Source organism: Anabrus simplex, chromosome X (assembly GCF_040414725.1).
Source record: "Anabrus simplex isolate iqAnaSimp1 chromosome X, ASM4041472v1, whole genome shotgun sequence".
In the NCBI taxonomy this organism is placed as follows: domain Eukaryota; kingdom Metazoa; phylum Arthropoda; class Insecta; order Orthoptera; family Tettigoniidae; genus Anabrus; species Anabrus simplex.
Window position 1 is genome coordinate 51,546,578 of NC_090279.1, and position 144,179 is coordinate 51,690,756.

Sequence of the window (144,179 nt, forward strand, 5' to 3'; positions counted from 1 at the left end):
GCCTATCACAAACGCTATCTCTTATTAAGTATGAAACAGGAAAGCAAAATAACTCTTGAATGGCTTATTTATTCCATTGTATGTTTAAGTAAAATTATCAGTCACAATGGACAAGTAACACCACAGACCACATTAGGTCATTAGGTCAATTGCCACGAGATGGCTACAATGTGTGTAGTATATTAAGCGAACGCTCATAGTAAACAAGCATATCACCAGCAACTTGTATCAACAAATTACTGTATTATCTAGAAATCAATAATTAATATAATCAATAAGATAACAAAGAAGTTTCATTTGGAAACAACTAGTAAAATATCCTGCAACAGTAACAAAACAATGTACCTTATACATACATTGTGTTCAAAACTATTTACGAATTCAAAAATATTAGTAGGATTGATACCAGCTCTCAAATGATAGAAAGTAGAGGTCTTTGGAAGAATCCTAACTGCTGTATAATTCATAATGCAAGATCATGGAACAACTCAAAGGAAAAGTGAAAATAGGTAAGTAAAACATCAATCTCATAAAAAAGTATATTTTCTCTAGGACTATCAATCATGTGCACTGAAATGAAGGGCCAAACACTGATATCTGTTGAGCTATTTTCTAACCATTTCATTTACCTGATGATGGTTTATCAAATTATGTACATTACCTCAAGAGAGTTTTCCTGGATCGAACCTGGCTCGGTTAACTCTGATTTAACTTCTTCTTTCAGAGCTATCACTTCTGATACATGTTCAAAATTTTCCTGTGAAAAATAAGATATATTAAGTATGCTCATAACACACATCTACAAATACAGTCACTAACAAATAAGCATGTTATTTCATTAATTTCCAGTATTACAGTTACTTTACAGCGATAATGGCACAAACTTCCTCGGAGTAGCTAAAGAAATCAAGGCCTTTCTCTAAAACAACCCTCAGAAAACCAACTCTTCACACAACCGCAGGCATGGGACTGACACGGCATTTCACCCCTCCTGAGAGCACCACACTTTGGTGGAATCTGGGAAGCAGCTGTCACGAGTCTGATATATCACCTCAGAAGAGTGATGGATACTTATCACTACACCAACAAAGAATGGACCACTCTTATAACACATACTCACATCCTCTCATCAATGATTTTTTAGATGTGTCTTTATTGTGTAAATTGTCGTTTGTGAACTTACAAGTTTACTCCTTTTTATAACACACGGTCCTCTATGTAACATTTTGACTAGAGTAATCAGGATAATGATTTTAATCCCTTAGGCATGAGTTCACGGCTGACGATGCCCAAACAATGGGCGAAACATGTCCACTTAAATTAGTATTACAATATATAAATCTTAATTTTAAGACCCCACTGCATATTGAATACGTGGATTTCAATAAACTTTTGTAACATTGTTGAATTAATGTACATTTCAATATGGACCAGTCATGAGATTTGTAACTTATAATTATCTGAGATTGTTGTAAACAACCCACGGAGTGAAATTAAAGTCCACTCTTTGTATCGGAACTGAACCCTGTACACAAATATTATATTAATATTGTGCAGGAAACTAACAACTCGTATAAAGACTATTAATCCAATCATAGATCAAGAAGGCAGTCTACTTGTCAGTGGATGATTGCACAATACTCCAATACTAGAGCACTGGAAAGTATATTATCAGTAGGACTGTCAATCATATGCACCACAAAGATGGATCAAACCCCGGTATCTGTTGAGCCACTTTCTTACCTATTCCATTATCTGATGATGGCTTATCAAATTATGTACATTACCTCAAGAGAGTTTTCCTGCAATGACTCTGGCTCGGTTAACTCTGATTTAACTTCTTCTTTCAGAGGTATCACTTCTGATACATATTCAAAATTTTCCTGTGGAAAATAAGTTATATATTAGGTGTGCTCATAACACATGTCTACAAATACAATCACTAAAAAATGAGCATGTTAATTCATTAATTTCCAGTATTACAGTTACTTTCATAGTTTCACTAATGTTTAAGGAAGATTTCTTCAAGCAGAGGATTGTTAAAACCAAAGGCTGCACTGAGAAAGGTGTTACTATTCTTGCTCACTGCTTATGCAGAGAAAGGATGAGACTGAGAACAAAATATAAAATGCGTAACGTTTTCTAGCCATATCACAAGATATAATACCAGGGATGGAATTGGGGCTATCTCACACGGAATTTGGAAGAATGCAGCCATAGGCATAAACACTAAACTGTATGAACTGTTTTCATATTGAAACGGTAACGCCCTACGAGCATTCACGTTTCATTCTTTTATTAAGTGGAGCTCGCTAATACCCGGCCGTAAGCTTGCGCCGAGCGCACTGGCATAGTGGGAACTGCGAGCAAGTTCGCGACGTTCTAGAACACCGGCCAAGGACAAGCGACGTCACGCAGAAGGTTCCTTCGTGTTCCATAGTATTGCTGCATGAACGAAATATAATATCAATATTTCAATAGCGTCACCTTGCAGGCAGGAATAATGAACGCTGCTAGCCGAAATTTCGTGTCAATCGGTGTGAAGATGGCCAAGATAAAAAAATTCTTGGGGCCCACATGTGTAGCCACGCCCACCGGCCTTCGGCAATATAAGCAAGTCGCCAGCCTGGGGTAAAGAGAGAGAGTGTGCGGTATGCAGCGGCAGTGTGCTGAAGGCAGAGAGTGGAGTGAGTCGGCAGTAAGCCGTAAGTTCAGTGAGTGTGTGCAAATAAGCACGTCACGACATAATTCGTCTCTCGGTCCGGCTGTATATTTGAGTTCATTTAAAGACTGTGTGAAAACAGCGATAGTGTTTCTAGCTAGCCTTGATTTCATTTAAAAACTGTGTTCTCGCATAAACTGTGCCAGCTTTGAGTTCATTTAAAGACTGTGTGAAAACAGCGGTAGTGTTTCTAGCTAGCCTTGATTTCATTTAAAGACTGTGTGAAAACAGCAGTAGTGTTTCTAGCTAGCCTTGATTTCATTTAAAGACTGTGTTCTCGCATAAACTGTGCTAGCCTTGATTTCATTTAAAGACTGTGTGAAAACAGCAGTAGTGTTTCTAGCCAGCCTTGATTTCATTCAAAGACTGTGTTCTCGCATAAACTGTGCCAGCTTTGAGTTCATTTAAAGACTGTGTGAAAACAGCAGTAGTGTTTCTAGCCAGCCTTGATTTCATTTAAAGACTGTGTTCTCGCATAAACTATGCCAGCCTTGATCTCATTTAAAGACTGTGTGAAAACAGCGACATTGTTCCTAGCATAGACTGTGTCGACCTTCATTTCATTTAAAGACTGTGTCTATCCGTTGAACTGTGTTACGACATAATGGAACTTGGACTGTCATTTATTTCAACAAGTGTATTGTGCTGATGGAGTACAGTGCAGAGACTGTACCCGGTAAATTTAATTTTCTTTATAAAGTGCTTAATCACTGCACCTCGGAAGGTCCTAGATTAGGCATAGATATCAAGGATAATTAAATTAAATTAAATTAAATTAAATTATTTAATTATCCTTGATATCTATGCCTAACGTCATCTTCAATACGGAACAATAATGAGAGTTGTTACTTGTAATAAGGTCCTAGATTGTTTTCGTTTATTATTCCAAATACGATAATTCCTTCCATCTTATCCTCGTGGAACTGTGACTCTAACTTTATCCATGCTGCTAAAGTGCGTTCAACATCATTGACTGTGGGAACTATTTCGGCGTGCTTCGCCTTAGAGAAGTGTCACACCAGTGCCCCATGACGTCCAATGTGGAAGCTCCACATTTCCCCGTTCCTGCCTCAGGTTCGAGTCTTCAACACTAATACAGAGAAAACACCAACGACGGAAGACAACGCCGACGCCGACCGCAAGACGACGCAGCCGCCGCAGGACGACGTCCTCTCCACGCCGTCAGGAACAACCCCACGATTCAGCTGTAAAAGGTGACATAATTCTTTGCATATCTATTGAATAAACTGAAGGATCCACTTAATCATGAAAATTTTTTTTCACTACCCTTCTCTCTCACTCTCTTAGCATGGGCCGTACACGCCTTGTCGTTCCTCATGCTCTCCGATAAACTGAAGTACGGGCTTTCCTGTTACAGAGAGAAGGTAGTGAATAGTGGCTCCCAGCGTGGGGCCCGATTAAAGAGAGTGAATAGTGGCACCCGTGATGTTGGGGCCAGTTTAAAGAGAGTAAAGTGATAAAAATTAACTTTGAAATCAGCGATATCTTAACTTACCAATTCAAATAAAAGTGCATAGTACGTACGTTAATTCCAGTTCAGTGAATGTGTTAAAATTTTACGAAGTTCAATTCAATGACTTTGACGAAATTTTAAACTTTTGGCACAGAACTCTGACCAAGTTTATGGCACAAGTGATTATTTTTCTCTTTCTCTTGCTATGTAAAACATTTCAGGCATAATATTCACGCACAGTCCTATATAAATTTTGATATTTATGTCAGTGAAACATTGAACTTTACCATTGGACAATAATGGTGATATTTAATTTTATGCACAAGTGTTTGATATTTTGTGTTGGTGAAATTTTGAACTTTACCATTGGACAATAATGGTGATTTTACGTATGAGGTGAATGATTGTATTTTCTGCATTTTGTGAAAATAACGACATTAATATGGAAAATATACTAGCTGCCATTGAGGCTTTAAAAATCAGTCTAAATGACAGGATTACGGAAAGTAACACTAATCTCGGGCGTAGGATTGCTGAATCTAATAATACTTTAGGAGCTCAACTTAAAGAATCTAACGCGGCCCTGGAAGCCACTAAGGCTAGTATAGGTCAACTTAGGGAGGCTAATGAAGTAACTAATCGTAATATCACTCAACTTAGGGAGGCTAATGAAGTAACTAATCGTAATATCACTCAACTAAGGGAGGCTAATGATGCCAACATTGTAAAATTGACAGAATCTGTTGATCAAAAATTTGCAGAAGTTAATAATAATTTGGAACGTAGGCTCAATAGTGCAGGTGCCGAAATTGAAAAAAGATTTAAAGAATCTAACAAAAGGATGGATTCTAAGTTTACGGAAATAAATGAAAGATTAACACGTGACTTAGAAACCATTAAGCAAGATATAAAATCACAAGTGGCGGAGGACTTAAAACTTGCTTTCCCGTCTTCTTCTCAGGAAGTCCTTAAAGAAGTAGAAAGCTTAAAGGAAGAATTTCAAGAGTCCCATGCTCAATTATCTCTTGCGCAAACTAAAATCGCGTTTATTCAAGACAAACTTCATGAATCTGTTAAAAATATTTTCATGAAGTTGGGAAACGAAATTACTCTTCTGAAAAGTCAGCAAGAGGAGGCCGATAAACGTGTCAAGACTCAGTTAGATAATGCTCACACGCAGATTACTCGTATCTGTCGCGACGTAGCAGAAGTCAAGACCGACATAGAAAAGGAGGTCAAGGAAATTGAGAGTTCTGTACAGGGGAAAATTAAAACCCTAAAACTTGAACTCCAAGGAGGTATAGAAGCTCTCAACAGCAAAGTATCGCAAATCGAACAGGATGTTTCATCATCTAGCCTTCACAACACTAGTGGAGAATCCATGAATGTTTCCACAGTTTTTAAAATAACTGAGGAAAAACCAGCCAAATTTTCGGGGAAGGAGGAGTATACTGCTAAGGAGTTTCTCCTCAACCTCGAAGAATTCTTTCAAGAAAATCACGTTAAGACCGACCGTCGTTTACGAATAGCATCTCGATTGTTAGAAGGCAAGGCGTTAATGTGGTTTACCGCTTTTAAATTCAGTATTAACACTTACGAAGAGTTTAAGGAAGCCTTACTTAGACGATTTTGGAGTGCTGAGGCTCAGCACCTGATAAAACTTCAATTATACTCTAGAAAGTATAACACGTCTGTCAATTCCTCGCGATATTCAGATTATCTCATATCTCAGCTTAAAAAGATGCAGTTTTTCGACCCTCCTTTACCGGAGCAAGAACTTATTCAGGTCATAACGCTGCAATTTCCACCAAATGTTCAGGAAATATTGGTGGCGGCAAACGTCCAGGACTTGGAGCAGCTCGATGATGTCCTGAGGAGACTCGATACTGCGCACACTCAGACCGCAGCAAAAGCAGGTCGAACCAAAGAAACTACAACCAACTTTATGGAAATGAAGACTCCGGTTCAAGTAAATCCAGAACCGCGAGAAGAAAGAGAAACTCGCCGAGATATTCCGTTTCGGTACAGAAGATCTAGGAATCGTCCCTACGAAGGGAGGGCTAAGTTTCAACCTGGACCTTCATGGAGGCAGGCAGCTAACCAACCCAATGATAATAGGAACTCCCAGCGGGAAGAATTAGAGAAACGTTGGAGAGAGACTACGGAATATGTAAGGAATAAGAACAGGGAAGAGGGCTTACCTGGAGCAGCTTCTTTGGAATACCAGGCAGAGATGCAGAGAAGAAATGAGAGAACGGAAATGGATCCAAGAGCTACGGGTACCAAAAAAAAAACTTTGTCGAAGCAATAAAGAGATTGCCTGAAAACCCGGAGGGAGGAGAGGTAGTATGTAGTGCACTCATTAACCATTGGTATTTAGAGGATGCAGATTTACTATATGAGGATTCAACACCACGACAGCCTCAGATACAACGCGGCTTACCGATCATTATCATTAAGTTAGGCAATATGATTGTCCACTCTTTAGTAGACTCAGGATCGCAAGCCTCACTAATTTCGCAGAAATTAATAGATGTGGCGCAGGAGGCGACCTACATCTCCATCTTGCCGGTTGCTCAAGTTAAGGTTAAAGGCATAGTTCCTGACAAAGCTATTAAATGCAAATTCCAAGCGTTTCTTGAGTTAGAAATTGGTGGTGTTAAGTTCCAACATCTGTTTTTGATTTTGACGCAAATGAAATTTGACTTAATTCTTGGATCAGACTTTCTCATTCAACATGGGGGAATCATTGATTATCCCGCTAATGTAATTAAATTTTTTCACGTCGAATCTGTAGGGCTACAGTTGGTTACTTATAATGACGTGAAGAATCCGGAATGTGAGACCCCGGTGGACATAGTAGAAGGCAAGATGAGCGAGGCTCCGCCTGTCGAAGAAAGCGTCCACGAAGAGGGGCGACCCGAGGAAGTGGGACCCGTAGAGGACCAGATGGCGTCCATTATCGATGATGAGTTTAACGAGGACCACTACAACTTCACGCTTTACGCCAATGTAGCTGAAAGCCCAGGTTACGATGATGATGAAGTAATAAAGGCAATCCAAGAGCTTTTCAAGAAGTTTCCAGATGTATTTTCCGAGAAACCTGGAGTCATTAAGGGTTTCAAGCACCACTTAGATGTTACTGACACATCACCTTATAAGAAACGGCCTTATCCGATACCCATGAAGTACTTGGAAGAAGCACGGGTCATCATTAAACAGATGGAGAATGATGGAATCATATCAAAATGCGTCACACTTTACATTAATCCTCTGGCTATAGTGAGAAGACTGTTCAAGTTTTTGAAATACTTTACTAGGAGATGAGCGAAAAGAAAATCGCCCAGCAATTTTCTTTTTCCCGAGCAGGGGGGGAGATGAAACGGTAACGCCCTACGAGCATTCACGTTTCATTCTTTTATTAAGTGGAGCTCGCTAATACCCGGCCGTAAGCTTGCGCCGAGCGCACTGGCATAGTGGGAACTGCGAGCAAGTTCGCGACGTTCTAGAACACCGGCCAAGGACAAGCGACGTCACGCAGAAGGTTCCTTCGTGTTCCATAGTATTGCTGCATGAACGAAATATAATATCAATATTTCAATAGCGTCACCTTGCAGGCAGGAATAATGAACGCTGCTAGCCGAAATTTCGTGTCAATCGGTGTGAAGATGGCCAAGATAAAAAAATTCTTGGGGCCCACATGTGTAGCCACGCCCACCGGCCTTCGGCAATATAAGCAAGTCGCTAGCCTGGGGTAAAGAGAGAGAGTGTGCGGTATGCAGCGGCAGTGTGCTGAAGGCAGAGAGTGGAGTGAGTCGGCAGTAAGCCGTAAGTTCAGTGAGTGTGTGCAAATAAGCACGTCACGACATAATTCGTCTCTCGGTCCGGCTGTATATTTGAGTTCATTTAAAGACTGTGTGAAAACAGCGATAGTGTTTCTAGCTAGCCTTGATTTCATTTAAAAACTGTGTTCTCGCATAAACTGTGCCAGCTTTGAGTTCATTTAAAGACTGTGTGAAAACAGCGGTAGTGTTTCTAGCTAGCCTTGATTTCATTTAAAGACTGTGTGAAAACAGCAGTAGTGTTTCTAGCTAGCCTTGATTTCATTTAAAGACTGTGTTCTCGCATAAACTGTGCTAGCCTTGATTTCATTTAAAGACTGTGTGAAAACAGCAGTAGTGTTTCTAGCCAGCCTTGATTTCATTTAAAGACTGTGTTCTCGCATAAACTATGCCAGCCTTGATCTCATTTAAAGACTGTGTGAAAACAGCGACATTGTTCCTAGCATAGACTGTGTCGACCTTCATTTCATTTAAAGACTGTGTCTATCCGTTGAACTGTGTTACGACATAATGGAACTTGGACTGTCATTTATTTCAACAAGTGTATTGTGCTGATGGAGTACAGTGCAGAGACTGTACCCGGTAAATTTAATTTTCTTTATAAAGTGCTTAATCACTGCACCTCGGAAGGTCCTAGATTGTTTTCGTTTATTATTCCAAATACGATAATTCCTTCCATCTTATCCTCGTGGAACTGTGACTCTAACTTTATCCATGCTGCTAAAGTGCGTTCAACATCATTGACTGTGGGAACTATTTCGGCATGCTTCGCCTTAGAGAAGTGTCACACCAGTGCCCCATGACGTCCAATGTGGAAGCTCCACATTTCCCCGTTCCTGCCTCAGGTTCGAGTCTTCAACACTAATACAGAGAAAACACCAACGACGGAAGACAACGCCGACGCCGACCGCAAGACGACGCAGCCGCCGCAGGACGACGTCCTCTCCACGCCGTCAGGAACAACCCCACGATTCAGCTGTAAAAGGTGACATAATTCTTTGCATATCTATTGAATAAACTGAAGGATCCACTTAATCATGAAAATTTTTTTTCACTACCCTTCTCTCTCACTCTCTTAGCATGGGCCGTACACGCCTTGTCGTTCCTCATGCTCTCCGATAAACTGAAGTACGGGCGTTCCTGTTACAATATGTTTAATCATATCAATGAAATCATAAAAGTTGTCTGAACCAATTAGAAGCATTACAACATTTCTAAATGATTTTTTGTTCTCAGCATAGAGTTTGTTTATAGATAGATTAAAGTTACTTGAAATAATGGAATCACATTCTCTACTATGGTTTTGCTGAGATCACAGGGGCTACATAAAACATTAATACAGTTCTGTTTCAAACAGCATATTTCAATGCTTCCAAGTGTAAAATAAAAAACATAAACGTGAAAGAAGCTGACTTATCACAGTCATATAACAGTGAAAGATGTGATGTAGCAAAGCAGCTAGAAATGAAATATTTTACTACTATAAGCATGTAGTGTTCTGTGAAGAACTGAGGGGATGAGGACACCGTCAGTGGAGAATCAGCAGTGTTGGAGTGCATATCTGCAGTTTCAGAAGATCTTTTATGATCTACAGTACAACGAGACATTTAAATTTCACTCTTGGATTCATAAACCTTGTCAGCATTAAAGGGGGGAGGGACTGTGATTAAAAGCTTATATTCTAATGTAAGTTAAGTAACTAATAAAAGCGAATTAAAGTATCAAGTTCTAGAATATACCAACTTAACAAATTCAATACAGAAGAGAACAGTAGCTGAACAAAGGAATGGCTGAAAAGGATGCAAAAAAGGACAAGGAAATAATGACAAAGAGGAAAGAAAAGTTCTGTTTAATGTGCCTTAAGTCCTTAAAGTGTCAGAGCCCACTAAGAAGGGGTATATAAAAGAAATTATTCTCAGAAATCATATATTCTAGAGCCCTTAGACATGGTTCTCTATTGTATATATCATAGAATCTGACCTGTATTTGAGGAATAAAATGAGCCAATCACTATTCTGTCTTTGTAGAAGAATTCAACATCTGAGCAAAATACTTATTTTGAGAGAACGTACATTCAGATTTTGAGCTATTTCATACCTCGTATGTCATAGGCAAATCTGCTCGTTCCTTAAAACACATAATATCTTCCAGCACATTGTGGATGTGAGGGTAACCCAGAATAATCACACATGTTGACATTTTGTTTAGCAGACTGGTGTATCCAGGCTCAAAAACACTAATGAAAGATTTGTGATTAAACTTCTTCTACACTAATTATGGTAGGAGTAATAAATTTTAATATGCGGTGCTAATGATGGTGCAGTAGTGTAGGAGGATATTAGTTTTTTTTTTAAAGTAAGATCGGCCAGCAATCATCTATTATAATCAAAGCGGAAAAATAAAAAAGTTGCAACCCCTAAACCAAAGTAATTTTAATACTGACAGTAAAAAGTACAGACTAATCCAAGCCTAACCTTAAGTTCCTAAGAGTTGGCAGGTTTGTGTAGCGCATTGTGGTGTATTCCCAGACAAATAAACAAAACAGAGTTGTACTACGCATAGCTGCTCATTCAGCAATTGGTGAGTGCTGGTGTTAATACTGAGGAAGCACATAGAAAATTATGCCCCTGCCAAACTTATTCAGCAATTAAGGGTTAATTTCTGACCCCTATAAAGTTATCTGCAATGAGACTTACAAGTGATGCAGGTGTTTTTCCTTCAATCCAGCCTGGTTCCTCTTTGATCTTTGCTTCCAGGTCCATTTTGCACTGCAAACTGAAGTAGTAAGAAGGTACTAGGGTCGTTGATCACTTCCAGTGAACTTACACTAAAACATAAGCCAGAAAAATATATTACCTTATTAATGTCATCGATACTTATGATGTTTGTTAACAGACTAAGCAACAACATTTTCATTTTAAATGACCATCAATATTATGATCATACCAAAAAACCCTACATTTTACATGACTGTTGATATTGTGATCATACATATAGGACCTCAAGTTTTCTATGACTAATACTTCGATCAAAGCTAAGGACCTGCAGTTTTGCATGATTTCTAAAACAGTGATCACTTTCATAATATAATTTAACTTATCTGTCAATATCAAGATCACAGTCATAGGACCCCTAGTATTACATGACACCTTATAGCTATCTAACATACAGTTTTATATGGAACTGAAACCACAACAAGATGACCTTTCTTGAAAATTCAGTGACTGTACGGTTTGCATATCAGTCTGATCACCCGGGTCCATATACTGGAATCTTCCTACCACTTATATCCTTTGCATTCAGCTTCAAAACTAACTGAACAAGTTTACAGTTCTTTGAGATATGTTCTATCAAAATTTTCCTTCCCAGGATCAAATTCTCTCAAACCATTCTCCTCCCATTAAGCTTATTCACTATCCCTTTATTTGAGACATGTTCTATCAATCTGATCTTCAAGAACTTCTAATAACACGGCATTTAAAAGGCTTCAACTCTGTTTTTCTTGGCACCAGTTATTATCTGTGTTTCACTTCCATACAGTGTCATACTCCTTACACAGTGTAAACATAATTTTAAAAGTTTTCAATCTGTTGAACCTAAAGAATGTGATGGAGAACAGATGGGAATTTAAGCTGGATTCAGTGATGATATTTATCGATATTGAGAAGGCATATGTCAGTGTACCATGGCAAGTGGTCTCAGATGCAGGGAGAGGTGAAGAACCAATTATAAAAGCCATAAACAAAAAGTGAGTAAGTAGTATGAATACTATGAAAGGACAAACAAACTGGTTCAAAGTAGAAACAGGACTTCAAAAAGGATGTGTTTTATCCCCTCCAATCTTCATTATAATCATGGATGAAATCCATAAGAGTACCGTTATACTACAAAAATAGGAACCAAGGAAGCAAAGGCCTCACTCTTTGCAGATGAGACAATAATATGTGGAGAAGATGACATGGAAGCACAAGAACAAGATAATGTAAGGAATCAGGAGATGGAGGAATATGGAATGAAAATAAGCGTGGAAAAGGGTACGATAATAGTGGTGACAAGATGTAATAGAGAAGGAAGTGGAAATATTGAAGTAATTGGAAGACAATTAGAAGTTGTGGAAAGCTTCAAGTATTCAGGGAGAATAATTGAAGAAGATGGGTAAATAAAATAAGAAATTGGAAAGAGACTTGAATAAGCCAATGAGTTTAACCAATGTGTGAGATGTATAGTCTGTAACTGGGTCATCTAACGGAATGCAGGAAAATTTTGCACCCAATGTATTACACACCAATTTTGACATATGTACCAGGCACATGGACAACAAAAAACATGATGAACGCAGAATGCAAGAGGCCAAGATGAAATTCCTTAGAGAAATAATAGGGAGGGCATAAAGGAATAAAGTCAGAAACATAGAAATGAGGGAGTGAATTGGATTCCCTGAACTGAAAGGCAAGATAGAGACATGTAAGCTGAAATGGTATGGACAAATGATGAGAATGGAAGAGGATAGAGTTCCACAGTAAGTATTTACAGAGAAAGTCATAGGAGAAAGACACTGGGGAATGCCCAGAAAGGGGTGAATAGCTACGGTAAGGAGAGTACAGAGAAGAGTGGAGTAAAAGTAGAAAAAAAAATTCGAGGAAGGAATGAAGTGGTGAAGAGAGAAAAACTGAGGAGGTTCTTGATTCACATTTCTACTCAGAAGACTGGAAATGGAAAATGAAGAAAATTCTATTGAAATAAAAACAAAAATTTATACAATACTGCTATCAGCTCATTTCATTGAACAATGCCACCAACCTTTACTTAAGTGCCTTTTCTTTATTTTTCTATGCGTGTCTTGTCTAATGACACAACTGAGTGGTGTTTACCAGAGTGCCCCTTGTAGGGAGTTCCATGTCAAACGAGTGGTTTTAATGTTTAGCAGTTTTTATTGTTCCCCAGGTGGCACAAAATTTGTCCATGTTCAATACCTCGAGTAGTGCCTCAGAGAATTCATTTCACCCAACAGCAGTGTTCACTAGTCACTTTGTTATATTTTACTGTAAATGTAAACATACTGCACTAACAATGAATACTAAAATTTCTCCTACAGGTAATACAAGCTTCATTCCTGTGGCTAATTGAGTTGATTCTTATGCATTGCCAGGGAACAGATTTCTAAGTAAACACATATCTATTCAGGTAACTACGATCAATTGTATTTTGTATATTTCACCGGAGGAGACAATAATGAAGAGTGCCGTGTTTACGTGTTCTGGCCATCACAGGTTATTCTAATAATATGTTATTGGCTTTACTTTCCAGCAACTACCTTTTACAGTTTCCACAGCCAGAATTTATTCCTGAAGATTGTTCTTCCATTCCAGCTAGCAGTTTAATTTTGCACCAACAACTCCAAGGGAAAGGGATAAGATTACATATGCAGCAGCATTAATTAAGGTTAATTAATGATAAAATGGGGATACCACGGTAAAGCTTTTCAGGACTGCAGATCCTAGGATTCGACCCCATGCAAACTCACAGTCACTCACCCCTGAAAATCTTTTACACACCAATAAATCGAAGAGGAAGCCAACTGTTACCTAAATCGTCATGAATAAATACCGGATATAGCTGCTGTGGGGTAATGATGTGATATAGAAAAATCTCCATAACAACACTGATATAACAAGATATAGATATCCTAAATGGGAACCTCTCAAGATTTTTAACCCTACTACCATATGTCGCAGCATACAGTGTAAGGAACAACTCAACATTCACAGCGTCACTAGAAAATTGCACACAAAGGTAAATAACACAGCAAAATAATAATTAACATTACACACTACATATCGCAATTTCTTTCTGAAACTACCATCCGCATTTCTTCACCTGCGTTGCTCTTCAGAAAAAGAAATCATCATTCCACTAAATTTAGATATACGATATATTGCCACTAACAGGGTGTGAAATCAGAAGGAAGTGGTGGTGGGGGACAGAAGGAACATAGGTCTTAACTACTTTTTTTTTTCAGGCAGTACCTGGTGGGGGGGGGGGTATAAAATCCCCCTATATTTAAATTACCCTCTCACCCAGAAAAATGTAAATTTGAGATCTTTTGTTCGAATTTTGCTGTTATAATGGGAATGATAAACATTAGAACGCTATTCCAATCAGCTGAGAAGTTTATGAGAGACTAGCTATCTTAAGAAAGGCCAGACAAGGTGGAGTTTCCATGGTTTATTGCTTTTTAATGGAACTTTCCTCTACCAGGGCTATGTGTTGACTGAACAAATTTGTCAGTTTGTACCCTGCTCAAGTAAATATTGTCCTATTGATACCTATAGGAAACACACCCTCTCCGAGAAGTACAGGAGTGGTGTAAACTCGAGCTACTTATAGCAATGACAAAGGAGGATAGACTTGCCAGGGTGAAACATCAACAATAGGCTGCAGGTGCGGAGTTGCCACTGCTGCGTTGTTTCATTGCCCAAGGTCTGGCAGTCATTTGAATTATTTCTGATGTTTTTATGAATAGGCTATATGCCCAGTAAAAATCATTAATTTCAGTAATAAATTATGGGTTCTACATTTTCCTATTTATTTTATAATGAAAGGAACCCCCTGGGCAATTTTAGTGGGGGAGCCTCTGAGATAAAGTCATCGGTGGGGGAGACGTCCTTCCCTTTCCCCCCACCCGCGCGATTACGCACCCTGGCTAGTACACACAACTTGCAGGCACTTGCAACACAAAGGCTGGGAGTTTTCTAAAAAGCAAGCTAGTTATATGCGTATTCATTTTTCATGCTTAATTAAAAATAAAATTTAAGAAAATTACTAACATTAAATATTATAAATATGTAGAATGCTGAAACTGAGAAAGATTAGTATTAACTTCTAATCTTCTCAATTGAGATCTATACATTTAGCAGAATTGAATTATTGAATTTGAACATTACCGACAGTATGTTAGAGGTTGTGGACACAGTGTAAAAAGATAGAAATCACAATTCCTCAATGAAGAAAATCCGTAACTCACTTAAGGGAATTAGCTGTAGAATAGGCTAATACGCGCCTTGTATAACAACGTACCAGGCACTTCGAAACAAAACCAGGTATTTGAATGTTGTTTAATCACTTAAAACAAACTCTTGAAGAACAAATTTGATTTGTAACAGTCAGTAAAACAGGCTGAATTTAGGAAAGGATGTATTACTAGCGACAAATGCAGAGTATGCGACACTTCTTCTTCTCTTGAAATGTGAATGGGCCTGTTATATAACCCAGTTCCAATAATTGTAATAAATCACACTGTAACACTATTAACTATCAATACAGACCTTTCCCTGGTGCTCTTTACACGGGGTAGTGGTGGGGGTAAGGTTCGGCAGTGTTCGGTTATTGGTGGTGGGGAGGAAGGGGCGTTGGCGTTGAAGGAAGGATTGGATGTAGTGGGGTATAGTAGCCATTACTGATTGAAAACAGCTGATTTCCGAGCTTTAATCTGAAAATGCAACAACCCGATCAAAAAAGTCAAGTTGTGAGTTTCACAAATAGGGAAAGTCCTCTCAGTTTTAATTACTGCGTTTATGTGGTGATGCCAATATGCAAAATGTCACGTCTTCTAACTCATAACAACGAATAAACAATACAATTTAGGTTAATTTGAATTGTCACGAATGGGCAAAGTCTTTTACTCATAACAACGGATAAACATATTACTTAGTACTATTTAGGTTAAGTTTTAATCCTAATTATTGCTTTAGGATGCATGTGCAAAATGCTATGTATTAAATCAAATTATAAGTTGGGGTAGCCTAGGCTATATGAACTTGTTAAAATCCACAGTTTCTCTTTATATATGCCTACATTGGTGGAGATTCCTTTTTGTAGGTTAATATTCGGTTTCCTTAAATTGTTATTTAAAGAAAAAACTCGCCGTGTTGAGTACCTCCGTGCTCAAATACGTCAGCCTCGTGTCAGTATATTTACTGGCACGTAAAATAACATTTGCGGGACAAAATTCGTGCACCTTGCCGTCTCCGAAAACCGTGCAAGTAGTTGGTGGGACGTAAAACCAACAGCATCCTCACTTTATTATTACTAGCACGTACCCGAGGTTTCGCCTGCGTTTATTAATTTACCCGTTAGATGTTTTTGAAACATGTACTTATTTTTTAAATTTAGTAATACACATCGTTTTTAAATAAATTGTATGAAGTACATAATTTTATTTTTAATTTTACCCCTTCTCACTCCATAACTATAGGGACCGAACTTGGACTAAAGTGATACCGGTATCCGAAGTTTCCTATTCATCTAAGCGACCCCGATAACCATGGATTCTACATTAATATTGGTCGTTTTCTATTATTTGTATATCAGTCTTACCTAAGCAGCGGACGGAAGCAGACGTTCGGAGCTGACAGTGCCGGTAGAGCGGGAGCGCAGTGTGTGCGGCGAATGGGAAGAAAGACGGGAGGGAAGAGGAAGATGATTGGTGTGGATCAATATCGAGTGGTTATTGGAAGATGGAAACAGCCTGGAGTGAAGGTGGTAAAGTAGAAACGAGAAGGATGGGTGAGATAATACAGGTGGCAGCGGTGATTATGGTACTGTTAATTATAGGGGGTGTGGAAACAAATCCCGGTCCGACTCACAGTGGCAACATGAACTGGGAAGACGTGAAGGTTATAAGAAAAGTGGTCAAAGAAGTTGTAGAAGAAGTTTGCCCGTTTGAACGGATTAAAAATGTGATGAAGGAACAAGTGAAAGAACTTGGAAATATAAGGTGATGGATACAGGGAAAAACGGAGGAAACAATGACCAAAGTGGAAACTAACGAGAGAGAAATTACATCACTCAAGACGAAAATAAGGAAGATGGAGGAAGAGATGGTAAAGTTGAAGTCAGCAGTAGAAGATGGTAACCAAGAACGCAGGAATAAATGCTTATTCATATATGGGGTGCCGGAAGAAAAAGGTGAGGAAAAAGTGCTGACTATATACAAAGTGGTGGAAGTCATCCAAAAAATTGATGAAAATCAATTTTAGTGAAGCTGATATTAACGATGTGGGAAGGGTAGGTAAAGCACGGGTTAGCAGACCGATAAAAATTAAGTTGTTTTCCACCCTGATGGCGGAAATAGTGATAAGAGGAGCGGGTAATATACAGGGAGCAAAAATTTGGATTAAAAGAGATATGGGAAGAGATGGGATCAAGAATATAAACACCCTGAAAATACATTTGGTCCGGGCTCGATTGCAAGGGTTAAGAGCCTACATCAACGTTCAATTATCAGTGGTAACCAATGGTCAATGGACCAAATATTGGACAGTAACGAAATTACGTGAAATGGAGCAGAATGAGAAGGAAGTGGTAATGGGGAAGAGGGTGGAAGAAATGCGAACTACAGATAGTATAGTTGGTGAAAACGGGCATGGAAACAAAGGAAAAACCAAGGAAAATAGGGCATTAGAAAAGAGCTCGCAACGAGAAGGAGACATCACGGTAGAGATCATACAGGTTATCGGTGAAGAGATGAGGAGGGAGTCCAAGACGATGATTGAGGAGATGAGGTCGGAGTTCGGTGCCAGAGACGAAAGGAAGAAACACGGAGTGAATGGGGGGAGGAACCACAAGACGTGACGAGTGCACATAAACGGAGTGAAAGGGAGAAGACAGAAGCACGAGGTGGCTTGGTAAAAGGGAGGAGCTTCAGCCTGAAAGAAATGTGGGAGAAGACAAGTAACCTGGACGTAGGTGTAATGACAAGAAGTAAAAAAAACAAGCAGTAGCAGCAAGTAAATTGTTTAAGCTAAAGGGAATAGTGGAGGATGTGTGTTATTTGCAGTTAAAATAAGAGTGATCAAGTATTAAATTAGCAGGAGGTGAACTGTGTGTGGATAAAAGTAAATAAGTGTAGCGAGGCAGTGGAATTCAAGAACGGACAATAGCAATGAAACGTAAGGAGAAAAAGTGCACAGCGACACGGCAGTGGAGGTAACAATGAAACGAGAGGAGAAAGAGTGCTCAAGGACACGGCAATGGAGGTAACAAGATAGCTGGGTTTGCAATGTAAGTAGAAATACAGGAAGGTCAGTGTTTAGAAAAGATTGTGCTGAGTAACGTACCAGGCCGGAAGAGACATGCCGCGTGTTTAAAGAACAGACACCGTCTGCTTACACTATTGCATCCTACATAGCAATATGTTATTGTGTAGACACTCTACTACCATACTACCATAAATGCTTCAGATCAATATGGTAATCCATAATCCAAGTCTCTCCTGCATTTCACTGAATAACAGTCTTCTTAACAAGATTATGCCTTTCTTGTTTTGTTACACCTTTCATTTTGATAATGTATTTTATTAATTCAAAAGGGGAATAATACAGGGTCTATTTTATGGCTTGTTCCGTGTGTCAGAGGAACACGCACGGATACCGATAGCGCGATCGGGTGACTCATTTGCCGAGAGATATACTATTCGTGACCGGCTAAGATGATCTAATGCAGTACGTTAGCGATAACCGTTGCTTCACAGCAATAGTTCAGTTTAACATCTGCGGTATTGGTAGCGTGTTCAATGTGTTCGCTTTAAAATAGCGCAGTTTCTGTAGGAACACTAATCGTGTGTTTAACGAGTGATGCACGGTATACAGTAGAACGGCGTGTGTTGTGCTATGCGAAACATTCATATACAGAATGCCGCTTTCGATTCATTCATCTTCTGCCCACAAAGCAACAAAACCGTACAGACCCACCCCTGCCCAATATTTAAGAGGACCAGAGAGTTTCGCTAGGGTTCGGTATTGTAACTGGTTGCTTCAGTCAGTTCACGATGGGCACGTTGACCCAGAACTTTTATTTTATAGTGATGAATCATGGCTACATTTAAGTGGCAATGTAAATAATCATAACAATCGCTACTGGTGTGCAGAAAATCCCCACCAGCTGCATGTCCGTCCTCTTCATGATGTAAAAATAGGAGTTTGGTGCGCAGTAAGTCCTCGCAGAATTATATGGCTTTTTTTTCCGCGAAACAATAAATGCTGATCAATATAATATAGACCTCATTCTCAGACCACTCTTTCAAGAACTGACGGAAGATGAAAGGAGTAATGGTTACTTTATGCAAGATAATGCGACGGCACACGCTGCTAATCTGTCTATGGAGGTAATGCGGGAAGTGTTCGAACATCGTGTGGTTAATTATCCCCCTAGATCTCATGGTCTAATCCCTATGATTCTTACCTGTGGGGGATGCTGAAGGGAAAAGTGTATGTGAACAACTCTCACACACCGGGAAAGTTGGTCGTGCGGTTAGGGGCGCGCAGCTGTGAGCTTGCATCCAGGAGATAGTGGTTCGAACCCCACTGTCGGCAGCCCTGAAGATGGCTTCCGTGGTTTCCCATTTTCACACCAGGCAAATGCTGGGGCTTACCTTATTCAAGGCCACGGCCGCTTCCTTCCCATTCCTAGGCCTTTCCTATCCCATCGTCGCCATAAGACCTATCTGTGTCGGTGCGACGTAAAACAAGTAGAAAAAACTCTCAAACAAGAGAAGAACTACAAGAGAACATTACACAAGTTATTTCTAACATCACACTGGCTGAGATCCGCCGAGTGTCAGCAAACCTATTTACGAGGTGTCAGGCGTGTTTGACAGCTGAGGGGCAACATGTTGAACATCCAATGTAATGCCAGGTAGGTTTTAGACTAATAGTTTCACTAGAAATGGATTTACATAAGTGTGAATTGCCGTGAGTTGTGAGGAGGTAAAGCGACGGAGTGTCATTGCGCCAGCCGTGCTCTGAGTGGTGCTGCGGAACCAGCTAAAAGGAAAGACCCTGTATTTCGATCTTATCAGCTGCTCTGTTTGATTGAATTCATTTTCCATTTTATTCAATAATGGTATGAGGTCTGACATGATATGTTGTGTGACCTCAGGAGGGGCCTAGTGAAGGTCTTTTGATTTCACGCCCGTAGGTGATCTGCGCTTCGTGATGAGGATGGAATGATGATGAAGATGGCCCCGTGCCTGGGGAATGGTTAAAATTCCCGACTCTGTCGATAATCGAACCCGGGACTCCTGTGACCAAAGGCCAGTACGGTAACCATTTAGCCATGGAGTCGGTCAGGTCTGAAATAAGATGTACTTAGTCCTGTAAAACAAAGAATGTGTTTGAATATCAGGATGGTTCCCTATACCGTACGTATACCAAGACTGCTTCCTACCCAAAACTAGCTAGCTCTCGGTGAAAATGAAATGGCGTATGGCTTGTAGTGCCGGGAGTGTCCGAGGACATGTTCGGCTCGCCAGGTGCAGGCCTTTCGATTTGACACCCGTAGGTGACCTGCGTGTCGTGATGAGGATGAAACGATGATGAAGACGACACATACACCCAGCCCCAGTGCCAGTGAAATTAACCAATGATGGTTAAAATTCCCGACCCTGCCGGGAATCGAACCCGAGACCCCTGTGACCAAAGGCCAGCACGCTAACCATTTAACTATGGAGCCGGACAGCTCTCGGTATTTGCAAAGAATAAAACAGTTCATCCATCAAATTATCTTATTTGGCTTCACAGATACTAAGGGTAATTTTAAATAAGCAAATAGTGTCCAACTCGTTGGCTGAATGGTCGGCGTACTGACCTTCGGTTCAGAGGGTCCCGGGTTCGATTCCCGGCCGGGTCGGAGATTTTAACCTTTGGTTAATTCCAATGGCTCGGGGGCTGGGTGTTTGTGCTGTCCCCAGCATCCCTGCAACTCACACACAACACTATAACACGCAGTTACCTACAAATGGCAAATGGCAGAAGCCGCCCACCCTCATCGGAGGGTCTGCCTTAGAGGGCCACACGAAATTATTATTTGAGAACTTTTTAAAAGTAATTTTGATTGTTACCAGTAATTTTCTGCTGATATATGGGATTGTTTTCAAGCCAGATTTGATTCAAATTAGCCCATTTTATGCCTCACTTGTTTATTCTTCAATTTACTGTTGCTATATTCGGTTGTCCGACTCGTTGGCTGGATGGTCAGCGTACTGGCCTTAGGTTCAGAGGGTCCCGGGTTCGATTCCCGGCCGGGTCGGGGATTTTAACCTTCCTTGTTAATTCCAAAGGCCCGGGGGCTGGGTGTTTGTGCTGTCCCCAACATCCCTGCAACTCACACACCACACATTACACTATCCTCCACCACAATTACACGCAGTTACCTACACGTGGCAGATGCCGCCCACCCTCGTCGGAGAGTCTGCCTTACAAGGGCTGCTCTCGGCTAGAAATAGCCATACGAAATTATGATAGTTATTATTATTATTATTATTATTATTATTATTATTATTATTATTATTATTATTATTATTATATTCGGTTTAAACACTTACACTTGTAAATCCTGGCGAAGGGTATCTTGTGTAATCTTCAGTGGCACCGACTTTGGTAGGGGCAAGGTGTTTTCTGCCCCCTCCCCCACCAAGAATGATCTCAGAGGGCAGAGTGTCATTTTTAACCCCCAAAAGAATTATCCTTCTAGATGGTAAGTCCTCTTACACTACCACCCTTGAAATGTTGGTTGAGCGATGATTGACGGGTGACCCGAGTCGACTGCTCCAGGACTTCTTGAGTTTCCGTAGAAGTTATCAGTGCAGTTAACATGTAGCGTCAAGAGAGGTAAAGACTAGAGAGTTATAGGAAAATATACATTTCGTAAGTGTGAGTTAATGCAGCATGGCCAGAAATGGAGATATTCGAGCAAAGGTAAGTTCAACCATGTTGTAAGATCAATCCAGAAATTATTTCAAACAGTGTAATAAGAAAGGTGCGTGACGAGATATGCGAACGGCCATCGAAGTTGGTAAGAAAGGACAGACCGGTACTTGGTGACGCTAAGCACTTGTTTGATTGTGTATTATAAAATGATATTGGGGGAATAGAAAGAAACATTGCAGCCAAGTGAAGAAACTTGCCACCTCTGCCTAAAAATATGCAAGAAGTTCACGGTGCTCTAGCCTTTATGGACGTAAGATCCAGCTTTGAAGATAATATGTTCCTTGCAATGACAGAGAGAATGACATTATTGTGTTTTCTACTGCGTTAAATTTGAAGTACCGGTACCTGTGTAAAAGAGAAAGGATTCACATCCAAGCCGCTCGCAGAAAAGTTAATGTTACGGTACTCTCCCTTAGCTCAATGACAGTATGAAATTGAATTCCACCAACATACCAAGGATTAGTACCTATTGATGCTTGTAAAAAATAAATGAGGTGGCAAATACAATACGTCTGATAGGTCTTACCCATAGTTGAGCATCAAGTCCTAGAATAGTTCTTGGCATGTAATGGTGTATAAATATCAGACACCCGTATGTGGGGTGGGTAGATTCACTGGCACAGTATGGTGCGTAAAATTCAGGCACCCAGCATCTCTAAAAATACACCCGATGAAAAGGTTGCTATTAGTAATGTAAGCCTTGTGGTGTACTGGTTAACATTGTTGGCTACCATCCCTGTGGTCCGGGTTCGATTCCCGGCTCTGCCAAGAAATGTAATTCTGGCTAGAGGTATTGGTGATTTGATGCCACACGCCCAAATATGAATATTTCCATTCAAAGTTTGGGAGAGATTTGAAAAAGTACGTTAGGTTTTATGTCGGCTATCAAAAAGACAGAAATAGATGAGTATATCGGTCTTAAAAATAAGCATGAAGAAAATAATTGAACTTAAGATTTCTTTAAGTGCAAAGCTGAGGAATTCTTGGAAACTGTCAAAACTTGCTGATGAGTAAGATGAGTGAGATAACCCTTTCAGACCTGAAAGAAAACTGGAGGTGTGAATTTTTGTTTGTACGTCAAGAACTGACTAAAATGCTGCTCAATACACATATTAATAGTTTATTTTACAAAATAAAAACTAACATCCTAAAAACAGGACCCACACAATTGTGCGTATCAAAATTCAAAACCTCGTTGTATCACGTACGATGGTGTAGCTTCAAAATTTACGTTCACTAACCAATGTACACACTTCATTGAATATATTCCGGTATTCAATGAAGCTTCTAGATTAATATAAACGCAGTAAATAAATACTTACTTTCGGCACTACTGCTTCCTGCCATCTCGCCGATCAACTGTGCTTTTTAAACTCTTCTTCCTTCGCCCTGGCGGTCAAGCGCATACTAAAATCAATTGAAATACATGCCACGTGTCCTGCACGATCACTGCAGTCCGGTGTAGCGCCGAAAAAACATCAAATACGGTCAGGGATAACTAAAATACGAACCCGCACAATTGTGCGTACTCGGTCTGAAAGGGATAACAAGAGTAGATAATGAAGAACAACTTCCAATTTTTATTAATCATCGACACTATTTACCTGCACGGCCAGTAGAGAGTGCAGTATGATGAAGTAAGCCTGAGGCGGTTTTCCCTGTCGTTCCACTTGAGTCAGGCTATTGTTGGGTACGGGATGGAGTAATATTTGTGTATACTTCTGTGGAATGAGAACTGTTGTAGAGTCAGTGGCACTGAGTAACAGGGGCAGTGTATTGTCCTGCTGTTTAATTAACACTGTTAAATAGTTGCTGTGTAGTTGTTCATTGTATGCGATTGTGGAATTTCTCTGAAGATGAACCGAGAACAGATCATCATGTGTTGTGTGGCCCGTAGCCCTGCGTTGAAACCTAGCCCTCAGCATGCAACTGCTGTGTGACATGACCGACTTGCGAGCGCAAGTGAAAAGCCTGTCAATAAGGAGTAGAGAGCCTTCAGGTACGTAAAGACTGTCCAGCCGGAATCCCACTGAGAGATACTTGTAAATAGACGGCAATTAGTGAGTGTGGCCATTCTTGGTTGAATAGAACTATATGTGTGTGCGTTTATTGGGTTATCCTGAAATAAATTAGAGTAATGAAACAGACGGGGTTTTATTTGTAACACTATTAAGCAGGTGAGCGATTTGTGAAACTAACAACAATGTTATCTCAGGTGAAATGAACCTAATGTGTGTCTTACTCAGTAATCTCAATATATAAACAGGATACACAACAGGTATGCTTTGGAGTGGCAAAAATCGTGACGTTCGGTTTTTGTTACGTTGGCAACTATGTACGTACTGAATGTGAATTTGTCATTCGTGATTCTTATTGGCAAATATATTTCTAGATGAGTTTTCATCATTTTTGAATGATAGAATGGTGAAGTATTGCGTGGCGTATGGCTGTAAAGAGCTCCAGAGAAAAGGATGTGGAGTTTAGTTTCACAGGTAAGTTATTTTAGTACGTAACAAAGGAGGAAACTGGTTGATGTCGGACATAACCTCAAGCGGTACATGGCATTTATTTTTATGATTTGCTTGTTTATACAGGTTTCCATTTTCTTGGCCTGATATTCTGAAGAAGTAGGTTCAAGCAATACGCGGAGAATAGTGGTTACCCATAGCATACAGTATTTTAAAAAAATACATTATGCAGCAAACATTTTACACCTAATAGTTATCAGTCAAGAACTGCGCACCTGTAAAATTACAGAAAGAAGATGTTGTGCCATCAATCTTCAATTTTTCAGGCCATCTTCAAAGAAAGATTGTTACAAGACGACAGCTGGTTCTCAAAGGACCAGTCCTTAATCTGATTAGTATGAGACCTATACATTTTCTTACACAAAAATACATTTAACAAAGGTATTATTCTTATGCATGTAAATGTTTGATGTTTTTCTTTGCAAAATAAGAGGAAGTGGCAGGTGTTTCTGTACAAGATCAAGAGTTTCCTGATAATATGAAAATAGACAATCAGACTCAAACAGATAGTCTCCCACAATCTCCTGTGAAAACAGAATTGATAAAGAAAATCAAAAGGCTTCAGATGATTGTTTATAGCAGGAATAAGAAGATAAGTAACGTGGCGGAATTAATTTCAGTTATGAAAAAGAAGGGGCATCTAAGTACTGACTTAGAAAGCATTTTGAAATTTCATTTCAGTGGCTTTCCGTTGCACTTCATAATGAACCAGTTTCAGAATTCTGAAGTCGGTAAACCAGCAAGAATGTACAGTGATATCATGAAACAATTTGATTTAACATTGCACATTCATTCCCCAAGAGCATACAAATATGTGAGAACACTGTTTCCATTGCTACACCCTAACCGCACTAGGTCATGGATTTCTTCAGTGAACTGTGAACCAGGATTTGTTTCTGATGTGTTTGAATTTTTGAAAGAAAACTGTGATAAGTTATTACACTTAAAAGAATGTGCTTCAGTGTTTTACAGTATACTGATTAGAAAGCAGTTACTATGTGATGATAGTAATAAAGTTAAAAGAGCTTATGTTAATGTTGGTCAGATCGTTTCAACAGAGGTAGATGATTTGGCTAGGGAAGCTCTAGTTTTTCAAATTATGACTCTGGAAAAAGTTTAAGTGACCAGTGGCCTATCTTTTTGTAAATAAGTTTCCTGCTGATCTACTGACACAGTTAATAAAAACTTGTCATATTAAATTGTATGAAGTTGGTGTTGTGATACGTATTGTTACGTGTGATAGTCCTTTTGTTAATGTTCAAGCTCTGAGAAACTTGGGATGCTGTTATGAAGGTGAGTGTGTTGTATATCTCATTTTAAACACCCATGAAATGATTGTAATGTTTATGCAATACAGTGCTGGATCCATGTCATATGCTGAAATTAGCAAGAAATACTCTAGCAGATAAGAAAATAATTAAAACTGTGGATGGAGATATGAAATGGGACTATATTGTCAAACGTCATTCATTACAGGAGAACGACTGCTTAAAGTTTGACAATTCATTATCATTCAGCATTTTCAATCTTATAACAAAAAATGAATGTGTCCTTTGCTGCTAAGACCTTGAGTTCAAGCGTTCCAGATGCACTTGAATTCCTTGAGGCGCATAAGCGTCCTGATTTTCAAGGTTCAGCTGCAACAGTTTCTTTCATAAAAAAATAGATAGGTTGTTTGACATCCTTAATTCTCGAAATGCCTTCAGTCGAGGATTCAAACAACGTAGGATGGTTAGAAAATGTGAACTTCTATCAAAATTATTTTGATGAAATGGAAAGTTTCTTGAAGTCAGTGACTATTGAGGATGTTCCTATTTTGTTACACCCCCGTAAAACATTCGCATTGGGTTTCCTGTTCTGTATGAAAAGTATAGGCATGTTGGTACCAGAATTTCTTTTCAGAGAGAGTGACCCATTCAAATATTTTTTGACATACAAGGTATTACAAGATCATACTGAATTGGTTTTGTTGCTGTATTCGAGCTAGAGGTAGTTGGAATAATAATCCAGACACACTATAGTTTCAGCAGTAGCATATGCTGAGTCTAAGACATGGGCTACCACTCCCTACTTACGTTACCCCTTTTCGATGGTTGATTTAGTAAATTTCATGCCTTTTAAGAGTTTTGAGCTGTAGCCTACTGTGTTGTCTAGGCTCCTTCACAAGCTACTGTCCTGGCCTCTGCTACTGTCAATACTCAACGCCTGATCAGTGGAGATGGTAGCCTAATGTTTAGCAAATGAAAGTCCGGCTTTGTGGCTAAATGGATACAATGCTTGCCTTTGGTCCAATGGCCCCAGATCAGTTCTCAGATTCAAACCCCTTGTACCGTTAATTCCCCTGGCTTGGGGACTGGGTGTTTATAACGTCTTCGCCATTCATTTCATCTTCATTAGGTTACCTCCAATCCTATACAGATGCGATGGACCATTATTATTAATATTATTATTATTAAATACAAATGTTGAATCTTACAGCATTACCAGAGATCGTACACATCACTCACTTGTTTATTAGCTTCCTCGGGAGATCAGTAGTGGTGTCCAACCCATGATCACGGGTTCGATTCCAACCAACAAAAGAGAACATTAAACCTGAAAGATTGCATTTCTTTTTAGGAAAGCATGGCTGTTAGTAAGCAGTGACGATCTGATGGACCGAAGCCTAGCACAGCTATTCCCCCCCACCGGTCCCTGCACCTATCGGGCAAACATCAGCAAGCCGCCCAAGGTGGGTCGAGGGGAAAGGGACGCAAAGCCTGGGCTGCAATATCTGCCTCCGATTCCTTGCTCTCAGAAATACATGCGACTTTTTTTTTTTTCCAGTTGCTTTGATATTTTGTCAATGGAACAATATGTCAGATGCTTACATTATAATGTGCTTTAGATTTCCATCGTTCTCATTTGAGGTGTGGGCTTCACCGATAGCCTTGGTAACCCTCAGTATACACAACTGAGTTTCAGTCAGCTCTCAAATCACTGTTGAGCTAGTTCAACTGCCAATGTGATTAATTTAGAATCAAACTGCAGCTCATGCCTCGTAAGGTGCAATCAGAATCAAATAATGATGACTATTTGAATTCAGAATGTTTAGTTTATTGTAATGCACTGGATGCAGCAGAACTGTGTGATTATGTAAACAACATTGTTTATTATATATTATTTGTAAGAAATTGTTGAAGACCATACAGTACCGGGCAAGTTGGCCGTGCAGTTAGGGGCGCGCAGCTGTGAGCTTGCATCCGGGTGATAGTGGGTTCGAACCCCATTGTCGTCAGCCCTGAAGATGGTTTTCCATGGTTTCCCATTTTCACACCAGGCAAATGCTGGAACTGTACCTTAATTAAGGCCACAGCTGCTTCCTTCCCCCTCCTAAGCCTTTCCTATCCCATCGTCGCCATAGGACCTATCTGTGTCGGTGCGACGTAAAGCCAGTTGCAAAAAAAATAGACCATACAAAGCTGTGAATGTGCTGCAATGCTGACAGTGTCTATTAACCAGGCCATAGATCATACTCATTTTAAAACTCCTACATCAGATCCAACTGCTTTTACACAGCAAGTTTCCAGAGGTGGTCTTAAATTTGCTTCAGAAGCAATGTTTAAAATAGTACAGTAGTCAGAGAGGTGGTTCCGCTCTCTCATGAGGTTTCAGATTGGAGCAAGCCATATATGCATACTCACTTTGTTTATTCTGTGTCTCACTATTTTAATCTTCATTGCCCAAATATTGTTCAAATTAACCACACAATTAATTCTGCTATTGATGTTGAAGATTTACATGAGACCAAGGTATTGAAAGACATTGTCTCTACATACAGTATATTTCAGTTAGATTAAGAGCACATTCAAGAGCAGTAACAAACAGTGCTACAAATGCTACTGTACGACGAAAGCTGACAAAGCTCATCTTATTTTCCAATGTGTAGTTTACAGCTGAATACCGGTACGTAATTTTTATTTCTGAAATTCTAAATATTTGTCAACTTTTTCAGTTTTGCTATAGTAATGTACAAAAGGTATGGTATAAAATGTGAACTTGTATTCATCATTTTCATTTTCCCTTGTCCAGCTCCTGCCAGGTCGGGATGTTGATGGTACTTCTCCACCGTTGCTTGTCCTTCCACAACTTCTCTTCAGTAATTGTATTACATTCCAGTCTACTTTTTGATATATTGTTCTTGACAGAGTATATCCATCTTTCTATGGGCCTCCCTCTTGCCCTCTATCTTAGCCACCAACGCTTGTTTTGGTATCCTTCCCTCCTCCTCCAGCCGGGCTGAGTGGCCCAGACGGTTGAGGCGCAGCCTTCTGGCCCCAACTTGGCAGGTTCGATCTTGGCTCAGTTCGGTGGTATTTGAATAAGTCAGCCTCATGTCGGTAGATTTACTGGCACATAAAAGAACTCCTGCGGGATGAAATTCCAGCATCTTGGCATCTCTGAAAACCATAAAATTAGTTACTGGGACGTAAAGCCAATAACATTATTATTATTATTATTATTATTTCTTCCTTCCTCCATCCTCATAACATGTCTCAATTTATTCTTCTCCATTCTCTGTTTTTCTACGTATTTCTTTTCTGACCTCAACATTTCTTACTCTGGCTCTCCTTGTCTTCCCTAGCATACTCCTCAGGAACTTCATCTCACCGGCCTGAATTTTACGCTCATCTCTTGCTGCCAGTGGCCAAGTCTCTGATGTATACATTAATATAGATGTTTAATACATCTTGTACATTATCTCTTTACATTTCATAGGAATGTTCCATACCAAGTTCCTTACATTCTGGTAGAACATATTTCCCACTTGTACCCTTCTGCTGTATCCAACCTTGCATCTTGCATTCTTTCACCTCCCAAATATTTGAAGCTTCAACAAACTCAAGATTTTGTCCTCTGATACGAACGATACCTTTCTTTCTCTTTCTCCTCTTGTCATCACCACTGTTTTGCTCTTATATTATGTAGTTTTCATTTTTATTTAACTTCTCCTGTGCTTTCAATATAAGTGGTCCATTATTGGAAATTATAAATTCTGCAGCTAACTCATTCTTGGTTGCCAATGTTTGTGTCCAGCGTGCCAGTTTGGGCTTATTAGTCGGTAACTAGCACACCTACCAAGACGCATGGCTAGTGCAATTAGTGGAGGCCACTATGTAATCTTTTTTGAGACACTGGCAGTGCCAATGGATTATGAGAGAATTTACCTCTTACAAAAATTGATGCCTGGTAGGCCATCAGATGATGTCAACCAAGAATGAATTAGCTCTAAAATTTATATTTTGCTATAATGGACCATTGATATTTGAATTATGAATTTACTCATTCAGTACAATTCTTTCAGGTTCCCAATGGGAACTGCTGTTCTTGCTGGTGAGACCTAGTGTTTACAGTGCACTATGTCATCTGGTATGGGCTAGAACAAATTTTACTTTCATTGATCTGTCCCAATCTCATCCTTGGCTTTGGCAATATGAAAGTGACTGAGGTATTAGCGAAGCTAGTAATGCCATTCCTTATGCAGCCAGTCCCTGCTATGAATGGTGTGAAAATGTTACTCATATAGTCGGTTGGTTCATGCATTTCAGTTGTCTTGGCAGGCTAATATGTAATAGCAACTTTTGGCCCGGTGAGGAAAAGAACGTGAAATGACCTCACTCCTCATTTCCGTAGAATACCTCTTCAGTGATTCCTACATCATCTACGACAGCTGATGGCGGAGCTATTCGGGATCGGACCAGCCTTTGGGCTGAATACTCAATATACTTACATGGTAATCAAAATCTGTATCATATGATGGCCTAGCAGGCATCAGTTTTTGTAAGTGAGATCAAGACTCTCATAGTGCATTGGCACTTCCTGTAGCTCCAGGTAACCTACGCAATGGCCTTCATTACATGTACTAGCCATGCGTCTTCGTAGGTGTACTAGTTACCAACAGATGAGCCCAAATTAACACACTGGGGCGAAACACTGGTAACCAAGAATGAGTTAACTGGGAAATTCCTTATTTCCAATAACGGACCATTTATAGAGAAATTGTGAATTTAGACTACTCACCTGGGACAAATATTTCAAGTTCCCTATGAGAAACAAAGTTTGTATCATATAATGGCCACCGGGCGAGTTGGCCGTGCGGTTAGGGTCGCGTGGCTCTGTGCTTGCATCTGGGAGATAGTGGGTTCGAATCCCACTGTCAGCAGCCCTGAAGATGGTTTTCCATGGTTTCCCATTTTCACACCAGGCAAATGCTTCCTTCCAACTCCTAGGCCTTTCCTATCCCATCATCGCCATAAGACCTACCTGTATCGGTGCGACGTAAAGCCACTAGCAAGATAATCATTTAATGGCCTAGCAGGCATCAATTTTCATAAAAGAGACCAAGTCTCCAAGTAGCTTACGCAGTGGCCTCCACTACCCATCCCACCCTCTACCAGCCTCTTCCATCCATGGAACGTCGCCTGGTTTACATTGTTCTGCGTCTCCCACCTCTCTATCGCACCAAAGAGCACTATATCATATTCCCAAACTGAACACCCACGTCCCCCTCCTGTTCCAAAGATTCCTCGATAAAGCCCTGATCCCCAACAAACCTGTCACATCCCCACTCTGGTCACTACCCTTTAAGGCCCCTCGACATAACTTATCCCCGCTCCACTTTTACCACATCCTCATCCAACCCACAGACCGGCCACCCCTGTAGAGACGACTGTGTACCCCACACATTCTCTCCACACATCATTAGCTGCCTAGTCCATCTCATAGGTCACTATTACTTTTCGATATTCCAGTTCCTAAGACACTACATTGACCACCTCACCATTGACCATGAAATAGCACTCCCCTTTAGTTACACTTAGCAAGCATTTGAACCTACAATATGTTCCCGCCATAGAGACAAATCCAGCTTCTTGCTACAACGTGACATTCTGTATGGATGTATATATTCCTAAAATTGTGTTATATTTTGTTAATATAGATCAATGTTTTCTCACCAATTTATTTACTCAGACATTACGTTCATAGCATATAGTTGATTTAATTTCAGTTATTATACGTTTCAACAATCTTTACATATATTGAACATTACATATCAGAACGCTGGCTAAGTCTATTCATTTAGTCGGCGAAAATAGCTAAGCTGCTATTGGTTATGTTGTCAAGAACTCAAAATCAGAATGCACAATGTGTTCCAGGTATAGAACTGATGTAGCCTATTGCTAAAATGTGGCAAGCTGTACATGTTCCAAATTGTATTGTATATAGTTGGTATAGATCAATGTTATGTTTAAGTACTTTGTAACATTCAATATTTTCTTAGCAGGTTGCAGAATTTATTCATTCGTTTCATAACTAATAACACTAATTTTGTATTTGTTTATAATTATGTGGCAGAAAGCTTACTAGGCCTATTTATTTAAATACTATCATTAATAATACTGCAGGAAGTTCCTATGGTACTGCTGTTAAAGTAATAAGCCTGTATTATCGTATTATTGTTTCTTGATATGTGTAATCAAGCAAAATCTTCTGTTCACATGTAGATGGTAGAAGACCACAAAACTAATTCAGTAAAAATAAAAATTAAGAAACCAGAAGAGAGAGAGAGAGAGAAAAATATAAAGACTATCGTACAGAACAATGTGTATACCACAAGACTCCCTAGCTAAGACGCAAACAATCCATTCTCCCACTCCTATCATCTCTATTTACCCTCCCCCACATCTAACACATCACCTTAACCCCCTCCCCCCGTACTAGGTGGCCTGTCTCACCCTGTAGGGGAGGAATTAAAGCTTGAATAGATAGCCTCCACTACGTGCATTAGCCATGCATCTTGGTAGGTGTGCTAGTTACCAACTGATGAGCCCAAATTGGCACACTGGGGTGAAATGCTGGCAATCAAGAATGACTTTGCTAGAAAACTTATCATATCCATTCATATTGGAATTATGAATTAACTCATTTCGGACATATATTTCAGGGAATCAGAATCTGTACCTTCTCCTCTGCTGTCATAGCCAGATCCTACATATGCACAACTATGTAGGTACGTCTATCTATGTTTTTTTAATCCCTGACCCATACTGTATAGAAAATACTTTTCTCATATATTTCTTTCAGATACGACATGCTTATATTGGACAAGGGCATTTAACCGTAGGGAGGTAGGGTTTGTGAAATATCAAGGGCCACGAACATTGGGAGTGTAATGTAATGTGAAGCAACATTATATATTAAGATGCCGGACTGAGTGACTCACGCGGTTAAAGCGCTGGCCTTCTGACCCCTCCTTGGCAGGTTCAATCCTTGCTCAGTATGGTGGTATTTGAAGGTGCACAAATAAATCAGCCTCGTGTCGATAGATTTATTGACATGTAAAAGAACTTCTGCGGGACTAAATTCCGGCACCTCGACGTCTCCGAAAACCGTAAAAGTAATTAGTGGGACGTAAAACCAATAAATTTATTATTATTATTATTATTAAAACATATGAAGATTAAAATATTCCCTTTTTTACTGGAAGATTTAAATTTAAATAATAATAGAACAAACAACCAAATTTTATAGTCATTACCAAAAGTGTGCTGATCACATAAGGTTATTTATTTTATATCCCCCTAACTACTTTTACGGTTTTCGGAGACGTCGAGGTGTCGGAATTAAGTCCCGCAGGAGTTCCTTAACGTGCCAGTAAATCTGCTGACACTAGGCTGACGTATTTCGACACCTTCAAATGTCACCGGACAGCCAGGATCGAACCTGCCTAGTTGGGCGATCACATAAGGTTGGTTGCAAGTAGTTAACACAGGTACAGGCCTAAAGAATCTTAAGACAGCCTAAAGATAATTCAATTATTAGTACCCAAGAAAAGTGTAATATCACAAAGTTTGTAATGAAAAGCTATTTTCCGCTTTTTTAAATGCGACTATTTACTACCGTTTACCTTCAAGGTACATTCACACCAGATTCAGATTAAACGAATAATTTTAACAAACCGCTTCGGTATTAATTTTTTTTCGTCACAACTTATAAAAACATCAAGTCGTTTAAATTTGAAAATATTCGTTCATAATAGTGGTTTAAAAAGGCCAATATTTTTCTGATTCCAGTAATGTTTGCATGACTATATACAGGACACGAGTAAGAGAGAGACAGACATACGTTCACTGTCATGGCGGACCGCTAACTCTGTCGTAACGGTTTTCCATCATGCAGTGCTACCTCCAGTATATATTAGAGCTCAGTGGTCTTACTGCTACACCCTTTCTGATAGTACACGTGCCTTAAGCATTGCAGGCAATACCCCCACTTAGGCCAGAGGCATTCTGAGTTGGAGTTTACTTGCGGCGGGGTCGCCAGTTGCTTTCTGCTCCTTATCTAGCCAACAGCTCATAGGCCACACATCCAGTACTGACCAGATTCCGATTGTTTTCCATACAGACCGCACTGTACCACATATATATTAATATATATATATATATATATATATATCACTATATTAATCTTCTTATAAGCTATAAATTTCATATATATATATATTGTGTACTGAAGTGCAATCACAAGGAATAAATTGACAAGAGGGTTCACCTTTTCCATACAAGTAAATAATATTACATCAGACTTGGACTAGTTTCAGCTACTTAGTGGCCATATTCTTCTTCTTTATCTGTTTACCCTCCAGGGTCGGTTTTTCCCTCGGACTCGGCGAGGGATCCCACCTCTACCGTCTTAAGGGCAGTGTCCTGGAGCTTCAGACTCTGGGTCTGGGATACAACTGGGGAGGATGACCAATACCTCGCCCAGGCGGCCTCACCTGCTATGATGGAAAGGACCCTGCGGGAGGAAGCGAAGATTGGAAGGGATAGACAAGGAAGAGGGAAGGAAGCGGCCGTGGCCTTAAGTTAGGTACCATCCCGGCATTTGCCTGGAGGAGAAGTGGGAAGTGGGAAACCACAGAAAACCACTTCCAGGATGGCTGAGGTGGGAATCGAACGCACCTGTACTCAGTTGGCCTCCAGAGGCTGAGTGGACCCCGTTCCACTTTTCAAATTCAGTGACAGAGCCTGGAATCGAACCCGGGCCTCCGGGGGTGGCGGCTAATCACACTAACCCCTACACCACAGAGTCGGACGGCCATATTCAGCCAAATAAAATTAAACAGATTATGTGAAAACCACCTTAAAAGGACTCCTTTGTTTACTTGCTTGCCTGCTTCCTTCAAGCGAGTGCTTGTTCTACATTAGATATTTACCGTACTTCTTTACCTGAGGTCCTAAGTCCACTTACAGACATCATATTATGTGCTAGTGGCTCTTTTCGCACCGACACAGATAGGTCTTATGGCGACGATGGGATAGGAAAGGCCTAGGAGTTGGAAGGAAGCGGCCGTAGCCCCAGCATTTGCCTGGTGTGAAAATGGAAAACCACGGAAAACCATTTTCAGGGCTGCCGACAGTGGGATTTCAACACACTATCTCCCGGATGCAAGCTCACAGAACGCGCACCCCTAACCGCACGGTGAACTCGCCCCGTCATCACATTATGACAAGAAGATTGTAACCGTAATTTTGTTATTGTAGGTCTGTGTATTTTAATGCTATAATTATTCCTGCAACATTGTCTTTGTCTGGTATACATATAAAATTTAGTTATCAGTCTATTTCTTATAATATTACTCTTCTTTTGAGGCCTAATCATATATTTAATTCATTTTCATATCATAATATTTAAAATTTCTAAGTCCGACTCCTTGGCTGAATGGTCAGCGTTAAGGCCTTCGGTGCAGACGGTCCCAGGTTCGGTTCCCGGCCGGGGATTTTAATAGCGTCTGATTAATTCTTCTGGCCGGCAGAGTGGGCGTGTGTCCCAACACTTTCATCTTCATATAACATACTATACTACCAAGCATCACAGAAAACACGCAATAGTGATTACATCCCTTCATATAGGGTTGGCGTCAGGAAGGGCATCCGGTCGAAAGACAGGGCCAGGTTCACATGTGCGACATCGTTCGCACCCGCGACACCACAGGTGTGGGAAAAAGCGATAGAAGAATATTTAAAATTTCTTAACCATTTCATACGCACAGGATGAGATCTCCCTATGGTAATGGAATAGACCATACTGCCAGCAACCCTACTCCGAGTGTCGGGTAGTTGAAGGAATATCCTTAAAGCCAAGAGATCAATGTAAGTGCCAGTTCCATCAGCTGGTGTGGCAGCAGGGCGAGTATAAGAGGGGATGCCGTTACCGATATAGTGAAGAGCAACAGCCAAAGCCGGCTGTTAACACGAGGACAATTTACTGTACAAATACACTTAAAGGAGATTCTATCTTACCATATGAAGTAATGACTATCCTGTTCAGATGTGATCTCAATGTAGTATAGTAGTACTCTATAACTGTCACTACCATCAGGTATGAGGAGTTCTTCAAGCTATCCATTCCTCACTTGTAACGCGGTGATGCGCTCTTTATCCTTGAGTAACGGGTAGATATTAGGTGCTCCACAGTGCTCCAATCTGCCATTAGCCAGTTCTTTTAATTTGTATTTCCTGCCAGATGTTGAAGGTACTTCATTAATCTGATGGGTGTAGTACAACACTATGACACATCTGACATGTGATGAAGTTATAGACCTTCATTTAGTTTTTTATTTCAACATGCATAGTCCAGACCTTTTCTCACTACCTGCATATGATCTCTCTCTGACCTCCGCTGTCCAAAGACAGAAAACCTAGTGCATCGTCCTCCCGAAACATGATTACATTATATGATGGACGGATACAAGGTTCATAAAAAAATAGGACAGATCTATTCATTCTCTGCTCTCAGGTACACCAGCCTCTTAAACACAATATAGTTTCTTTCATCTTCTTAAATTTAAAGCCTATTGAATTCAATACTTACCTCAGATGGATGTGACTCGTCTTGTAATACAGCAACCTTGAAAGGAAATGATTCTGGATCCACCTTATTCAATACCAATACAGAACAGCCTGCATAGTTCACCTCTTCTCGTCAACATTTTGAGGCACACTGCCGGACATTGCGTGTGTTGTGCTACTCTTCAAGGGTTTGCGCCGAGCTTCATACAAGTGACTGATCTTCAACTTCTTCTGGATTTTGTGATTTAAAATCGCACAGTGCTAATCCTTATTGTCTTATAATGCCTCTTCAACTGCTTTTGAAAGGCTTATCCTTTAATGTCTTGTTTTCCTATGCATTGTTTTTGTATTTTTAATCGGCTGATGATGACCCAGATTGGTGGTCGAAACCGGTACCGCTTTTAATCAAATAAGAATGTAACACTACACTTCTTACTTAATTGTATTGAATAGGTTAAACCATTTTATTTCTTATTTCAATTTAATTTAGAATACAATATATTCAATCAACGGCATCAGCAAAAATCTTGCACAAGACAGTTCAACACTCGGCGTACAAAAGCCGACAGCACAGCTAATTAGGCACCATTCCTGCTAGCACATACCTCAGTATTGCCAAGCTGTGCACAGTAGGGATGGGAATTTCTTTTACTCGAGAGAAATGGCCAAAATCTGAAGAATCTCAAAGCATCTCGAGAGCTAGTGAACAGCGCCGCATTCTCTTGAGCTCCTTTGCGAATTACAACAAAATGCTGGCGTTAGAATTTCTTGTTCAAAGTGCAGTATTTGGATTATTTTAAATGACTGAATTTTTAGTTGATCTGCCTTGGAACACTTCAAATATTTCTTTTGACCTTTTATTTAGGTTTATATGAACACAACTGCTTATTTACAGAAAGGAATGATATAGAAAAGAACTAAGTTTAGATGGTCTTAAAGAATGAACACAAAAATCAAACAGTTCATTCCTAACCCTCCTAATGGGTTCTTGGGCTGTGAAATAGTGGAACACTATTTTACATTATGTTATGCACTCTGAGTACTGTATCGCATTCACGCCAGTCCAATGATTAGGCTTAAATGAAGCGACTGATTTTTGCTCGTGGGTTGAGTGTGATGTCGCAAACTTACCTATAGCTTGTTTGTGTATCATTTCTTGTGAACAGAAGGCCAAACTTCTGTTCAAGATACAACCTATTGTCCTTTTGGGCAGGATGTCAAAGCCTGTTGTTCTCAGTGTGCCCACGTAACTGATGTAAGAAGCGTGCTTATGTTCGAGAGTCTAATGAGGCATGCTTTTGTGAGAAAAGCATTGAGAAGTTCTTGCGATTCTTGAGAGATGCCCTCTTGTTTCCCGTTCCGTAGTGCGCAGTGACAAAGCATGGAACTAGAGCTATTCAATACTGGCTTAACGGAAACATCTTCCACAAGAGCTGGGTGAGCACTGGCCTGCGTTCACCGTTTGACAATCTTCACTTTCATTGGCTTGTGACGGTGCATTCCCCTGTAGAGATTAGGAAGCTATTGTCCTTGGATGAATAGGGCCAGAAGGGCAGGTGAGTTATCGAAAGTTTGCATTTCATAAAGGTTTCACTTGGAGTTTGACATTGGTGACTGGTTTCAGCATTTGGAATATTAAGAGTTTTAGTTCATGCTGGAGAGTAACAGCTGTTTCATGAGAAGGCAGACATTTGTGGCATCCCCAGAACATATTAGCAATATTAAGACCATTTCAACACAACACACCGCAAGGGACACATTCCTCTGAAGGAACATGATCGTGTTGATCACCAACGATATAAGTGCAGAAGTATGGAAAATCACAGATGTTGATCTGAAAAGCAAGGAGGGTTTGGCTAGAACTGAGAAAGGAGAATGCCTCATACAGTTTGTCTTTTAGACAATAACACTCCTTCAGTTCATCTTTATTACCATTAATTTGAGATATATAAAAGAAACGGAAGAAAAATTCTACTGATGACATATCACTAAAATATAAAATTAACTAAGATTAGCACAAACTTGTATAATCTTATGTCACAGAACAACCAAGACTTTACAAGTTAATTACAGAAAGCATAACACATCTTGTTCCATAAGCTGTGAAAATTCTTCTTTCTTGAGAAAACCAGTTTTCAGTACAAAAATTAACATGTATTGCTTGGAATTTAAATCATGACGTCCTTGGTGACCAACCGACGGTAATGTTATCCAGATACCACGCATGCCCCACTCAAAAAGCAATTGTAAATGTTAATTAAACACCACTACTAAAATAAGTACTTTTCTAGATTCACACAAAATATTATTCCTCATTCAATTCTGAAGAGTTTGAAAGAAAAACCCTATATAATCCAGGTTTTAACCCGTTGGCTTGGTGGGATGTATAGGTCCCTCTAAATTTAAATGCTTAGAAATGCATTGGGATTTATCTGACCCACCTAAGGATAGTGCTGCACTCTGGCGGAATTATTAAGAACTGCACGAAGAATGATCAGTCTAACACTGTACACATCTATGGACCTGTGACAACAGTTGAAGTGTAGTCTGCACGGTAATGGCAGACAGCTTGATGTGTTTTGGTCCAATGTCTGAATTTACTCATATGGTGCGGCAAGATGCCGAAGGTAGGCCTATTGTGTATATTATGAAGGTGTGATTAATTCTGGATATTGTGGTGTGTAATTTATGGATTTTACCACGAAATGTAAACTGTAATATGCATTTCACTTAGTGGGATGTATTTTATCCAATGAACTGTAGGTGTCATGAGGTCGGTGTTTACCAGACCACATCGTGCACATGTCTTGGGTGTTTTTTATTACTATAGTGTCTTATTTCTGAATGAATATTTATGTTGGAAAATGTCTAAATGTACTTATATAAAATACAGTACCCTCATAACCTGTTACTTTGTCGTACTTATTAACAGATTTTGTGAAGCTAATACTATTTCAGTATTGTTCACGTGTGAGAATCATTCATAATATTTATAACAGATATTTACAAATTCATTAATCTGCATTTTCACATATAACACATAAATACACAGCATTACGACTGTTTGTGGAAAACAACGTAGGTGAACTGTGCTCCCTAAAATATTGTAACCGAGCTCGATAGCTGCAGTCCCTTAAGTGCGGCCAGTATCCAGTATTCGGGAGATAGTAGGTTCGAATCCCACTGCCGGCAGCCCTGAAAATGGTTTTCCGTGGTTTCCCGTTTTCACACCAGGCAAATGCTCGGGCTGTACCTTAATTAAGGCCACGGCCGCTTCCTTCCCACTCCTAGCCCTTTCCTGTCCCATCGTCGTCATAGGTGCGACGTAAAGCAACTAGCAAATAAAAATATATTGTAATCGTATGTGTAATGTTATATGCACCCGCAATTTTTTCATACCTCTAATACATACCTTTTATTCTATAGTTCTTGATTGAGAATGACATACATGAAATATTACATGGACTGTCTGAGGATGAAGGGGATTCGAAAGCCGAGGCTAATGAGGGTGCAGCAGAAGAGCTAGAAGTGCCTGATATATCTGCTACGTCCAGTGCCACAACACCTGCCCCTTCCTTTGAACTTTCAGATGAAGAGAGAAATTTTGATTCCGCAAATCTCGAGCAACTAAATCTTCCTATGGAAGATGCCGTTTCTGTGGGTGAATCAGTGGCCGGGAATCTAGCATTCTGATGATGATGCTTGTTGTTTAAAGGGGCCTAATGCCTGGGTCATCGGCCCCCAAAGGTGAGAAAAGAGACGAAATGATATGACAAATTAAAAGCCCAAAAACATCTACTGATCACAATTCAAAACGTGAGGACGATGAATGAATGGACGGATATTAATTTCGGTGACCGATTCGATCAACCGAATGAAAGTTATCAAGTCGGAAGGCGAGGCACAGGTTGTTTTACTTCCTATTTGATTTAGCCAACACTCCGGAAACTAAATCATGAGCAAGCTGATCAATTTGGTTTTCGCATTCGCATAGCTTGACAGTTGATTGATGGGGACTCATCCCGTAAACGTAGAGGGCCTCAGCAGATCCAAAGAAGTAAATGTGGAATAGTGGGAGTTCCAGATGAAGTTCGATTGCAGTATGTAGGGAAACCTATGCCACAGGAAATCAGCTCAAAACGACGATGCCGACACTACAGCACAAGTTGCTTGAAAAGCGCAAGAAGGTCATCTGCTCTTCTTGTCAAGTTCCATTGTATGGTACCCCATGTTTCGGACAGTGAGTATATTTTATTTATGCACCTACATTATTGCTTTCCCATACTATGCAAATATGTTTGTTGAATGGCAAGTAAGCATTATATGTCTCATTTTCATGCTTTTATTTTGCAAGTCAGGCGAAAGATGCCATACGAGTAACACGCGTGAATTTAAGCTCGTGGAATTTAAGTGTTTTGGCAGGTGTAAACAATTGCATCTATTTGTATCGTGGAATAAAGTACAATCAGCTATTATTTCGTTCTTTGTTCGAGTGCCGTGCAATTAGTGTAATAGTGAAATGGCGCCAGGAACGAAGAAGAATCAACAGCAGGCCGAGTGCAGGAGTGCCAACCCAACAGAAGACACCGTCAGGAAAATAATAGAAGAGGCACTTCAATCTAAGGTATTCGTGGAATTAATTGTGAGTACCATAGTGGACAAAATTACGGAGTGTGTGTTAAAGAGACTAGAGGAATCTGTGCAGTTCAACATAAATGCATGTGAGGACCTAAAGAATCAGATTGCCAAGAGAGACAAAGAACTCGCAGAACTAAAAGCGGAAGTGAAATCAAATCATGATAATTTGGAACAATATCAGCGTAGAAATAACCTCCGCATATTTGGCATTCCGGAGGAGTCAAATGAGGACACGGACAACTTAGTATTAAATGTTGCACGTGACATTGGTGCCGACATAAAATTGACTGATATTGACAGGAGCCACAGAGTCGGGCTTAAAATTGGTAATAAACCCTGACCTATTATCGTGAAGATGACAAGTTATCGCACCAGCAAGGAGGTATTCTCAAAGAAAAGGCATTTGAAAGGATCTCGTATCACGACCCGGGAGGACCTTACATCAGTCAGACTGACGGTTCTGAAGGCGGCTATCTTCAAGTTCGGCGTCAAAAATGTCTGGACCAGTGTTGGAGTTATCCTGTTTAAGACCCCTGACGGCAGCACGCACCGCGCTACGCAGATGAGTGATATTCCGTAAGCTTACTCATATCTAACCTGTGTTTACTTACAAACCCATAAATTAGTAACCCTTTGTATTGAGTTTTGTGTCCTCTTCTAGGACACATCTCCCTCCCGCTATCTCTCTCTCTCTCTCTCTCTCTCTCTCTCTTTCTCTCACACTCACTCTCACTCTTCCCTCCATTGCTATTTCATTCCACTCTGTTTGGCTGAACGGCTGTCGTGTACCTGCGTGACCTTCACTAGCTCGTTAATTACGGTACCCTACCGAACACTGACCTTGTCCCAACCCTCTGTACAAACTCCGTACTTACAGTAACTTCCTTCTTAGTAATAACTAACAACTGACTATCACTTTTCCTATAAATAGTCAGAATAGGTTTAAAAGATGATTATATAACATATCAACCTCTTTCAGAGACGAGAAGCGGCATCAAAGATTGCACGAGTAGATTGCAGAAGCATGCGGAAGGGAAAAGTATATTAGAAATTTTTCATACTAATATTAGAAGCATAAGGAAAAATAAGAACATTTTAGACGTGGTTTTGAAAGCATATGATCACATGTTTGATGTCATAATTTTAACAGAAAGTTGGTCACTGAGTAATGTAAATATAAGTAACCATGCCTTGTATAGATCTTATTACAATGGGGGTTCAGTTAACAAATGTGATGGTGTTGTATTAAAGGTAAAAAATGGTTTGGAGCACGAAATGGAAATTATTGAGTATGATGACTTTAAACTTCTCAGAGTAGTAATTAATTATGACAACAAGAAAGTAGCTATTACAGGAGTATATCGGTCACATGAATATCTCAAACAGCGGTTTCTCTGTGCGTTAGATCATTATATCCAAGATAGATGCCATGTTGAAACCGAACTGATAATAGGGGACACAAATATAGACCTTTTAAATGAACACGGCTGTGAGGAATGTTACAAGAAAGTATCTGGTATAAGTAAATCCTGTACTGATCATGCTTTGATTAAAAGTAGGTTGAGAAATGACGACATTCTGTCTATCATCTCTCAAAGTAAAATTTCAGATCATTATCCTTTAATAGTAAGCCTCAACATTCAAAATGCCTCGGTCCCTAATAATATACCAAATTTTCGACGTAACTGTTTTAAAATAGATCAGTTTGAGCTTAAAAATCATTTAAGAAAAAAATTGGGGAGATACCTTATACAGCAGTGATTTTGATATCAAACTTCATAAATTCGTGAATACGATTAAAAACAGCATGAGTCTGTCCACTGTTAAATTGAAATCAAAGGAAGTTAAAAGAACAGAATGGATTTCTTACGGTTTGGTGAAATCTATTCACACAAGAGACCGACTTTATCAACAATATTTAAAAAATAAGGATAACTTGGAAATTAAAGAACAGTACAGGAAATATAGGAACAAACTAAATGATCTAATTATGAAAACGAAAACTGAGTACTATAGGAATCTGATCAATCGCAATTCAAATAACCGGGGTAAGGTCTGGGTCATAGTCAATTAATTAACACAAAGGTCAGTTAGAAAAGAAGAGATCAAGGAAATCAGATATAAAGGAGAAATCTGTAAAGATGACATAAATATTTCTAATAAATTTAACAATTATTTCATTAACGAAACCACTGAGAAAGCAAAGCATCAGAGACAGATTTCCGACTCCCATTAAATATCGCTCGCAACCCTCATACTTGCTTCCTTGCACCGGTAACATAATAGTTTCTGAAGAGATATTTAAGTGAAGTACATGAAAACAAAGTTGTAGGAATAGACAATATTTCGGCTCGAATTTTTAAAGAAAATATAGAGTCATTAAAGGAACCGTTGCTGAATATTATCAATGATTCCTTCACCTTAGGTTACTTTCCAAAGCTGCTTAAAACAACAATAGTAAAACCCCTTCACAAGTCTGGAAATATTTATGTCATTATAAATGACAGAGCTATTTCGATAACTACAACAATATAAAAAATATTCGAGAAATGATTAAAGAAAAATATTTACCAAATTTTAGAAAAACACCAAATACTTTCGCCAGACGGTTTGGATTCATTAAAAATCTCAGAACGACTGATGCTATATCCGCCTTAACAAAAAGAATATATGAAAATCTTAATTCTTCTCTGCTCTCCACAGGAATATTTCTCGACCTTGAAGACGCATTCGATAGTGTGTCATACCGCTTGCTCCTCCAGAAATTGGAAAAATACTGCTTTAAGGGTAATGTGCTGGATTTGCTGGAGAATTACTTGACAGATCGAGTACAGTATGTCAAAATTAATCAACATCTAAGCACACCGATGAAGATAATAAAAGGGTGTCCCACAAGGCACAGTATTAGGTCCACTATTGCTTATTCTATTCATTAATGATCTAGAGAAAACAATAGAAAATGCCGAACATACGCACATCGTAACAACTGCAGATGATACAGTCATTTATGTAGAGGGTGATAGCTGGAATCTCGTCAGACAGAGAGCAACTCGAGCACTGCTTAAAGTTAAAGCATGGTTGGATAATAATGAATTATTTTTAAACATTAAAAAGAAAAAATATGATTTTTTCAGTAATAGATACACGGAACGATTTTAATGAATTAACTGTACACAACATCAACTGTAAATTTAATTGTAACTGCTACACAATTTATAAAGCAAGTAATGTTAAGAATTCGGGATTATTAATTGATTCGAACATGAAATGGAAAAGTCACATCACCGATTTAAGAAAGAAAATCAGAAGAACTGTTTATATATTTCACAATTTAAATACATATCCAGTATGAAATTGTTTAGAGAGGTTTATTACGCATTAGTTCAGTCTATTCTTAGCTACGGAATATTAGCATGGGGAAGAGCCCACAAAAATATAATCTATAAAATACAGGTTGTTCAAAACCTTATATTACGAATAATGTACCAGAAAGGAAGATTATACCCAAGTAGTCAATTATATGCTGAAGCAAATATATTTAATGTAAAACAGCTCTATGCCCTTGAAATTTACAAAATATATTAACAAGAACAAAAATATAATTGTGAACATTAAACATGAATATTCAACACGCAGTAAGATGTACCACCATTGTATGTTATACAAACCCAAACTTAGCATAACAAAGCGCAATTTCTTGTACTTCATTCCAAAATTCTTTAATGCCCTTTCCGGTTCTTTACAAACTACTTCATTAAGTCAGAAAATAAGTCTGAAGTGCCCTAAATACTTTGTCAGGGATAATAGAACTGTTATTGAAGAAATAAATAAATGAGAATATCACGTCACCAAATTCATTTTCTAATCGATGCTCCACCATGAGCTGTTGATCATATCCATCATTTACTCATACACATACTCGTACTTCAGGCATTATTTAAAAATATATTTCTCTCTATGTAATTAATCTAAATTACCACAAACAAGGTTTCACCTTACGTGGTATTTTACTGATATCTACTCGACTCTGTTGAAGTTGGTGTGATTTTGTTATAATAATAATAATAATAATAATAATAATAATAATTTATTTAATGTGTGCAACAGATAGTTACAAGTACAATTTATTTTAAGTATTAATATGTTAATAATAATCCTACTATTTCTGTAATATATGTGGTTTAGTTACAAGATTAATTTTTCTCAAGTAACAATGTTATTAGAAGAGTTATGTACATAAGAAACAGAGTTCTGTAAATATGTAAACAACATAATGAGTGAATAAATACTACTACTACTACTACTACTACTACACAGTTCTGTCGCCGAGATCTTACTGTTTCAGTGCCCCCTCAGCCGTTCGCCGCCGTACTGCAACTGAAGTGGGGTACGGGCCCTCTCCACTCCCGTGAAGGCTCCTTGTGAACGGCGTGCCAGAGTTCATCTCCCGGCAAAGGCTGAAGTGCGATGACACTACCGCCAACTCATCTGGGGACTGCACATATACTTCTAACATCACCACGACTACCCCTCTCATAGTAGCGGGAGAGGTGTATCTGAGGGTACCTGAGGGGTCCGGGCGACCTCAACTGGGTATCGGCAGCGGCGGCAAGTCTAGCCTCAAAACTGTCAACATGTTGTTAATATTCTACAACAACAAGGACACTCTAAAACTGAAGTTAAACAAGTTTCCAACTATCTACTTCAAAAACAAAAAGACTTAGAAATTTTCTTCAACTGGAAATAATTTTTTCAAAATAATTCTGGGTCACCCCAAGGAAGGACACAGTGAAACTGAAACTAAACCAACTTAGAACTTTACTCAGAAGATGTCACCAGTAAAATATGATTTAATTTTGTTATAGTGCAGTTTCCTTGCCTGTGTGAATATCTGCTTGTTTGGTTTGCCATTCATCATGAAGTTTGGACATTCTCCCATAGATGACACTACCCAAAAACTATGATCATGCACCCTAGTGCGAAGTGAAAGAACTTATGATTTAAAGAAGTTTTGTATTCATAAGTTTTTTAATGATTGATGTTCATTTAGTTTTGGGTTGGCAATATTTACCTTTTCTTTCCGCCAGTTTTTAGTCCAACCAATCACTATTTTCTGTAATTAATTTTCTACCAATCACAATCTTCTTCTTATTCTTCATCTTCGATTTTGAGTGTAACTTTGAATTGACCAATAAATTGAGAGGGTGCGGCAGGGTTCAATCGTGAAAGATCTCGAACCTTCCCTGAGGGTTTATAAACTGCGGCTTTGCACGTCTCTTGGCCAATTGATTGTCATCTTACTAGGAGCGTGTGTCAAAGCAGGAGGCCTCTTTCGTCAGGCAGCAGTACATCTACCAGGTAATGGCCACATAACATCTTTCTTTCTTGCTAGCTCCGCAGTTTAACCAAAGGGGAAGTTCCGAATCATTAATTATGTAACCTTCCTTTCTAAAATGTAACTTTCTGCCGGCTAATGTAAAAACTTCATAAAATCTTCGACTGTAAATCGGGGATAGAGAGTGATGTACCCTCTCGAGCTCCCCTTCATCTTGGTTTGAGGTGACTACGTTTTGTAACTGTTTTTCTTCCTTTACGTAAGACATTAATGTATCTTTATACGAGTCACCTCAGTAGTTTGGGAGTAGCCCATGTTTCATCGGCCTAGTGCCCTTTAGGTTTTAAGAGTTCATATCTAGGAGTGCAAGTACACGCCTCCATTCAGTTTGTGTTTCGGACCATTAACTTAACCTGTTCTTTTCTGCAAAGGCCCAATAGGTTGGGTACAAGATAACCCCGTTTCAAATTTGTAAGTTGTACCTTGATGGCTAGTGATTGTAATTTTCGGATATTGCCTTGAATAGGCTAGAAGAAACTGAGACCTGTTAGCTCTTGTTCAATTTTGTGATTGTAACGAGTGCCTCTGGAAGGCTAGACATTGTATTTTGGGAGCAAGTGCTCCATGAATTTGGGGGATTTCTGCCCTTGAGTAAATTTGTGCTCTTTGTAAATTTGAGCTCGTAGCTCAGGAAATGTAAAGCTAGGGGCTTAAAGCTCAAGGTGTCAAGGTTCTGAATCTTGGATTTTTTCACAATCTTGTTTTATGTTTGCTAGTTGTACCTGTAAAAATTGTTATTTTGAGTTCTGAAAATATAACATTCAGTTAAAGTTCTAAATTCAATTCTTGACATTGTAGTTAGATCCATTCACCCCAGCACCTTCTTTAACCTCTTTCTGTTCCACGGGTATTCCCAATAATAATAATAATAATAATAATAATAATAATAATAATAATAATAATAATAATAATAATAATAATAATAATAATAATAATAATAAATCGAACCATCTCCTGTTGCTGTGGTTGTTGTCATTTAAACGCGGCAGTCGTACCTCAAAAACCTTGCCGAGAATCTCGGAAATGACATCGTCGGGCACATGGGTGATTTTTTATGTGAACAAAATGAATTTAAGCCGCAACACGAGTACAACGGTCTAACCGAAATATATGAAAATGCTATCAAGATTTACACACGTAGAGAAAGCTTCAGAAAGTATTCACGTCTGTCGTAGCAACTGATATCATTATTACAGCCCTAGGTCTTCCCGTTTTGTGCCGTTGAAGATTCTCATCACAGGCCCTTCCGTTTTACGTGTAATATTAGCTACTAAACTCCACACGCACCTCTTCCTGTTAATGCTCCATAAACAGGTAATCAAGTCTCCAACTTCTCGTGGAACATCGACGACCTTGGTGCTTGTACCTGAAACTTACTTCACAGACAAAGACGCTGTTCCTTTAGGGTACAAATATTGTTTTGAGCCGCACTCTAAAACTCGTTAACAAGGCCACAAAACAGGAAATTTGGGAAAGAATGTCGACATTGAATAATTTTCTACCTCCTTTTCAGCTCACTGGAGGCCTACACAGTTATCGAACCAAACATAAAGTTCAACTAACTGTTACCTCATTATTTAATAAATGTAACATTTCTGGTCACAAAATGCAAGAGATTTGTTAAAATCTGGTCTTTATGCATAGTTTTTTGTTACAGGCTCGCACAGATAGTTTTTTTGCGTGATAAATCTCCGCTCGGTTATCGGAATATGACGTCGAAGGTTGGAGAGGTCATCCAGTCGGCAAGCGAGCTGGCTGTATTCAGCATGCGGGACTTTCTTAACACTCAAGTCAATGAAATAAATAGCAAGCCAGAGCGAATGATATCACTGTCAGAACTCGTAAGGATGTCGCTTCTCTTGGTGAGTGTTCGTTTATTTCTCTGTAGCTGATAACAAGGGGTCAAGGGAGAGTTGATGTCAGGCTTGGAGTGGAAATTTAATAATAATAATAATAATAATAATAATAATAATAATAATAATAATAATAATAATAATAATAATAATAATGATAATAATAATAATAATAAGAATAAGAATAAGAATAAGAATAAGAATAATAAGAGGACGCATCGTGGCCATGATCGTTAAGGCGTTGAAGTCTAAATCGCCCTGACAACGTGGTTACCGGGTTCGGGTCCCGTTGGTCGAAAGAACGTTCACCATCAGAATGTTGGCCGGCAGGGTAGGGGAATTGCTGGTATCCTACTTTTATCACTAGATAAGCCTTGATTAAATTCCAAAAGTCTCCGCAGTGCTCATACGGAGTGAGAGCATATGACGCTGTTGCTGGTGATTCGATCGCCGGATGGAGATGTTAAGCCACGAGCAGTCCCCTTGCTGCTATTCGACAAGAAGAAGCGTAGGCTATGTGCCGGCACTGGTTCTCACCCTCTCCTCTCTAACTATCATATTTCATCTCATTAGCTTTTCTGATAAGAAAGGGCATTCGGTCATAACAAAACCGCCTCGACAGATTCATCTCACCTGATACACGACCCCGTAGAGGAAACGGTACAGGGGTTGGACAAATAATAATAATAATAATAATAATAATAATAATAATAATAATAATAATAATAATAATAATAATAATAATAATAATAATAAAATTAATAATAATAATAATAATAATAATAATAATAATAATAATAATAATGGCGAATGTCCTCCGAGCAGGCCTGGGCTAGGTCTTATAGGCGACCTGCATGTCTCTGTGGATGCGGCTCCTACTTAAGAACACATCACAAATACACGGCCCCCGATTACCCAATTAAGGTTAAAATCCCGACACGGCAGCTAATCGAACCCGGTACTTATTGTACCAAACCATTTCACCACTTAAGGATGAAATATCTCAATAGAGTAGTGGAATTTTCATAGAATTTGAGTGGAATATTTGTGATTGATGAATGTTCAAACAAGGGAACGTGATGTAACACAAGATTGTGCTGTCTGTGGTGGAGATAAGTCGAAGGAGAGGGAAGATAGGCTTTCAAGAGCTCATTTGCAGCAGGCACCAAGCTCTACAGTTAAGTGCGGTCTCTCCACACGAGCTATAGAGGAGAGCAAAGAGAGGCTTTCAAGAGCTCATTTGCAGCAGGCACCAAGCTATACAGTTAAGTGCGGTCTCTCCACACGAGCAATAGAGGAGAGCAAAGAGACGCTTACAGGAGCTCACTTGCAGGAGGCACCAAGCTATACAGTTAAGTGCGGTCTCTCCGCACGAGCTATGAAGGAGAGCAAAGAGAGGCTTACAGGAGCTCACTTGCAGGAGGCACCAAGCTATACAGTTAAGTGCGGTCTCTCCACACGAGCTATAGAGGAGAGCAAAGAGAGGCTTACAGGAGCTCACTTGCAGGAGGCACCAAGCTATACAGTTAAGTGCGGTCTCTCCACACGAGCTATAGAGGAGAGCAAAGAGAGGCTTACAGGAGCTCATTAGGAGCAGGCACCGAGCTATACAGTTAAGTGCGGTCTCTCCACACGAGCTATAGAGGAGAGCAGAGAGAGGCTTATAGGAGCTCACTTGCAGGAGGCACCAAGCTATACAGTTAAGTGCGGTCTCTCCACACGAGCCATAGAGAAGAGCAAAGAGAGGCTTACAGGAGCTCATTTGCAGCAGGCACCGAGCTATACAGTTAAGTGCGGTCTCTCCACACGAGCCATAGAGAAGAGCAAAGAGAGGCTTACAGGAGCTCATTAGGAGCAGGCACCGAGCTATACATTTAAGTGCGGTCTCTCCACACGAGCTATAGAGGAGAGCAAAGAGAGGCTTACAGGAGCTCACTTGCAGCAGGCACCAAGCTATACAGTTAAGTGCGGTCTCTCCGCACGAGCTACGAAGGAGAGCAAAGAGAGGCTTACAGGAGCTCACTTGCAGGAGGCACCAAGCTATACAGTTAAGTGCGGTCTCTCCACACGAGCTATAGAGGAGAGCAAAGAGAGGCTTACAGGAGCTCATTAGGAGCAGGCACCGAGCTATACAGTTAAGTGCGGTCTCTCCACACGAGCTATAGAGGAGAGCAGAGAGAGGCTTATAGGAGCTCACTTGCAGGAGGCACCAAGCTATACAGTTAAGTGCGGTCTCTCCACACGAGCCATAGAGAAGAGCAAAGAGAGGCTTACAGGAGCTCATTTGCAGCAGGCACTGAGCTATACAGTTAAGTGCGGTCTCTCCACACGAGCCATAGAGAAGAGCAAAGAGAGGCTTACAGGAGCTCATTAGGAGCAGGCACCGAGCTATACAGTTAAGTGCGGTCTCTCCACACGAGCTATAGAGGAGAGCAAAGAGTGGCTTATAGGAGCTCACTTGCAGCAGGCACCAAGCTATACAGTTAAGTGCGGTCTCTCCACACGAGCCATAGAGAAGAGCAAAGAGAGACTTGCAGGAGCTCATTTGCAGCAGGCACCGAGCTATACAGTTAAGTGCGACCTCTCTACACGAGCTATAGAGGAGAGCAAAGAGAGGCTTTCAAGAGCTCATTTGCAGCAGGCACCAAGCTATACAGTAAAGTGCGGTCTCTCCACACGAGCTATAGAGGAGAGCAAAGAGAGGCTTACAGGAGCTCATTTGCGGCAGGCACCAAGCTATACAGTAAAGTGCGGTCTCTCCACACGAGCTATAGAGGAGAGCAAAGAGAGGCTTACAGGAGCTAATTTGCAGTAGGCACCAAGCTGTACAGTTAAGTGCGGTGTCTCCACACGAGCAGTAGAGAAGAGCAGCTTACAGGACCTCATTTGCAGCAGGCACCATGCTATAGAGATATGTGCGGTCTCTCCACACGAGCTACAGAGGGACAATCCGTTATTAATAGTACATTATTCTATGCAAGTAGTCATGATCGGTTCCACGCGTTTTCCCCCGTCTCACTGGACGCTCTGTCTGCCGGAATAATTAGCATTACACTGGATAGAGTCCTAGTGCCGTACCCGTCACTGGAGAACTTAGTTTTGCTGTTGGCTGAACTGCTGTCGAAGATTCCCCTGCCAACACGTGCGGGGCCACCCAGGACCCATATTTTCTTGATCTTCCCTTGTATAAATATTTGGAGGATGGCGCCTAATGATATGACCCAGCGTAGAGCTGCATATTTCTATTCATCCTGGTCAATACAGTAGACCCGCATTTCAAATGCACCTAATCTTCTGACGATGGCTTTCCTCACACCACTTTCAACAAGATCTGCTGCATATCGTCAGTTTATTTCTACAGCATTCCTTCCTCACAGAATTGGCGTGTAAAGTGTGCTAAGAGGCCGCAGACCCAGGACTGTGATGGCGCTTAGGTCATGCAGACATAACACTTAAAACACTATCCCAGACATTTTCCATGTATAGAGTTATGTGTGTGTAATATGAGTGTCCGTGAAGTAATGTATTACAGCTCAGTTGTGCGTCTCCTTACTCCCAAGTCTTCCCAGCCCGAAGTTTCCAATATTTTCATTATATTACTCCTTGTCAGAAGTCACCCAGGGCAAATCGCGCTGCTCTCCTGTGGATCTTTCATGTTGTTCTTGAGTCAAGTAATCCTAGTGAGTCTCTCACACGCTGAACGTGTCTTACCAATAACTTATACGCCTCTAGTACATCCTTATTGCGACTCCTAAATGCACCCATAACCATATGAAGAGATGTGTGAAGCTGATCTAGGTACTTGCAGTGAACCACATGTACTAATTTTACGGCATCGACACAGTAATTAATATACCAGGAAACACCGCCGTCCAGTAAAATTGCCTTGCAGGATCCACTCTTAATCCTAGTATGACCAGATAATGCTCCACCTGCTCCAATGTACTGGTTTTGCCTGCTATATCTTGCTTGAGCCCTCACGGAAATGAATTTTCCTAAACACAAATTTTCTTCTATCAGAACAGTTTGAAATTTTGAAGATGCGTCCAATATAACCACAAAGAACACTTTCCTCAAATTCCGCGCCCCACATGTCAAGCTGGGGATACTATAGAGACTCTGAATTAATTTGGTATAGCTCCTTCATGCAAACAGCCAAGTAACTGGGGAAGTGCTCCGAGATAAATAGGTAGTTATATCCAACTTCGGCACATTTAGAGAATATGTGTGATAGAATACTAGAGAAAAAGTTGTAGGTATTACTGGCATTTATGTTCTCTGCATCGAGATTGGGGCCTCTTAGAGTTGTATATGCTGTCACCTGTGTAAAATACCTTGAAACGACAGATATTCTAGTAGTTTGTCTTTCCGGGACAAATGTCCCTATAATCGATTTCTTATTGCTCCCGTTGCTGAAAGCACATTATCATTCTGAAAGGAAACTGTTATATGGAACCTGGGTAACCTATCGCCAGTCAGCTTTTCTTTGAATCATTCAGAAGTTATCAAATCTGTCAACAATTTAATCAGCTCTTAAATTATATAATATGAAATAGATTATCCAATCGAAATGCATAAAAATAAATCGTTCCAGAAACAGTGGCTGTTACCCTATTTAAAGAGTGAATTTTTGAGCTAAGGGTTCTTGTACTGATAGACGCGGATTAAGGGAGAGGAGGCGAGGCAGCAGCCTGAACATGAGCTAATGAACATGCTAATGCAGAACTTTAACTATGTGAATCTCGGGAAGTTTTCGACGTTTATAGTAAGCATGTAATTGTTAGGGTAAGATTTATGTAGGGCTTATTCCCTGGTGTTTGAATTCCTTAATATAGAGAGGATAACCAGGTAAAACTAACCCCGTGCACCTCACGCTCTCTGCTCCGTGGAAGTAACTGCAATCAGTGTTCAGTGAGAGATTATCACAGGACGAGTTCCCCGCACAATAGTTACTTGGACTAGATGGGGCTGTAGTCTTACTCCGTTATAGAAATATAGGCCACCTCAGGAAGAAAGTGTAGCAAGGGATGTGAAATGGTCATATTATTTAACATATACCTAGAACAAAGTTCATGAAGCTCTCATGATGATAATTAACAAGTAGTTAGGACAAAGTTCATGAAGCTTGTCAGAATACATATAACTGCACAGGGAAACAGACGATTATACTACACAGGTAAATACTGCGCTCCGTTTTGTTAACTGACCATCAACATTTTCAAACTGGGCTGAATATCTAAGTTTATGTGTTTGTTTGACTGAGGATGGATAGATGAAACCGAAATCAGTGTTCTGCATTGAAGTACCAAATTTTCTGTCAAAACCTCCTTTAGGCTGTCATTTCAGTCATAGTTAACAGTTGAGCTTCGTACGTGTTCCAGGTTCTCTTGCTCCTGATGCTAGCAGTTTCACTGGCGAGCGCAGATCACTGTGCATCGTCTGTGGGCTCGAAGTTGGACGTGTCTGTGCAAGGCCGCAAGAATGCCAGTGGACATTGGATGATAACGGTACCGTGTGTTCTCAATTGCAGAGTTGTGCTTCTGTGTTGGATGGATAATATTTTATGTTATAAATACACGTTTCTTAGGGCTTTGTATTCAAAATGTTTGCATGCGCCATTCGAATTTAACCCAACTTTCAAACCACAGTAATACAGTTTGTGATAGGTTCTTGATATTATAGTGCATCAAACCACTGCCTTCACGATATATAGGCCTTTCTGTTGCTCTTATGACGTCACGCAAAGTGGTGAACTGTTTCCTCCGTCCGACCCGTGCAATGCAAGGACATAATGTGTCTGTACTTTTTAATTATGAAATATTCACAAACGTTGAATTAATATAACAGGCAAGATCATTGCCAACTGTAATCGCATCGCAACTCGTAAGTCAGGTCTCTGTTATATTATCTAAGTAGGTTTGAAGTGTGATTGACGCGGTCGAAGCTCGAGGGTTTTACTCTTCAGTGTACCCAATGAATAATTAGTATGCATTAATACAAATACGGAGATAATAATAATAATAATAATAATAATAATAATAATAATAATAATAGGGCAAGGCGGGTTCTAAAACAATGATAACGGCATCAGCATTTTCACTAGAGGTCAGAGGAGCCTAGTTTTAAGGCTAGCTGCCTTTCTCGACATGCCTTCTCCAGAAGGATCGCTAACACAGCTGTTATCTCGACGGGACTTAGCCACGTGTTCGGAATTTTCAAAATGGAAATGAACCCTAACCTCACTGCTATCATCTTGACGGGTCTTAGTCATGTGCTTTTCCTGTAGCGCGGCATTTTGAATTTCTCGACTCCATTTAGTTTTAAAGTTTTAAAGCGAAATCCTAATGTTGTTATTAATACAAATGAAGAGCTACCTAATAATGATCCCCGCTCTAGTTTGCAATGAATAACGGATAAGAGGATTAGATTAAGTAATTTTGTTCCGGGGTTACCCGTGGAACGCAGAGGTGATGAAATAAGGTGCGGGCTTGAATGGATCTAACAACAGTGTCAAAATTAATTTAAAACTTTAACAAAGATTATATTTCTTTAGAATTTCAAAAAATTAACAAATAACAACATAACAGGTACAATTAGCGATTTTGAAACAAGTCAAGGAAAATACAATATTAGTGAATTCAACAGGTCCTGAACTTCAAGCCCCTCGCTTTAAAATTCTTGAGTCCCCAGCTCAAATTTACAAAAGAGCACAAATTATTCAGGGGCAGAAATCCCCTAATTCAAGAGCACTTACTCTCCAAAATTCAGTATCTAGCCTTCCAGAGGCACTCTTTACAATTACAAAACTTTGAAAAAGAGCTAACAGGCTCTCAGGTTTCCAAGCGTACTCGAGGCAACATTACATCAATCTCGGGTCTCTCAAACCACCATTTAGAAATGGAAATTATTTCTAAAGGGGTATTAAATACCCAACCTACTGGGCCTTCGTGGAATAAATTAATGGCCCGACCACAAAATGAATGGAGGCGTATACTTGCACTCCTAGATATGAACGCTAAAACAACCTAAGGGGCTCTAGGCCAATGAAACAGGGGCTATTCCCAAACTACTGAGGTGACTCGTACAGAAATTACTTTAACACATTACAGTAGGCAAAGCAGTGAGAGAAAAACGTAGTCACTCCAAACCAAGATGAAGGGGAGCTCGAGAGGGTAATTCACTCTCTATCCCCGATTTAGAGTTAAAGATTTATGAAATTTTCACATTAGCCGAAGAAGATTTACATTTTAGAAAAGTTTGTTACATAACAAAAGAGTCGGACCTTTCCCTCGGGTAAAACTGCGGAGATAGCAAGAAAGAAAGTAGTTCTGTGGCCATTACCTTGTAGATGTTCTGTTGACCAATGAAAGAGGCCACCTGCCTCCTGCTTTGACACTCACACTCAGTAAGATGACAATCAATTGGCCAAGAAACGTGAAAAGCCGCGGTTTATAAACCCTCAGGGAAGGTTCGAGATCATTCAAGACTACACCAGCCACACCCTCTCAATTTAATTGGTCAACTCAAAAAGTAACACTCAAAATCGAACAAGAAACCTGTGATAGGTTGAAAATTAATTGCAGTAATTTAGGATTGGCTAGATTCAAAACTGGCGGAAATCAAAGGGAAATATTGCCAACCCAAAATTAAATGAACATCAATCGGTTAAGAATCCTAGAAATACAAAACTTCTTTAAATGATAAATTCTTCCACCTCGCACCAGGGTGCATGACCATAGTTTTTAGTAGTGCCATCTGTAGAAGAATGTCTAAACTTCTTGATGCATAGCAAACAAAACTAGTAGAAATTCAGTCAGTTTAGGAAACTTCATAATAACAAAATTCCATTATATTTCTGTAGTGACATCTTCTGAGTAATGTTCCAAGTTGGTGTAGTTTCAGTTTCACTGTTTTACCAATAGAGGAGTTCGTTTAGGCGCTGAATTTGAATACGCGGCGTTGGGGTGTACCTCCCGGTACAAATTTAATAAATTATAATTACGTGATAACAATACATTTGTGACACAGATATAATTACGTTATTGTTATAACATCAATCTGGTATAGAGTTGTCCACTGCACCTCCTGATAACATGTGACGCACAAGTTTTACAATTATTTACTCAGGTTTTATGTTAGATAAAAAAGAGGAGAGAGTGGTAGATGAATAAAGAGGGGTCGGGTTAGGAGAAATGTTAAAAAAAATCTAGAGAATATATGTTTTATAATTTTACATCGTGATTATAGAAATTAAAAATAGAATTTTAAAATGAATGATGATGTAATAATATTTTTAGATAATTTTCCCCTTTTAACACATAATTATTGTATTTAGAACAATGAAATATTCATGAATATTATATACATAAAAATATCAAGGCATAACAAACACCTATACGTTTTGTACACCTATGGTACAATCGTAAGAGAATAACTATTTCACTGACATTTATCTTCAAATAGAATTAATGAACATTTGTTCTGTTCAGTAGTAATAACATGATGTCTGTGTGATGGTATTCTCATTGTCCACAAAAAACTGCATTTGTAGATGCCAGTACATTACGATAGTGTTAAAATTGTAACTGGCTACCTGGGATTGAACGTAAACCTTTTGCCTTTATTAGAGATTGAGAATTTTCTGTCTCATATGCATACATTTTTGGTGCTAAACCAACAAACTCAGCCATGACATTCATACCACAATCACCTTTCATAAGACCAAAACTAAAAATAAAACAGTGCAGCATTTTTATTTCTTGTATTCATCATCATTAACGTCATCATCATTTGATTTTTTTATTTCTGAAAATGTCCTTACATATTCATTACTTTTCGAAAAAAGCACAATGTCACGTACTCAATATGTGAATGAAATTAGAAATTAAAATATATTTAGAAAACACTATTAGTGATTTTTATATTCATTATATAGAGAAATATCAAAGAACAAAAAAATATATTAAATAATGTAGATAAATGAGGATGAGTGTCTCAGTAGGCCGAAGTTTGGAGACGGGGGCTAGGTAATGGCCTCCAAGACATGACCAACAGGCACATATTTAATAGAGGGGAAGGTTTACAAGCTAATTCCCTCATAGTCGGGGCAGAAGACCTCCATATTACAATGCTAAGTTATCTAATAAATTTTAAAATTCCAGAAAGTTATGAAAGAAAAACAACCTTCCCTTACTGCCAAGATTTAGTGGCCTGTGTGGAATTTACACTGGTTGCACTTGAAAAAGGTCAACCCTAATTATCCTCTCAGTAGCTGGGTTGCTGACCAATAAAGTGACAGGAGTTAGGAAATCTAAATTAACACATGGCCCATGAAATCTGGGGCAAGCTTGCCCGCAGCTACAAATTCTTTTGCTATAACCTGATCTCCGTCTTTTAAATTGGTGGGACTCCCACCACGATCATACCTTTCTCTAACCTTTTCACGAGAAACTTTAAAGTTACTTTTAGCCTTTTCCGTAGATCTCTAATAATATCGGGATCTATTGTCTCTGGCAAGTGACCAAAGATTAGAGAGAGGCGTGTTGGGAGAGTGCCGGGAGTGTCCGAGGACAGGTGCAGGGCTCACCCCTAGGCGACCTGCGCTTCGTGATGACAATGAAATGATGATGAGGACGACATAAACACCCAGTCCCCGTGCCAGAGGAATTCCCGACCTTGCCGAGTCCCCTGTGACCATGGAGCACGAGTGTGACTCATGAACAGCTGAATTTAAAGCAGAAGGTAACCAATGCAACGAAGTAACCCACCTGGAATGATCTTTATGATGAAAAGCAATCAATGCCGATCGAAGATTACGATTAACCCGCTCAGCCAGAGATGGTTGAGGGTAGTAAGCAGAACTTGTTACATGTGAAATAGACAGGTCAAAACAGAATTTTCGGAATAGGTTGGATGTGTAAGCCTTAGCATAATCAGAAACTATATAGTGACAAGGAACAAAAGAAGCAAAGATAGTATTAAGATACGAAATAGTAGACTGAGCGGTGGCCAGCTTAGTCGGAAACAACCATGAAAATCTTGTGAAGCCATCTACACACACCAGAATGTATTTATTTCCGTTCCCCTTTGAGTAGTGGAGCAGTGGGGTTCCCAAACACTCGGCGTCAGCACTTTTCCTGCTGCGTCAGCACCCGAGGTCATTGATCCCGGCAAATGTCATTGACCCCATGACGTAATGACCACGTGACCGTGACGTCACAACCATGTGCACTTGTTTTAAACAAAGCCACGTTCTCTTGTTTGTAAACAAAGCCATGTGCTTTTTTTGACAGCTGTCAGTGGCCATCTTTAAATAAGAGAGCATCTTGACGGGGCTAAATCCTCATGGGTGCTACCTTAGTCACGTGGGTGCGCGAAACTTGAAATTCTACGTGCTTTTGTTTGTAAACACAGCCACGAGTAATTTGATAATTTCGATATTTCATGTTTCATGTTTATGCAATAATTTGTTCGAATGCTAGGGGCTTAAATGTAAGTTATGTATTCCTTATTTCACTTTCAGCATGACCCACATGCTTATAACGCATGCCAACAGATTCAGATAGTATATTTCCGAACAAAAATTTCAAGTTACATGTTTATCCGATAATTTGTTCCACTGCTAGGGGCTTAAATGTGAGCAATGTATTTCTTATAGCGCTACGCGAACTGTTTACTTCACTTTCCGCAATAGATAAATGCCTATAACCCATGCCATCGGATTCAAATAGTATATTTCTGAACCAAAATTTCATGTTACATGTTTTTCTGATAATTTGTTCGAGTGCTCGGGGCTTAAATATAATCAATGCATTTCTTATGGCATTAGGCGTTCTGTTTAATTTCCTTTTCCGCATGAGCTACATGCTTATTACCCATGCCAACAGACTGAAGTATTACATTTCTGAACCGAAATTTCAAGTTACATGTATATCCGATAATTTGTTCGACTGCTAGGGGCTTGAATGTAACCAATGTATTTCTTGTGGCACTAGGCGTTCTGTTTAATTTCACTTTCCGCATGAGCTACATGCTTATTACCCATGCCAACACACTCAGATAGTATATTTTCGAACCGAAATTTCAAGTTACATGTTTGTCCGATAATTTGTTCGACTGCTTAAATGTAACCAAATTATTTATTATGGCACTAGATGTTCTTATAAGAGACCACGTATAGCCGGGCCTATGTATAATCGCCATCTTGCGCAATCGCCCATAGCCTTCATCTTTCTACAAAAAAGGGCCATGTACACCCGCCAGCTTGAGCAATCGGCTATAGTCCGTATCTTTCTCCACAAGAGCCTGTGTATAGCCGCCATTTTGCGCAATCGCCCCTAGGCCGTCGCGTAAGAGCCTGTGTATAGCCGCCATCTTGCGCAGTAGCCCCCTCAGCTAGCTTCCTCTAAAAGAGCTTGTGTATAGCCGCCATCTTCCGCAAGCGCACCTAAGCCGTCTATATGTAGCCGCCATCTTGCACAAGTGTCCCTAAGCCTTTTCATAAGAGCAGTCGCCATCCTGCACAAGCGCCTATAAGCCATCTCAAAAGAGCAGCCGCCATCTTGCGCAAACGCCCCTAGGTCGTCTCATAAGAGCTGCCGCCATCTTGCGCAAGCACTCCTAGGCCGTCTCATAAGTGCAGTCGTCATCTAGCGCAAAGCGCTCCTATGGCGTCTCATAAGGAGCTGTGTATAGCCGCCATCTGGTGCAATTGTCTTCTGGAGGGGTATCTTGCCGTAAAACTAATGATAGTCCCTTCAAGATGGCAGTTGTGAGGTTAGGCTCGCTCTCTTAGGCGTCGGGAAGGGCAACTAGTCTTTAAAGTAATGTTAGGCCCTTCAAGATAGCGAATGTGAGGTTGGAGTCGCTCTCTTATGCAAAATCCGCAAATCGACATTGCTCACCTACTATACTAGGGGTTAATGACCTTGCATTGGAACCTCATTGCTACACTACAAGACCTCGGGTGCTTACTCATTTCCGGGAGGTGAACTGTCTTTGCTCCTCTACTGTCTCGTTATCTACGTAAACTCTGATGTGATAAGTTTGAAGAAGAAACATTCAATAAACTTAAATTAATGTTAAGTTAAGCCTTTCAACACTCACAATTATCCACAGAATCCTCCCAATCCTTATGAATTACAATCGCAAATACAACTTGTAGCATTCGCTTAGCTCATTAAACTGATCAGCTGATGGGTTTGGCGCGCTTTCTACAGTACGTCCTGTGTATTACGAAGGCAGTGATCAAACCAAAACCTGATTTACATGTGCTAACCACTAACGGATTTAAGAAGAGACAAGGAATGGCGGTGGAGTATCTCATAGCACAAGTAATTACATGTGTAGTGTTATCGCTGGGACTTGGGCAAGCGATTTAAATTATATCTGCCTTCTTCGTAATCGGCTTGCCCCAAGGCAAGCAGCCTGCTTGTTCCTGACATGGTCAACGGATGCGCTAGGACTTAGTAGTTAGCAGAATTAATACTCACAGACTCTACTCTAAGGAGGCTGTGGATTTGGCCATTGATTTCAGTCAAGCAATCTCCGTATTGATTGTGCTTCTTTTGGGATCGCCGACTGTTTGCGAAGTTTGTTAGTGTGTTTTACATATGTGATTGTGTTGTCCTCCGCGGCTGAGTTTTTATGACAATGTTTCCCCTAAATTCTTAAGTTTAGCTGCGAACAAGACGACAGCCACCTTGTTATAGTTTCTTGTTTGTCGTTGATTGTAAAATTTCGCCTTGAAAGGTATACTGTGTTAGTTAACACCACCTATGTGTCCTTTACACCAACTAAGGAACGGTAGCCATGTTTTGTTAGTATTCAAGCATCGTATATTTCCAATTTGATTTTCAACGTTTAAGTTACTTGTTCTTTGTGATTGTGTTTGTCAGACAGAAGATAACGAACAATTGTCTGTCGTCTATGTAGGAAATTAGGTGACGGTAGATCCAATGTATTACTTTTTCTGTGAGATACGTCAATCCAGGATTCACGGATTTTGTGCTGGCATCTCTGGTGTGGAAGTTCAGGATCTTACTAGCACTGCTGACTCGTGGATGTACCCATCGTGCGAATTACTAAGAAATTCGCAAACTTCTTCCGTAGTTGGCGCTTTAAACCTGCCCCTCTGCGATAAATTTGTTAAAAGTTACGAGAGGTCTTCGTATTCATTGGTCCCAAATCATCCCGATAAGCCTAAAGGAGACGGTACGATAACGACATCACGGGATTCTTTCTATGAGAAACTGACTTCGTGTAAGAAAAATATACATATGTTGCGCCGTATTCCCAAAGATGCTGAGTACTTCGTCGCCCTAAAGTTTAGGTCACGTAATAGAGCGTTGCATTTCAGAGAATACTGAGGACTGCTGGAGGGGTCTACTGCTTACCGCTTAAATTGCTCTTCGCGTCCCTGATAAATCCTCAAATATAAAGCCATCTCTTGTAACCAGTATTAAGCATAACTTATAGGAATTTAAATTATCATCTCTCACAAAATGTTACTACTGATCAGAAATACATATTGTAGAATATTTTATTGATCGTACCTACTCTAGTTCAGTTTTGTAAGGTGTGGGCTGCGGGTTAGAATTCACCCACGGTAACCTCTGTCTGTCGTAAAAGGCGACTAAAAGGGGACCGATTGGCCGTCGATATAAGTGACCCCCTGAATGTCAACAGCCTCCTCCGCGGGTGGATGAACGAATTGAGGTTACGGCACTCTCTTGTCCTTGGAGTGAGAAATTGCCCCTAAAGGCGGATGAATCTATACATATTGGTCAACGGCATGGAATGGAGAAGGCAACGGGAAACCACTCCATTAAGGATCCTAAGGATATCCCAAGTAGAATGCAAACAATGGGAGCTGACATTAATGAGGAAACGTTGACTACTGATCATGGATTTCGGAACCCTAGATCTGGCAGGAGAGGTAAGAGCGCTTTTCAGGTCATTAGCAAGCGAAATCGCACTAAAACCGCCATGGAGGTGGGAACATGGAATGTACGAACGCTACTGAAAGCTTGTAAACTGGATGAATTGAAAGGCCAGATGAGGAAGTATGAGGTAGATGTAATAGATATACGTGAAGCAAGATGGAAAGGAAATGGAGACTTCTACAGTGATGAGATTACAGTAATTTAAGTTGCTCAGAGAAAAGAGGAAAGCATGGAGTGGCACTTATAATAAGAAGAAAATGGTCAAATAATATTTTCAGTACCTACCATGGCAGCGAGCGATTAAAGACGGCGAAAATTAATAGTGCACCTGAGGACTTGGTGATAATTCAGATATATTTTCCAACATCGGCTCATAATTTGGAAGAAGTGGAGACTATGTATGAGGATACAGAAGTACTATTAAAACAAACTAAAGAAAAAGATAATGTCGCTATAATGAGCAATTTTAATGCAATAGTGGGATCCCGTACAGGCAACAAGACAGTAGGAAATTTTGGTCTGGGGGAAAGAAATGCAAGAGGAGAAACTTCGGTAGATTCCTGCAGTAAAAATTATATGGTTATTACAAACACATTATTTGAAGTTCCTCTTAGAAGAGGTACTCGTGGAAGTCACCTGACAAAAGACGATTTCAGTTAAGGGCTTAAAGTCAGATTAGAACAAAATGCGGAAGAGATAGAAGAAAGTATGGAAAAGGGAAAACAGGATCAAATTTATAAGAAAATCAGTGCCCTTCACCACAAAATTGGAACTAAATCTGCAGTAGTAAAAAATAAAGAAGGAATATTACTGGTAGACAACGATAAGATATGTGCTCGCTGGAAACAATACATGGAAGAACTGTACGGTGATTAGGACTTCAAGAATGAAAATAATCAAATTGAAGACATCAATGAGTGTGGAAGAGAAAGGCAATGTCCTCCAATCATGAGACATGAATTTTAACATGCCATTCGGGGTTTGAATGTAGGAAAACAATCGGTGTTGATGATATGCCAGCAAAATTACGGAAACATTTAGGTATCAACATAAAGACCAATTATTCAGAATAATAACTGAATGCTACGAAAGATGAATCGTGGCAGACGATTTCAAACAATGCAGAGCCATTACCATACAGAAAATAGGAAGGGCAGGTGACCGCACCGATTAGAGGACACCTTCAATATTAACACATGGCTCCAAGATACACATTAACATAGTCAAGAACAAAACAGGAGATAAATATGTTGGAGAAGACGAATTTGGATTTAGAGAAGGCAGAGGAGCAAGAGAATCAATTCTGGCCTTACGCATGTTAGTAGAGAGAAGGATTGCAATGAATAGAACAACTTGTCTTACCTTCATTGACTCAGAAAATGCCTTTGACAATGTGAACTGGGAACTACTGTCTAGAACTATGAGCGAAATAGGACTGGACTGAAAGGATATAAGGGTGTTTAATCAACTGTATCTGAACCAAAGCACAAAAATAATCATCAAGCAGGCAGAAGAAAAGCCAGTATTAGAAAAGGAGTTAGACTACACTGGCCGCAGAAAAATCTAACTGACTTGGAGGAAAATTTCTCCTCCAAGCCAGAGGAGGAACCCTTTTCACTGCTAAGTTGGAATAAAATGAATGTAGAATCTAATAAAAGTGAAGAGGAAGAAGCTTTTCTTAAGAAACGGCTCTTTTCAGCGTTGAAGTTTGAGTTATTTAGTGAATTGTGGTGTTATAATTTGGAATAGGCCTAATTATCATTCTAGTCCAGGTCATACTACTACTACTGCTGCTACTACTACTACTACTAATAAGTAAGCCTCTGCCTTAGGCCTAAGTGTGCAACTGCTCAATCAAAATAGCGCGTAATAGTAGAAATCGAACAATGAACCAATGTGTTACGTATCAGCAGTATCAGAAAATGGATGAACCAAAGGAATGGCATGCTAAAGGAGAAAGATTTCAAACTACCCAGCTATTTCGAGCCGATATTCAGTCAGTCTGTTATACTCGGTTCACAGTATTAATCCCATCTATCGGATATGAGTGGCAGCATAAAGGACAAAGAACATCACAACAAACAATGGTCAATGTAATGATATTGCTGATCAATGTTATGCGCTTTCGACATTTAAGGCTTTCACATTTAGTTTTCTTCCGACTCTGAAATACCACTGTTATCACAGTCGGTACGGTAAAACTGAATGAAACATAAAAGATCGGAAATTGTACTCTCTATAACAATTACGTAGTACTTTTCGACAGCACCAATGACATAGGTATTTAAAAATTAAATTTTAGGCACCTCCCCGTAGAATACATTTTCATCCAGCTTAGACTGTAGTTTTTTAATTCCCAACTCTATATACCGATTTTCATTAAAATCTGCTAACCCAATTTCTCGTGGCTCGGTGTTGATATGGATTCAGTAACAAAAATACAAATTCATGAATATTTCTGTTATCACAGCGGGTACGGTAAAAATGTATGACAGAAATGATCGGAAATTTAATTCTATGAAACTTTAGTTATGTAGCATTTATCGATAGGACCAATAATAATATAAATATTTGAGAATTAAGTTTTGGGCCAACCCCTAAACTATCATTACTTTCACTCAGCGTGAATAAAATTATTTATAGCCTAGATTGTAGTGACTCATCCACGGACTTCTCGTGATGCGTGTACATACATACATACATACATACATACATACATACATACATACATACATACATACATACATACATACATACATACATACATACATACATACATATATATGCATTCCTATCTTCACGAACGTCAACAATGTGTGAAAGCTAATAAAGTAATCGTTCCCTCGTAGCGTCACGTGAATAGACGAGTCCCTCAAAGCTCTGTACTCGGACCTTCTCTTATCGCACTCTTTGTGAATGGCGTATCATCGAATTTAAGACATTGCAAATACTGCATGTACGCTGTCGACCTTCAACTCTACACAGACTGTACAGCGCAAGACCTTCAGGAAAATATAGACTTACTAAACATTGACTTACAGACTGTTAGTGAATGGTCTGCTGCCAAAGGCCTTCAAGTGAATCCTACAAAGTCACAAGTAATCCTTCTAGGCTATCAACATCAAATGGCAAGTATTAATAAACTTCCATTGCCGAGAGTAATCCTTCAGAATGTTGCAATTCCTTTTGTACCACAAGTGAAGAACCTCAGCGTTATCATGGACGAACGCATGATTTGGTCTGGACATATCTTACATATCTGCCAAGAGGTTTTATCTGCTCTTCATTCTTTATATAAATATTTATTTTCAATAAAACTGCCTGGATCCATAAGAAGTAGTCCAGCCAAGTCTTATCTATTACTACACAGCCTGGAGCCTTAAAAAGTAGTCCAGCCAGGTCATATCTACTGCTACAAAGCCTGGATCCATAAGAAGCAGTCCAGCCAAGTCTTATCTATTACTACACAGAATGGAGCCGTACCGGTATCAAGTAGTCCATCCAGACGTTATCTACTGCTAAACTGCCTAGAGCCTTAAGAAGTATTCCAGCCAGGTCATATATACTGCTACAAAGCCTGGAGACTTAAGAAGTATTCCAGCCAGGTCATATCTACTACTACACGGAGCCGTAAGAAGTAGTCCAGCCAGGTCATATCTACATCTACGCTGCTTCGAGCCATAAGCCAGGTGATATATACTGCTACACTGCCTAGAACTGTAAGAAGTAGTCCAGCCAGGCTATATCTACTGCTAAACTGCCTGGAATGATAACAAGTACTCCCTGTTATCTGTGATTTGCTGCTGATTTCCTCCACTCCTAACTTCTAAAATTGGTATTTCCTGTGTTAAGGAGATATTATCGAGGACTTAGAGTACGTCTTCAGTCTTCTTGGTGAGCTTAAATATTTCACAGCTACGCAGAGCAACCGAACACCAAATGCTATTTAATGTTTAAAAGTTAATTCTCGACACAGTTACGAGTTACCTCGCAACATTGGTCATGAGACTTCAGAAGCGTCGTTGTTGGACATGTTGTCAAATTTTACAGCAGGAGGATGATGCCCAGAAAACCCGAAAACTCGTGCTTTATAAACACACGAACAATATACTGAATAAAATGACTCCGCGATTTTCAGAGTAATGTCTCAGAATAAGGAACAAACAACATGTCTCCAATAGGGAACATGCATGATCCGGGGTTTTAATTAAAAATATGCTAATCTGATTCAAAATTTCATGCAGAATTCAAAAATGTGATCAGAATGTACAAATAATAACTCGAAACGTGATAAAAATCAACGAAAATGTCACGTCACGCAAGCACGCGATCTCATTGGTCTGACGTCATGGTACAGGTTGACTGAATTAGCAGACGAAATAACACATAGTGTACTGTGAGAAGCAGGATACACTTCGTGTATTTCTACTTTACGTTAGTGTCTAGTATGGTTAAATTCGAGGTCTATACATTGGATAATAATCTGAGTGGTATATTTTAGACTTAAAATGAATCCTGCGCAGACAGTGAGGCAGAAAACTTATAAATGGTGAAGAGTTCCGATGTGCAATAGCACATCACATACCATACCAAACAAATTGTTTATAAATGTTCCAAAGACGCTAAAACTAGGAAGAAATGGATTTTGGCGAGCCGGAGAAATGCTGGTGATATATAGGAAAAGTCTACAGTTTATTTTATTTTTTTTAATATTTTAACGTAAGATGAATTTGTTTGAATTTTCAAATCACTTTTCCATGTCAGCTGTTCTAGTGGTAAAACTTTAAATTTTAATGTATGATGCTTTATTTAAATGCTTCAATTACATCTTGGAATATGAAAGTAATAAACAGTGCATTAAATAATGCTGATTATTAAAGTATTCTCCAAACCTAACCTATGTTTTGGGTGATCCATGTCAAGATAATAAATAAAAGGGGTTATGAACCATTTTGACAGCTCTAATTCTACCAATATATCTTGGCATGGGACAGTTATGTATGTCTTTATTGAAGAGCTTAATTGGTAAAGAAATTTAGGCTATATCTAAATACTCTCTATATAATGTAACAAAGAATAGGCGTGTACATCATGAAAGGAAACAACGTGAATTTAACAAACGTATAACTCTACACAAAACCAATGCTTGTCTGTTGGGGTCTTATAAGTTAACAATGCTCAATTATAATAATTATCATAATATTAATGAAATAAATAACATAATTTCACACAGGTGAAAATAGTGATGTAGGTGTTTAAAATATTATCCTACTTAGCCAAAGTTTTAGGTTATACAAGCCAAGTCAATAAACCGAAGGGTAAAAATACCGCGCGAGTTGGCCGTGCGGTTAGGAGCGCGCAGCTGTGAGCTCGCATCCGGGAGATAGTGGGTTTTGAACCCCACTGCCGGCAGCCCTGAAGATGGTTTTGCGTGGTTTCCCATTTTCACACCAGGCAAATGCTGAGGCTGTACCTAAGGCCACGGCCGCTTTGTTCCCATTCCTAGGCCTTTCCTGTCCCATCGTCGCCATGAGACCTATATGTGACGGTGTGACGTAAAGCAAAAAAAAAAAGTCACAGCACCCAAAGACATTCCTGTATTGAGCGACTAAAATGTCACCAGGACACTTTTCTTTCCTGATATGCTCAGCTTGTTAAAAGCCAAATGTAGTCTAATTAATGTTATTGGCTTCACGCCCCGCTAACTACTTCTACGATTTTCGGAGACGCCGATGTGCAGGAATTTAGTCCTGCAGGAGTTCTTTTACGTGCCAGTAAATCTACCGACACGAGGCTGACGTATTTGAGCACCTTCAACTACCACCGGACTGAACCAGGATCGAACCTGCCAAGTTGGGGTCAGAAGGCCAGCACATCAACAGTCTGAACCACTCAGCCCGACTTGTGAAAACTAGATGAAGTCATATTTATCTTTATCATGTTTAACTTTTTCCCTCCACAAAGATATTTAATTCTCTTTCATGGGCCCCGGAAGTGGGTAGGCCAGTTGTCCCAACCATAAATATATATATATATATATATATTTGGGAATGATAGATTATAGCCCTATAGTACTATGATCTTTCTTTCCTTTCTTATTTCTTTCTTTCTTAATCAGTTTATCCTTCAGGGTTGGTTTTCTCTCGGACCCAGTGAGGGATTTCACCTCTACCACTTCAAGGGCAGTGTCCTGGAACGTGAGACTTCGAGTATGGTGATGAAACTGGTGAGGAGGGCCATTACCTCGCCCAGGCGGCCTCACCTGTTATGCTCAACAGGGGCCTTATTGGAGGATGGGAGGATCGGAAGGGATAGACAAGGAAGAGGGAAGGAAACGACCGTGGCCTTAGATGCCTGGAGGAGAAGTAGGAAAATACGAAAAACCACTTCGAGGATGGCTGAGGTGGGATTCGAAACCCTTCTACTCAGTTGACCTCCCGAGGCTGATTCCAGTCCTCGTACTATTTGTTTTCAACTTTCATGGCAGAGCCGGGAATCGAAACCGGGCCTCCGGGAGTGGCACACATTAACCACTACACCACAGAAGCGGACTAGTACTATAATGCTTCCTATATGTTTATGTTAGTGCTGAAATCCGATTTCTTACTTTACTAATGCTGAAAGCCCGAAAATGTAATGTTGTTCTTTAATAGGGGAATCAGTCTAGAAGGAAATGTTGAAAGTGATGTGATATCTATCCAGGTTCGTTGTTATCCTAATACTATGGGTTACAGTACATTGCACGTATATAAAAGACGCCGCTTACAAACTTGCTTGTTATCCGCGAAATTCTGCGGCCACAAAAGTCACTATTTTTCAAGAATGATGACATCTACACATGATAGATTGTCTGATTGTGCTGTTTTGAACCTTCCTTCTGTCATTTTGAAGTTATTCGCGATCATGAATAATAAACAATCGGCTTTTAGCAACGGCTGATGCACAACGGCTGGTAGAGCTCCATGCGGTACTGGATCGTGACGTCACAGCGCGCCGCTTACGTCAGAGGCCGTTTCACTCGCCTTGCGGAAAGGCACTATTAAACATTTTTTTAATGGTAGAAAACAAGGCAACATACCACAATGTAATACGTTTACGTACTATTTCATTGGTGTACTTTTCAAAAAAAATATTTTTGAAAATTATGCATGTTCCCAATTACCACTCTATGCTACGGCGAAACGTCGAATAAAACACCAATCATCGTTGTGTGATGTCGTAGATGGGCATAATGGCATTTCTTGTGTGATGAGGCAGGATTGTTCCAAATGCGTGCTCCATATCCACCTTGGAATTACAGTGGATTGTCAACTAAGTGTAAGGTCTATGTCTAAGGTTTGCGATCTTCGTTACAGGTTGACACGCGGCGATTGACATCGACGAAGAACCAATGGGAATTAGCCGTGAATGTCCACCAAGAAAGAAGATCATGTGATAGCAGTGAAATTGAGCAGCTTGTTTCGGTGATTACTGTACATCCACCAGTACACGGTAAGAGCTAGTGTTGTAATGAAACTCTCATACACACTCGGTATCCCTTAACTCAAAGAAGTAGGACCCCAGTGTTTGTGGGCGGTTATCAGCTAGGGAGCGTGCTTGTGTCAGTCTCCTACCTGTTCGATATAGGAGACTGGACAACGCGTTCTGATATTCCGGAGAGGATTGGAATTAATTACAGGGAGCGAAGAATAATAGAAACTGTAGTGGTCAGAATAATGGAAGCAACAATCCGCCAGCGAGCGGGCAGGTGTGTAGTCTGCCTCTCTTACAGTTTGATGTGTATATAGCGCAGGCAATAGTAGTCATTGTTCTGGAGGAAATCAAAGAAATACTAAATAAGAGCAGTGGAATGTAGTAGATAAAGTAAGGTGAAGCAGGTGATATTGGACTAGGAGTTGTACTGATTAAGGAGGTGGAGGAATTTGGGGAACTAGGAAGTAGAATAACCAATGACAGGAGAAGCTAGCAGGACGAAACCTTCTACTCACCATGAATATACTATTCAGGCCGTCGTTTGTGGAAGTATTTGTCTGAAACGAGAGACTGCATGGGATAGCATCATGCTAGGCAGAGAAAGTGAGTAGAGGCCTTTAAAATGTGGGGTTACAGAAGAATGCTTAAGGTAAGTAATGGAAACTCGTGTCCTTGCCTTGAGGGCGTGCAGTTCATTCCAGCAGCACTCCTAATGGAGGTGAGTATATTTAACTGCATACCTGCAGTCCTGCCAATATTAAGTTTCTCAAAGCAGTGGGAAGAAAGCATGGGCAGACTTGAATTGCAAGTAATTGCGCTAACCGTTACACTACGGAGCTTAAGGTGAGATTGGACGACCATAGCACAAACGAAGAGCAGGTGACTGGAGGGCGATATGGGATAAGCTTAGGCTTTTGACGAAGAACAGGAACAATGTACAAGGAGCGGTGGGAGGGGAAGTTCTGAAAGACAGGTACGCTAACTCTTTCAGGGGAAGGAAACTGAGGGAAAAGGGATCAAGTCAAGGGGAGTTTTCACTAGGGTATCCGTGAGGCACCGCTGGTAAAACACAGAGGGAAAGAGGGGGAAATGAAAGTGTTACAGGAAGTAGGGAGATTGGAGAAAAGGGAAACGTAGAGGGCGTGCAACAGGATCACGGGAAGGAGAAAATGGAGGATGAAGTAGGATCTGCGAACATCAAATAAGATTAGGGAGAGTAGTATGGGAGGGGATCTAATGAGGTGGAAGGGGTCGAAGCTCTGGTCATTGAGGACACTATAGTCAGGCCCGGGAGAACTGCGTGGAGGAAAGGGAACCAAGGTAGAGAAAGTCAGAGATCGACGAAAGAGGAGGATAAGGATTGTGTGGTAGTTTAAATGTTGGTACGAACAACGTACGACAAGCAAGAATAACTACCGACGTAGGGTAGGGTGTTGTAATGAAGGTGAAGGGAGATAAGATTATTATTATTAGTGGGATACATTCTAGGAGGGACATTGAGTGAAGGGGTACTTAAAATGAAACGAAGGAGTAGGTATGTGTGAGACTGGGAGTGAGATGTGTGTGTGTGTCGTCAGGGGTTTGTTTATAAGAGATATGCCGAGGACGTGAGTGTACAGAGACAATGCAGTAGATATTTATTTACCACATGTTATACAAGGAGTTGGATCGTGTCTAGGAAGTGACGTAATGATGCGGAAATTTCTTCCGGAACTGGAGTGTTTATTGTACAGATAGGATGTAATGGATATGAGGGCAGTATTTATACGGATGAAAGAATATTTTATTATCTATCAAAAAGTTAAAGTTGAAAAATGTGTTCAAGAAGTGATATTTTCGTGGTGTACTGACATGGATAGATTGATCATAAGTTATGATCTTCATTTCCGTGTTGACGTTTAACCAATAATTGCAATGTGTTGAATGGTGGAACATCCCTCAAACTCTACATTATGGATAGATTGATGCAGGCGAGGAAATATTTGATCAGAAAATCAGCGATGTGGGTAACGACAGAGAGAATAATGTGATTGAAGTGAAAAAGTCAGTATGTAGATTAATAGTAATTGACAGAGAGAGGTGGACCTGCATTGGTCTCTTGGCGTAGGGAGTCCTTCATTTTCCTGTTCGTTGTAGCTCTTGCCTTTCTTTTGGTGACAGTTTCGATTTCTTTTTCCTTTTGTGGATAAAGATGAGCGAGGAATCTTCCTGGCATATTTTTATCCCTTCGTCCCTGAACTTCTCTACCCAGAAGTTTGAAATGAGCAGAGACCTTCTTCTCGTCTCCTGTAAGACCACTCTACCGAAACTAAACGTGTTGAGTAAGATTTATAATTTCCTCTCACTTTAAGCTTTCCCTGACTTCCAAACAACGAGGAAGGTTTCAATATGGTACTCGGACTGTTTCGAAAATTATAAATTCCTTTGACGGATGAAAATCTAAGAATGTTTCTTGTTTGTAGCATTCTGGGTATCCGTAATCAACACTAAGTTGTGGGAGAGCCTTAAATCTCACTGCTCGGTGAATGCTGGGATGGTACCTATTTGTAAGAGTTCCCTCACCAAGTGACAGTTCATACGGTTTTCTGCTCATTACTGCAGGACAGGAGGAGCAGACCACTGTTAGCTGTGTTCCAAACAGAATGGTTCACACGTGACTCTCCTACGGAAGACTTCTAATACACGTCACCACCAGCGAACCATGTCCTATTAGTTAGAGACATTTCCTCAGCTCAGAAGTCGGAAATTTATGTTCCCATTTTCTTTCAGGTTACACCGAATATAAAGTTTTCGATGTTATACTTGTACATCATTTAGTGAGAAGATCTAGATCTTGCTGTAAAACCAACGTTACTCTCGGTAAAGCTGACATCTCGAATGAATGCCCTGAGTGAAAGAGAACTAAGATACAATATGCCCGTTGCTGTATAACCCAGCTTTGAAAATACAGCAATATGTAGTGATATCAACTGAAATTACCTTCATTTGCCATCAAAATAAACCTTATAGGTTTTTGAGATTTTCATTCTGTGTATAAGGATCTAAGTCGAAATGAAACCTCCTTTCACCTTCAAGAATGATAAGAAAAACAAAATACACCTGTCTGGAGCCGCATTGTCATAAAGAGTAATGTTCCACACGATGACAACAAATCTTTACACCATGAGAGGAGCACATACTTTTACCAAAACTTGGTACAGACCTGTTTTTATACATAACCGTATTTTGAATCAGACATTGCTGTGACCGTGAAATAATTCTGTCCCGATTTTATTTATACAGACTCTGATAGATTTTTAGGATTATTGTTTACCAGAAATTAATTATTTTGTGCGTTTTTTTAGGTAACTCCACGACTCAAATTATGGAGCCAGTCACAACTTCCACTACTACACGAGCTACAACTACTACTACAAAGCCAATTTCATGCCGTCACTCAGGTGAGTTAAGGAGATCATCCGTCAGTGGTGTAAGAGGGACATGTCTCTCTTGGAGAATATTCATTTATGGCTCTCACCCTATTTGAACAGAAACCACTCATTCTATCAAGAAATGATCTAATTCGTACATATGAATAATTTTCCTTCGATGGGAAGAGTAAACGAAGATAAGTGTAAACACAGAAAAATCTTAAAAACAAATCTCTTCGACCATTTTCCACGCAATATTTATGGAGGGATCAAACATAAGTAGAAAATAAACGTAGAGATTTTCAATTCGCCATTCATTGACATGATATATAAGTAAATAGTATTTTTTTCTAACCAGGCGAGAACTTTACACTCCACGACCTACGAACTTCCCACAATACAAACGTTCCACAGACAAAGTGCTCACCTTGTAGTTACTGTGTAGGTGTTTGCTTGGTGCAGCAGTCTGCAGAACGAGTGCACGAGTAAAGAGAATGTGATAAACTTGTTATAGGAAGAGAAACGAGAGTGTCCGAAGTGAAGTCGAGACCCGGTGAGTGTTCCATAGCTGAGCGACGTATCGTAGCCCCCACTATCACAACTGTAGGCTTTTATTAGAGAGGTCGTGGGTTCGACATCCGTCAAGGTGATTCCGTGGCTCCTCGGTTTTGCACGAGACAAATATCTGTGTGTGTACATTTAGTACCTTTTACACGTTTATGGCACTTTCCTAGGGTGACGTTATCTGAGTTTCTGTCGTGTTGTATGGGAGGAAAACAATCAAAAACTACTCCATAGGAACCACCAGGGATCCATACTTCCTTACTTTCAGTTTCCAAGTGAAATGCAATATATCCACAACCTAGCAAACAGCCCCCATGATGTGCTGAACTCTGGATGTAGGCTCGTTTCTCTCCTCAGCTTCTAGATGATGTAAGGCAGCTGCTGACTCCATGTATTTATTTACTAGCACTCGAACAGCAGATTGCAATGGAATACAAGTCCTCTCCAAGAATTTACGGCTCAGTTCACATAATGGTGTTGAAATGATAATTTCTCCGGGAGAAAGTGACAGAATGATTATGCTTATGGTAAGTAATGGGAACTCGTGTCCTTGCAGTTCTTTTCAGAAGCACTCCTAATGGAGGTGACCATATTTAACTAGATATCCGCAGTCCTGCCAGCATTACATTTCTCAAAGCATAGGCACACTTGAATTGCAAGTAATTGCGTTAACCACTACACTACGGGGCTTAAAACGGACAGAATGTGAACTTCGGTACAGTAAAACACTGTGACTGAAAAATAACGAAACCCGTTGTTAATGACGTCTCCCTTTTGCTGCGCTATCAGAAAGGTAAAATGACTGCTTTGTTCCTCCTGTAACGTCTCCGCGATGAGATATGGACATAGCATCTCACAGGACTGCAACTAACAATCACTTCCACTATTATCCTTTGTAAGTTGTTAGCCTACCCACTATGAATTGCGAATCCCCGATGTCTGTTTTAATATCCACAAAAATTAGATTATCCCCGACGATCCTAGATGGAGCTAGAGGCAAGTATTCCAATATGGTGTTTAAGTTGTTACTCTGGAGAACATGGCGTGTGGTATCAAAGCCCTTTTTCATGGCCAACCATGATGTTCCTTGCAGGTGATATTCAGCTGTTTATCATGTGAAACTTACAGTGGCCTATAATCACAGCCGTCTAACGTTTTCTCAAATAAAATAACTCTTATTGAACGTAAAGAGTATTTAAACTTAATGTGTTGCCTCCTGGACTGAAGTTGGTAAAAAAGAATGACATTTTGTCCCTGCTCAAATTTATGACTCCTGAAAAATAAGAGTGGTTGAGGAAAGTTGTAGATGACTTTAGTGACTTAGAGGAATATGTAAGTGACAGTGGAGGAAATGAATCACTTTGTAGTGAACACTGAATCTGTATGATATATCATTTACAAACCAATATCTCTATAACGTTTTAAAATCTATTTTAGTGGTTCGTTATTTCATGCACTGAAAAAGGAAGTAAATGTGAATGTCCTACTGCAGAAGTGCATTGTGTTATGCTTTGAAATTCTTTTAGATAAAATATGCAGTTAAGAATTAGAGCAAACACACATTAACTCGGAACATAGGTTTGACGTGTCTTTTGTGATTAAATATATGTACTAAATAAACAATGTTTCGAGTTAAAGTAAATACCTACTAACCCTAGGAAATAATTATACTAGTGATATAACTTCAAAATAATAGCCGGTATATATGCGTATTCGTTTGGCAGAGATTCTAAAACTTTGATCGTGTTTTTCTCAGAATTTCATTTTCTGACTTAATTCGTATGTGAACGAATGGAACGAAACTTGTAATTGCTACAACTTCTCTTACATCTCATTTTTCAGTGAACATAACGTTACGCGTATAACTGTTTACATCTCCCTAAAGAGAATTATCCTTTGTGAGGACCCTAAAGTCACATTTACCCTATCACAGAACCCTGATACTTTATTTCGTACAACTGAGGATGCGGTTCCGATGAGTGGCACAATATGTGCGGGTTTAGGGCATTCTAAGACGATATGACTTGGCCTTTGTTCTCTTTAACAGTATTATTATAATTCGACCTGAGAACGACGGTTCTTCCAATGCGTGGATGCCGTTGATCAGTGCTGATGTTCTCAGTTTCACTGACTGTCATGTGTGCTCCTGTTTTCTTTAAGTGCTCGTTTATTCCACATTAATGTATAACATGGTCCTCGCAGGCCAACACTAAAAAGCTGCATTTTGTGACTAATCAAGGCGTAATGAGGTAGAAATCCTCATAAATGCAGTGTTGCCAATCGCTGAGATTTAACTTTTAAAATATTTCAAAATAATGTCGCGGGTAATTTAACCAAAAGTTGTACAATTGATGAAGTTAGTAATATGTCGTTCAGACTTGTGAAATGCAATGTGGACCACATTCTAGTGGTTCTACTGCCTACGTAGTAGAAACTTTGCAGTTACAGTTGTAGGCTGATCTAGCTTTGACTAAACATTGTACGATGTAGAAAGTCCCCTCTAATGAATGATTAATGTAGATTTAGGTGGCTCCAAAGTTATTAATAGTAAGCAAATGGAGGTGGCAACAAAACAGGGGGAATGCAACTAAATTCAAGAGGAAGTCATTAATACATATTGCGACTTGCGTTGTGTCTTACTGCGCTTGAAGACAGTGCCGTAACATGTCCACCTATTTCGTACACATAACCGATCATCTTCAGGTAGTCATTTATTTAGATCCTCTAAAGAGATCAGTGGGAGAAGGCTGTCCGAGGAAAGGGCACAAAGCTGACTCATAATTTTTTCATTTGTGATATTAATTTTCAGCATTACTTCTTAATAAAAGTAAAGTAGTTTACGGAGATCAATGAAATTTCTCCCGAGGACAGTTAGGAAACGTAACTCTCCAGAGAAGGGGCAATCCACGCGGACAGATGTCTCCATAAAATCCCGAATCTGAACATAAATCAACAAGAAAAGAAAATTATATTCTATACAATGTAAAACAAATTTCATCTGAATGATAAGAATGGAATGCATTGTCTTAGATTCTCTTCTTTTAAAGCAAAATCTCCCAGTGGTTTTCGGCACCGCTTAATCATCACCACGTACCGCCACTTTGCCTTCCGAAGCTCATTTGAGAAATCTAGTGAAGGTCCATAAATGACCTTATGGCGTAAATGATCGTGCTACTGCTAACATAGTGTAAATGTTTAGTGGAAGAAGGAGCATGAACGTTGATATTACACGAGCTAAAGCTTACAGAAGGAAGCGTGTTTACCTCTCAATCATTACAAGTAAAAGGTTTTCTTATTACGGAGCATTTATCTGATTTCACGTTCATTCCTTAGATGATGATGATGCTTGTTGTTTTAAGGGGCCTAACATCGAAGGTCATCGGCCCCTAATGGAACGAAATGAATGACATGAGACATGAAGTTAAAAAATTAAAAAGTATCCACTGACTAGAGTTAAAAAAGAATGGTGATGAAGAAAAATGAGGGTGAGATTAAAACATTCAGTGGATCTAATACGCAATGCCTTATGTTCTATTAAAATAAGAGAAAATACAGGAAAACGAAGGAATAAGGCATTGCCCAGTAGTACAGATATTAACACATAATTTACGCGCAACACAAACTAAAATGAAGTCAATGTGATAAAAGCGCAACTGACATAAACAACACTAGGACAAAGGACATTATCACACACGATAAAACAGACCGCTATCCCTCATAAAGCGGATGACGAGGTCTGCTGACTGCTCGTCATCTCGCAAGATAAGGGAGATTGTACTCGGAAGGTTAAGACTACGGCGCAGATCGACCAGGTCCACACACTCCGTAAGGATGTGTACCACGGTAAGATGGTCGCCGCAGGTACACACCGGAGGGGGTTCTCCTTTCAGTAGATGGGAGTGCGTCAAGATACCGTGGCCGATCCGAAGGCGACATAATACCACGGCTTCCCTCCGCGAAGCCCGAAGGGAAGTCCTCCATACCTTCGTTGTTCCTTTTATCGCTCTCAGCTTATTGGGAAGTGGGATGGCCTGCCACTCCATCTCCCAATGAGACATAACCAGATGTCTCAGCTGAGAGCGAATATCACTTGCTGGAACCTTGAAAGGCAACGGGGGCAGTGTAACTGCCTCCTTGGCAGCCTGATATGCTAACTCGTTTCCCTCTATGCCTATGTGATTCTGGTCCCGGCATCCGAACACCCGGCCAGCAGGTCCTGGATCCGCTGCACCAGAGGGTGCCGAGTGAAACAGGTATCAATAGACTGGAGCGAGCTCAAGGAGTCAGTACACACGAGAAAGTGTCGGCGTTCATTGTACAGTGCGTACCGCAGAGCTCCACAGATAGCATAAAGCTCCGCTGTGTACACACTACAGGTTTCCGGGAGAGCAAAAAGAAACCGATCATTTCCGACAACGAACGCATCTGTCCTTGAACCATCCGTGTAAACGACGACTGAACCTGGATAGCAGCCAACAACGGACAGGTAGAGCCTCCGATAATCGAAGGGTCCGTGTCTCCTTTCGGGCCAGTGTGTAAATCCAGGATGATTTCAGGTCGTCGTACAACCCACGGAGGTACCACACTTGGTTGTCTGACAAGGCAAGGAATCGAAGGTACGTCAAATAATTCATAACTGCTATCAAAGCGTATCCCAACCGGCCGCGTCGCACGAGGGTAAGCAGCGTACAACAAACGGTTGCCATTGTTGAACACGCAGGGATAGCTCGGATGAAGTGGCATCTGTCGCAAATTTGCAGCATACGTAAGTAGGAGTTGCTGGCGCCTCAGGTGTAAAGGCGGCACACCAGACTCAGCAAGCAGGCTAGCGATGGGGCTTGTACGAAAAGCTCCCGTCGCCAACCTAACCCCGCTGTGGTGGATACTGTTCAGCTTCGCAAGAACGCTTGGTCTTGCGGAGCCATATGCTGCACTGCCGTAGTCTAACCGGGATAAAATGTGTGCCCGATAGAATCGCAGGAGCACCACGTGGTCAGCTCCCCAATTAGTGCTGCTAAGAATCTTCAAGAGGTTGAGCCTCTTGGTGCATTGCACTTTTAGCTCCCGCACGTGTGGCTCCCACGATAATTTACTGTCAAAAAGGAGCCCAAGGAATCGGTAGGTGTCAACAACTGGAAGAATGACATTTCCTAGATAAAGCTCAGGATGTGGGTGAAGAGTACGTTGACGACAAAAGTGGACAACGGAGGTCTTTGCGGCAGAAAACCGAAAGCCATGTTCTAAGGTCCACTTCTCCACCCTCCTAATAGCTTGCTGTAATTGTCGCTCTGCGACTGCCATACTGCACGACCTATAGTCCACATATAGCGACGGTATTACTGCTGGACCAGCAGCATCGACAATACCGTTTATGGCAATCGCGAACATCGTGACACTAAGGACCGATCCCTGTGGGACTCCATTTTCCTGAACGTGATATTGCGAATATGTCCTCCCTGCTCGGACACGGAATAGACGGAGGGACAAAAAATTCGCAATAAATACCGGCAAGTTACCTCGGAATCTCCATTGATGCAGGACTGAAAGGATACCATATCGCCATGCGGTGTCGTAGGCCTTCTCTAAGTCAAAGAAAACAGCTACCAAGTGCTGTTTACGGAGAAACGCATCCTGGATAGAGCTCTCCAGGCGGACGAAGTGGTCAGTGGTGGATCGAGGGGCTCGAAAACCACACTGGTATTCGGACAATAGTCCTTGTTTCTCCAGACACCACATGAGTCAGCGATTTACCATCCTCTCAAATAGTTTACACAGGCAGTTGGTAAGACAAATCGGCCTGTAACTTCCTGCATACTTAGGATCTTTGTCAGGCTTGAGGACAGGAATGACTATGCCCTCTCGCCACTGAGACGGAAAATCACCCTCCAGCCAGATATGGTTGAACACACGAAGGAGATAGAGTAGACTATCATCACTAAGGTGCTTCAACATCTGGTTGTGGATGTTGTCCGGTCCAGGAGACGTGTCCTTGCAAAGCGCTAGGGCGCTGCGGAGTTCCCACTCCGTAAAGGGCACGTTGTAGTCCTCTGAAGCTTGAGAGGCAAAACTAAGGTGATGATGTTCTGCCTCTCGCTTCACAGCGAGGAAATCAGGATGGTAATTCCCGGAACCAGATACATCTGCGAAATGACTGGCTAAATGGTCAGCAATCAGGAGGGATTCAGTGACAATATTGCCTGCAATGGAAATTCCCGGTACAGAAGATGATCCTTGGATACCCGAAATACGTCGAAGCTTAGTCAACACTTGAGATGATGGAGTATGTGACGTCATAGACGACACATATCTCTCCCATGAAGCCTTCTTACTTTGACGAATAAGAACTCGCGCCTTAGCGCGGAGTTTCTTGAATGTTACCAAGTTGGCCGCAGTAGGCTGTCTACGGTAACGTTTGTGAGCGCGACGGCGTTCTTTGATAGCTGCTGCTATTTCTTCGTTCCACCAAGGAACGAGCTTTCGGTGAGGAGTCCCCGAGTAGAACAGAATGGACTCCTCAGCAGCAGCAAGAATAACTCGGGTGATGTAAGTTATTTCCTCGCCGACGGTCTGCCTGATATCATCGTTAAAGGCAGCTAACGATGAGTACTTTGGCCAATCAGCATGTTTCAAAATCCATCGAGGGGGAGCCTCGACGGACTTTTGGTTCATCAAAGTAAGAATGATGGGAAAATGGTCACTGTCACAGAGATCATCGTGTGTATGCCACCAAAACAGTGGAACCAACGTTCGGCTGCATAGACTTACGTCTATGCGAGAATATGTGCCGTGACGCACACTAAAGTGAGTTGGTTCCCCCGTGTTCAAAATAAATAAATCCAGCTTTGTTACTAATGTTTCCAGCTCTCTCCCCCTGGGGCAAGGCGTCTCAGAGTCCCAGATGGGGTGATAAGCGTTAAAATCTCCCAACAAGAAGAAGGGAGGAGGAAGCTGATCTATAAGATCAGTGACATCAGTTATGTTAAGAGCGTGACCTGGTGGAAAATAAACATTACACACTGTTGTTATGACAGGCAGCGGAACGCGAACAGCTACAGCCTCGAGGGGCGTTCTTAATGGAGCCTCTTCGCTGTAGGTATCAGAACGTACAAAAATGCCAACACCACCGGAGCATAGTACCGTTCTGTCGAGTATAGTCTGAAATTTCTCAAGACCGTATGATGACCAGGTCTGAAGTTGGTCTCCTGAATACAGACTATACTCGCTGCGTACTCACTAATGAGCTGACGTAACTCAGCAAGATGCCTGTCATAACCGTTACAATTCCACTGTAACAGTGCCATAGTGTGGACTATAAAAGGAGTGTTATGTTATGAGCGAAAAAATGCTCGTAAGCCTAAACACTATCTACATCTACATCCGTAGATGTAGAGGACAGCGCGACATCCATCCCGTCATCAAAAGATGGCAGGGATGCCGCCCAGAACTTCGACGCTTTTCGGGGGCGAGGGGGTCCCCTACGAGGAGAGCGCGCCGGTTTGGGAGCAGGAGTACCTCCCGGCGCAGACTCATACCCCTCAGGAGGGGGCATGACTTCTCCTTCGCAGGGAAAGTCCGAGAGCGCTCAGCACGGGCGCTCTTCTTCCCCTTCTTCTTTTCGAGTTTAGACGGGCTGGGAGATGGTTTCCCAGCCCTGGTCGACGATGCTGCCTCCGCCGGCTGGGGCACGACTTTCGTCGACCTCCTAGGGGGAGAAGACTTTAGTCTTCTCCCCTTGCTGTGCAGGCTGGGAACTACCAGCCTGCACAGACTTCTGGTTGGTCGAAGGTGGGGTGGTCCCCGCCCCCTCGAGCTTTGACTCTTTGCGACGTTGCTGGGAGCAGCAACAGTCGCCTTGGGCGCAGCGGTCTGGACAGGTGTCGAGGTTGTAAATGACGAACCTGGAAGACTCTGAGCTATCAAGCTATAGTCAAGTGTACGGGCAGGTGTATTCGTAGAATTAAACTTACGGCGCGCTTCCTGGTAGGAAAGACCATCCAGGGTCTTGATCTCCTGGATCTTCTTCTCACTCAGGTATGTCGGACAATTCCGATCCCGAGGAGAATGCAAACCGGAGCAGTTAGTGCACTTGTATGGAGTTGTGCACTCCTCCGCGCCGTGAGCTACTCGTCCACATGTACCACATACAGCCTGATTCGAACAGCAGATACCATATGTCCGAATCGCTGGCATTGATAGCATCGCATAGGAGGCGGGATGTACGGCCTCACATCGCAACGATAAGTTGTTACCTTGACTTTCTCTGGTAACACTGACAACTTGAAAGATACAATGAAGGCACCAGTGGCAACGTCTTCACCGTTGACCTTGCGCGTAATGCGCTGGACGTGTGTCACGCCACGGTTCTTCTTGTCTTCCATCAACTCGTCGTCAGTGTTCAAAATAAGGTCGCGGTGAAAGATGACTCCGCGAACCAGCTTCAAGCACTTATGCTCCTCCACTTTGACGAGGATTTCGCCAAAGTGCTCGCACTTAAGCAACTGAACAGCTTGCAGTGCTGTACGAGTCTTTAGAAGCAATCTACCGTTGCGCATTTTCCTAAGTTCCTCCAGTTCGCCATAGACGCCTTCGATGTGCCTACTAAAAAGAATCGACTTCACCAGCTTAAAATCGTGCCCATCGGTCCTGGTAGCGACCAGAAACCTAGGGAAGCTGGATCCCATTCCTTCACGCTGCGCATGTTCCCAGGGAGTTGAACCTCTCAGGGAAGCAAAAGTTAAAGACTTAGGTGGGGGACCACCTTGAGAGAGCCGACTTCGTTTGGAAGCCATGCCCGATAGCATCCTCCCCGAATGCCACCCACTCCGATCAGGGTCTCTGTAGCCGAACCAAGCAGCCAAGGCAATACCCACCTGGTCATAGCAGGTACTGCCCGGGATCCGATGTTGGACGATGCCTAATACGGGATGACTGAGGCAATGAGCACTAAGACTCCCTTCCTCCAGTCACCCGCAATAGCATGTACCCCATAGCGTGTACAGATCACTAAATATGGAGAAAAAATTAAAAATAATTAATAATAATATGTCCTTCTTGCATTCGGCTGTGCGGGGACCTGTGTTGTCAGGCGGATACTACTGCCAAGGTACATGGCGCTCCCACCACGCAATGGTCCTGGGTGGACAGTTGCGGGCTTTTGGGCGTAATCGCACGCGTAAGAGGCTCGTCTCCGGGCAGCACGCACATCAAAATTTTGAATGGTCTACATCTGACCCTCGGAAAAATAATAATAAATAAAGAGGGGACCATGGCCACATGACCCTTTAAGTCGCCTTCTACGACAGGCAGGGATTACCTATGGATGTATTCAGCCTCTCCCATCCACAGGAGGTCCATCACGTTATACTAAACCGCAATCCATGTCCGCGCCAAGGTCGCCCCTTTTTATCGCCTCTTACGACAGGCAGGGGATACCGCGGGTGTATTCTGCATGTGCGTCCCCCACCCGCAGGGGGTAGTGTGTTTGGTCCGCGAGAGGTATTTCATTTCCCTCAAGTCCGCCGGCAAGCCGGTTAGGACGCCCATATCCGCCACCTGGGACGCGCCACGTGGGAGTATCACCTCTCCCCCTGCTACGCCATCGTAGTAGGTTCGTGGCGTTCATTCCTTGTCTGTACAGCTGGATCCAGCCCAAGGCAATGCATGCTAGACTGAACGTCACCCCTGGTGATATAATTGCAAACATTCTAATTCATATCATCATACAATAAGAGCAGGAGGGTGTAAGAATCCTTGGTTTCAAGTCACATGGTAGCCAGTAGAATAAAGCGTTATGGAAATCGTTAGGAATATCCGGCAACATAAAGAATCCAATATGTCCAATTTCCAATCCATGTTACTCAGCAGAAAACTGGGCATTTCCAGACGCGCCACACATATTTAAGTATCCATGACCAAGTACAGGAAATACGACGGTGATCTTGTTGATTATTCATTTTTCACATCTCCAAGACAGCTAAATCATCTCGAAAATACTCCGAACGATCCAGCTCCTGATATAAACTGCACAAATCAGTTTATCACGTAGATAGAAGCACTGGTCCGCCTGTTGGTCGAAACAATTTTCACCATCACAATGTTGGCCAGCCGGGTGGGAGAGGTGCTGGTAGATTGCAAAAGCTTGGATTCATTACAAACCTCACCACATTGCTCATTTAGAGCGAGGGCGAAGTTGAGCCATGAGCAAATCGCTTGCTGCTTTATGACCGAAGTAGGCTGCATGTCGGCACCGCGTTTCACCCTCTCCTTTTCCGCTGTCGTACCTCACGTCCTTCACTTCACCTCATTAACTTCACTTCTGTACGCTACGGTGTCTCCTGATTATGATTTGCATCAAAGAGAAGGACAAATAATGAAGCATCGTCATTTTCACCCGTAGGATGGTCTAAAATATAAAAGTGTGAACTAACTATTTAAATGTGATGTTCTATCTGCCCACAGGTTACCGACTGTTTGAAGGTTTCAACTGTTATAAGACGTACAGTGAAGAAAAGAGCTGGAGTGACGCCAGGGAGCAGTGCAAGAGAGACGGAGGCGATCTCATGGTATTGGAAAGTGAACGGGAGAGAAGCGAGGTGTTCCCTACAATGTACAAGAGTGTGGGGTACTGGGACCCCTGGATGGGAGTTTACAAGCCCGAAGGTGAAGATCGTTGGGTGTCTGTGAAAGGTGAGTTCTCTCCAGCTCTCTTCTCCTCATGAATTACCGAATGTCGGACGGAAGACATTTGTCATATTAAACAACAGAAGCCGACATTTAGCTGTAGTTAGCGATGTCACTAGCTGACGACCACACCGTATTGCCTATAATCAGGGGAAGAATGAATAAGTCTTACCCATAGAATCTCAGGCGGTAGAGGGCTGGCCTTCTGAGACCACATTGGCAGGTTCGATTCTCGCTCAGTCCAGTGGTACGACAGTCTCGTATCGGTAGATTTACTGGCACATAAAATAAATCCTGGTGGACAAAATTCCGGCACGTTGGCGTCTCCCAAACCATACGAATGTAGTTACTGGAACATAAAGAGAATATTATTAGTTATGTCTAAATGAAGGGAAAGGCCCGTGAAGTGAAGGTATGAGGAAATTCGTCTGTCGGATGGGGACGTTAATCCTTGAGCAGACCTCTTGGTGTTCTTTGACAGGAGTAGGCTATGTGCCGCACCAAGACGTGCAGGTTTATCACGGATGACAACTAGAGATTAGGACACACTGGGGTCATGGTAGGGACATCATCATTATAGAATGTTGTGCCCTCGTTTAGTTCCACACCTCTTGTCTTTAAGTCATTAGTAACTGAGTCCTGATCTCCTCTACTGCTCTTACCCTCGATGGCTGACTCCGTTATTCTCGCAGGTAACCCATCATCCTCCATTCATCTCACGCAACCCCAACACCGGAATACCCCTTCATCCATGGAAATTATGTCTAACTTAGCATTTGTCTTCTCATTCCGGATACCTTCCTGTCATTGTTCCCACCCGGTGTTTCCAGACATCATTCTCATTATTTCAACGTATATTACAACTAACGTATGGACGAGATATCCCGAGTCCTCCGAGCTTGCACTCCCACACAGCGAAGTTTTCCTGAAAACAGGCTGTTTCATCCCAGAGTTCACTGCATTAATTTTGCTGCACCTTGCTTCCTGGGAGAAGTTCCAGTTCTGTATCTCCGACCTGACATTCAGTTCTCGGAACTTTCTTCCCCACTGACATGACTTTACTCTTGGTAATAAAAAAAAGCAAAGACATCTGTATACAGGCCATGAAGGCCCTGGGAGTGGTGAAGGTAAAGGCTTCCACTATTCGTAACCTCGGCACTTGATGGGGTAGAGTGGTTAGCTTTACGGCCGGCCGCCTTTGCCCCCAAGAATTAACCTGGTACTCATTTTTGGTGTAGGATGAGTGAACCTCAGGGCCATATGCACCTCCGAAAGTGGAAATCTCATTTCCCAAATTTTACGACTTTCTCACGGGGATTCGAACCCACGTCCTTCCGGGCGAACCGATTGCACCTTTACCGCCTCGGCCAGGGAGCCCCTTTATTCTTGGTAGTGCCAATATTAATGTCGTACTCACTACACCTATTTTAAGTTCCAAGAAATTAGACTGCAGGCTTTCAGCTCTGTCTGCCATTAACACGACATTTCAGCATCCCTGGCGCTTTAAACCTTCCAGTAGATGATCCTTGTAAACTATGAACAACAACATTGAAAATTGCAGCCATATCCCACCCCTGTAAGTACCTTGAATCAAGAACTCGTTGTACCATCACCTTTCAATGTCAACATAAGTGAGTGTTATTGCTCCCATTAATCTAGGCATAACCCCATATTCTCCCAGTGTGTCTGACATCCTTCCCTGAAGTACTCTGTCATATGCCTTCTCTAGATCTACGAAACATAAACACAAATTTCTATTCATATCATAGCACTTTTTACTTATCTGACGAATACTGAAGTTTTGACCATGAAAACCCCTCTGAGGTCTGAAACCACACTGGTCTCATCCAACATAGCATAAAAAATTTATTGGTTTCTCCCTCCAAAATACTAGTGAATACCTTGCCCGGTGCACGAAGGAATCACCATCATCAGTGTCGTTGAAATACCTTGATGGTTCTAGCAGTCCTCTTGCTTACAGATAGCTGCAATTACTGCTTTCGTCAAATCAGAAGGATATTTTCTAACTTTCCAGGCTCACCTTATTACTCTGTGAGCTCGGTTGTTCACGTCAAGAAAAATATTTCCTCTTACATTCCTTCCACCTGTACCGTGATTTCCTCGGAAGTACTATGAGTTCACCAGATTAACTCAGAACATTATTTATTTCCGTTTTCCCTCGGTAACCCACACACTGCACATCCCTTATCAACACTTGTAAAAAGCATTTGATTTTCTCCTATCCCTTCCTCATTATCTCCGCTTACCGAAATATCATTATTTCCTAACTCTTCCTAACTCGCCCATTTCTACTTTACTTGTTATTTTTCCCCATTACTGTGGGTCGATAGATTAATATCGAATACCTTTTCTTTCACCTCTTTGCTTCCAAAGAATCCTGCACTGTCAAAACGAATTGGAAATCTATTAATCCCGGATGCTTGCTTAAAATATTCTCAGCTCCGTAAATTTTGTGAAGCAGGCTGCTAATCTACTTAAACATAGTCCAAGTGAAAGTCTCTCCTCTGACAGGTTAGCGACCTACGGTTGATTGTATAGTCCTCGCCTCTTGAGCACAAGGAGGGCATGACTCAGAATATGTCCGAGGTGCCCAATACTACTCCCGACTAAAGGAGGGCCATGACTCAGAATATGTCCGAGGTGCTCAATACTACTCCCGACTCAAGGAGGTCCATGACTCAGGATATGTCCGAAGTGCCCAAAACTACTCCCGACTCAAGGAGGTCCATGACTCAGAATATGTCCGAGGTGCCCAATACTACTCCCCACTCAAGGAGGGCCATGACTCAGAATATGTCGGAGATACTCAATACTACTCCCGACTCAAGGAGGGCCATGACTCAGAATATGTCCGAGATACTCAATACTACTCCCGACTCAAGGAGGACCATGACTCAGAATATGTCCGAGGAGCCCAATACTACTCCCGACACAAAGGAGGGCCATGACTCAGAATATGTCCGAGGTGCCCAATACTACTCCCGACACAAAGGAGGGCCATGGCTCAGAATATGTCCGAGGTGCCCAATACTACTCCCGACTAAAGGAGGGCCATGACTCAGAATATGTCCGAGGTGCCCAATACTACTCCCGACTCAAGGAGGGCCATGACTCAGAATATGTCAGAGGTGCCCAATATTACTCCCGACTCAAGGAGGACCATGACTCAGAATATGTCCGAGGTGCCCAATACTACTCCCGACTCTCAGTACCACTTACACGTCCCCGTAGTCGTTGCCCATAGTTCAAGTACTAGGACGTGACTGCAGTCACTCACACGACAACAGTACCCTGGGGTCATGGTTGGACACGAAACAGGTTCAACAACGAAGCAGCCGTCGAAAACGCCTTCGAAAATTTTCTCACCATGAGATGGTCGATCACGTGGGAAACGGGTGCGAATGCTCCTGCATCGTGTAGGGGAAGTGAATTGCATTTAATGATGCACATCCTAATTAATAAGAAATCCTCGTCATGGAGTTCTCGTTGTGAGAAGTGTCACTACCAACTAGCAGGTACAGGGTGTTTCTTGATCACCAACACACTCATGGCGAGAAGAGGACCCACATGAGCGACGATAAGTATTACAGGTAAAGCTCGTAGACAAACAGCCCGAGTGAATAAGAATGCGTCGCTTCCTGTTTAAATGTACCGCCTGTAGTCATATTTTATTGTTCTCTTTTTCACACACACTACCAATCATCAGCAGCTGTCAGCTACTCCGATCTCTATTTATAGCTGACGTCGTGTTTTACCGATTTCTTACTAAACATTTCCTTATTTTCTGCGAATCACTTGAAGTAATTCGTGAGGCAGGGCCCAGAAACATGCTTACAATATCCATATTTCAATTTGCACTAATAACATGTACTTTTCGCTACTCGTTCAGATGGTCTCGAACACAATATTTTTATATATAACGAACGGTTTTGAACGATGAAGATCGTACGTAAATGCTGTCTCTGTTTCAGGATATATATCGCCGTGAATTAGCTAGAAGGATACGCGTACCAGCGTTATCACCTTGACTGATATTACTGAGCAGAGCCAGAGCGGGAATGTCTTTACTTTGACACGTGAAAATGTTGGAGGAGCCGTTACAGAATTTAAGAGTTCTAACAGGCAGCAAGCTGCAACTTTTTAGATTGCCAGATTACCAGGTCTCATTTACATCAGAGCCAGAACTTCATATTCTTCCAAGATATTGATTTATCTCAGTCTCAAGTGCAGAAACGCAGTCCCGTGTTTTGTCGCAGACTTTCTCATTTCTGATTGGTAGAATGTGTGGCCTTGTTCTTACAGTTTGCACTCATAGACGATGATCAGTTCCGTTGGTGATAAAACAGCATTTGTCTGGTAATCACATCCTCCTGAGACACACAGCCGGATGGCCTTCCTGATGTGGGGAGAGGTGTTCTCAATTGTGTGAGCTGAGAACTGACTTGTAAGGACAAAACGGAAACCAGATTTTGAAAAGTACCGAATGCATCTCACAGTGGACACAGACCAAGTGTTCGTAAACCTCCGTTGAAAAACTACTTGGTGTGTTTTGTACTTGAGTTTTTCAAATTATTGATGTAAATAGTGTACTCACATCTTCAGACCATCGCAATCAGACCTTGTAAATATATGGATCTTATTGTTCAGCAAATGTCTACAAAGCGAAAAATCTCCGAGGACTGGAGGAAATCCTGAATAAAGACATTATATAAAGGAAAGGACTAGGCGACAACTGAATCTTATACTGAGGGATTGCTCTAGATTATAATATCAGAAGGACAAACGAACTTCACTGACCATCAAATATAAGAGTATCAATTTAGATAAAGAAGGAAACGATCACCTTCACAGGCAGAAGACATCTGGACGGCTTAAGACACCCCATAGGCCAATACTGTACAGTCTTCACATTCGACATGTTGGACAGGAACAGTATGGACCCCATGACAGAAGACAAGGCAACTGTAAAACTCATAGGAAACTCCTACCACAAAGCAATGTAGCGATAAACGACGGGATAAGTATATCAAAAGAAATCCTTCAAACAAATGGAGTACTCCAAGGTGACCCAGTTAGTCCCCTCCTGTTTAACATTGCTACATCTGACGCAGAAAGTCCATTGAAAATCTGAAATCGGTGTCGCTCTATATGTATCCTCATGACATGGTCCTAGGTTCGCAGACCGATAATGACCTTAAAGAAGCCTTAAAAAACTGAGCATTTGAGCTGAAAACAACAAATTCGTCATAAACCTGGAAAAAGTATACATATGGTTTTTCGAAGAGGGGCAGGTTACCGACCGAAGACAAGATGTTACTAGGAACAAGTACTTAGGACTAACTCTAGAGACAACAGGAACGTCATACAGGATCCACATCAGGGAAAGAGCGATAAGAGCTATGACTCTGTTCAGCGCTAAAATAGTACCAATTATCACGTACGACTTGGAACTGATCTGGGAATTTCTAGAGACAATAGAAAAAGTAAAAGTCCGCTTCCTAAAATGAGCCCTCGGAATAGCAAGAAAGCGCCCTCAAGGCTTGCGTATGAACCTCCTTCAATGAGGACTTGAGATGTCACTTAACCAGCCAAGAAAATAATTATTGACCCTCCGACGAGACAAGCGGACGAATGTAGAAGAGAATTTCCACTCTACAGATGCCATGATTGATAGAGGATGGACAAAAGGAAACCACGACGTGCGTTCTGCACTGAGAAGCCTGGCGATACGTGGATACCACCACAGAATATGCAAGAATACGAAATACCATGAACCCAACAAGGACTCTTCGTGTAGTTTGTGTGACAAATGATACTCCTCCTGTTGCATGAATCGCAAGAGAACACTACAGAAGCAGTTTCTACTTTCTGGTGCGCTTGAATTTTCAAATTTTTTGTGATATTTGAAGCCATCTCCTTCCCGTTTCTTCTCAGTTATAATAAAAGAAAGTGCTCGAATTTGTTGTGAATCTCACTGTGCTCTCTTTTCAGCTTCCTTATTGCAGCTACTACAATCTCCGTTTCTCTTTGAGTCTGCGACTTGCAAGTTTCGCATCACTGTATTCCCTGCAGCCACCAACAAGTACAGTCTGACACTATCACTCCACTGGGGGTGATTTTTGCACTGTGCCTTTGAGTATTTCGTTCATCGCAATTATGATTCTCATCGCTTCACTTTGGCTGACTTTTGGGTGGTTCAGTAGTTTGTATTGACTTTAGATATGTTTGTGTCTGTTATAAAATGTGCACTACGGGTGACAGATCGGGATGGGCATAGTTTCGTCAATCTCTGATGTTACTCAGTGGAACACAGCCTGGCACGTTACGATATCCAGGTGCTACCAGCACGCCGAGTGCTACAGATCGGTGGCTGTGAGGATACCTTGGCCGTTCTTTTATGTATTAAATCCCTATTTTGTTTGTCATTCAGGACGATATTGAAATAATGAGAATGTTTCCCCAGTTATAGACAGACGCTCATTTCTGCGAAGTGATTGCCTCGTGTGAAGATGTACATAGCTACAACGGCACTTCTGTTGCCTTACACAAAGTTACTGAGGAAACGGGAATCATTGGCACCAGTTACACATTACAAGATCTCGAACTGTTAAGTGTTAAATACTATCTCTCAGTGAATGGATCATTTGCACAATGCAAACCATGTTATCTCCATAGTAAGTATTAAAGATTAGTAACATACGTACATACATTATCATTATAGACTGTTATGCCTTTCAGCGTTCAGTACTTCCAGGGGTAACGACTATCTGTCTTTTGTTTCATAAATACATTAACATGTGTGGTTCTTATTTCCAATTACTTGTCGTACAGCACTAGTCGTTTATAATGTTGTGAGTTTCTGACAGCACGGCGCGATTCTTACTAAGTGGACATTTTAGGTCAACAGATGTATAACAAGGCAGTGCCACTACTTCTTCAGACGACAGTGCTCCAGGCATAGTGGATTTGATCTTGGTTTGAGGAGCATCAGCATGTACTTCAACTTCTTCTCTGGCCTATTCAATCACTCGGACTACTGTGGTACGTTATAGCGACAAGACTTCATCGTCTCTGAGGCAGCTCGGTCAATATTTCATGTCGGCATTTGTTACTTATTACTATTTTCAGTTATTGGGTGGTGGTATGGTGGTGTTTGTATTTTATGAGGAACTAAAATTGGGCAGCCATCCACTAATGGAGCAAAAGAATGAAAAGGGTCGACACTTCGAGAGATAAAGGTATCGGCTAAAGAAAGGGAAGGGGGAGATGAAAGTTTCCTCAGGTATCGAAAATGTAATATCGCCTTGGTCGGACAAGAACGAGAGTTAAACAAGGATAGATGAAAGTGAGGAGCCTGACAAAATTATGTGGAAGTAACGCCAGGACTCAGCTAACTTCCCCACGGTCACTAAGTAACGCTCCAAAATGAAGAACTCCTTGGGCGCATTTTGTTATCCTCTTACGATTGACAGGGAATACCACGGATGTATTCTATGGTCCCTACCCACGGGGTCGTACGTATCGGGAAAATAAAACAACAATGTTGTCGCAACCTCAAAACACACGGATAAGCATTACGAAACTTGAAAATGTTGAAAATATACCGAAAGCGATGACTGTGTCTTATAAGGGACAGACTATTTATTAATAGAATTGTAAGAATAAGTACATCAAATCAGAATAGAAATACCGCGGTGCGTAACGATAGGGAATACAATTCAATACAGAAGAGCGGAACAGAATGTGGAAATGCACGTAATAGAGTACAACTGGCAGCACACGGCGTATCGATATGAAGTACCACCTTCGTAACATCAAAGTTATCGGATTGAAAACTGGAGCACGAGATAACATTCAAGACTTCTTTATAAATTTCCACAAAGTGCTTCAGCTGCCTGTGAAAGGCGTAGATAAAATTTACATCGCTCAAATTCGTGGATCTGTGAACATATTCCGATCTCATTTACACGGACCTGGTTGACTTCATGATAGCAATATGTAATACCAGTTTGACGAACCGCTCACGTGGTAAGTTGTTGCCATCAATAGAAATTATTTTTAGAATAAGATTACTGGTGGCTTAACAGTGCAGTCAAGTAGAACATCAGTGAATATTGTTTTAATAGGAATACCACTGGGAGACCATCCTCTATTAACACCAATCAGAAGCGGTCCGGCACTTCTAAAAATTGAAGGTACCGGAAAGATAGAGAAGCCCCACGACGGTCGTGATTATGAAAGACTCCCAAGGCCGTCGGTGTCGGACTAGAACAAGTGTTGACCCAGAGAGGTCGCACAAGAAAGATAAGAGAGAGGAGCCTGACAAGAATTTAGTGGGGAAAATGCCAGGCTCAGCTAGAGGAACCGTGGTCGTCAAACCACGGTCTCAAGTGAGAGTCAGTGGTTGACCTTTTAGTGTCCTCTTACGGCAAACAGGGGATAACGTGGATGCTCTTCTAACTCCCAAATCCACTGGGGGTCCTGAAGGCTGAGGTTCGAATCCCGCTCTATACTGGGTTGATATTTTCATCCAGAAATGCGCGTGTTGTCAGGAAGTCCATCTGGCCGCAAATCTGAGGCGAAAACCAAAATGAGCCTGGGGTGTTCCAGTGACCTCGGAAATAAATGGGATAATCTGAAGAAAGGTAAAGTGTTATGGATCGAGTGTACGACACTTGTGTCCTGTGTTTCAGGTGAGCCTGCTCTCAGCAGTTGGTGGTGGCCTGGTGCACCGGATAACAGAGCTGGTGATAAGTGCGCCGCTGCTAACAAGATAGGTCTGCTGTGGAACTACAATTGTGCAGAACGCCGGTCCTTCATCTGCGAGATCCCGCTGTGAACAGATCTCATGTACAGTGTTGATATATAATAAATATACTTGTAAATAAGTCGTGACGTTCTTTCTCCTGTTTCAACACTAACTACAGGGAAACTATTCAGAACAGCGAGGTCATCAGTCGTGTATGTTCTACCTTCCCTAAAAACAACAAGGTAATCAGACATCTAATATTCTACCTTTCTTTAAAACATCAAGGTCATCGGACATGTAATGTTCTACATTCCATCAAAAGTAACAAGGTTACCAGACATATAATGTTCTGCCTTCCTTTAAAAACAACAAGGTCATCAGACATGTAATGTTTTACCTTCCCTCAAAAACAACAAGGTCATCGGACATGTAATGATCTACATTCCCTCAAAAGTAACAAGGTCACCAGACATATAATGTTCTGCCTTCCTTTAAAAACAACAAGGTCATCAGACATGTAATGTTTTACCTTCCCTCAAAAACATCAAGGTCACCAGATATATAATGTTCTACCTTCCTTTAAAAACAGCAAGGTCATCAGACACGTAACGTTCAGCTTTCCTTTAAAACAACAAAGTTATGAGACATGTAATGGGTTACCTTCTTTTATAAAATGCAAGGCCATCTGGTATATGTAGTGGGCATTGAGGTTTCACGCCATTGTTGATAGAAGTGTGCAACTGTGGTTTTCTCTACTGTCTCTCGACTCGTTCGACACTTCACTCAGGGACCGTCATCATTCTGGAGCTCAAATGTAGAGCTGATAGTCTACGTACAGCGATGGAACGACTGCGAACAGAGCAGCATTCAGTAAAGATCTCCATGATTTTGAACTTAATACACGAACCGGAAAACGCATGAGGGACATTAAGTCCCCGCAATCCCCCCTGTTTTATGGTGAAAATACCACCAGGTACCGTTCTAAGACAATCCCAGGTAAAAATAAAACACGGCGACTAAGTGCTACTGCCGAGGAGCAGCCTCCTGAATTGTGATCCACGGCAGACCGTCACATACGTCAAGAAACTCGCTCATCGAAGGCCCGCAAAAGTCTTCCATTATCCATCCCTACAGGCAGCTTTCAGAGGCCATTTGTTGGGCATAATCTTTACCTGGCTAGGCAATTGGAATCCCAGTGCCCTTACGCCATATGCTGTTGATCAGTCACTCAAATGGTTATGGATTTTGTACGGCCCAGGAGACGCTTTGCTGCACCCCTCAAGTCCATCTCCATGAAGGGCGCCTGAGATGGTGTGCCACAACCTCGCGCTTCATGGCCAAAACTGAACATACCTGCCGAAAGTGACGGGAGATGGAGATGAGTAGGTGAATTGTGTACTCCGACGATACGCGGGAGTTCTGCCCACACTTGCGATGATGGAGTATGTGCCGTCACGGAAGACACATACTATACCTGCCATCTCGAATCCTTTAGGCCGCAGGTGTTTACTTGCTATATGTCTGGTCATCTGACTAATTGCGAGAGATGCCGGAGGAGGAAACACTTGTTTGTTCTGCCGCAGTCGCAATTCCCAGCGTGGTTTTCAACAGACCCGCAGTCACTTGGCGTTTGGAAAATTACGGCCAGTTTTCCCATGAGGTAGGCCGTGTTTCGGCACTTCGGACTGTCTTTGTTATCGCCATCCATTTGCTATGGTGATGTTATCTGAGTTTGCGTTACATTGAAGAGCTAGAGAAGGAACGCAACTGGAAAGTACTCCAGTGTAACTGCGGGGGATCCAAGAAGACTTACGTACTTCAGGTTTCAAGTCAAAAGTAGCACAACCTAAATTCAGCAAATTGCCTGCATTACTGAAATCTGCAGGACTCCCAAAGTGAGGGCTGGTGCTGTTCAATGATGAAAGAGATGAAATAATTCTACTTTTCTACTTAAAACGAAGTTAGAACTGTTGGTCTTGTCGTTCCGTTTTCCTGCCACTTACTGACTCAGTTGGTTCCATGGAGCCTTGAGGAACCTGAGGAAGCCTTTCCTTGACCTTCAGGTAGACAGTGGTCAGGCGGGAGAATTATATTTCCTTTTTGGGTTGATGTGGTTAGGCTTGAGTAAGCCGGTGCTGAGATTCACAGTTCCACTGACCGAACTCTCGCAATGTTCTCGTTAGAGGAATTTTGGACCGTCTTTGTGACATTGAACATTGCTAGGTTTAGGATGGTTCTCTATCAGTAAGCTAACAGACTTCCACTCTGCAGCTTTCGTACAGCCTCTTGAGCTTCTGTGAGGCAATGTACGTCTGACACTAAAAGGACACTCTTCAATTTTTATTGGTATAGCAATAGTCAAATTGCAGAATTAACGGCCTGGTTGGTTCACACCCCCTGTGGCTGGAAGCGATTGATAACAACCAAGTTAATCCTACCTTTCGTAAGAGACGACTAAAAGGAGCCCTAGAGGTTCTTGATTTGGGATCGCTGGTTGACGACCATTGCACACTTAGCTAAGTTCTAGCACTGCTTCAACTTACTATAGGAAGTCTCCTCCCTTTCGTCTGTCTTACCCGACCTTCCTTGGCCAATACTAGTTCTTTTCTGACCCCTTAGGTATTTGGTATCGGGGCCTGCGGTGTCTTTCATTTTCAAGGCTTCGTGGCCCGTGTCTTTCTTTCGCTGATACCTTCTTTTTTCCACATTATCAATTTAACTTCTGTTTAGTGTTAATAGAGGGTGGTTAAATTAAAACCACCTCCACCACCACCACCACCACCACCACGACAACCACAACCACCACCACCACCACCACCACCACCACCACCACCACCACCCCATGAAGCACAGTTTCCACGCTTAGTACAGATGGTGGATTGTTGTGTGTCGTTATTGTAACAAAAGTAAAACCAACGTCTTCTACTTCAGCACTGACTTTCTGTCGGATTGTCACTGAAGAATTAGTGAACCTGAACATACAGCCAAATGTTACTTTGCTCTTCTTAAAATGGTTCATCTTGAGCAGATGCCGAAGTAGACCTTTACGGTGGTTTTTGGGGAACTGTGATCAGAGACACATTTCGGACAGAGGTTTAACCAGCCCGAAAACTCGGTTCTGACGGATATTTCACTTTAACTTCTGCTTAACGTGTCCGAAGGCAGTGACTTCTATCTGAAGCATCATTGTTTTCGGAAGCAGTTTCTAATGTATTTACAGTCACGTCGTGGCTTTTCAGTTTCTGGAATGTCCGATTTTGTCCGAGTGTGCAGTTTTCAGCATTCCCAGCAAAGACGACACATCACATGACACAGGTGGTGATATTAGCACTACGCCCTGAACCATTAGTCTCTTGGAAACCGAGGATTTTATTACTCTCAGTGGAACACAGCTGTTTTCTAGCGGGATCGTCTATAATATTGTAGGTCTAGACCCGCCTCCTAGTTGAAGACAAGCAGATGATCTTGCTTTGCCGAGCAACAGGATCATCTTCCGGCCAAGAGCAAACAGCGACCCCAGAAACAACTGCGATATTCTGAAGAGAGGAAAATTGCATGGATCTACTGTGCGACTCATGGTGGCGGCCTGGTGAGCCGGATAACAGAGCAGCTCCTCAGGGCTGCGGTCTCGATCTTTAGAATTCATTTTCGTTTTTCACAAGATAATCTCTGACATCTGGGGTCTTTGTGTCGCTGTGATGAATTGTTACATATTTCTATTTAAATGGAAACAATTAATTTTTATGAATCCAACCTTATCTGCCGCAGTAACAGAGAATGTATAAACAGCAGACAGCTCCTAAATACTTTCAGAGTTGCTTTTTCGCTAAATAGCAAACGGTACTTTCTGCGAGATTCCTCTGCAAGCAACACATCTCCTCAGAACTAATAACAGCTCAGTTTGTAATGAAGTACACATGTCTTGAGCTTTCCGATTATAAATTGTTTAAAACTGGTGTCACGTTTCTCTGTAGGAAAATCAAAGTTTCGCTCTGTTCGACTCTCAATCACGGCCGCCCATCATCTGTCTCGTGACTGACTAAGATCAATGTTCTAGCGGTGAGGCGTTGAACACTTGCTCGTAGGCCTGAGAGGAAGGCTGTTATGCTACCGTATTGAGGTGTGGTGTGTAAGGTGTCCGTGTATTGTGCGACGTGTGGGCGATAGAGTGGTCCTTAAAACCCCTACTTACCAGTATTGACATTGAGACCTGCACTGTGGATAAGTAACATTGTCCGACCATCCATTCTAATCTTACATCGCAGACTTCGTGTTTGTATGTAAACATTGTCTGGTGATCCATCTTATCTACACATCACAGCCTGTACAATTACTATGTAAGGTTGGCTGGCATCCACCCATACTTCACATCACAACCTGCACGGTTACTACGTGACATTTTCTGGCCATCCATCCCAACTTCATGTCACTGCCGGCACATTTGCTAGGTGAGAATTTTTGGTCATCCACCATACTCTACATTACAGGCGGTACAGTTTCTTTGTAACACTCTCTGGCCATCCATTCATACTTCACATCACAGCCTGAAATATCAATAAATGGCACTTTGTGGCATCCATCCGCACATTACAACAGAGCGTTCAAAGTAACCAGATAACTATTTATAGCCATCCAGCAGTTCTACTCGTCACAGCCTCATGTTTACTATGTAACATTTTCCGGCCATCAATCCATACTTCGTATCAAAGCCTGTATACTTAGTAGGTAACATTGACTGACCATCCACCATACTCCTTATCAGAGCTTGTACAGTTCCTCTGTAAAACTTTCTGGCCATCCAAACATACTTCACATTTATGAGTCCGCACAGTTTCTAGGTAATATTGTCTGGCCGTCCATCCACATCTTAGCCTGCGCGTTTGCGAGGTAACAATGTGTGGCCGACCATTCAAACTTCATATCAGAGCTTGTACATTTCCTTGGTAGCATATTCCTGCCATCAAACCATACTTCACATCACAGCCCATGCAGTTTCTTGATAACATTGTGTGGCCGTCAACCAATACTTTACATCACAGATTTCATGTTTAGTATTTAATACTTTTCTGGCCATCCACTCAAACTTCAGATCAGAGCCTGCACAGTTACGGGCGATTAACCCATACTTCATATCACAGATTTAATGCTTGGTAGGTAACATCTTCTGCTCATCAATTCTCAGCCTGCACGTTTGTTAGGCAACGCTGTCCAGCCATCCATCCATACTTCATAACACAGCCTGTATTACACTAGGTAACATTTTCTGGCCATCTATCCGTAGTTTACCTCACAGCCTGTACTGTTAATATGTAACATTTCCTGACCTTCTATCCATAGTTCACATCGCAGCCTGCAAAGGTACTATGTAACATTGTCTGGCAAACCAACCATAATTCACATTATAGCCTTCGAGTTTGGTAGGTAATATTTTCTGGCCATCCATCGATACTCCACATCACAGCCTTCACGTTTGGTAGATAATATTTTCTGCCCATACTTCCATAACTAACATCACAGCCTGCACCGTTAGTAGACAACATTGTCTGGCCATCCATCCATACTTCACATCACTGCCTGTAGAGATTCTTGGTAACCTTTTCTGGCCAACCAGCCATACTTCACGTCACATCCAGCATGGTGGCTACATATTATTGTCTGGCCATCCCCTGTACTTCACATCACGTCCTTAATATTTGCTACGTAACATTTTCTGGCCATCCATTCATCGTAATACCACAGCGTGCACGGTTGTTTGGAAACATTGTCCGGTCATCCACCATACTTCACAACAAAGCCCGTACAATTTCTGGGTAACATTGTCTGGTCATGCATTCATACTTCACGACACAGCCTGCACAGTTACTACTGCATATTGTCTGGCCATCCATCCATACCTTGCATCACAGCCTGCAAGTTTGCCATGTAATATTGGATGGTCATCCATCCACACTTCACATTACAGTCTGCGCTGTTCCTTGGTAAAATAGTCTGAGTATCCATCCATACTTCATATCACAGCTTTCATGTCTTGTAGGTAACAATTTCTGGCCATTCGTCCATCCTTCATACCATAGGTTCCACGCTTACCACGTTACATTCTTGGGCCATCAACGCATACTTCACATCACAACCTTCAATTTTGTAGGTAATACTTCCTGGCCATGCATCCATACCTTACATCACAGCCAGAATTGTTACTGGGTAAAATCATCTGGCCATCCAAACATACTTCACATCACAGCCTGCGCAGTTACTGATAACTATGTCTGTCCATCGACCCATAGTTAAAATAACATCCTTATTGTTTGCCAGGTGACATTTTGCGGCCCTCCATCCATACCTTACATCACAGTCTGCACGGTTACTAGGTAACAGTTTATGCCATCAATCCATACCCCACATCACAGCCTGCAAGTTTGCTAGGTAACATTGTCTTGCAATCCATCCGCACTTCACGTTACAGCCTGTACTGTTTCCTGGAAGCATTTCCCGGCCAGCCATCAATACTTCACATCACAGCCTGTACAGTTGCTAGAATTACGCATTTGTCGACTTATTTCTGATGATCTCCGGCCATAAGACTTTTATGTCCAAAGGAAGTACGAATATAATTTTTAAAGGTAAACAACTCCATCTTTAGCTAACACGATACATATGTTTATTATTATCATCTTTATTATTAATACTTGGAATTAACTCTCCTGTGGTCGCGCGAAGGAAAGTAACGTCAGTGGTCGCGCGGATCACAATGGTGATCCATACTTTCTTTGTGATATGAGGCTGTTCTGTGCTACTTATTCAATGAATATGATTGTGCATTGTGAAAAGAACTCTATTTTCTGTACAGTGTAATATTATTATGTGTGCATTTATAAGAGACACCTGAAATATTACTGGCATTGTGATTTGTCTCACTCACTCCCTCCATTACCTTCCTCAATGTCTGGTTCATAGATTTATTTTCTCACAGTCATCCAATTTGCTCCTATATACCAATAAACTCATGACACAGGAACTGAGATTAGACACCGTAATAAGAAACGAACAAAGTCGAAAGAAGTCACGCTAGTGGTCGCACTGATCACAGTTGTGATCCACAAGAATAAGTTGTTTTATAACGCAACAGCCATCAGTTAAGGGTTAGCAGACTCCTGCTTGTCAGAGAGGGGTCGAGGTGTGAGGAAGGTACACAGATGCTCAAGGTCAACAGTCATAACAACAAACAGTAGCGAAAAGAACTAAACGGCTGGATCACCATTGTGATTCACGCGACCACTGGAATGTTAGGTCTTGCAGCATTAATGAAATAATCATCAAATGAACACTATCAAGTCACTGCTACCCATAACCTTCGAACATTCATCTGAAATGAAATATGTTATTTGAATGATATAGCAAAATGCCTACATTCACGCTTAATACTTCATAAGTAATATTTTCTGGCCATCGATCCATGCCTTACGTCAGTGCACGCTCGTTTACCTACTAACTTTGTCTGGCATTCAATACATACTTCACATCACAGCCTGTACAGTTGCTTGAGTTACACAACAGGTTAACGTTATGAGCCCAAAATCAAAGTGAAGTGTAGGCGAACAATCGAACTCCTTGAAAACACAAGTTGGGCTCGTGGCCCGACGATCCACAGGCTAACTACTGAAGTGACTAGCTGGAGAAAATCTTTAGGTCACAGAATTTAAAGATTGAAAAGGTTACATAATTCTAATCACCTCAAAATCAACATGAGAGGGAAGTCGGGAGAGTAACTCATTCTCTATTCCCTAATAAAGTTTAAGTTATATACAGCTGTTAGAAATTACCTGTAGAAGTAGAACTTAACAATTTATGTTACATGGTTAAATTCGGAAACCTTCCCTTCGAGTTAGCTTTCACTTAATACGGATGGACTGTCATTACCTGTAGATGCTCGACGACTGGCGAGGTCCCGCCTCCTTTGTACACACACACACACACACACACACACACACACACACACTAGACCAGAGCGATTAGCAAGACAAAGTGGCTCGAAAAATGGGTACCTTATACACTCAAGAGGAAGGTTCCCGAAAACACTGGGGTAAAGCCCGACACCCCCCAATTCTTTTTGGATAATTTTCATAGGTACATGAAAATCCCTACTGGTTGAAATAAATATATAAATTTCCTATTGGTCAATATTGGAAGTCGGCGGTCAGAGACAGAAGTGTAGTAAACCATTGAACATAACAACACAAAACATAATCAACTCAGTTTAGGAAACCTAGGAAAAACAAATATCTTCAGAATTTTAGTAGTTCCTCTTTTAATAGAGACATCTATTGGGAGATGTCCAAATTTCTTGCACTAATTGTTGCCATCTTCAATTTAAGATGTCGTTCTACAATGCGCATGATTTAAATGAGCGGAGCAGGTGTACACACCGGTACTCAAATTTCATGATTTTTGTACAAAATATTGTAAATTGAACATTATTACACTTTGTGGACAAGGCGATATTATTCTTAAACTTCAATCATCGGCGAATCACCTAGAATTATACTTCAATGCTACCTTCAGAGCATTAATACACAGAGTGAATGTTGCAGCGTGAGGCCAATATCATTATCAGATCATCGGGGATTCGAAATAGCTTCTGAGGGGATATATGGCTAATTGTCAAACAGTGGCATTCGGAAAGGTCATGAATTCGAAACATGGGAGGTACTTACTTAGCTGCTCTGGTTAACCGTAAATTACAATGAAAACCGTGGACATAAATGGATATTTACAGCGGAAGTCCTTCCTGAAGGTGACCTACCATAGATTAAAATCTCATTATGATCGTATTTTTGTAAGTATTTGTTGTTTAATGTCAATTATTTATTATAGTCTAATATAAGGGACATTTATTTTTTCCAATTACCGCATCATATTATTCGGATTAATGGTTGAGGGTAACATTTGAAAGTTCTTCATAAGGAAATGTAGCCTAATTTTAAATATTAATGAGAATGACATCTAAAATAAACACTTCATAACTTTCACAAACAGCTGTAAAAACTGTATTTACCATTCTTGGTGTACTGAAATATATCTACACCAAGCGATGCGCAAACACAGCAAAATATGGACAGACGCGTACACGAGTAGCGTACAGCGCCAACAGATGAATTCTCAGGAGCAAAAGATAAACAGGTAACAAGAAATGTTCACTTATCATCAGTCGGAAAATACACAATACACTAGGGTCAACAGCAGCTCAATTGGCACTGGTTGTATGTGAGTCTTTTATGATATGCTGCTCCAACAATAATGATCATAATAATAAAGGAATACATAAAAATCAACACAGGTGAAATTTCACTCCACCTACTAATTTCGGCTTGGTAAAGCACATTATAACTAATGCGCATGCCACATTTGAAGTAAGCGTATAAATAGGAACCGCTGAAGAAAAGAAACATCCTGCTGGTAAAATGTGGTGTGGGAAATTAAGAATTGTTGGTACTGAATTTGGCTTCATTTTAATTCCCACATCAAGAGCTTCGTTATGAAAACATTCCGGTGAGAAATGCTTCGAGCATAATGTTGAATGCTTGCCAGGCAAGAAATTCTCCCTTCTTAATGCAATTACCCATATTCTTCCTTGCCTCATTAGCTTGAAAACTGATATCAATTAAAGCACAATATTCATAATTACAGCACCCGGGAAACTGAAACTGTAACAAAAAAAAAAAAATTACACGTGATTTTTCGTATTGTACAGACACCTGACAACGACTTTATAAAGCATATAATCCTCTCACACCATCGTAGTTTGTCATTATATACGAAACCACAGATTAATTTAGGTAAATGTTAGCCTTCTGCTCCCATCGAATTGAGCCTCATTTGATCAAAATAAAACTTTATTGAATATAAAAATGTGAATTTTTTCATAAAGCGAAATTCAGTGCTCTTACAGCAGTATTTTGACGAAGACCGCCAAAGAATATCCTTAAGCCACTCAAGTTTCTTAAAATCACGTTCTGTTTGGGGCAATAAAACAATTATCTCGGCGAAAAACAGCTCACCAGTGCGCACTAGATAGCGTAGAAAGTAGGACAACCCACCCAGACGTGTGGGAATTTTCCGCTGGTTGCGAGACAAGGAACCACGGAGCAACGAAGAGAGAAGTTGGAAATACCTTCCTGAAACCCCTAAAAATGAAGTGAAATCGTCCAGACAGACAATCATCAAAATACCTCAGCCAATGAAAATTCGCCATTCTAAGTATTTCAGTGTTAGCGCTCTGTTTTATTAGTCACTATAGGCTATCAATCAGAAGTTACAGATAATTTTGTGGGAATAACACTCCGATTTATAAAGCGTAAATAGTGGAGGAAGAAAATTTATTAGATGTGTGGCCGACAGTTAATAGAGTGAAACACGGGACAATCAGTATTGCCGCCATTTCTCAACCACGTCACTCAGTCCGAAATATTCCAACCCAAGCCGTCAGAATTATTTCAAATTCAGTGATCAACTTTGCAACCACGATACAATAATGGAACCGCTATATTGGAATGTTCCAAGAAAATGTAAAGTTAATAACCCATGATGTAAAATTATAATTTATTATAATGCAATAATTGGTGACACTAATTGTCAGTAATAAACATTTAAATGGTGGTTATTAAACTATTGTAATGCACTTTACATCAATGATGATCGAGATAACAATTAAGGCATTGTCAAATGTAAGATGAATTAGTAATGTGATAGTTAATTAATTAATTAATTTTATAAAAGTTTATCATCATTTAGAATGATAGTAAACTTCTGGAAATCTTCCAAGCTGGCGTTAGAACAAGATTTCAACACGTTTCCAGCTTGATAGTCTATGTTTATATTGTATTTCATCAGTCAGTAGAAGTAGGGGAGCTGTGGGCGTCAAAATCCACCTCGTCAGCATTATTTTTGCTGAGTCAGCACCGAGGTCATTGACCCTGAGGTCATTGACTCCGGTCACGTGACTATGACGTCATCACCACGTGCTATTGTTAGTAAACCAAGCCACGTGCTCTTGTTTGTAAACAAAGCCACGTGCTTCTTTGACAGCCACGTGCTATTTGATAGCTGTCTTCGACAACAACGCATCGCTAACCTCAGTGCTGCCATCTTAACGGGCCTAAACCTCAGTGCTGCCAACTTAACCTTACTAGCGCAAGATTTGAATCGGTAAACAAATCCACGTGCTTTTTTGACAGCTGTCATCCGCCATCTTGCATCGCTAATCTTTGAAATGTTAAACACCTAAGTGAGATCAAGCTATATACTTGGATGCCAGTGTCTTTAACGGAAACGTTCCTCGAGGTCACATACCTGGATGTTCTATGGTGCTGACTATCCACACTGTTCTCAGCTTGTAGACCGGCTTCAACCACTTAATTCGACGATACTGTGCAAGTATATTGCTCTACTCAACTCCCAATTAGAGAGCGTCATATGGTCTGCAACCCTTAGTAACAAAGGAGGCAGAGAGCTGCTAATTTAATCACAAGGAAGATGGTTCTGGGGCCAACACTAACTCATATTTAACAGTTTTATTACATTGAAGCAATTTATTTACATTGGTACAAGCCTTAGCACAGAATACCATTCGCTTCCAGGCAACTACACAACACAGAGTTCTTTGTTACCGGCAGGATCCCTCACTGTTGTAACACTGAATCTCGTGAGAGGAGGAAGGGCTCCTTCTCACCTCCAAGGCGCAGGTAGGGATTGTACTACGGATAGAGGGAGACACACTAGATTACTGTTGTGTGTCCAAGTAACTTACTTATTCAATGAGCACTGCTCTAGGAAGCGTACCACCTCATGGTGCCTTCCCCCCTCCGTTTGGCAAGGGTTAGAGCTGTGCAACTATTAGTCTTAGCATTGAGACTAGTGGGGTCTAGTGTGTTGAGGAACTTCACTACTTCAAAGTGACCTCCACGTGCAGCCCAGTGTAATGGTGTGTAACCACCACTATTCTTAACATTGAGACTAGTGTGGTCTAGTGTGGTGAGGTACATCATTACTTCAAGGTGACCTTCACATGCAGCCACATGTAGTGGAGGGTAATCATCAATAGTCTTAACGCTGAGACTAGTGTGGTATAGTGTGGTGAGATACCTCACTATATCGAGGTGACCCCACTGAGCAGCTTGTACACGAGTAGTACCCAGCAAGTCCCCAGTAACACCTCCCTCCTCCACCAGGTACATGACCACCTCCAATTGGCCCTCTATGGCTGACAAGGTCAGTGCAGACACTCCTTGTCTGTGGGTACCAATGTTCACATCAATGTCACTCCTTCCAAAGGAGAGACAGTCCTCTCGACCTCGATTTTCTTCTTTTCTACCAGAGCCTCCACAACATGCAGCTGTCCCCTTCTGCAGCATGGTTCAAATCAGTATGCTTCCAGTCCACACAGGGATTTCTTGCAAGAAGGAAATTCACCACATTGATATATCCCTGATCAGCGGCCCAATATAGAATTTGCTGAAGGATTTCGTGACCTGGTTCGTACTGGAAGACCAGTTCCCGCCACTGTGGACCTTCCTCTCTTTTCCGCCAATCCTCTCTCTCTGGAGAGGAAGTTTCTCTCTCATCTCGCACGCCAGCTCTTTCTTCTCAACAACCTTCTCTCCGTCCTTACATGCACTTTCCTTTTCCTCCTCTCTATTCTTATATACTCTCTCCAACTCCTCTTCTCTCTCCTTACGCGCTTTCTCCACATCCTTTGCTTTCTTCTCAAACACCTCTTCCATCTGTTCTATCACCATCTCCTTTTCAGCACATCTTCCCATGAACTAGCGCTGTTCTCTGTCTCATTAGGGCTTCTCCCCAATTCTTCCACCACTCTAGAATCATCTTTCGGCTGAAACTCCCTCCTCTCCACATATTCCGCCAGTAACCCATAGAGTGCCGCACACAGTCGCACCGAGTCTGGAACACAAAATAACACCACAAATTAACAGATAGTCCTCCTTAGAGCCGGTTTACATGGGATCATGTTAATGAAAGTGGCCACCATGAGAATTACCTGAAAGGAAATTGATTAAGTTACGAAGTGCTGCAGACATGGCAACCCTATTACAATGTTCTAGAAACTTACTTCGTCAGCTGAGTGGCGCTGTAGTCAGGTTGCCAACAAAGAAAGAAAGAATACATTGCACGCTAAAAGGATGATTTAAACATTGAATCTATTTGCAATGTAGAGCCCTCACCTGCCACATATTTTATATTGAACTATATTTCTCAATGTTTACGGTTGAATATTTACTCCTAGGATTGTTACGACCTGTCAATTATCTATGATGTGAATTTTTGGAGATTTCTTTACTGTGAGAGAAATTGATATTCTACACTTTTTAATTTTAGTTTTAAAGTTAATATATTTTAAATTAAAAATTATGTTATTCTGTGTTAGGTTTTTTTGGCAGCTCAGTTTGTCTACGGAATAGTTCATCCTTTCAAAGTAATAGCAACCCTCGATTCCCTATTCAATGAAAGTTAAACAACTATAATTAATGCCAGACTCAGATTGAGGTCCTCTAGCCGCTAATACCACGCTCGGAAGCTAAGAGCTCATAACACCCCTTTTTAGTTGTTTCTTAGAGCAGTATTCCATCACCCTCCTACCTATGTTACATCACTCCACAGAGAGTCGCAAGTTAGGAAGGGCATCCGGTTAGGAGGATAGAACCTCGAATTGGGGTAATACTTGAAAAAAAGCCCTAGCACAGCCTCCACTGAGTTAGTGCCATAAGAGCCCTTGTATACGCGTGCTTCTACTTACTTGTGTCAGGCCACTTACTTTCATCTATCCTATCCGACCTTCCTCGGTTAACTCTTGTTCTTTTCCAACCCCCACGCTATTACGTTTACGAGGGCTAAGGAGTCTTTAATTTCCCCGCCTTTCGTAGCTCTTGTCCTTCTTTGTCTGATACCTTGCGCGGTCCTTCCACTCCCCAAGACCTAAGGTCGCTTTTCAGCGTTAAGCCTCAATGAATAAAGCACATTGTGTATTAAGACCTACACCATCTCCCTAGTACCATGTCAAGTCCTAGGAGTTTAATGCGTGGCCAACGCAACGTTAGGCCTGCAGGAGCATCGAACGTGAAGTGTAGGTAGGGATTTTATTCTGTATTCGGGAATTCTGATAATACGCGAAATCCCGCAGAGCTAAATTCCGGCACTACATTATTTTTACCTATTATATTGAGTATTCAGTATAAAAATAGGTTAGGTCTTCCTGCGTGATTGTACCTAAGTTGTGAACATGTAGAAAAAATGAACTTTGTATTCCATTGGTCAGCAAACACATCCAAACTAGTCAACTTGCACGAGCAATTATTTTTTTTGCTGATATGTGCATCCTAGGTTCACCGTTTCTAGAATTTCCAACATGCTTCCCAATATTACGTCCCCTATGAGTAAAACATTTGTATTACACCATATCCCTAGTCCTATGTGTAGCCATCAGCTCCCACAAATCTCAGGATCAAAGTCGAATCTCAAACTTGAGACTGTAACGCCCTCGTAAAGTTAAGCCTGGCGTCAAACGCATGGGTTAACCTAGCACATTTGACCATAATCACGTCAGCAATTAGGTCTCGAGATGTTAACTCGTGGGTGAGGCGGGGTGATGTACTGGTCATCCTCCTCAGTTGTATTCCCCGACCCCCAGAGTCTGTAGCTCCAGGACACTGCCCTTGAGGCGGTAGAGGTATAATCCCTCGGTAAGTCCAATGGAAAAACCGACCCTGGAGGGTAAACAGATAAAGAAGATGAAGCAGAAGAAGAAGGGTTTAGGGAATTGCCTCTATAAGGCTCTGTGTATGCCTATTTACCCCTGTGTCCTAGCAGAGCGCCCTCCTGAGTTAGCCCTCCCTTTTAGTCACCCTTGCGACTGGCAATATACCATTGATGCAATTCTACCCCTCCATCTCACCTCATAAAAAACGGGGATCTGGGTGGAGTGACGTCATCATAGTAGCAAAAGCTGTAGTGACGTCACCGCGAACAAGCTTTGACCTGTAGCTGAAGACTCCAAGTTCTCTCAAGTCATAACACACTGTCGCATTCCTTTACAACGCCAGATAGGAAAAATACAACTTAGCTCGCAAAGTCATTCTTTTTTTTCTGCTGACATATACACGTCTCCACATTTACTGTAGTCAGTACATCTTCATCGTACACATATTTCAATCAGGGTGAGGATATTTGAAATGCACTTAAGCTCTTTTAGTTTTTGAGTTTATGTCAACTCCACGTTCGAATCCTGAGGAGTGACATTTACTCTGCTCACCTAGGGTTGAAGTGCCCCCTACGAGTGTTAGCCAAGGAGGTTAGATAGACGACAGCTTAACACACAACATGCCTAGACTCAGATACAGATGCCCGCGATTTCGCCAATGCAGACACAACAACAGCACAGGTTGCTCGGCTCCTACCTAAGGCAAGGGTGCCCCTGGATGAGCTTTACTCTTATAGAACCCCACCATATCAGAATGAAGTGTCCTACAAGATTTGGCCCAGGAGGTTAGATAGACAACAGCTTACCACCCAACATGTCTAGACTCAACTAAATACCCCTAGTTCACCAATGCAGACACAACAACGGCACAGATTGCTCGGCTCTTACTTAAGGCAAGGCTGCCCCTGGAGTAGCTTTACTCTTTTAGAACTCCACAACATCAGAATAAAGTTCCCTACAAGAGTTGGCCAAGGGGGGTTAGATACACAACAACTTAGAATACATCATGCCTAGACTCAGCTAAAGCTCCCAGTTCGCTAACCCATGCTCTCTCAAGACAGGCATCTCTTTTAGTAGCCTCTTTCGACAGTATTCCATAAGATAACGGCATCCTATTGTCTGAAGGTGTCAGAGGACGTAACACGTGTCTAGTATCATAATCTCCAGAAATCCCTTCTGCAGCTGTAGTGTTGTATCCAAGGGACGAGCTAAACCTTGGTATAAAAACTCCTACATTCAGCTGGAAATATATCACAGGCAATGTGCTTCAATGTGGTAGCAAACACTTGTACTGAATTGTGGATTTGTGACAATTAGGCCTATATTCTACGGAGTCCTTGCGGTTACCCCGCTAAGTCTTAAACTTATTATCATATTATAAGTTCAATATTAATAGTTCATGGTGTAGGTTACTGTAGTCACGTACTTCAACAGATGAGTGGTCCTGAGTTCGGGATACAAGTTGTTACAGAATAGGTGTGGCCACCTCAAGTATATTCTGAGTTGTAGCCCTCCCTGTGAAAAGCCACTGCAGTGAGCTCAGAGTTTGATCAACGGCATTCTGTGAGAAATAATTCCCAGACCACACTATCTTTTCATCGGTCTGTTTTCACATCAACTTTACTGCATGGGAGTGAAAGCTGGGTGGATGTTGGGGTACATTGTTTATGAGATATGAGTAACAGACTTGAGAGTAGTGAGAATGCCTGCTGGTACAATGAGGTGGAAACAATGGCAGGAGGATATTCGGAATGAGGGTAGTTCAATCCCAATTCGTACATTACAGCTGTTGATTTAATGTGGCTTTGGTGGTGGGGTCATGTTTGGCGAGTGGCGAAGAATAATGTACATTGCAATAGGACCAATACGGCGATAGTTAGACTCAGTTCTTAACGAGATAAAGATTAAAGCTATGAAACTAAATGAACCACAGAGAGTTGCAGACTGAACGCAAAATACGTGACAGTTGTAAATTAAGAAGTACTTATAAGACACACTTTGACAGTAATTTGTGTTTGTATAAAGCCTGTCCTTATTCCTCCTTCCAAGATGCGCAGAGATGAAATGACACCAGACGCCGCTAGCTGCAGGAGAAGATGGCCGATACACAGCTTGGTCACGTGTCAGAGCTTATCGCTTCTCTCAGAATACCTGATGTATTCAAACATGTGGAAAAAACAACTTCAGGAGAAAAGAATTAACAAGTAGATTTTGAGATAAAAGAAACAAGTCAGGGAATAGAGAGTGAGTAACTCTCATGTATTCCCTCTCAAGTTGACATTGAGGTGACCATGATTTTGTAACCGTTAAAATACACCTAGCATTTCTGTAACTTAAATGTTTTCTTCATGTAGTCACCTCTCTAACGTCGGGCCATTAGCCCAAATAGGGTTTTAAGAATTTCATGTAAATATCAAGTAGTGAATGTGTTCGCCTCCTTACCATTTCGATTTTCGGCCAGTAACTTTACCTTTTGTTTTTACCAAAGGTCAGGTAGGATGGGTACTTGTTACCCCTGTTACAGTTAACACCATTCACTTCATTTTTAGGCAGTTAGACTGTTGAGCAGTTAGGACAGGGAGTACTGTTTCATTTTGTTAAATGTAGGTTGTGCCTGGATAGGCCAGGAACTTGTAAATTTCGAGAATAGTCTACAAAAATGTGAATTTGTAGAACAAAAAGCTCTTCCCCTGATGTAGAAATTGGAAGATCCGTCTCCTTGACAGTTGATTGAAAGGATCAGTAGCGCTGATATAAAAATAGTAATTAGGGAGCTTCATGCTTATATTATTAATTTATTGTTATCTAATTTTTCCAACATTGTACCCAAGCTAACAAGCCAGATCTGTACCTGAATCGTTATTTGTTTAGCAAAGTGTAAAATTTAATATTTGAAAAGAAACAGTAGAAGATAAAGAAATATAGCTCCAATGTTAAAGCAGCTGCCATCGTGTTGTGAGGTGATTGCCGTAATATTTCTGTACTTATCTACGACGAAACACTTCGAGGTACTGTCATGCGCCCCGTGTTAACGAGGTGGATATCTGCCAACACTCCTGCGTGACGGTACAAGCTACAGGGATGTATGAACATCTGCCATCCACTCTGAATGTTCATAAGCGAAAAATTTGCATTTATATTCCAGAGAAGGTGCTTCTAGATTACCTTACATTTATACCGTAGGCCCAGTAGGCTTCGAAACACTGTGCCGGCGCAATCAACACATCAAGGCTTCACTGTTTCGAAACATTGAGATCACTTCGTGTGTCGTGTCGCGTGAACAGGAACCATCGATGCTTCGGAACAGCACAGCTTTGAAACAGTGGCGGTGCTTTGTTCATCTCCTCGCCTCATTCCGCGTGACATTGCCCTGAAGAGAAGCCGAGACTCTTTATATTCCGAATCGCGAGTCAATGCACTCCACAATGTAAGGTTTTCACACGGAAACATTACATTATTGTTCTCAAAGCAGGGTCATATTATAAGAGAAAGTCGCAAATGTTTCTAAAATTACTTTTTAAAACTTAAATTTGAAGAAAAATTTTAAACTGGAATAGACCAAGTGTGTTACTGTACACATAATACCGATCTTGGGCTCTTCTGAGATTTAATTACTCATTTTATAATTATTCAAGTTGGTCCACTTACTTAGACTACTTTTGCAACTGGATTAAGTATACATAGAATAACTATTTTGAACTGTTTTTAAATTTCGTTAATCATTTTATAATTATTCACATTAGTTACTGTTTTAATGTGCATTTAACGGAAAAATTGATTGCTTTTAGTACCATTGTAAGCGTATAATGAGGAAGGAAACGCTGTATATTACCGGTCATATATACTGGTACTACAATACTGTGCATCATATATTTATCATACTGTACGTTGTACATTTGCACATTAAATACTTCATGATCCTCATATTTTATCTGTATTACAACGTCGAACATTTTAGTCCGTGAATTAGACTTAGCTATGAAACGTGGTTCATGTTCCACCACGCCATCGCGAAGCACTGTTTCTCTTGGATTCCGAGACGGAAGTGCGCCGTGTGTCGCTGTGCCGTATGAAACATTCAGCAGTGACAGTTAGGCCATGTCTATTATTAACACAGTATTTAAGCCACACGAGGCGGAATAATTCAGGCTTATTCCGTTCTACGTTGTGCAGATATATTCACAATATAAATCGAGCAATGATTCATCTTCTTGTTCTTCTTCTACAATATCCTTATCATATCAGCTGTCATCGGGGCGATCTGACACTTGTCCTCAGCAAGTTGGGGTACCGAGTCCATACCATTCTCGTACAGTCCGTAGCCAAGATTTTCCCCTTCTTCTACTACACCTCTTTCCTTAAAGTATATCTTTGAGATAAACTAAAGGTGGTCATTTATTTATTTATTTGTGTCAGTCGCATAATACAGTAAAAATTACAAGAGTGATTATACATAGTGCAGTGGTGCTGCCTAGTGCCAGATATGAGCACTAGTATCAGGTGGATGTTATTCTTTACGTTGTCGCAATTCGCACTCTCTTTGAAGACTTCCACTCGTCCAGGGCTATCCGTAGTTACGGAGCAACTTCTATTCAAGTTTCGCAAGTTTCAGGCGATCTGGATGAGGAGCCCAGCCTGATCATGTCAAAGCATCGTGAGAGAGAAGTTTTGCTTCGGAGTTGGCGCACTGATACTTGCAAAGTGTGGCCAGAGGTACATAGGTGTAAAACTGTGTTCCAGTACCTCTGCCATCCACCTGATCTGCAAGTTTCAAGATGCTTCTTCATTCCTCACGTGAAAAGCATGGATCTGGTTTAAACTTATTATTCTCTAAACGTGTAGACCACTGCAGTACCTCATAATTTCGAATGAGCGACGTAAAGCCCCTAGCAAGAAAAATAATTCGAATGATATTGATTCAGATGTACGTGACCTCCAGCTCGGAGTACTGTAGCCCCACATCTCAAATGATGGTGTTCAGGTCTCAACAACATTAAGTAAGGCAGGAGATAGACAGAACCGAAGTAAACATGGACGGAGAAAAAGAAGTCCCTGTTACAGAGGATTTAAATAATTCTCTTGAAGGCAGTCTTTGGGACATAGTGTTTCAACAGGACTGCTCAAGCTGTGATCAAGTATGCAGGTGAGAGACCTAATATACTGGACTTGCTGTAGTGATGTGCAAGCTACTCACAACTTTATAGGTTGAATGACATGTTTTCTTACGATCATTAAGTTAGTATTTTTTGTGTTTAAACGCACAACTCTGTTTGAACACACAATTCGCTAATATCTCTGGACCTTCAGCACTTATTGCAAACCGAAGGGTATCATCCGCATATGGCAGATTATTTTTCACGATTCTTTTAACAATACTGATATCAGAAAAGCACCCTTTCATAGAAGTTATTGAAGAGGAGTGGAGTTATAACAGAGCCTTGCCTCATCCCTTGCTTTATTTCAATAGCACAGGCGTTGGTGTTAACAACCTTAAGAGATGCGAACTGATGTTAATACAGGTTGGCAACGTTTCGTATATCTTTTCCATCCAGACCAATATCATATAGTATAGTCAATTTACCATGTAACCAAAGAAGTCTCTGGACAACTGGGAATAAAGCAACACCAAGATGAATTAGTCTCTTCTGCAAGGAAACTTCCTGTCTTTCATGAACATATATACCTTGATCATGACCAAGGGTTTCTAGTGTAATGTGGAATCCGAACCAGAGGATGTCTTCATTTTACGAGGCACGCCCAGAAAGTAAGTTCCGTTTCAATTTATCTCCGCTGCAGCGCTGCGATCGCAGGTCCGCACATGCACGGTAGGAGAAGAAGCGTGTGCCATTTTGAGATCGCTGTCAGCCACGTACGCTTTGTTGTGCTTGTTTACAATGTCGGTGGTGATTGAACATCCCGCCGCTTGTGAAATCAGATCTGTGATTCGTTTTCTGAATGCTAGGAAAGTGAAACCAATTGAAATTTATCGGCAAATTTGCGACGTTTACGGACAAAATGCGATGAGTGATTCAATGGTGAGAAGGTGGGTCCGACAGTTCAATGATAGACGTAGTGACGTGCACGATGAAGAACGAAGTGGGGGTCCATCTTTGGTTACACAAGAACTGATGACAAGATCCGGGAAAACCGCAGGTTTACAATTAGTGCTGAAAGAAAATGTTTCCCCTCGAGAATTACGTGACATTCATGAATAGCTATGGGCACTGAAGTAGAACTGTCAATTTGCATTCAGAACCGGCTAACAGACACAATATTATCGTACAAGTGCCGAGGGAGCATGTACAGTTTTGAGCTACTGGTCTACTCATAATTAAAAGAAAACACGACATGTAGGAAACGGGAGCACAGATATGCTCAGGTTTCAGCAACAATTTCTTAAATTGCGTCGTATTATCACTTGATTCGGCACTTGTTAATTCCCTTGAATTGTTTATTCATAAGTCTGAATAATTCTTTCATGCGCTTCTAGCCTTTTACCAGTTTTCTTTGTCATAGGATCCTTCTGTGTTCATCCGAATTAATTCATATCCTCGTCCTGGACGGCTCCCAAACGATTCTTGATGAGCACACTTCTACTTTGGTCCGAAAACATAAAAAGGGGCGTCCATGGTTGAGAACTAGCGGTTGTATATATCTGTGGTTGATGAGGAGATAATTCATGAAATGACCTTTGCTCTTTTCGTACACGGACCTAGCATTATGTTACCTGAAGATTTTCTCTCAGAGAAAATGGTACAAAAGGATGGACCGCTCCCCGATGTATGTTATGAGGTCGCAGAAAAGGTGCTGTTCTAGCTGAAGAGCTTACTACTTCTCTGCTGTGTGCGATCGCATGCGCCTTGCTAAATCTCCGGAATTGGAGGTCTTGTGGAACTCCGGACACTTGTGTAATAGTTAGTGGGACGTTAAGCTGCGTGCGAACGATTTGCCAAGAAACACGGTGGAGTGCGGCATCTCACCAGTGTGGTTTACATGTTCGTGGTTAACTTAAATGATTCTCTTAACATTTTATCGCAAAACAGAGCACTCGTGTGTGTTCTGATCTGAAATGTTAAAGAGACCTTCTTGGCTGTATATTTGTCACAGACATAACACCAGTATAGCTTCTGTCCTGTGTGAGTCCGCATGTGAACTGGTAGGTCGGTTTTCTGCATGAGGGATTTGCAACAGATATTGCGGCAGTGCGCCTTACACCCGTGTGAGTCCGCATACGACGTGCTAGGTGGGATCTCCTGCTGAATACCCTGATTCAAACATTGCATGAGATAGGCTTCTTGCCTGTGCTAGTCAGCATATGAACTACTAGGCTGACTTTGATGCTGAAGAATATGCCACAGATATTGCAGCAATATGGCTTCTCGCCTAAGTGTGTCCGCATGTGATCTCCTAACTCGCGTTTCTGGATGAATGATTTGCCGAACACACTGTAGATATTGCAACTCAAGGCCGTCTGTGACTTGCTTGGACGGATTTACTGCTGAATTACTTGACACAGACATTGCAGCATAATTGCTTCTCATCTATGTGTGTCCGCACGTGAATAGCATGGACGGATTTACTGCCGAATAACTTGCCACAGACATTGCAAAAGTAAGGCTTTTCGTCCGTGTGAGAACGCATGTGAATAGCATGGTATTCTTCCCTGCTTAAGGATTCGCCACAGAAAGTCTCGTCTGTATGGGTACACATATGATGAGATAGAGTGTCTTTCCGGCTGAATGATTTGCCACAGTATGACTTCCTGTCTGTGTGTGCCCGCATATGAACAGTTAGTATGCTGTTCAGAATGAATGATTTTCCACAAACATTGCAGTTGTTTGGCTTAACGTCTGTATGGGTCCGCATATGATCGGTCAGACTGCCTTCCATTATGTATGATTTGCCACAGATATTGCAACTCTAAGGCTTTTCGCCTGTATGGGTACGCATATGATCGGTCAGATTGCCCTTCTTCATGAATGATTTGCCACAGACATTGCACCTGTATTGCTTAACTCCTCTATGGGTCCGCATATGATCGGTTAGTTTGCTTCTCATTATGAATGATTTGGCACAGATATTGCACCTGTATGGCTTCTCGCCTGTATGGGTCCGCGTATGACCGATTAGAATGCTTTTCTGTTTGAATGATTTGCTACAGACATTGCACTTATATGGCTTCTCGCCTGTATGCGTCCGGATATGATCGGGGAGACTACATTTCTGTCTGAATGATTTGCCACAGACATTGCAACTGAATGGCTTCTCGCCTGTATGTGTCCCCATATGATGGGTTAGATTGCTTTTCTGTCTGAATGATTTGCCACAGACATTACAACTGAATGGCTTCTCGCCTGTATGGGTCCGCATATGACCGGTTAGAATGCCTTTCAGTACGAATGATTTGCTGCAGACATTGCAACTGTAAGACTTCTCGCCTGTATGAGTCTGCATATGTCCGGTTACATTGCATTTCTTCCTGAAGGATTTTCCACAGACATTGCAACTGAATGGCTTCTCGCCTGTATGGATGCGCATATGACTGGTTAGAATGTTTTTCAGAATGAATGATCTGCTACAGATATTGCAGCTGTATGGCTTCTCGCCTGTATGGGTTCGCATATGTCCGGTTAGATTGAATTTCTTTATGAATGATTTGCCACAGACACTGCAGCTGTATGGCTTCTCGCCTGTGTGAGAACGCAGAACGTCCGGCCTTTTCCCGAAATTTTTATGAGATACTGAGCATTCGTTTATAATCGCACCTGTATGCAATCGCGTGTCCCCAGTCAGCATTTTCCTCTTTGTAAAGCATTTATCAGAAAATACGCACACTTGGAGCGGGTGGATCCTGAGGTGTTCCGACAAGCTGCTACGGCTACATAACACCTTTCCGCAGTGATCGCACTTGAAGGGTCGATCTTCCTTGTGTCTCTTCAGATGTCGCAAGAGGTCCAACTTCCCAGCCAGGATGTCACTGCACACACTACACCTAAAACTAGCTGATCCGCCGTCCGGAGGTTGATGATCTCTATAGCTCACCTCGGGTCTCGATCTACAGTGACAAATTAAAACCATGTGACCAATAGTTCAACAGCCAACTCCAATACAACTCTCACACAGGGGATTTGCTACTGGACATTCCATTCCTGAGAGTAACCATTATCTGAGGTTAAAATTCAAAACCTCTCACTTGTAACGAGAATGTGTTGCGTCTTTTCTTAATCACGATATCACGCGCAAGAAACTTGTCACGGTTTAGAAATGTACGAGTTAATAGACCTCATTTGAAGAAAGCATGAGAAGTGGTCCAGCCTAAAAGGGTAAATACTCATGCAAGCTCTTTAATCCAGCACATATTATTCTAACGAAATCCGTAGTATGTTCTCCTACATAAAGAACGGCATATGCTTTGGAGTTTTCATCTTGTTGAACCACTGTGCGCTTTGTCGCAGGCAAGTAATAATTTTTGTAAAGGATCTTGTTCTTGAGGTTGTTTGAGAGAATGTCTGTGTTGTAGATATTAATAAAGTTGAGAACGTTTGCCGACATTCAGCAAGATCTGTTGAAACATGGCTAATCTTTTATGAATGTTATTTTGTCACACAAATATACATATTGTATTTGTACATTGTTATCATATCACTATAGCATTTTATTATGTCACTGAGTCGCTTTTCCGAAATATGTATCTTTGATGTGCAATCAAACATAGCCAACCTATATATAGGACGGCAGGTTTATACAAGGACGTTCATAATTACTATCATGTAATACATCAGTCTACGTCTTAATTGCTGTATTTAACACGGAAACCATCAATACTGATGAAATCCTGGAAAAGCTGAAATATAACAAGTATACGACGGCTCCCTCCCTAGCATTGATACTGTCTTTTCTCCTCAAGACACTGCTGTTATAGACATTATGAAGGCAACACAGAATATGGCTTTGGTGGTAGCGTTTTATTACAATGTTCTAATATCCTGATTTTGAAACCAAACGCAACCTATCATGCCCTTGAATATTCTCACAAGTATTACTTTAACAATACGGATAGAAGGAGCATGAAAATCAAGGCTTGAGCCAAAATTCGAGATGACAAGACGTTGAATTGCACCATAGTGGATATTGCTGCTATGTAAAGGAAGGAATGTTATTCTATATATTTCAAAAGATCACGGGCAACGTGATTATTTTTAGTGGATTGATAACATAGTTGGATAGCATCCAATTCTGTGCCTGTCTCCCCACCACAGAGTAGTTCTACATATTCTACGGAAGAAGGGTTAAAAGTGAGATCCGCTTACAACTGCCACATGGGAAAATCGATCACGCAGGCTAAAATATATCGTAACATGAACAGGTACTTTTCAATTCATGCTGTATGAAATGAATTCACATGGCCCAGTCGAATGCATGACTGGCTCACAAGCAAAGTAATGGGAGGCTCGACCATGTATTGTTACTGCACTCTTTGGTGAAAATAACTGGACAAATGAATGGGGGACATTGATTCCAGATATGACAGGCTAAACCTCTTGATCATAAAACAAGATATTGATGTTGACACCACTAGACAACAGGGGGCAGAAAATACGACACTGGATTGTATGTCATGCGTTCTGTGGCATATCACGCCAAGCAAAGGTGCAAACGTCTGTAACCCTTCTTCTTTACGTGAATACGTGATTCTTGTGACAAGTAATTTATCAGGTTCACAATTAGTTTTCAGTAAAATAATGTTTCATTTTGCATTGATAAATATTCTATACGAACCAGCTATATTGCTGTAACTCGTGGCGCGTCCCAGGTGACGGATACGGGTTCCCCGCTGGCCTGCCGATGAACTTGAGCAAAATGTAAAAGCTCTCGCGTACCAAACATGTACAAAGTCTTTAATGGCAACTATGGCGGAGATGGAGACGTTCAGTAGGGACCAGGTGGCGGAAGAGGTGCACTAAATTTCTGGAAGTTAATGCAGAAAAGATGGTAGCGTTTCTTCTCTAGAGGAGTGGCTGCAAAAGGCATCTGTTCTCCATGTCCGGAGCTGCGTTACTCCCTTCTGTCATGAGCTCTAAAATGCTCAAGACAAGCCGGCCGTAAAATAATACCTTTATATCATTACAGAAATATTTCTCATGGTATCGGAGCAAAGGTTAGTGCAGCCCCTGGAAGGGACGCGCATTGGCAGGGCCCAGTCAGCATGAAAAGTATGCTAGGGTTACCGTCGCACGGGCTGTGACGGCTAACCATGCTAGTACCCCCATTTTGTATCCCATCATTGAATTATGCCTGGATGAAGTAGCGAATATGCCTCTGCACTTGAGAGAAGGCTTGTAGGCATCTGAGAGGTGCGGAAGAAAGATGGAATGGAGAAAAGTCATGGGAAAAGAGGGACAGTTCATGGTGTTGACATTGTCAAATCAGCTAAATTTGACGGTTCAGTATCCGAGGTGCAAAAGTTTGACAATCGCTTGATGTAACTCGTCCGCATTGGAGAGAGAAAGAAATTCCAATTATTCAGCGCAACGCTCCACAAACTGACGTGCGCATGGAAACCAAAGATGCCTTACAAGAAGACCGCTGACTATCTTATAGCTGCCGCTGATCTGAATGGACGTGTCGGACCGAGGAAAGAAGAACAAACAGTCCATGCCGTACATGGACTAGTGAAAAGAACGACGATGCCCAACAAATTCGCGATTATGCAGAAACTGATCATCGCAAACACACGGTTCAAAAAGAGTGATATTCATCTACTCAGTACTACAGTGGCTCCCATCCAATTCGCATTGACTACATCCTTGTGAGAGAGTCAAATCTCGAAGATGTTCTAGAGATAACAGTTGTCCCTTATTAAATCCTTGCGATGCAACAACGACCAGTCATCTAAGCTGCGGATAAAGTCACCAAGAGCCCAATACTTCGCAGGAAATAGACAAATTGGGGTCAAATGGTTGCCCCTGAAGAAGGAGACTAACGTCGTTACAAAAGTTACAGAGTCACAAATCACCATAGTTGAAGTGAGCCGCACTAAACTGAAAGACGCCTTTCGCTCTATTCCTGGAACAATTAAGTCAGGGCGACGACAACGAAGGATTAAACATGACATATGGCCAAGGAATGAATATGTTAAATATGCAGTACGGTTGAAGAAGCAGCTGTACCACAAGTTTCTTGCTCGTTGGAATGCCTACGAGGCTGCCACTCGTAAAATGAAGGAGGTATTTGCCGTAACAAAATCAAACCGGTAGGCATGTGAAACATGACATGCGCGAATTCGAGCGGAATTTTTAACGGCTAGTCCAATCGAGCTAACGCAAAACGTCAGAAGTCCAACGTTTCTACGGCATCAATGAGGAAACAGACGATATGCTACTGGACTGGCGGGAAGCGCGAGTACACTGGTGGAACTATTTTGACAACATTTCGCTAGTTGCTTTACGTCGCACCGACACAGATAGGTCTTATGGCAACGATGTGACAGGGAAGGGCTAGGAGTGGGAAGGAAGCGGCCGTGGCCATAATTAAGGTACAGCCCAAGCATTTGCCTGGTGTGAAAATGGGAAACCACGGAAAACCATTTTCAGGGCTGCCGATAGTAGGTTCGAACCTACTATCTCCCGAATACCGGATACTGGCCGACAACATTTCAATCATAGAATTTCCGTATCTACCAATCCTAATCACCTCCGCTGTTGAAGGTCCAACGTAGGAAAATGACGTCACTAAAGTCCAGGCTATGCTGAAGGAAATGAAACCAGGGAAAGCCATCTGCCCCGATTATCTTCCGGCAGAGTTTTGTTTCTCTCAATGGGGGGATGCAGCAGTGTGGCTAAAGCAAGCTTTTCAACCATATCATCAAAGAAGGTCATAAACAAACAGACTGGCGACGGAGTATCAATTCAGAAATAAGGGAAGCCCTGGCGATTTTTCTAATCACGGCCCGAACATACTTCTGAGCCTCGCAACGAGAGACTTAGAACAAATCTTCGACAAAAGGATTAGCGATTTAGACAAACATACAACAAGCCAAGCTGGATTTGTGTAAAATTGTGGCGCAATAGGAGAAACCCATGCTGCCGGACTGTTACTTGAGAAACACTGTGAAAATAATAAGAGGCTTCATCACAAATTTCTGGACCCTTAGAAGCCCTTCCATCGGGTAATTCATGACCTAATCAGTCAGCCCTACAAGTACATGGCATTCCAGAGCACCTTGCTGAGAGGGTATAATTGCTCTACAAAGAACAAATGAGTTGTGTTCAAGCTGCCGCAGGAGCGTCTGATGACTTCCGCATAACTGTAGGAGTTCATCAAGGCCCCGGCTTATCACCACTGCAGCTCATTCATGTGATGGACACAATTACCACAAACCTGCGCAGTCCAATACCATGGACACTTCTCTAAGCAAATGATATCATTTGGCTGAAGAGAATAAGCTAGACCTGCAGCGTCAAACAGAAGACTGGACCAATCGACTAGCGCAATAAGCCCCGCGCCTCAACAAGAACAAGACAGAATACATTGCATTAAATCGTCGAGAAGTTGGAACCATGCATGTTAACGTTGAAGATATAGCACGAGTAGAGATACTTAAGTATTCTGGCTCCACAATCTATGATTATGGCCGACTTACTGTTGAAGTCAACTTAAGGATATACAAAGCGTGACTGAAGTGGAGAATGACAACAGGCGCCCTTCCGAACTTTGGACGAAGGGCCATCTCTAAACTAAGTTCTACCGAACTGATATCTGTCCTATCGATATCCATCCTGTCGTTTTCTACGGCAACGAATGCTGCCCAGCTCTAGAGGTAGAACGCCAAATAAGCATCATGGATACGAAGTTGCTTAGGTGGAAGACTGGCATAACTAGACTAGATCACATTTCAAATGATGTTATTAGAAAACGTTTTTGCATTGCACCGATCCAGAAGAAAATTGGGGAAAGGCGTGTGCGCTGGTTTGGGCAAGTGTTGCGTGTAGAGGACGATACATTGGGAAAGTCACAGTATTACACAGAAAGTCGGTGAAAAGAGGCGCTAGGGACGAACCAAACAGCATAGACTGATAAAGTGCACAACGGCCTGAAAGTTGGAAGACTACATGCAGACATGGCCCGAGACCGAACTAACTGGAGTCAATGAACCACAACACCGGACCCTGCCACCAGATGCAGACTGATGAATATTCTGTTACAAAAATGGAGTGCAAAGGATATTTTACACATCCTAACATTCAAATTAGTTTATTATATGTTCAAATTTTCTCACCTAAAGCCTATGTCCGATATCTATAAAAACTTATTTTCACAAAATAGTGTTTGAATGGCTGAACGCTTCTCGATTTCGTGTTTAAGTGACCCCTATAAATGCATTGTGAGAAAAATTTATAACTCAACAAAATAAAAAATGGGTATATCTGTGTTAAATGGGAAGGACAGTTTGAATATCCGGTGAAATTCTATGAGTACTGTGCCGTTACATTGCAAAACACCACAACAACAAACATAACGGCCAGCCCAAGGTATGAACTAGCAGTTACACAACTGCACCAGTTCGTAAGAAATAAGTGGAAGCTTAATCACACACTATACACTCCTTCCAACAACAAGAGAACAAGAAAAACTTACCTTAACAAGTGGAGAAGTGTCACAACAAACCGTGGATAATTTAAATTAACCCCTGTACTGGACATCAGAACACCAAAAAGTGAAAGAAAGAACAACAACAACATACCTTTAAGAAGGTAAAATCATTTAATCCTGATACCCAAAGTAGAACAAGCTTTTTTTAAATATAAAAATAAATTAAATAAAACCGTCCATAGAAGAGAAAAACAAACAATAATATAAGATAATTAACAACTGAGAAAAACTCCTGAAAAACTGAGGTCGGCCAACCAGAAATAAGTGTGAAAGGTACATGACTACATGATAATTACTTTAAGTGAGTAGTGCCTTTGGGGTGCTTTACAAAGGGTGACCTTCAAAGTACAAGTTTTCTCTTCATTTACTCTTACTTTCATTTAACTTATTATATTCGTCCGGATAGTGTGATCATGGAGCTTTCGCAAGGGGATCAGGGTAATTACGTCTCGAGTGACATAAACACAAGTAGAATAAACAGACGTTAAGACAGCCGAACAAACACAAACCGGGAAAATATCAAGTCAAGAAAGTTTGGATAAAGTGTTAAACTCACACAGACACCAAAATAAAATATTTACAAAAGCGACAGAATCCCAAAAACAACCACTACCATCACTACAGAGTAGCCATGGTAACCAACATTCGCCATCAAGAGTTGGCAATGACCAATCACAAAGCATAAGCATAACAATGGTCGAAACGTAAGGAACCCGGAAATTCCAAAACCCATTCATTTACATTTTACAAGAAAAAATAAAAGGAAAAGCAGGAATAAAATTAAAAGAGACCCAAACTAAATTTCTGATATCCTGGAGAAAACTCACATGGTCCTAAAATCTTTCCAAGAGGTAGAGTTCCTTTGAAGTACATATAGAGGAGATACACCTTATCTCCCAAAACTCCACATTAATAATAATCATAACTTTTCATAATTTCCCAAACTAGATGGAACGTAATACACCTTCATACCACACATATCCAGATCATTAGGATATGTATACTATATACATATATATATAAATTTTTACAGAGGAAAACCGAAAAACTTGAACAGTTACTGCCTTTTAAATTTTTGAACCAATAACTAGCATTATGGCTTTTTCAAAGGTCTTAAACACACGAAAGTTCTAGAAGAGGGCATGTTTTCCAAAACATCATTCCGGTCTCCAGAGAATAAGTTCAATTTAAATGAAGAAGAAACTTACAGTTGCAGAATCAGGCTTGTAGTAACATCAAAGCGTCAGTTGCTCCATACTCACGTAATGATATCACAAAATATTGCATTTACTGCAGAAAGGAGGACGGTCTTCAAAATTTAAAAATTAAACCTTTAGAATGGCTGAAAGCCATCGCACTAATATATTATGTCGGATCCATAATGTGCGCTAAGGCCAAAAGCCAGAGCGAGTGAGTAGCATGTCCTTCCTCCATCATGGTCAAGCTTCTTCTCATTTCATAATGGCCGATTACTCCCGCTGGAAGAGAGCAGTTCAACAAGATGGCGAGGAGCTCCCTGATTGGTCGGAGGCGAGGTCACGTTTCGACCACACCATAACAGATGGCAGCACACAGCAGAATGAGAGTTAAGTATCGAGAGCAAGTTCCAGAGAATAAATTAATTACTTAAGAAATATGATGGTTTACAAGTAGGAGAAATCCAAGTTGATAATATAAACGTGACACTGTTTTCTACGGCTAATTGGCCAAATCAAAACCGTTCCTTGGGAAAACAGTTTTAAATCCGTAATACTGTCTCAGTCCTCCCCTCCCAAAACTGACCATGTTTTCCAACATGGTCACTTAGATTAGTGGTCAAGAAACAGTCTAAATTTAAAATGAAGTCCACATCAGACATGACCACCAATACAGCACCTTTGACACATCACTTGCGAGCACTAGACCAGAGTCTCTTCAACATTACACACTTTCTTTAATTCAATGTAACGGCAGATTAAATTTTCAGTAATCAGCTCATCTTTTTTTGCTACGGGCTTTACGTCGCACCGACACAGATAGGTCTTATGGCGACGATGGGATAGGAAAGGCCTAGGAGTTGGAAGGAAGCGGCCGTGGCCTTAATTAAGGTACAGCCCCAGCATTTGCCTGGTGTGAAAATGGGAAACCACGGAAAACCATCTTCAGGGCTGCCGATAGTGGGATTCGAACCTACTATCTCCCAGATGCAAGCTCACAGCCGTCAGTTCATCTTAACACAGCACGCACGCAGATGCACAGGTAAAATTAACCTTTTTTCAAGTGGAGTTCTAATTGCCAAATGATTACGACAAATAGGATTAACAGGAATAATACACTTCGGCAGTACAATTAACCTTTAAAAATGGAGTTTCAGTGCAGATCTAAATAATCGGGTTTCAAGTATCAAGAAATGCAGCCTCTTGTTTCATCTCAAAATTAAATAGGGCATAACCACAGAATCAAGACCGCAAAAGAGCAAAGAAGGAAAACAGAGAAATAATAATAATATAATAATGTTAATTGCTTTACGTCCCACTAACTACTTTTTAAGGTCTTCGGAGACGCCGGGGTGCCGGAATTTAGTCCCGCAGGAGTTCTTTTACGTGCCAGTAAATCTACCGACACGGGACTGTCGTATTTGAGCACCTTCAAATACCACCGGACTGAGCCAGGATCGAACCTGCCAAGTTGGGGTTAGAAGGCCAGCGCCTTATCCGTCTGAGCCATTCAGTCCGGCAAACAGAGAAAAGATGGCTAAATTGGTGAATACATTACAACGGATACTAAGATCCAATAGGCAGAAATGAATTTAAAATTTCAAACTACAATTGACTGAGCCAGGGCCAGAGCATACCACATAAGAGCATAGGTTTGCCTACGGAGTAGTACAAGAGTAAACCGCACAAACATTAGTGACTCTTCAAATTCCACCAATACAGAATGAACGACACTTAAATAAGTGCACATGTCCGAGTTTTAGAAAATAGAAATTTCGACACCAATTTCAATCAGCAGTGCAATAATCAATTTCCGATTCACCACACGGCGGAAGTCCGTTACCAGTTAACATCATCACAATATCAAAAATCCACAACGCCAAGTTAAATAACAGTACTACCACTGAACACTTAACTAGGTAAGACACAAATTTAAGGCATACATCGCATGTACTTACCAAACCAGGTCACGACCAACCACATCACAGTGAACATAAAATAACCCCCGGTATATTCAGAGGTACAAATTCCTAACCATAACACATTACAGGAGTCGACATTCTGAAGGTACACTTAATTTCAAATTATTAGAACAAAACCATCTCCATATAGCGGCTCGGTGAGCAACAAATGCATTTTTTAAATTTCCAAAAACTTTTCAAAGACATCAAGTAAAATTCGCAACAATTACTGGTTCAACATTCCCAATCACAACACATCACCTGATTGAGCAAGAGAACTGAGAGGAAACAGTACTTCAATTCAACAATATCACACACCTACTGCAAGTTTAAGAAAATGAAAATATCCTAGGGTTAGAGGTAAAAATCTTCGAGACGAGATAACGCTGGTAGTACGGAAGGAGACTTCTGATTCAATAAGATGGTGAGGTGCGCTAAATGTTTGTCATCAACAACCGAACTAGCAACAACAATACCAAGCCAAGAATAATATAAGGATGGAAAACAGTAAATACATAAGGACTCCTTCGTTAACCCCATGGGAATAACAGAATAGAAAATGGATGAAAGAAATTCAGGAGGGAAAACCAATCCGAAGTCACAAAACCTCCAGCTTCATTGAATTCACAACAACATGCTTTCACGCAGGACACCTGATTAAGTAAGAAAAGGCGATAGAATCCACCTCAAACCAGATGACCATGAAGAAATTAGAGCAATGACCTACCCAACCTAATCTACCGGTTGCCTTTTACAAGGCCTCGGTGATAACCGGACTAGAAATATATGACATCTGCAGATTCACACTGTAGCATTACCGCTAACCAGGTACCTTTCCATACAACCAGGAAACAAGGTAAAATAAAATATAAATGGCAGAAAAGATGGCAGGACATTGGAAAAATGCTCACAGAAAATGAAGAATAAAGGAACTCAACACATAGACCCCATAATCTAACAGTTGGGCGACTTCGGTACCGCCTAAAGACCATTAACGAGTCCCATACCACGTTAATGACTCCACAGAACGGTAAGATGACCAAACAACCTTGTCGAAAGACAAATTAGATCCACTGAAGAGAAAAAATGTCAAAGAGTGACAGGTGAACATTAACTGAGCATTACAAGAGGTAGCAACAGAACACAAGATAACGTCAGATCAATAGGTAATGCAGTGAGACCAAAAGCGAAGAAACCAGGACACGCAAAGCCAACAAGTTACATAACACAAGTTAAAATCATTCCATCAGAGCAATAGACCCACATTGAAGGGTATTTCCAAATCTACGAAGACACAAGGTACAATAATAAGACCTCAACCGGTCCATACCTGACACGTCATAATGAGCCAACAACATAACACAGAAACCGTAAAACAACCATGACTAGCTCCAACATGCATGCGCCAGCCCAAATAGGGAAAAAAAGGGCACTTACAACCCTCAACGACATGCTGCAAAACTATCATGCTCACCCCGAAATATAAACCCCAAACAACAAATACTTGGTACCAATCTCATCACCCAACACCGATCTGTACCCAATCCTATTAGGTTAAGAGGCTTTTCCGTCCTCAGGCTACAGACCAAATTTGCTCAACAGCAACCCAATACAGTAGAAATGGTAGGGAGGCCGATGGAATCCACAACTCAAAATGGAATGCAATTAAATACAAATAGGTTAGCAATTTTCTCGACATAGGAATTCCATGAACACAATGAGCACGGCAGAGTACCACAGAAACTACACAAGAAAACCACTAGTCATCTATGAATATCCACACATGAACCAGAAATAACGCAAGAGGTTTGACAGGCAGAATTTCACAGATGCAACAGGTTAGGTTTCAAAAGCACGACAGAAAATACATGAGCTGGAACCTCGAGGAAGACCACACATCGGGCGACTACACCATAACCAGGGAACAGGTTAAATTAATTAGAGGGCACAGGATCCATCAGAAATAGAAAACTACCAGCAACCAATAACCAGCACGGATGAACTAGTAAAGACCTGAATAGGTCCAGACACAGGGACAACAAGGCATCCACACTGTTACCGCCTGACAGAATTCAACAACAACGAATGCCTACCCAGTAATCCCACACAAACAGAATCTTTGGTGAAATAACTCGAGTGACCGCTCATCAACACACCAGCCCACACCAGCAGCGAGACAGGGTAAAAGTAATACATATTTATGCCATAGGCAAACATCAGTCTCACAATTAGCATAGGCCAGCTATAGCGTAGCAGGAACAGGAACACACCACCAATGACAGTCCCCAGATGACCAGAATAAATAATACAGGAGATATAATTTCAATACTCAGTCAAGATATCACCACAAGAAAATATGACCGAACCTCAAGTAGCCCCGAAAGGTAAACAATTTTAAGCAATACAGAAATAATTATAACTCAAAAGTCGCTAATACTTGACACCTCACATGAAAACAGTAACTTAGTTAAATAAATTTTCAACAGTTAGATCTCAATAAATATTAAAAGAAGCAAGGCACACGAGAACGATATCAATTAGGCCAAAGGTAGTTTCCAACAGCACATTATCACATACATCACAGGTAAAAGGTTCACAAGTTAACCGTATACAACCGTAACCAATGCTTTTCCCATAACACATAATATTAAGGACGAGGTGGGTGAATGAGTCAAACCTCTATCCAGCAGTTCACCAATCCATACCAATTGCGAGACAGGGTAAAAATGAAATACTTCATTCATGCAATTTTGCAAACACCAACTTCACAGACAGCACAGACCAGCAAACACGCAACAAAAGGAGAGCCATCACATCAACAGGCCATAAATAATCAAAACAGATGCTACACAGGTTAATACAGGCATTACAGGCTTGCCAAGCTATCACGCCAGTAAATAACGTAACTGGCCACAAGACACTGCATGAAAACGTAAAATATTAACAGTTAAATAAGGTTGCAAGGCCAAGGTTACTGATACACAATAGAGCGAATTAAATTCAAAACCAGCGTAAATAATTCACCACCAGTTAGGTTTCACTTAATTTAGAAAAATCAGAGCTAGCATGAAAACCGTACCAGCAAGCCTAAGGTCGATTTTATACATAAATATTCACAAACGGCACGGAAAACACGACCACCAGGGAAATCACACTACACCAGAAACAATTAAAATACGTGGCACCAGGTAATAACGATGCTAGGAGAAGATAATTTCCGATATATGATGGTACAGTACCAGTGGCACAAATGAATAACACATGATGCTTAGGCCTAAATTTAGGTTAAGTAAAATTTCGGTTCACACGCCAGTACTAGCACATCAGAACACGGTTAAAAACAGTAGTTTCTCATATAAAATTTTGGTACACACCCTGACAAATACACAGGCCAGGAAACAACACTAATTATAATCACCACACTAAATCTGGGAATCAAAACACAATGCCATGACAAATAATATAATAAAGCGTTCCCAGATCACGAACTAAGACATCATACTTTAAACCAAAAACCAACTGCACTTCACACGGTGAATAAAATCACACGAGCTTACCAAGTAGAAATTAAAATTAATGCACACCGAACAAGTATAGAGAACACACACGTTGTTTTTTAAAATATCAAAACAGATAAGTCACACAAATCACGGAGAGCACACTGCAAACCGTAGCATGCTCACAGCCCAAGCCCAACCTATTTGTGTCCGAATAGAAATACTAGGAACATTTCAAGGTTTACAATAATACACCAAATTCCGAATTAAATCAATACAGCAGTACTCACCAATTTATGAAGAAACAAGAGAGGAAAAGGTACACAACACCTGAGAAGCAGGAAACCAAGGGAGGAGCATACAGCGAGAGTAAACAGCTGGTAACAGGGCTACCAACCGCACACACTTGAGTCGAAACAGTTACCAAAACAGTAAGAAATGGAAAGGCAAGGAACTCCGCGTTGACATTACATGAAACAAAAATTGTTCAAAATAAACAAGACGAATGCATTTCTTTTACAATAACATTCTACACCTTTTAAATACCATGTCCTTCTTTCACTCACTTAACATCCTGGTACAGTACAGTGCAGAATAAATTTAATGAAGGATACAACACACCTTCGGAATATACGAGTAAATGGAATACAAAACAATTAACCACGCTCTGCTACCAATAACTGTGCCGTTACATTGCCAAACACCACAACAACAACCATAACGGCCAGCCCAAGGTATGAACTAGCAGTTACACAACTGCACCAGTTCATAAGAAATAAGTGGAAGCTTAATCAAACACTATACACTCCTTCCAACAACAAGAGAACAAGAAAAACTTACCTTAACAAGTGGAGAAGTGTCACAACAAACCGTGGATAATTTAAATTAACCCCTGTACTTTTTTTTAATTATAAAAATAAAATTAAATAAAACCGTCCATAGAAGAGAAAAACAAACAATAATATAAGGTAATTAACAACTGAGTAAAACTCCTGAAAAACTGAGGTCGGCCAACCAGAAATAAGTGTAAAAGGTACATGACTACATGATAATTACTTTAAGTGAGTAGTGCCTTTGGGGTGCTTTACAAAGGGTGACCTTCAAAGTACAAGTTTTCTCTTCATTTACTCTTACTTTCATTTAACTTATTATATTCGTCCGAATAGTGTGATCATGGAGCTTTCGCAAGGGGATCAGGGTAATTACGTCTCGAGTGACATAAACACAAGTAGAATAAACAGACGTTAAGACAGCCGAACAAACACAAACCGGGAAAATATCAAGTCAAGAAAGTTTGGATAAAGTGTTAAAGTCACACAGACACCAAAATAAAATATTTACAAAAGCGACAGAATCCCAAAAACAACCACTACCATCACTACAGAGTAGCCATGGTAACCAACATTCGCCATCAAGAGTTGGCAATGACCAATCACAAAGCATAAGCATAACAATGGTCGAAACATAAGGAACCCGGAAATTCCAAAACTCATTAATTTACATTTTACAAGAAAAAAAAGGAAAAGCAGGAATAAAATTAAAAGAGACCCAAACTAAATTTCTGATACCCTGGAGAAAACTCACATGGTCCTAAAACCTTTCCAAGAGGTAGAGTTCCTTTGAAGTACATATAGAGGAGATACACCTTATCTCCCAAAACTCCACATTAATAATAATCATAACTTTTCATGATTTCCCAAACTAGATGAAACGTAATACACCTTCATACCACACATATCCAGATCATTAGGATATGTATACTATATATATATAAATTTTTAAAGAGGAAAGCCGAAAAACTTGAACAGTTACTGCCTTTTAAATTTTTGAACCAACAACTAGCGTTATGGCTTTTTCAAAGGTCTTAAACACACGAAAGTTCTAGAAGAGGGCATGTTTTCCAAAACATCATTCCGGTCTCCAGAGACTAAGTTCAATTTAAATGAAGAAGAAACTTACAGTTGCAGAATCAGGCTTGTAGTAACATCAAAGCGTCAGTTGCTCCATACTCACGTAATGATATCACAAAATATTGCATTTACTGCAGAAAGGAGGACGGTCTTCAAAATTTAAAAATTAAACCTTTAGAATGGCTGAAAGCCATCGCACTAATATATTATGTCAGATCCATAATGTGCGCTAAGGCCAAAAGCCGGAGCGAGTGAGTAGCATGTCCTTCCTCCATCATGGTCAAGCTTCTTCTCATTTCATAATGGCTGATTACTCCCGCTGGAAGAGAGCAGTTCAACAAGATGGCGAGGAGCTCCCTGATTGGTCGGAGGCGAGGTCACGTTTCGACCACACCATAACAGATGGCAGCACACAGCAGAATGAGAGTTAAGTATCGAGAGCAAGTCCCAGAGAATAAATTAATTACTTAAGAAATATGATGGTTTACAAGTAGGAGAAATCCAAGTTGAGAATATAAACGTGACACTGTATTCTATGGCTAATTGGCCAAATCAAAACCGTTCCTTGGGAAAGCAGTTTTAAATCCGTAATACTGTCTCAGTACCTACAAGAGGGGAGTCCGTCAGTGTATTCTAGCCTGAATAGAATTTTGCAATTAATATTTCTGCTTACATACGTCATAGACAGCAGACGATCATATTAATCAGTTTGTTATTTTCACTCCGATCACGCCTATAAATATGAAGACCATGGAGATGTGGCACAAACTGGTCAGCTCAGGGCCATGTGACACTCAACGCTCTAAAGCTGGAAGGAAGCCACATAACTAAGTGGTTAGTTCAGGACCATGTGTCTCTACACAAACGGAAGTAAGCCTCATCACTATTTAGCTCAGGACGATGTGTGTCTCCACAAATGGAAGGTAATCTCATCACTAATTGGTAACCTCAGAAATACGTGTATTTCCACAAGTCAGCAATTAGGAAATTTTTTGAATAATAAAATCTTTTCTTATGTAATTCAATACCCAACTCGCATGGCAAAAAGTTTAGACATTTTAAAGGAAGTCATTTAAGTTGCGGCATGATATTTGTAGACTGCTGAAATGAGAGGTAGGAAACAATAGCGCCTGAGGTGAGATCTAAAACAAAGTGGGAAGTAGCAGATAAGATCCGGTCGACTGAATCCTTCAGAAGCATCTAAAATCTATGATGTAAAATGGACTATGCTATGCAGACAATGGACTGTCCTCTGACATATATGCCAAGAAAAAAGAAGACACATAAAATGCATGTCGCTTTGCTGGTCTCTGCACAAAATATGTTTAGAAAGTAGAAAGCTAATTTAGACTCCATCAAAAATAGAAATATGATTTTGTGTGTGAAAAGGATTCATAAGCAACATTTTTACTGGTGGTCATAATACAAGATTGTTCTCCAACGTAGCCTATTGTGTCCTGTTACACATGAATTACAAAGAAACAGAGAGTGTGAGCTGGTACTTGGTAGCTCTGAGGACCGACATGAATATTTCTTGCCACTAGTTGTGAAAGTACAGTAGGAACAAGTCAGTGCATCACATAAGGGTCGAGAAGACTCTAACCACTCACAAAATCAAATAAACCATACAGAATTCGTAGTTTCCATCACAAATCTTGTTTGAAGTCAAACCTTAGGCTACGACTAGCCATCGCATGACCTGCCGATACAAGGGCTTGGTTAAGAGCACCAATCCGAGACTATAAGAATCATTTCCCAGGGATTATCAAAGATCATTTCACACAGTAACCAACAAAGGTGTGACAGCAAAAAATTAATTAGCAATGTCACAATTACAGTTCAAAAACACTACTGCATTAAATGTTTTAAAACAGGACATACACTTGTGGTACTTTGTAAGGTCAGTGACAATAATTACACTTTTGAAAGAATATTATATCACTACGTTATTTACCTATTATTATTATTATTATTATTATTATTATTATTATTATTATTATTAGCATAGAACAACAAGTTAGATACATATATACAAATATAAAGTATTTACAAATATACACAGACAAGAAACATCTTTTATAGCAGAATGTCCAGTTGGGTGATTCACTGTATGGCTTCCTCTGTTGGTTCCAAAAAGTCACTTGGGCTACCTGTGTAGGAACGTCGTGTACATTCACTTACAATATGGGGATCATCTGCCGAGATGCACCAAAGTCGCACTCTGGTGATGAGATATATTTCCACTTATAAAGGGCATCCCTGCATCGTCCATGATTTGTTCTCACCCAATTCAGAGTGGTCCAAATCTTACGCGGTAGATGATGTTCACCAGAAAAAATGTTGTGTGAGGAACTGTCTGTGGCAACTTTCCAGCGACTTCTCCATTCTTCTAAAGGGTGAAAATTCCCATCAGCCAATGCGACAGCATCATGCAAAGATGGATGTCGTGACTCGAGCCTCGTTACCTTGAGAACAGGAATATCATCCAAAACAGGCAGTTGAGCGTTCATTTCTATCTTCTTGAACTCTCGGATGGTAGCATTTCATCTTTTTAAAACAGGTGGCATTTTACCTGACAGAATTGGGAGCCAATAAAGGGATGTGGACTGGATAGTACCAGATATTAACCGCAAGCTAGCATTCAGTTGAGTATCAATTAGTCTTGTATATGGGCTATCCAGCCAAACTGGTGCACAGTATTCAGCACACGAGAAAACCAGTCCTAAAGCAGAAGATCATGAAGTCTTTGCTGTTGAACCCCAACTTGAGCCATACAATTCCCGAAGGATAATATTACGTGTTTTGAGCTTTCTGGACAGATTCATAAGATGTTGTTTGTAAGATAGTGTGCGATCAAGTGTAATCCCCAAATATTTGGGATAGCTGCTATGCCGAAGTTCTTGGTGACAAAAATGTATGTGAAGTTTAATGCCAGCTTGGCGATTATTCAGGTGAAAACATGACACTTCTGTTTTGTTAGGGTTAGGACACAGTTGCAATTTCTTGAAGTATGTTTCAAGTGAAATCAGGTCTCTTTGTAGCACTTCTTCTGTCACACTAAGGTCTCGAATTTGAGTAGCTAGTGTTATGATATCAGCATAACAATATGTTTGTGATGATATTTCTGGGAGATCAGAGATATACAAATTGAACAGTAGGGGAGACAGTATCGATCCTTGGGGTAATCCATTTTTGAGCTTCTTTTCTCTACTCATACTATTTCCCATACACACTCGAAATCTTCTGTGATCGAGCATATTGCTTATAACCTGCACGATGGTCCTACAGGGTACAATTCTGAGAAGCTTGTAAATTAATCCTTCCCTCCAGACTGCGTCAAATGCTGCTGTAAGATCAAGGAATACAGCTGAGGTCTTGAGTTGTTTCTGGAAACCTGCTTCCATGTGGAATGTCAGTGAAAGCACTTGATTGCAGCAGCTGCGATTTGGCCTGAATCCAGCTTGATCAACTGTAATACGCTGAAAAATAGTTGCGCTGATTCTGTTGTGGAATAGCCTCTCAAAAAGAAGGGCAACTGGTCTATAACTGCTTGGGTCATTGGCAGGCTTACCTGGTTTCAAGATGGAAATCACTTTTGTTCGTTTGAATTCTGCCGGGAGTTGTCTGTTCTGTAGAAGGTCGGTAAAAAACCTTAACAGCCAACTTCTTGCATTCTTCCCTAAATGAATGCGAAATTCTGGATGAATGTCATCAAAATCTGGAGCTGTACTTGGTTTAACGTCTTTGAGAGCAGCATTGATGTCTTGCACCGTAAGCGGTTGTGAATACCTTGATGTGCGTGGTGTTCTTGATTCCAGAGTTTGGAGCTGGCGCCGTATGTATTTGGTATGTTTCTTATCTGATGGAGTTTGGGAAGTTAATAATGTTATTTGCTTTACGTCCCACTAACTACTCTCTTACGGTTTTCGGAGACGGCGAGGTGCCGGAACTTTGTCCCGCGGGAGTTCTTTTACGTGCCAGTAAATCTACCAACATGAGGCTGACATATTTGAGCACCTGCAAATACCACCGGACTGAGCCAGGATCGAACATGCCAAGTTGGGGTCAGAAGGCCAGCGCCTCAACCGTCTGAGCCACTCACCCCAGCGGAGTTTGGGAAGTTGTGACGATGTGAGATGCTACTTCATCCGGAGTAACTCCAGGCTGTTCCTTCACCAAATGTGTCCTTCCTCCAAGTTTTCTGCGGTGCCCCCAAGATCTTCTACTGGAATGAGTTAGGTCGATATTCTCCACTGTTTCAATCCACCATTCTCTCCGGGTAGTATCTATGCTGGAAAGAAGTTCATCAGCTGTCTTCATCACCAGTACGCAGATATTCGTTATAGAGTGCATCAGTCTCTGCATTCCAACCAGGGATGTATTCTTTTCTATGGCATACTCTTCTTCTTAGCCTCCATCATAACTGCATCTACGAAACGCTTGTAATTGTGCTTGGGAGCAATCCACCAAACACATTTATCCAGTTCAGTAGTGAATGTTGACAAGTTTGTTTTTCTGAAGTTCCTCCAACAGGAATTTTGATGCCAATGCCCACTACAATGGGGCTATGTTGACTGTGGGGAAAATGTCTTAACACTTTACGACTGGTATGTAAGGGCTGTCCTGCCTCATTGCAGCTAACAAATCACAAGTCAGGATTGAAATCCCTATTTCATGCAGCTCATTGGAAAGTACCAAGATCAGTTGGGTAAAAAATCAGATGGAGATTGTTCATTTCTGTCCATTCTACGAGTTTCTTTCCACATTCATTGTTATTCGAGTACTTCCATAGTTCGTGATGGCTGTTGAAGTCGCCTATATAAACTGCAGGGTGTTGAGCAGTCGGGAGTACGGTACCTGACCACTGTGCGTTTGGGGGTTTATAAATGTAAAAAATAGTAACATCTGCCACTCGCACAGCAACACAATGGATGTCTACGTCTTTGTCTTCGTTTGGAAAAAGAGCAGTGAGGCATCTTGGATATTATTACGAACATAAGTAGCTATACCATGTGCACTGTGAAATGTTGCACCAAGAGCTGTGAAACCATCAATGAGGCCCCTTTTCCGAAACTCTTCTTCATTGGCTGTATGGATTTCATGTATAACCACAACATCTATATTATTATTCAGGATAACTTTGGATAGGTAGTCACATTTTGCTCTGCTGATGCTTTCTACGTTAAGCTCGAAAACATGAATGAAAGGTGTGATGTTTCTTGTCTGGTAGCTCTAAGAAGAGCCATTTCCATGAAATACTTCTGCCATTGCTAGAGGATCTTTAAAAAGATAGGTCCAGCAGACACAGTTATTACTTTGTTAGCACCACCCGGAGGTCACGTGTAGGGCACTTTGAGGGTAAACCTACGGACGTGAAGCAATAATGTACCGCCTATTTATCTACTTTTATGAGATAATAAATTCACTTACTTGAAGAATTCTGAATTTTTTTAGGCAACCTGAACAAATTTAAAATTCCTCTTGTACCTGTCCATTTTATTAGTTAATACTAATTGTGTAAGTATGTTTGCAATCAAAACACTAGAAGCACCTGACTGACAATGAACACTAAAATGAATCAGAAAGTGTGACCACATCACTGGAATGAACATAAATCAATAGCACAATTTTTTATGCTTACAACAATGCACAAGTTTTATTTGAAAACTATGATACCGAAGATGTAGCATAACTGACCTCAAAGTTTCATTTCTACAACACATTATCTGCTTTGGCGTCCACAAATGGAGGAATCTGACTTAACACACAAGAGAACAGAAATGATCAGAAAAAAGGAATCTAACCAAATAATTTCAAAATGACATTCTCCGAGTTATCACATTATTGAACTGAGCCATCATTATATTGATTAATGAAACTGATTATGTTAGTTTGAAATATTTATTATTTTCAATGTACATAAAACTTAACAATTTCGAATTAGAAGATTTAATTTCTAATCTACAAGTATAGCTTTTTCTGTGTGTCACTGTTGGCATGAACGTGTAAAAATATTACTCAGAATATCCGGAAGCAATAGTTTCAGATAGCATTTCAGATGATAAGAATGTGATGAACAAATGATGCAGAGGAAGTGAAAGAAAGAATACTTTTTTATGGTTGCTTAAAGGTATTGTAAACAAATACACTTCAAAAATATCTAGCTTTACCAGAGATTCTTTTTGTAGATATATATTGAATAAAACTACGAGTACATGATGGAACATTAAATATGACCTTGAAGATCCTGAATATTTTAGATAATTTTATACCAATAGAATTTTCAGATATTAGTGTTTAAATGTAACTTTGTAAAGACAGGATTGAACTGATGAACATGGCCACTTTTGGAGATAAACCAACCACTACTGAACACAACTGTGAATAGGTACAACATATTCCATATTGTATAAAACTTGTAGTGTACGTACTTTGTTTCTTCTTTGATGTATGGCAACAGCTTTTCATCAATTTGTTCCTCTATGAATATTTCCTCCTTAGTATCTTTGGAAGGCTGTCAGTAAGAAATAAGACAAGTAGAATAAAGAAGTAAGGAATAAAAATATATAGGCCTAAAATAGAAACAGCTGAGAAAATAAATTTCATAGTGGCACAAGAAGAGTATAATTAATTTATCCCCCATTTAAAAAATATATAATGGAAAGGAACAATCAAATGAAAATCCCATTAAATCCAAGAGAGGTGTCTACATTGGTGGCAAATGGTACACAAAAATACATTATTATCAAGCACTAAATTTTAAAAGGACAATTTCCTAAAAACAGTATTCTACAATTTTTGCTATTTTTTTCTATTAAGCACACAGCTGATCCTTAATGAATGTATAGAATTTACAAACTCTTACTCATAATGTTTTCTGTTTTACAAACATAATCAACACACATACCACTTGTGCAACTACTTCAAATAATACTATACAAATTCTATTAGGTTAAAATTTACATTGCATTTACTTATTTAATTTTTTACCCTTTTTGGAACCTAACTTGCACAATGATCTGCTGTGTTTTAACCTGAGTCCCTTTGGCACTGCTTTTCAAACAATTTATGAGATATAAGAACATGAAAAGGAACACACTGTTGGACAGCAGTAAACACAGTAGCATAGAAAGGGAGGAACATTGCAAATTTGTAAATTTAAAATCACCTACATATTTGTGAATATTCAGCAGAGTATATGTACACATACATGTATGGGTGGAGGTACTTCCATGTATGTGAACATGTACAATTTTAGGAAAATAAATAACAGTAAGCAGTATCTCCGAATCATTACCCAATACCATTCCTTGCTTCTGATTCTCTTTCTGTTGATCCCTAATTCCACAATGACTAGCCATTTTCTTCATCCTCTTATATTCATACTGCCCTGTTCCCATCTTCCTACATATGAGTTGACTTGTCACCTCTTTGTTCATTTCCATGTTCCTATATACTTTCTTTCCAAAAAACACTTCACTGTAATATCAAATAATCCCACAGTACTCCTACCACTTTCCCAACAAGTGGACAATGCTTAAATCATAAGCATAGAAATATCCATCATCCCCCTCTGTACATCACATTAAGACCAAAAGCATAAATCAGTTAATGTCCCAATCAACGAATGAATCAATCAATGAAGCAATCAAACAACAGCAATTAGGGCTGTTGGTTGTTTATATAGAAAAAAGATTGTGGAAATATATGAAACATATTATTTCAATCACTAAATCATTTTCCTATAAGTGAACATTTGCCAAAATTTGTCCCCTTGAATTCAAACTTATCTTCATGTTGTGACCTTTCCTACAGTTAAAGAACATGACTTAAATGTATTCATCAACTAATGTCATTCCAAGCCATCTCTCCAATGACATCTCAGAATATACTGCTTAATCAAACAACTTGTCTCCTTTCTCCAAGTCTCCCCAGCTGAAACTTTGCAACATCTCTGTAACACAAATCTTTTGTTAGAAATCACCCGCAAGAAATGGAGATATTTCTGTGGATCATTTCCTGTTCTCTACTCAAGTAATACTGGTGATGGTCTCACACTCTCATTGTGGCTTTGCTGGAGATTTATATGCCCTCTCCTTTACAACCCCTAAATAACCTCATAATCATATTAAGAGATCTGTAAATTTTATTTTCAATATGTTTAAATGATTACCATAATGAAGCTATATCCTTATTATGTATAGCTAGGTACTTACAGAGATCCCCATGAAGAAATTTCACCCATCAATACAATAATAAAACCGGAGAGGACTCTTTCTATATGTGAAACAAAGAAACTGACTTTTCACCATGTTTACAAATATAGCATTGCCCTATGTCCATCTTACAATATTGTCAAGGTCTTTTTCAGTTACTCATAATCCTGAAACTTATTTATTACACAGAGCCTCATCACTTTTTTCAGTTCATTATTCATATTGTTTAATATATCAGAAAATAAAGGTCTCATAATACTGCCCTGTGGGACCCAATTCCATAATTGTTACACACCAGACGTGGCCAAATTTTAATGGTAAAAGTTATATTTCTACCTTTATGTAAACTATCGACCTTTATAGCCTAATCCTTGAACTTGTTTGGAGGCAATGTTTCCACTTGGGATATCCTGGTCCACACTATTGTATTTTTTTCATACAGTGGCTACAGTGAGAACCACAATGTAATTTCATTATTCACATTGTTTTGTGTCATTTTTGTTAGTGAGCATGTTCTGTTGTTTATCTTTATTACCTGCATATTGTTGCTGTTTGGAAGTCAATAATGTGAAATATTGTTAAGACTGTGCATTCTGTAAATTACATGTATTATTGATACTGTTCAGGAGTTCAGTTGATATTTCTTAAGAGTGGTTCTAGAGAACTGTCAAATTTTGAGGATATGGGGAGACGAAGAGACCTTTCGCCATGTAATAAATATCATTTTTGGTCCGTATTGATGATATTTGATTGAAATAATAACATTAAGTTATTTATTAGACCACCTAATCAATACAAAATCGTCTAGGATGATTTACACAAATTTGTTAGCTAATAGTGGTACATGTTTCGCCTTCCCTGAAGGCATCATCAGCCATAGTCTTAACCTTAAATTAAAAATAAGCATCTAAATAACATGTAGTAATGAAATGAATTTTAAAATCTTGAAGAGATTTGAAGTAAAATAACATTAAAAATAACAATGATGGTTTGAAAATACAATGTGATGAGATATAATAGTGGAAGTATTAACGAAATTAACATTAGAAGGCTGCTAAAATAAGTACAATGGATAAAACAACAGATTGTTATACAACAAGTAGTAAGATTGCATAAAAGTAAAGTTGATAGTCTGGCGGTTATAATTAGACGATGGCAAAATATCGTATATAATCAAAGTAAAGAAGATAGAATAAAAGTCAAAGTTAGTCGAGAGATCTGAAGTTAATCATGATCTTGAAGATAAAAGACGAAAGTCAGATGCATATGGTGAAGTTGTAGAACACGTTGAGGATATGAAGTTGGTGAATAGAAGTTGAAGAACAGTTTCAAATAGGATCACTATGGACCATCTCAAAATTTGAAGTGATGTTCGAATGTTGTAAATTGTGAGTTTGTAGATATTCTAGTTGAAAAAGCATATAAGAGTGGAATCTGTAAAAGGAAGCAAGAAACGTAGAGTTAATTGTGTGAAAAGATATTTGAAAATATTGAAGTAGAATCGTGTGTACTTACCATTTGACGGTGACAAAGATAGCTTGTAACATTATGAGTTAGAAGTACTTGCAACAGTAGACTTCTTGCTACGTGTGTTATAACTGAAGTTTTGTGCTGGAGGGGGATCTGTTTGCGTTGACGTAACTATTGGAGGGGGGCTGCTATTGGTGGGAGGGAAGGAAGAGAGTGTATTACTGCGCGTGTTGTAACGGTGTAAGGCTATTGGAGGGAGCGATGTTACGGTGGGTGTGGCTATGGGTTTATTGGTTGTATTTGAATTAGAGGTACTAGCGGCGGGGGGAAGGGAGGGGGGTATATTAGCTGTAGGGGAGGTGGGAACTCTAATTGATGTGAGGGTGAAGACTTTTAAGAATTTGTTGGTGAGGGAAGTTGATTCTCGTAATAAAATAAGAATCTGTTCATACAAGGGGCTTTTTTTTATCAACAGTGTCATTTAGATTCTTATCTTTATTAAAATGTTGGTCGAGGAAAATAAAAAAATTTTCATATTCTGTCATGAGTTTGCTTTTATCGACTCTTTTTAGGATATGGAGGTCTTGTTCTATTGTGGTGAATTTATACCCGGTGTCCCTCAAATGGTTGGCCATTGCGGAGAATTTGTTGTGTCTTCGGGCATTGTAATGCTCGGCAGATAGGTCATATGGCGATGATGAGCTAAAAATGGCTATGAATGAGAAGGAAGCAATTGTGGCCTTAATTAAGGTACATTCGCACCATTTGTTTGCTGTGAAAATGTGAAACATGCACTTCAGGGCTGTCGACAGTGGGTTCGAGCCCAGCATCTTATAAATGCAGGCCAAGAGCTACATGGCCAGTTATTCAGTACAACAAGGAAGCAATTGCTTGAATTCCTTCTCTTCCAATACTTACTGTGAGAGTATATTAATATGTAATTTCAAACAATATGTTAAAAAGTAAGTTTTTATTTTAGAAATTCAGCTTTCACAGTTCCCCAGATGTACATGCACATTTGGACATAAGTTTTCATATACATGTCCAAAATTTTACGATACATGGGGTTACTTTGGAAAAGTAAAGAGTAAAGTAGATTCCCAAAATTCTATGCAGAGCATGCCTTCCTCCCTTGAAGTCAAGATGGGCTGCCTACGTACGCTCTTCGGATCTAGGTTCGAGGTGGCCCTTACTTCTTTGCAGCTTCTGTGTATGCCCTTCACCAAGAATCCCTTTAAGAGACTTATCAAGCTTATCGGCATTGTAATTACGTTAGACAATGCTTCCAAATTTATGCTTATATTCTTGCAACACATTCCGAAGTAACCCCATGAAAGAACCTTGCTCAGAAGAACAGCCAAAGACATGATTCTTGAGGTGATCAATCTAATGCAAGTTGAACCTAACAGCACTTCAGTTAGAGTAAAATAATTCACTTTAACTAACATTTCTTGACAATGTGAACATTTGGTACCACACGATACAATAAGCAACGTCTCTCACTCAGGGACAAAGAAAAAGAGACAACAATCAAGAAAAAGGTTTATCACAATAGTTCTATGAACTTTGACTGTCCTACATCAACACAAATCTATCCATATTAAGAAACAAAGTACACATATAAGTGAAGATAAACCGACGTCCAGAATTATCGCATGGAATATTTGGAAGAGAAGTGTACGAAAATACTAATAAATTGCAGGGTATATGCTGTAAACAGGAATCATGGATCAAAGGTATCTGGGCATAGAGAAATACTCACAGGTCAATTTATCCCCAAAAGTGAGGAGACAGGGTTGGATCAAACACATTTCAATGACACTTGGGTGAAATATCAATTAAGAAATAGTAAATGTAATGATTATCATTATTTTACTGTAAAACCAATTATAGTATTAACATTAACAGCTAAAAGATAGCTGGGCATCTCAGAGCAGTTAACTGTTAACAATGTAGAATGACACTACATAAGCACTATACAAGTCTAGAGATAGTTTCACCTTAAAGTTCTACACAACACTTTATAGTGCAAATGCAGTTTCCACACCACACACAGGATTTCAACAAACCAATTTTACTAATTCCGCATCAATATATCGAAATAATACACTTTTAATAATTCTGCATCATTTATACAGCAGTGTATACTGTGGAAAGAAATCTTTTTTTTGCTAGCGGCTTTACGTCGCACCGACACAGATAGGTCTTATGGCGACGATGGGATAGGAAAGGCCTAGGAGTTGGAAGGAAGCGGCCGTGGCCTTAATTAAGGTACAGCCCCAGCATTTGCTTGGTGTGAAAATGGGAAACCACGGAAAACCATCCTCAGGGCTGCCGATAGTGGGATTCGAACCTACTATCTCCCGGATGCAAGCTCACAGCCGCGCGCCTCTACGCGCACGGCCAACTCGCCCGGTAAGAAATCTATCACCTACAACAAATTGTAACCGAAAATGGCATAACTGGAGTTAAAATTGAGATTGCCGCAAAAGCCTAATTTAATTCGGTCAGTGGGTCATTTACAACAGCTCTGGTGAAGGCCAGGATCTGATAACATTGGAGAAATTCGCCTTTAGGCTCATTGCTGCATGGCCGTGTGGCGATCCACTCCTTTTCTCTTATTGGTCAGGAGGTTAGCGTGCGACAGATATGAACAGTTAACATTTTCAAGGCTAACACCGCCCAGCAAGTTTTCAGAACTCTTCACAAGAACAGTTTCGAACAATGATACTTTAAGAAGATGTGAAAAAAATTATGATTGGTTTCCAACTAATCACACTTTCTAGGCCGAGAACTGATAAAAGCAGTGTGTAATCGACGCTCAACTTACTCAGCTCCTACACTACTGATTTCATACTGCTCTACTTTAGAGCACAACTTCACTTCGCTTTCCCACTACAATTCTACAAGATATTCTTCGCCAAGAGACGTTTATTAGTCGTGATGTCTCATAAAGGGAACACTTCATTTCGTCTTCTACAAGACATAACCACGACTATACTAATTCCAGAACACGTGTGGTATGCATAAATCATCTGAACCCGCAACTTAAGTGTCGATTGACATTTAAATAGGCATAGTTGAAACACATATCAATGTGCCGCTTCAGTTAGAGAGAGAGAGAGAGAGTGTGTGTGTGTTTGTGTGTGTGAGAGAGAGAGAGGAAGCCTACTGTTACGAGAGGCCTGCAAGACAAGGAACAAGGGGAATCATCATGCTGCTTGCAAGAGGAATCTTTACTTTCATCATGGTGCACCTTGCAAGGGATATTCCTTCCGGAATGTCGAACTTAAAGGAGAGATCCCACCAAACCCTAAAGGGTGGTAAAGGGACCAATCATGAGACGTTGCCAGCCATGAATAAATCAACTTCCATCATAAAATTTTAAGTAACTCTTTTTAATGTTAACTTCATTTCCAGACGGACTTCATTCTTGAAATAATATTTTCTATTACTTTCTGCTGTTGCAGATTCTTATCGCTTCTGATCTACTTACTGATGTTGGTAAATTTTGTGAATGATTGAAATACACTCATGTCCATAAAATCCAGAACACCTTGA

General features: G+C 40.7%; 1 protein-coding gene and 1 long non-coding RNA gene across 2 annotated transcripts; both read left to right on the forward strand.

The window, feature by feature from the left end:
• The first annotated feature begins 48,054 nt into the window (after positions 1-48,054).
• LOC136886672 (uncharacterized) lies at positions 48,055-69,540 on the forward strand. Its single transcript, XR_011019049.1, has 3 exons — positions 48,055-48,118; positions 53,491-53,616; positions 69,408-69,540. It is a non-coding gene; the product is annotated as an uncharacterized lncRNA (long non-coding RNA).
• Positions 69,541-70,001: 461 nt separating this feature from the next.
• LOC136886200 (CD209 antigen-like protein A) lies at positions 70,002-93,049 on the forward strand. Its single transcript, XM_068230807.1, has 4 exons — positions 70,002-70,128; positions 72,870-72,965; positions 83,958-84,185; positions 92,894-93,049. The coding sequence occupies exons 1-4, from the start codon at positions 70,002-70,004 to the stop codon at positions 93,037-93,039; spliced, it is 597 nt and encodes a 198-aa protein (XP_068086908.1). The 3' UTR covers positions 93,040-93,049.
• Positions 93,050-144,179: the final 51,130 nt, after the last annotated feature.

What these genes read in the sequence shown, in the direction of transcription:
- LOC136886200 (XM_068230807.1), top strand. Translation starts at nt 70,002, where the DNA reads ATGACAGGAGAAGCTAGCAGGACGAAACCTTCTACTCACCATGAATAT. An exon ending in AATTTCATGCCGTCACTCAG is followed by an intron (nt 72,966 to 83,957) that starts GTGAGTTAAGGA and finishes ATCTGCCCACAG; the next exon opens with GTTACCGACTGTTTGAAGGT. An exon ending in TCGTTGGGTGTCTGTGAAAG is followed by an intron (nt 84,186 to 92,893) that starts GTGAGTTCTCTC and finishes CCTGTGTTTCAG; the next exon opens with GTGAGCCTGCTCTCAGCAGT.